This window comes from Eriocheir sinensis, chromosome 33 (assembly GCF_024679095.1).
Source record: "Eriocheir sinensis breed Jianghai 21 chromosome 33, ASM2467909v1, whole genome shotgun sequence".
NCBI classification, from domain to species: domain Eukaryota; kingdom Metazoa; phylum Arthropoda; class Malacostraca; order Decapoda; family Varunidae; genus Eriocheir; species Eriocheir sinensis.
Genome location: NC_066541.1, coordinates 6,512,704 through 6,645,706, shown reverse-complemented (window position 1 = coordinate 6,645,706; position 133,003 = coordinate 6,512,704). Strand labels below are relative to the sequence as shown.

The window sequence follows — 133,003 nt, the reverse complement described above, 5'->3', positions numbered from 1 at the left end:
TCCCATCCCTCCTGACGTCGTGAATACTACCGGGGTGAAGGAGCCCTGGTCCACATTCTGTACTACTACTATATTACTACTACTACTACTACTACTACTACTACTACTACTACTACTACTACTACTACTACTACTACTACTACTACTACTGCTACTACTACTACTACTACTACTACTACTACTACTACTGCAAGCCATCCGCCGCTACTTGTCTGTCACGTGACCTAATCAGGTGCGTCGCTCACCTGACCCTTGACAGGCTACGAGGTGCTTCGCCTTCACGTGTCACACACACACACACACACACACACACACACACACACACACACACACACATACACACTATGCATAATTGTTTTTGTTGTTGTTGTTGTTATTATTATTATTATTATTATTATTATTATTATTATTATTATTGTTATTGTTGTTATCATTATCATTGTTATTTTCATTGTTGTTATTCATACTCTTATCTTTTAGTTTATTTTTTTCTTTTCTTCTTCATTTTCGACGTCGTCGTATTTTCTTGTTTCATCTTCTTTTTCTTCTTTTGTAGTGCCTGATGGGTGAGCCTCCCATAACTCCCTCTGCCAGGGGGTACCTCTTTGGCCGACTGGTAAAGGAGTGGTTCTCCCGTTACGCTGGTCGCGGATTCGATCCCCGGCGCCGGCAAATCTTTCCTTGTCTGGATTAATTTCTCGTGTTTCATTACACGCAGAGGTTGTATGTGAATAGTAAAGAGTAAAAATTCTGACATTTCACTTTTTCTTCATCGTCGTCGTCGTCGTCGTCTTTCCTTTTTCTTTTTCTTCTTTTTCTTCATTGTCATCGCCGTCGTCATTTTTCATTATTTCTTTCTTTCTTCTTCATCGTCGTCGTCGTCGTCTTTTCTTGTTTCTTCTTCTTTTTCTTTCTTTTTTCTTCATCGTCGTCATCGTCTTTTTTATGTTCTTTTCCTCCTTCTCCTCCTCCTCCTCCTCCTCCTTCTTTTCATCATCATCTTTATCATCATAATCATCATCATTGTATTATTATTATTATTATTATTATTATTATTATTATTATTATTATTATTATTATTATTATTATTATTATTATTATTATTATTATTATTATTATTATTATTATTATTATTATTATTATTATTATTATTATTATTATTATTATTATTATTATTATTATTATTATCATTACATGGTATCATTATTAATGGCATCATCATCTTCATCATCAGGAGGGATGGAGCTCAGCTATAATAGGCACGAACTGGTTCACGAACAGGGTGGTGGATGACTGGAACAAACTGATCAGCAGATATGTAGTTGATGCAGACATGATTGAAAACTTTAGATTAAGGCTAGACATATGGATAGGGACGGAAGCTGGTGAACAACCCAATCCTAGGAGCTGCCGTGTGTAGGCGTTTTGCATGTATATAGAAAGCCTATGCTGCCCATACATTGACTTTGTCCAGGTTTACATACAATAGTCATGCACATAAACCTGCAAAACTATACATACATACATAAGCATAAAATTCCTTTACTCCTAACACTTGGGAAGGTCTATGTAGAAGTGAATGACCTGTAGCCTAGTTATGAAAGAGAGAGAATATCTTTTGATGGCAAAATTTTACGGCTCTTGTCTCCATATGCTCGTTCATGGAAAGTTTTCTAACATTTCTACAAGATTTCCATGCCTACTATTAAACTGTCAATCATTTTTTCAAGTGTCTTAAGTCTGCCCTGTGATGTCAAGTTACATTTTCTTTGACACCAATCCGTTCGTTTTCTTTAGAGCGTTGCCACGGTCATACATATGGTTTATATTAAACAGTACGCTTCTCGGCCCTACAGAGTGAATTTTTATGTTTAGAAATAATATTTGATGCCGAATAATCAAGTTATTTCACTGAGTGTGACTTTCCGCGATTTCGTGTTTTTATGTTCCGCGTTGTCCTCAGCGAGTGGCTGTCAGCCGTGTCTGAGCTTTGTTTACAAAAAATAATGCTTATTACGCCTTCGATGAAAGTCAAAGACGATCAAAAAGTATATAGACAAGGTAAGGATATAAATATGTGTTCATATGTGTATGGAAATACAGTCTTGATAAATTATCTAGGTTAAATAACAGCGTTGGCATAATCGCAGGTTTAAGCTCGTCAGGCTGTGGGCAGCGCGCTCACTGTGAAAAGTTTGAAGGTAATAATAAATGTCATCCTGGTTGTGACCTCCAAAAGCCACCTCAGCATCCTCATGGACAGTGCTAATGAAACCCCTGGCTTATCGTGAAGGATATGCGTGGGGGGAGCTATTATAAGTATTGTTGTTGTTGTTATTATTATTATTATTATTATTATTATTATTATTATTATTATTATTATTATTATTATTATTATTATTATTATTATTATTATTATTATTATTATTATTATTATTATTATCGTCTTCTAAATGATGATATAATAATGCGTCCTTGATTTATTGATGAAACTGATGAGAGAGAGAGAGAGAGAGAGAGAGAGAGAGAATGTGTGTGTGTGTGTGTGTGTGTGTGTGTGTGTGTGTGTGTGTGAAACAAAACTTTTAAGACCTGCCGGATTGTCACGCTCGGCCGCCTCCACCACACACACACACACACACACACACACACACACACACACACACACACACACTTTACCACCACCACCACCTCATCTCTATGTAGCCTACCTGGAGTCGAACTTGTGGTCGTAAGGTGCCACGAGGAAGCAGTCTGCCTAGTAATGTTTGTTGCGAGGAGGCGATGAGAGAGAGAGAGAGAGAGAGAGAGAGAGAGAGAGAGAGAGAGAGAGTAGGGTTGTAAAGATAGTGTCAGTTAAGTATCGCAGATGCCTCCTTATTCCCTTTCACTTGTCGAGAGAGTAGAAGTTAAAAGTGTAAGAAAATAAAACAACAGGGGAAGAGTTCGGTTGTCACTCACATTATAGTTCGTGTTTTAAAAAGTCGTCCGCTCAGTTATATTAATTGTTTTGTTCATAAGAATAAGGAATGAAGTGTTTAAATATGAATCGCATAATATAACAATTGAAATGGTTATAAACGTCGGTTATTTCACTCACAGGAATAACGATAGTAGGTCACTTTCTTTAATATCTCCATAACATTAATCTTCTATCACACGTAGACTTAACCCTCAACTTTACTAACTGTTCTAAAGTAAACTCAAACTTCAACTTATTTTACTGAACAAAAAACATCAAACAACCTAACCAAACAAAGCTGAATTTTCCTTACAATTCAAAGTACAATTCAGTCTTTCATGCCAGTATATTTCCTCCACTACACGCAAACTCGACCCACAACACAACTTCCTGATCAATACCCAACACTCAGCATATCCCAACCTCACGTGACTAACACTGCAATAGCATGAAAAAAAAAAAAAATTAAAAGGTCTTTCCAACGCGAAACTGAACGGAACAAAATTTAGCTGACATTATAATCTAAAGAAAACAAAAAAGATCTTCAGATTCAGTATATTTCTCCTCACACATAATTACAAACCTAAAACAAAATTTCATAAACGAAAACCAACACAAAACGTAACGAAGTAGGATGGACTTAACATTACAATAAAACATATGAATCAGAAAGATTAACACGCCACTTTGCCTCATCCATTACACGTAAACTTTAACCAAACCAAAACTTACTGAAAAAAACACAGCAAACTAAGACGGAATCAACATTACAGTAAAACAAAGGAATGATAAACCCTAACATGTCACGATTCCTCTGTTATTACACGTAAACTCAAACCAAAACAAAACTTACGGAACGAGCACCAACACAAAGCAATACAAAACTAATTGTACAAGAACCAGCACAACACAAAACAGAGCAAAGCAAAACCTACTTACCAAGGACAAAGGGAAAAGAGACTAACACCTAACCTAACATGACTACTCTTTTCCGTGATGGGTCATTCTTTGGGTCCGTGTGTTACGTGATTATTATATATACCCTTTCTCTGGAGGTGACCGATAAGGGCTTCCTGCTATCTGCTATATAGGTGATGAGGGACGAAGATAAAGGGAGCTTAGTAACGATGTAGGGACGCACGGAGAATGTATTACGAAGGAGGAGGAGCCAATAAATATGTAATGGGAAATTTGATATATGGTTTTCGTCTTGCAAGGTGTAGTTGTAGTATATACTAGTTGCGGTAGTTGTAGTAGTAGTAGTAGTAGTAGTGGAAAAGTTATTGTTATTATTATTATTATTATTAAATTATTATTATTATTATTAAATTATTATTATTATTATTATTATTATTATTATTATTATTATTATTGTTATTGTTGTTATTATTATTATTATTATTATTATTATTATTATTATTGTTATTATTATTATTGTTGTTGTTGTTGATTTTGTTATACAACCTGGGTATGGCGGATACGCACCTGATACACCTGAGTTTCTTGTGTTCTTGTCAGTATTTCATTATTCATTAGAAATCGGTCATTCATATTGGACGAGGTGCGTGCATTCCCTGCTCTCTCTCTCTCTCTCTCTCTCTCTCTCTCTCTCTCTCTCGTCACGCATGCACGTAGAATAATCAGGGTTCGTACGAAAAGTGCAGACTGAAAGAAAATTTTAACTTCAATTATTAATGATTTAGAATAATGGTATTAGGTTCCTGATGGAGTGACTATTAAAGGCATTGAGGCTCATAAGAAACGGAGAAAGGGTACGAGGAATCTATAATAATGTATGTGTCTCCTCCTCACTGAGGTTACATTATATACGATGAATTATAGTGAACGAGTTACGGTACGTTTCTCTCTCTCTCTCTCTCTCTCTCTCTCTCTCTCTCTCTCTCTCTCTCTCTCTGCGTGTGTGTCTGGTTTCATTCACACAAAAAACGTTCGCCGTCTGCCGTCCGTCGATGCGGCCAACCTCCCATAGATTACCCTTCCCAATACCTGCTCCCCGTCACCTGGAGGATTCCCCTGTGATGCAGGTGACAAAGAGTGCCAAGTTTAATCCTTAGTGGGGCGTGAGGGCAGTACGTTGACCCCCCCTAACCCTGTCCGCCCCGCCCCGCTCCGCCCCGCCCCTGCTGCAAAAAACCTGCGATTTGGTTACTCGAAAGACAACCTTTCATCGCTTTGCAAGGTGTTAGCGGACGGAAAATAATATGAAAGTGGAACGTGTGAAGAGGAGGGTCTTATATGGGTAAAGAGACCGCGGAAAAATCGAGAAAAATAACAAAATTTACGTGACGGAATCGCAATCGGAGGCGGGAAAAGGAGCGAAGCAGACGGCCCGAGCTCAGTAGTCGAGATGGCGGCGCCGGCGACGAGTGTGGTGGTGCTGGACCGCGGCAACAACACCACATGCACGGTCAACCTGCACGGTGAGTGTGTCTCTGGGGTGCACGAGGGTCAGGGCGGGCGTGTGCGGCGTGCCCCTGGGTGTGGGTGCCGCGGCGGGGGAGCAGAGCCAGGTGTACAGGTGACAGGAGGAGGGAGGGAGCCTGAGCCGCCCGCGCGTGATTTTGGTCTGGTGGTGTGGCGAGTTTTTTGTCACCTCTTTGAACGCCCCGGCTTGACGAAACAAAGGAAATTGAGGAAAATGCAAGATCTGTCCCGCGCCCAGGGGTTTGGGTCCAAAGAGGGAGGTCGAGAGGGTTTCGGAGAGGGCCGTGTCACCTTTCAACATGTCAAAATAAGAAAATAAGGCACGAGTTAAGACCGAGGGAGGGCTATTTTTTTCCCATGGTGGGGAGGGGTCGGGCCTTGGGTGGTTACCTCGGGATGCCGCCTTGGGCCTCAGAGCTTTCCCTGTGGCCATTTTTAGTGCTCTATTATGCTATGGAGAGAGGAAGAGCCGTGTGTGTGGGTATGGCCGGCTGCCGAGGCCTGGGAATGGACTTGTAGCAGGGGCAGCCCGAGGGAGCCTGAAGGGACCAGTTAAGACTTTCCTTACTCCACCTTAATACAGACGCCATTTACCCCACACTCACGCCCACAGCTTGCATCAGGAGGGGAGGCCTGGGGGGTATAATAATAGCAGTATTACCCTTAACCCTGCAGTGTGGCAAGCCAGGAAATCCTACTTTGTTTAGGATACTGAATTTTCTGCATATTTTGGCTTTATTAGGTAGTTTTATAGGTTCTGAGATGAGTCTTCAATGTGTAACCTTTAACTTTAAGGGTGGAAGGGCATGCTGTGTCATCTCTTGTTTATTGTGTAGCCTAATGTATATTCAAGTTCTGACCAAGTTTCTATCAGTCCCATTCTTTTCCTGTAAGTTATGACAAACCTGTTCTCACACAGCAGAGTAATGATAGGACAGGAAGCCTTAGGAGGCAGCTGGCCCCTTGGGGGAGGGCAGTCTGAGAGAGAGAGAGAGAGAGAGAGAGAGAGAGAGAGAGAGAGAGAGAGAGAGATGATGGATACTTAAGTTTGGGATGCTGTAAATTTTTATCATCTCACACAGCAAAACCAGCAAACACACTCACCTTGCTCTTATCATCTCCTGGATCACATGCCCAGACCAATTAATATCCTAATGTATGCACCACAATCACCTTTGCTATCCTCATTATCCTCCCACTCTCACTGTCCACTGGAATTCAAGACAAAAAACTCTAAATCCAGTTTGTCTTGGGAGCAAAGAATACTTTAGACTCAGAGTAAAGGGATATGGCATCCGTGTACTGGCGGGTTTTAATGTTTTATGAGAGTATTCAATAATTGAGTATGAATTATGTATGTGCTTTTATGAAATATTGAGAACACCGCTCATAAAACCTGACATGGCAGCCTTTACTCTCCTCAAGGACTGACTATGGTCAATCAAGCACTTTTTATATACTATTCTTAGATTTTCAAGACATTTTCTAGTATAATATTTTTCTATATCTTCACTTTATTGCTTGCCATGATGACAGCAAAAAGTCTGGAGAGCATTGTATTCTTGATGGAATGTATCTCATTTGAAATATATTCCATTTTTATTATTATTACATCCTCCTCAGCTTCTGTGAATCTTGTACTCGCCACAATTTTAATCGAATAGTGTGTGAATCATCTAAAAACATGTATGGAGGAGAATAATGGGCACCTGAGGGGATTGAATCTTGTTCACCTGCTGCCCGTCAAATTATTACATGTTTCAAATTATGTAACTGATTGATACACGTTTTTTGCCTTGAGACTGGAGTCATCCATCATCTCCTGGGCCATAGAGGAAGCCAATCTACATGCTGCCAAAAAATATATTGGACATTGGATGGCAGGAGTTCATGGATAGAGAGAAGATTCTGAATTTTGTTGGTGGCACGTAAAGAATCATGTTTTTATGGGGTGCCCCAGGCTGCTTCCAAAGGCCAACAAGAAGTTCTGATTCAAGGACAAATATTTTTCATTCATTACGTGATATAATTATCTTCACACTTGCCCTTCTTGCCCGCTGAGAGTTGGGCAGAACGCTGTGGGGCCTCAGTTCTCCCCTTGAAGGCTGACGAGTTTTTGAATTTATATGTTGTTAGGTAAGAGGCTTTTTATGCTGTACTGCTTCTTTATTGTCCTTAGCTTATCTCCATGGTTCTGAAACACTGGGTAATACTACCGTGGATTGCAGGATGTTCTTTTTACACCTCTGGTTTAGGTTTGAATGTTAATCCTTTGTACTGAAGATTGTTGCTTCATCCACTAAGACTTGACATTAAGATGGTAATTTACGTTCCTTTCATGGCTGCCGGAGTGATGTTGAGGAGCCTTTGTATTTCACTGAGGCTCCTTAAGGGGAAACACTTGCACAGCCCTCTCTTGACATTTTCCTGGCTATACTTATTTTTAGTCTTACTCACTTTGCTCATGGTACCTTTCCCTTTGTTCTCTTTTAGTATATTCAAGAACTATTGCACCATCAAACCTAGTCCTCTGCAGGTAAAGGACTAGCAGGGTGGTGAGATATCATAGTCACTGCCTTAACTTGAGTATTTATCCTCATCACTGACACATCCCTACCTTCTTCATGGGTGTCAAGGACATTGCATCACCCCATCAGTGTCCTATAGGGGAACATAGCAGGATGTGATGATGCTTGTGGTGGTGGTGGCAAGCCCTCGCTCCCTTTCTCGAGGCAGGGTTGAAGCTGAGAGAGGAGATGGTGACACAGTTTTTGCTCCCTGTCTGGCTCCTGCTGCAGTTCTCCCCTGTTTTTTACTCCTCCAGTTCCTCGTCTGCTATTGATTCAGGGCCTCCCAGCAGCTACAGTGGGAGTGTGAGGTAGCTGCTGATGCTGCTGCCTCCATCTTCCCTGCTCCCACACTTTTACACACTTAACACCATAATAAAGAGGGATCAGTATTTAGTGTGATGGGGGTCATATTGATTTTCCTTCTTTGCTGATATGATTTTTTTGGTGTTGAGCGTGCCTAGTGGGGTGGGTGGTTTGTCCTTCACAGAGTGCGAGAGCAAAGCCAAGAGGGCAGCACTGAGTAGGGATAGAGGTTAAGGAGGGGCAGGGCCTCGGATGAATCACTTGAACTTGGGTTGCCTTGTGTGAGATGTAAGGGTGGAAGGACTTGTATGCAGTGCTTTGGATGGTATTTATATGGTTGGCTTTCTTTGCTTCCTTCCAAATGACACACTATAGGAAGGAGGTGATTTGATTTGTGGGAATTTGTTCAGTAACTATATTGTGCTAGGAGTAGTGTCTTTTCTCTTTTTATAGTGACTGAGATGAGTTTCAAGTCCGATATATATATTTGGAAAGAGTATGATAAACTTCCCTTTTATCAACTTTTTCATCCACCCATTCATGTTTTAGCATCTATTATCTTGCAAGAAACAACTGTAGCCTTGGTAACATTTTCATTGAAGTATTATTTGGTCTTAGTATTTTAGTATATTATTAAAAGTTCTTATTGTTTTACCCTACATGCAGAGGCTTATCATCCACCATTGTGAGGCAGGTGTATCATGCTCCATTGTGTGGGGGAGGAGATAACTACTTCATATCACATCCTATAATTATGAGCCACACAAAAAGCAGTGCAGCTGTCCCTATTGCTAATTACCAATGGAGGAGGACAGGTAAATGTTCCTTTTTGTGGCTGGTGCAGGTAATGGGTTTTGGTATAATCTCTCTGGTTTCCCACAGGTGCGACGGTGGTGTCATGGCGCGTGAACAACCAGGAGCAACTTTTTGTTAGGTGAGTCCCTTGAATGAGGAGGAGGAAGAGGAGGAGTTGCGTGTCATGCAGTACATGCCCCACAAACTTTTATGGGAGCTGCCTTGTATAATGGCTTGATAATTGCCTGCTTTTTGAGACACACAAAAAAATGGAGGGTTTTCATGTAACCTCTTGAGTGGTGTTGCCGCTGCCTTGCTGATGTGGTGATGGTGGTGGAGGGGTGTTGGCAGGATGGGGTTGTGTGTGTGCTTACCTTGGGGTTGTGTGTCATGCTTTGCACATTTCCAGGTTGGCTGTCAGGAGATGGATTAATGAGCACCCTTAAGTCTGTTAATTAATGTGCTAAAAAGCTGTGTAGTGAAAGCTTGTGTTGCTCACCACCAGAAAAAGCTTCCATCCTCCCTCCACAAGAAAACATGGCGTGATTCTTCCAACTGGATACAAGTTCTCCAATTTAGCCTTTTTCATGAGTCCCCGGCGAACAGGAAGGAGTTTTTGTGGGCGGTCGTCAGGGAGGGTGGAGGCAGGGGATGCTCTAAATTACAGAGTAGGGGAGGAAGGGGAAAAAGGAGGATATGTACAGGCTGCCTGGGTACATTGGAGGCTGGGAGGCAAGGCTTGAGCTCTCCTGAATGACCTGCTGTTTAAGGGTCGTAGAATATTCGTTCAAATGGAAATACTTTGCCAGAGATTATCATTATTTAGTGCCCTAAGGCTACTCATGCCACTGACTTGTCTGAAATTGCTGTCTAGGAAGAGGTTTTGAAATAGAAGAATCACAAAACAAAGTAAAAGTTAGCATATTGATAGCTTCAAGAAGACTCCATGTTGAAGATTGGATGGGATGAGTCTGGCTGGCTGGCTGAGTGTTCCAATGAGTGATTCTATCTGGAAGGGGGAGGATTGAAAAAAGACAGGATGAAACGCTTGAGAAAATCAGCACAGTGGTACTATCTTTGACCAGACTCTGCTGTAAATTATGTTCTCTTTCAGACAAAAAAAAAATAAAGAGATGATACCATGTGTAAGGGTGGGATGTCTGGACCTCGATTTATGTGGCAAGCAAAAATTAGTTTCTTTCACGGAAGATTTAACTTTCATACCCCCAAGCAAGATTCTGTAAAACTAAAGATAAAGGTTTTGTGTGTGTGTGTGTGTGTGTGTGTGTGTAGGTAGGTAGAGTGGCTCTGGTAGGGGTGGAGGCAGTGTGATTGTGGTGGGGAGATAGCATGACTGTGGTGGAAGTGATGTAATGATAGGAATGTGGTGGTTGGGGGGGGAATAGATAGTATGGTTGTGGTGGAGAGATAGTGTAGCTGTAGGGAAAATGGTGTGGCTGAGGTGGAGAAGTATGTGTGGTTTTGAAGGTGAGATGGCATGGCTGTGGTAGGGAAACGGCTAAATATAACTTGTGTAGTGAAGCGATTGAGCTGTCTAGGTATGAATGTGGTGAGGTGGTGGAGCTAACAAGAGTGGAGGAGAGCTGGAGTAGAGGTGGTTGCGGAGGTGTGGCTGTGCTGTGGTTGGGAGGCAGGGATGGGCCATAGACCTTGACCATGTACCTGACCTCACGCATCACTAACTCCCAACTTTCCAGTCTCCTACTCCAACTGCGAGACGCCATAACGAATGCTGTGAATGCTCTTGTGTTCCACCTGAAACGGCCCAACAAAAATGGCCAGGAAAAAGTGGTCTGGTTGCATTCTGAGGCAGTGAACCTCGGCGAGTGTAGTCACTGATGCCTACACTACCCTGCTATTTTGCCTGGAGTGGGATGAGAGAAGAACCTGCACAGCTCTGAGTCTGGTGTTCATTCCCACTGTTATACCAAGAGTTTCCCTTTGAATGGTGCAGTTGTGGTGCCATGACTGCACACTCCAATCAATCAGTCATTCCCTTAGACTGGGCTTGCTTAGAATCTCCCTGACTGGGGTTGGGATGTTCATGTCTGGTGTAGATGGTGTGGGTGGAGCAGCCCAAGTGTGGCAGCCACCTGGGATGTGTGGCTGGCTGGTGCCTGAGGCTAGCCCCCAAGGGATTGTGTGTGGCTGAGTCGTGGTCTGGGAATCCTGCACTGGGGAGAGAGAGGGAGGATGAAAGTGCCCTATTCTGCAGACTTTAACTTTTTCTTCTCTCTGTCTCTCATTATTATTATTATTTCTAAGAATTTATGTACCAGTACTTTATAAAATTAAATCTAAGCTTGGTTTATCAGCTGTTACTTTTTTTGTAGCTGACAACCATTACTCGGATAATTAAATTGTGCATTAGGTGGCTTTTTAATAAAAGGCAAGAACACTGAGCCATAAAAATAGGTTAATATTTGACCACAATGTTTTGTGTATGGCAAATTATTTTTTGATAATTATGTATTTTAGTAGTTAAAAAGACCGTTTTACATAAGAATGTTATGACTTCATAGATATTGCTAATGGTAGTCATTTTTTGTTTGCAGCAAGCAAGCAATTTTTGATGGAAAACGAGCCATCCGAGGAGGGATTCCAATAGTTTTTCGTAAGTTGAACCCAGAGAGAAAGTTCAGGGTGAATGACATGTAATGAAATAGTTGGCAGTTCACTGTCATTGAACTATAAATTTACACGGTACAAATATTTTCATTAACAGTAGTAATAAGTTTTCCTCTATCCTTATCACGCCCCACAGCCCAGTTTGGTGCCTGGAGCACTGGCCCGCAGCATGGCTTTGCTCGCATCTGCCGCTGGGAGTTGAAGAAGCCCCCAGAGCGCTTACCCACAGGGGATGTGGAGGCCATGTTCCAGCTGCTGGACAATGAGTTTACTCGCTCCATGTGGAACTACCCGTAAGTGTACTTGTTCACTCGACAGTAGTGTTATCAGGTTGTTGATACTGTTGTGGAATGGAAAATTCATACCATATTTCTCTGTCTTGAATGTGCCTGAAAATGTTGGTCATGAAATATGAGTTGCACTAAATTACTCTGTATTGATCTTCATGTAGCAGGTGAAAAGTTGTAGCCTCTGGAAATGGCACACACATACATTTGTCTCCTCCACTCCCATTAGTGCAGACACCTACATACACACATATTCACCCCCACAGGTTCAGCCTAACGTACCGCCTCATCCTGCGGGAGAAGGAGCTTCATTTCAACATCTCCGTGTACAACCCTGGTGCTGAGACACTCTCCTTCACCTTCCTGCTGCACACTTACTTCAAGGTTCCTGACGTGCGGCGGTGCCAGATCACAGGCATGAGGGGCTGCACCTACATTGACAAGGTAAGGGGGGCAAATACCTGGATTTGTTGCCTTACTTCATACCTCAGCAGAGACTTATGTGAAACAAGCATGATATTTTATATAATCTTTTTTACACGTTTATTAGGTAGCTTTGATTGTATTGATTAAATTTTGCAAATGTCATACTTCCTTTCCTGCACCAGTATTGCCCTTAGCTGTATGTTTCCCCTGCTTCACATCTCAATATTTAAACTCCCTGATTGCTCTAGACCCGGGAGGGAGCCCTGTACCAGGAGCACCGGGATGTGGTGACCATCAATGAGTGGACAGACCGCATCTACCAGAACACTCCCCTGGAGCACATCATCACCAATGTGGTCAGCGGCCGCAAGATGAGGATGCAGAAGTATAACCTTGTGGACACAGGTCAGCTGGGTTTTGTTTTGCTTTGTTCAAGTCATAGTCATAAAAGTAAGTTTTGTCTTATGTCCACAGAAAAAATATATTTCTGTGATTCTGATTTATTTAAAAGATACAACAGTCACTGCAGTGTTCTCCTGATTACCTTCCAATTTTATATAATGGATCTACTAAAATTTTACTGGTTTGGTTGTCATGTGTTTTCAGTCACTAGTTTGTCTTTACAGTGGTGTGGAACCCATGGATTGATAAGGCCAAGGAGATCCCTGACTTTGGAGAGGAGGAGTTCCCCAACCTGGTATGTGTGGAGGCTGGGCACGTGTCCTCGCCAGTAATCCTTCCACCCGGCACGGTGTTTGAGGCAAGCCAGATCCTCCAAGTGATGTAGGGGGCTGGGGAGACGCCTCACTGTAGGTCACCGCACATAGGCATGCAGCACCTCACCTCTTGGTCTCTTGTTGAGGAGCATTTGTTTAGCTCATTTTTAGCCATCACATTTGTCACACATTCACAGTTCAGAGTTGATGTAAATGGAGCTTGTTGGGACCGGGAGTATGGGTGTGTATACTAACAGCCGCTGGTGCTGGTATTTTTTTTTATTTTTTTATTTTTTTATTTTTTTTTAAGCCTCTGAGTCCTTGAGCCTAAATGGACCATGAGGCATGTTTTGTTTTTTAAATTCATATTTATTTTTTTATAAAAAATCCTTTTTTTTTTTCCTGTAACTTTTTTTTTATACAAAAGATGATATACAGTGACTATTTTTCCATCATTAGGATTCCTGAGTTATTTTTCTATAGTGTGGTATTTGTCTAGAGCCTTTATTCTTAATTTAACGTAACCATGGCAGTCATTTGCCAGCACATACCTAATTACGTATGTATCTTATTTTTCTTTGTGGTGTTCTTAGCTCATGTTGATGGTCCAGGAAACATGTTGAGACTCAAAACTTAATGACGTGCCCCATTGTAATGTGCTTTATGGTTATGGTAAGGGGCTTCAGGATAATGGCAGTATATTGCCCTTCCATCCCCCCATTTCCCTTACAGAATCTTATTGAGAAAACTATTAATGGTGCTATGGGTGTTGTGTTTGGTCTTTCCCAGTTGAGTTTTGCCATTTTAATGTTCATTTACCAACCCATTCTCAAAAAGATTAACCAGATCAGTTTTATTTATTTGATAAAAGATAATCATTGTTCCTCTGAAGACATAACCTGCCCATTGAAAATATAACTAAACCCGTTCAGATAACCTTTTAAGTGTTTGATCTCAAGTGTAGCATTAAGATGTTGAAAAAAGGACTGAGAGTATCTCCAGAAAGTTTTAACAACTTGTAATGGCTGGGAAGGCCATGGCATTTATCTCTGTTGTGTGGACAGTTTTTCCCAGTTACAAAAAACCAAAGTTATAAGAATCATTATGAAGACAGGGTGACTATTTCTTAATTAATGATATTTGTATTTTATAGGTTGTTTATTGTAGTCTACTTGCTACTAACCTAGTTATTGGTACTTGTAGTCAAGAGTTGCTTTGTGCAGTCTGTGATGGTGCATAATTACCGAGTGCTAAAAGGGTTGCTAACTGTTGTGGAGTAGAGGATGAGTTGTAGCTGAGTTTTTGAGCTTTCTAATCTTGTTAATGACCCAAGCTTGGGCAGCATGTGGCTTTCACACTCCAGTTTTAGATTTGTTAGAAACAACTATTTTTAGTGTTTACTACATTTAAAGTTTTTATAAGAAACATTGCCAATCCATAGGATGCCATCATTTTGGTTAGTATTGGTACTGTGGTCTTCATGGCTAGGATAGCTTTATAGTCAGTTATCATGAGACATCTTCACAAACCTTAGAAGGGACTCACCAAGAATGCTGCAATTGGTTCACCCTGAAGAATGCGTAGTCCAGATTCTGTCCAAATGTACAACAAAGCCATTTCTCATTCCATCATACTTTGCTGTTTTTAGTTTTCTTCAGGGTGAAGCATAACTATTCATCTTGTCATTTGTTTTAGATGAAGTAAAAATCATGAATATATACCAGACAAGAGTTCTTGCAGAAAATGTAGTCCAGTCACACTTTCTGCAGCCAGTTGTTACACATGTGACCTCAGTTGATAGTCCTTAACGACCAGTCATGTACAGTGTTTGTCTTGCTTCTTGCACTTCTTGTCTTTTAAAAAGTTTGCATTATAAGGTCAACATTACCTCAACAAGTATGTTTAAACAAACAATTTCTCAGTGTTAACCGAGTGAATAACTTGCAGAGGCCACCTTACACACTTCTTTTATTCATAATTTGCTGATCCTATTGTCTTAAATTAACTTGGCACATGCCATCTAAACATGTGAACTTGACAATTTTGACCAAACCATCATGTGCTCTGTATGGGCTTCTACAAGGTATAAAATAAGCAACATGGGTGAATGAGCAGGTAACGACTGGTGCCCTCTGCAAGTGACCCTTGGTTCGGACATGAGTGTGAGTTGACTGGTTCATCACTTTACATGACTGAGGTGCTCAGATGTCACAAACATGATGTTGTAGCACATGTTGTGGTTGTGAGCTTTACACATATGGATCTATTCCAGGTTGTTCAATCTCATGGTTTCATCAGTGTAGCACTGCATTCCGAATTTCATTTTTCTTTGACATATTTTCAAGTTTAGAGTTATTTTTAAGACACTTTAATAGTTTATAGTCAGAGTAATAAATTAATATTTCATAATTTTATATAATCATTATATGATGTATGATGCTGAATTACTTAACTGTTTAATTTTGTTTCTATAGTAAAAAATCAGTTAAAATGTAGTTAATTCAGGTCTCTCATTTTCCTATGGGGGATTCTATCCTCTTAGGAGTTCCTTGTTCCTGTCCACAGCTAGCAGTCAGCCTCATCCTTTATCTCTCTCAACTCGGAACAAATAATAAAGGCCGAGGTTGAGGCTCAGGTCACGACTCAGATCACCTGTCAATCACATTCATGTTAGGTGTGCCTGCCACCCATGACAGATGCAGGGCACAGACTCTGGATCCCATGCATCTTTAAGGTGGAAGGACCCCTAGCCCCTTTTTTTGCGTCTGGGGTGGTGCAGAAGTGACACTCAGCTGTAAAACCAGACCCCAAGATAAACTTTTGGAGAGTTCTGTGTGTGAGTACATGGAATGTCTTCACTCTCTCTGAGGATAACCGACTGCCTTACTTTTTTAATAAGCTTGGAAGCTAAAGGCAGATACAGTGGAACCCTTTGAGACAAAGAGGCCTGGCAGGGGCAAGATAAGTAGTGCTTGACTCTATAGTCAACCAGTTCCCCACTATGTGACACACTCATTGTCTTGGGCAACTTAATGCAGTTACTGGCACAGAGAGAGATGGCTACAAGTTATGTGTTGATCTCCATGGTTCTGGCACCAGACACAAAGTTTACTCCAGAAGGATGAGTATTGCTGTTTTTGGGTTCCAGAGATACAAGTCTCGCCACTTGACTTGGTATAGCAATGCTGGGGTGTGCCAAAGGAAATCAATCACATCCTCATTAGTACTTGAAGGAGGATCCTTCAGAACTGTAAGGTTTTATGGTGCCAAGTTCTTTGTGACTGACCACAGACTTGTTGCTACACCGAGGATCTGCATCAGGTCCAAGAAAATCTTAAGATGAAACCCTCTTGGGTTCCATCTAGAGAAACTGAGACACCAGGCATGTGCTCAGTGCTCAGTAGTATGCAGAAGTGTCTCAAATTGGTTTGAGGTGCTTGGTATTCTGAAGGACCCTGAGAAGTTGTGGGATATCTTTAAACATGAAACTCTCAAAGCTGCTGATGCAAATTTGGTCTCAACTGCTTAAGTTCCAGAGACCTGAGCAATCTGGATTCATGCCTGATAAGTCAACAACTGACCAGATCGTAGCACTTTGTGTCCTTGTGGAATGCTGATGTGTGTTTCAACAGAGGCTATTCGCAGCCTATGTCAATCTCAAGAAGGCATTTGACTAAGTGCTTCGTAAGCACTCTGGGATATTCCATGGATCCATGGGATTCCTGCAAGGATTACTGATCTGATGACTGACCATTACTCTAGGACTGAGACTGCTCTGAAGTGTGGGATAGGCAGTTTGAGTTTCTTTCATGTTAATTTAGAAGTGAGGCAGTGGTGCATTCTTGCTCCATCATTTTTCAACACTTGCATTGACTGGATATTAGGCAAAGTTCCTGATCAGTCATTGTGGAACATCTGTTGACATCAAGGTCACTGACTTTGTTTTTGCTGATGGTGCTTGAGGAGACCTTCAGTCCCAGTGGCAAAGCCACTGGGACTGAAGGTCTCCTCTGCTAAAACCAAAGTCCAGTTGTTTGGAGACTTACTGGATAACACAATTCAGCCTGTTCATGCATGAGGTGAGGACACTGACATCACCAAAATTTTCACATACTTTGCTAGTGTAGCGGATAACAATGGTTGGTCTTTCCTGGAAGTCACTCAACGAATTGGCATGGCCCATGGTAGTATGGCCTCGCTCAACATAAGTACATATGGTGTATATGGTGTTGTCAATATCTATACAGACAGAAAAAGATTTGAGTCACTTGTGCTCCCTGTCTTACCATATGGCTGTGAGACATTGACACTGAATAGTGACTTGAAGAGGCATGTTGATGCCTTTTGTACCAAGTACCTTCACAGGATCATTGGGATTTGCTGGAATAACTTTATGCTGAACCACTAATTTCTTCATGAAAGTGAAATGAGGTCTATTAACAGCTTAGTCTATAACACCAACTCCAGCTATATGGGCTCATGGCACACTTCCAAGACATCAATCCTGCTAAGTGGGTTATTTCTGTGTGAGACAACCATGAGTGAAGGAGAGCAGTGGGATACCCATATAAATCATGGTTGGGGCAAGTTAATCGATCTTGCCAGGAGAGTGACAGATTGGAAAGGGTAACTGTGTGGAGACTTGCTTGGAGGTATCGTCATGGATGGAAGTGGGGAAGAAAAGTGTCCCCTGGCGTATTCTCCCTGTTGGTAGTATATGACACTTGCTTGGCCTATGCTGTCCCTCAGTCCTCTTGGCCAAAGTTACTGTAGTTGTAGTTAATTGAAGATCAGAACAGTGTGTGGGTAATCTTTAGCCACTCTGCAATGGTTGAAAATGTCAACCGCTTGCGGTGAAACTTGAACTCGGGTCTTCAAAATCACTGAGTCCATTCACTGAGCACTCAGCCAACGGCTGGTCTGCATGGAGAAATCCTGGAGGATGGCGTCATAGGGCAAATGAGGCAACTCCCCCCCCTCGTTTCCTTGGCACATTGACAGATTTTCCCAGATACACAGTAAGTAGGTCTTTCCACACATGTATGATGCAGCAACTGTTAAGTGGTTGCACTGAGAATGCATGAACTGGATCCTTCCTCTTCTCCCTACCATTGGGTCTAAATGAACTGGACATAACTGGGAAGTAAAGGTCAAGGGAACACATCAGTAAAGTTCTTAAAAATACTTTGATATCAGAAATGATTACATAAGAATATAAATACTACAGGTTTACATTTTCTATATGTACACATTCATGACAATCACTCATGTTCTGACCAAAAACTGCAATACAATAATTCTAGTGAAGTAGGAAATTATGAGAGAAAAACAAATAAATAAACACTTCTTTACACCACTGGAAATATGCACAGAAGTTGACAAACACAGAAATCAAAGACAATTAAGTAACACAAGGGAATTCAGAGTAGAGATGGATGGATGTAGTGAGTGACCAGTTGAGTGCATCAGTGTTAGGGAGACTTCAGGGAAGAAGTAATGTCAGTCACATATTCTTGTCTTCCTGTAGTTTTATGTGTAACTGGTGTGCATATACTAAAGTAATGAGAAACTCTGAAAATAATCTTGTGTTATTTGAATACCATCCCTAACACTGCAGCAGAATGGTAATGTTATTTTTAGAGGCACTTATGAAATTTAACCCAATAAATCAAAAAGGTTATTCAACAAAGTATGGCAGCACAGTAGTAGTAAGTGAGCCTGTGCATCACCCAACGCTGCCTTCATGCCAGTCAAACTCCATTGTTTTCTGCAGCAAACTCAAACAGTAAGGAGAGAAGTGAACCAGGATCTCACTGTTTTGTAAAGATGCAGGACTGAGAAGTACAAGAAAAACTTCACTCAGTTATTCAAATTTTTATGAGACATTAATAAGGAAAATTTTACCAAAAACTATAAATATGAAGGTCACTCTGGAAGCATCAGTCACTTGTGTGACTTGGATGAAGAGGTATGCATGGCCACAGTGCAGGTTTTAACACCATCAACGTGAGGACTCATTAAATTTGTTATAAGTTGGCTTAATGCACACTTGGGAGGCAGTGTGTGTTTGCTGCTTTCTGAACCAGTTATCATGGCTGGATCCACTGGTGCTCTCAAAGCTGAATATGGTAGATGAAGGTGCCACAGACAACTGCTGGTGAGTGTAGTGCATCCCAGCCTTTTGGTGTTGCTTCCACTTAGTTTTCCCTTAATCCCTTAACAATGACTATGACGCTGGTGTCATATAATTTTTTCTGACGTGGGTGACGAGCATGACGCCAGCGCTGGAAAACGAGAAGCTCTCTGGAAATTGAATGGCGCGCGTAACTATGTATATGTCGATCCTAAGTGACTAACTGGCACCTCTTTTGCCCCTTAGACGACTCTGTGCTAAAAATAGTCTACGGTTTCTGCCTACGCATCATGGCATCTGCAGAGCGATTATATTCCCTCAGCATATCTGTTTTGGCAGTCTTCCTTTAGTTTCTGCTCATCGTGTGCATGCTGAGCGTAATCTTGACACCTCCGCTGATTTACCTGATGTTCTAGAAATGAACCAATATCTTGTTCACAGGAGAGTTCAAAAGAGTGGGCAGCAGAAGTTGGAATTTTTTGGGAATCATGGAATTCCAGCCAAACGGTCAGTCCATATCATAATCTGATTTCACAGTTGAGTTATATGGATGATTTTCTACAACTTTTATTCAATGAGATTCACTATAGAATGAAAAACTAAAAAAATTTTTTTTTCGAGTTTCACTGCAACTTTGACTCTCTATAGGCAGTAAATTTCCAGGTCAAAGATTATAAACTATATTTTTCAGAACATCGCAATAAAATGAGCAACTTTTCTTCTATAAATTTTCCTGTACGTTGTACCAGTATAAAGATGGAATTTTTCAGGAATCATGGAATTCCAGCCAAACGGTCAGTCCAAATCATAATCTGATTTCACAGTTAAGTTATACGGATGATTTTCTACAACTTTTATTCAATACGATTCACTCCAGAATGAAAAAAACTACAAAAAATTACCAAAATTATTTATTGAGTTTCACCACAACTTTGGCTCTCTGTAGGCAGTAAATTTCCTCATCAAAGATTATAAACTATATTTCTCAGACTCCATTGTGATAAAATGAGCAACTTTTCTCCAATATTTTTTTATGTACGTCGCACCAGTAAAAAGTTGAAATTTTTCGGGAATCATGGAATTCCAGCCAAATGTGACATCCTAAAAAGAAACGAATTTCACAGCAGGGTGCGCCAGAAAATTTTCTATAAAACATCTTTTATGACTTTTTCACAGTTTCGAAGTGTATTTTTCGATGACTTGTGTCATGAGAGATCACCCGAGAAAAACTTTTGCGGCTCTGAGGGGTTAATGCACAGACCTGTGGGAGCCTCTCAACACCAAGTAAGGTTGCAAGTGTGAGTGAAACTAAGTTCACAGATAACAATTTTCACATAATTGTATTGAGGAGTGTCATGGTTGAAATATGCCAGCTGCTGTGTTTGACCTACTTGACCCTATGAAGATTGACATCCCATTGATAAAGTGTTCATACCTTCATCTTGGACCTGACCAGAGGTGCTCACCCAAGTCATGCACACTGTTGTGACTCACAGCCACAAACACATGGAAGGATGAACTAGTAATACCTAAGTTAGAAGGTACTAATTACCTGGACTCGGTACAGTGTCCACAAAAAGTACAGAGCGCTAGCACACACAAACCAATGTGAAAAAGCCCTGTGACATTTTTGTGGCTTGCAGCCTAGGCTGGCAACTGACCCAAACTTTCTTATGTCTGTCAACACAAAGACACGCCAGGAAAACACTACAACTCTCAGTTCCTGCCTCAGTGCTGCTTGAATGTTTCCTGCTACACTATATTGTTTTAATTGTTAGGTTGTTGGTGCAGCAGTTTTTGGACCAATACACCCAGACATATCTTAACCAACCTCAGTGCCACAGAAAAGGCACAGATCTTGGCTTTAAAGGTTGGAAATATTTTAAAATAATAAAAAGCAAGGCATGCAGGCCTTACTGAGAGCTCTATCTGCCACCTGGTTGCTACCACACAAGATTTCCCTCCTAACATCATACCACTGGTTATCAGCACCCTAAAATGTCTTCCTCAACCTCCCAGGAACTTGTTTTCTTGGTGCCATAAGGTTAGGAGGGAGGTCATGAGTACCAGGCACCAAACAGAGCTTACACTATGACCTGTATGCCTTGCTATTAATTTTTTTAACACACTTCCAGCCTCTCAAACCAAAACTTGAGCCTTACCTGTGGCTCTGAGGTTGATAAGAGCCATCTGAATGCATTGGTCCAAGCCCTGCAGCACCAAAAGCCTAACAAGTAAGAAAATGTAGTGTAGCAGTACATGTACAAACAGCACTGAAGTGGGCATTGTTCTCTTGGTGTGTCTCTGTGTTGACAGACTTATAAAAGTTTTGGTTGGTTGCAAAACTAGGTTACAAACTGATAAAACTTTAAAAAAATGTTTTTCACATTAGTTTCTGTGGTGGATGCTTCATGTTTTTTGCAGACACTTTTCAAGCGGAGTTGATGATGCCTGTAGTACTAGTTTTCTTTTATTTAAAGGACAAAGTGAAAAAAGACACTTGTCCTGAAATGAGCATCTGGGCAAAAGGCCACAACAATTTGTTTTTCATAAATGCAAATAATTTTCTTATAAAAGATTGTAGCACCCCATTTATATCATGTAATAGTGTATCTACTTAAAGATTTCAGGTGGCTCCATTCTTGCATGTACCACCCAGAGCTGCCAACCCTGTGGTGAAGGTGATAAGTGAATGCGACACAAAACAAAGACTACTGGTGGTGCCACAGATGATCAATCGATGCTAAAGTTGTTCTTGAGGCAGAGACAGGAATAACAGGTCTGGGTGGGTCTTGCAGCAGTGGAGGTGACTGCTCATGTTTTAAATAGTGAAATCATGCAGCTACTTTATCAGATCCCATAGAGTAATAATACCTGCTTCCTAGACTGCCACTACATAATAAATAGACTCATGCCCAACAGCCACACCCAAGCAAGAGTGACTTCATACAAAACTTTTACAAAATTAGCTCCCTATCTTCCTGACACCACCGGTTTGTATAATGCCCCTCCCCAACCCCCGTGGCAAACAATAAACTTTCAAAACGTGTAACAAAAACAGAATCAATAGTCTAGCTACGGCCGCCCGGCGCACGACGAGGCTTACCCATCAGGCTGGGAAGGGTCAAACATACATATACACTTGGGGTTCCAATACAGACCTGACTTTTGGTACACCAGCGTCCATACATATGGGATAAAGAAGTCCTCAGGTTCATTCTCCTCCACGTACTTAAACTTAAGCTCTGGGAACTTCTTTAGTCGGTCTTTTGGCAGGTGAAGGACTCCTTGCTGGATCACCTCCTGCAGAAGAGTGTGAGGTTGAGATCTAGACTGAATGGACAACTTTTTCTCATGCATGACTGACAGGCCCAAAGAGAGACCAAAGCTTCCTAGAGAGCACATAAAATTAAAACAAATGCAGAAACTATCTTCTCATTGAAGCTTGCCTTTAAAATTTGGGTGTATTTGGTGTCATAGGGTAGCCGAGGGGATGCGCCCCCCCCAGCGTATGCCCTCACTGACTGATTAATTATGCACTGAAAATTACTAGTTCTTTTGAGAGTGACTTTCACACTACATTTCATTTTGTGACTTTCCTTTCCCATTCCCCTTTCCTTGCCTGTCCCTGTCTTCCCCACCTGGACATCCTGCACCCCAGGGTCCCTCTTGGTGGTTTCCAGGCGGCCCATGAGGTATGAGAGGACCATTTCAATATTTTGCGTCACATCCTGGAAGTTGGGGTGTGTGGAGAACGGGTGGAAGAGGTGCTGCTTGTAGAGGAGAGTGTACACCAGATTGTGGTTGTGTGCCAGCTGGTGGGTCAGGACCGAGTTCAGGATCTCCAGGACCATGCGAAGCACCTCCTCTAGCACACCCACATCCCCAAGCTGGAAAGGTAGTGTGATCATTACTATTCACTGATGTGCTGGTGTTGCTGCCCCTTCCACACCACACCCTCTAGAACACCAATGTCCCCAAGCTGATAAAACTACCACAATCGATTCACTTACGCTGGATCCTTCCCAGCAGTGGCTGCATCCTGAGCTGAGTAAGTAAGGATGCTGCTGATTGGCTGTTAGCGGGCAGGGTGTCTGACATCTCTGTTGCCCAATACAATCACTTCACTTCAGAAAACATTCACATTTCTTTACTTAGATCATCTGTCACACAAATTAAGCAAATTTCGTTGACATCATTGGATGAAGAAGTGATTGTACAACCTTAACATGATTTTCAAATTATGGTGAACACAACTCGGAGAATAACGTTTAATGTTTATAAAACATTTTAACAAATCCTTCCTATTATATTGCACTTTATCTAAAATATGAAAGTACCACCATATTCAAGAGGATTTTATTTACAAGGACAAACATTTTATTTCAAACTGTTCCATGATACTGTAAATATCAATAATCAGAAGTGGTATTAACATTAAATGTTATTCTTGACTTATACTCACCATAATTTTTACCCTATCGAATTTTGAAAATCATATTAATTGTTGTACAATCACTACTTAATGTAATGATGTCAACAAAATTTACCAATCTTGTGTAACAGATGAGCCAAGTAAAGAATTCTGAATATTTTCTGAACCTCGGCAAGTGTGTTGGGTGACAAACTTCAGACACCCCATCCGCCACAACAGCCAATCAGCAACATCCCTACTTAAAGTGAATGGGCTACAGCTATTCATTATTTAGCCAACATTCTGGTGCCTTTAAGCTGGAAAGATTAATATTGACAGGTTTGTCAGCATACCAGTGCCTTCCACACCACCTCATCCAAAACATTAACACCCAAGCTATGAAGACTAGGTACTCTTCATTGGTTTGCTAGCATTCCTATGCATACCACACCTTCAGCACACTTATATTCCCAAACTGGAATAGTATATTTTTTTCCTATTCGCCGTTTACTCAGCATTACAAGATCCTCCTACATTGTCCACATTTCCCCAGCATACCCACACACTCAAGCAGGACATTCTTTACTCTTCATTGCTTGACCAGTATTGCAGTACCCTTCACACAACCCCTAGGTCACTGCATCATCTAGTTGAGAAGCTTGAAAAATAAAATGGGGAGGCGGTGGCTGAGTGGTTAGCTTGCCAGCACCGCATCCTCATGGACGTGGGTTTGAGTCCTACCCGCCACCACAGCTGGGATTTTTCAGTCATCACCAAGTGGCCTGAGAGTACCCACATGCTGTCCTGAATACCAACTATCAACCTGGACTCTTAGATTCTCTCTCTAAAGAGAGGCTAAAAGATAAGCTCCAGGGGGAAGCATGAGCCAAGCAGGATGGTGGCCCTATAAACACTTGCCTGTGCTACAATAGGCTGGGGCCGACTGTCAGACCCCACAAAGAAAACCTAATGGCACAACAGGAAAAAAAAAAAAAAAAAAGCTATTGGTTAGCGTTCCTGTCTCGAAAAAGTGACTCAGGAGGCAAGGGCACAAGGATGAACCCCTCTCTCAGGAACCTCTTTTGTTTCTAATTACTATTATTCTTTGTTTAACATCCTTAATTTCTCTTATGAGGTGAACAGTTTGATGAAGACATAGTGTTGATCATCTTGGTTTGGAGCAGGACTTTCTGCCTTTTTCTGTTTCTAATTAAAAGAAGAATTAAATTATTCTGAGTTGTTCTTTACTCTCTAAATCACCTTTTATGCCCAGCATATGTAAACATCTACTCCCCTATTTTCATGGCTTGTCTTTACACATGCCAGGCAAAAAATTCAGAGTTCACTTACTGCATCAGGCATTTCACTCTCGGACTCATCCAGGAGGTCCTCTGCCGCCCTGAGGGACTCGCAGAGGCGCGTGTGTCTCTTGCTGAGCGTCTCAAAGAGGCTCACCAGGCGCTGGCAGACATACGGGTGCAGCGAACGGAACTGACTTGACATGTTGGCCAGCGCTGCCAGACAGTTGGTGTGCAGGTATTTGTCCTGGGGAGGGGAAGGTAATGGTGTTTAGAGGGTTAAGTTAGGGTGACTTAAGGGAGAGTAGGGAAGGGGATATTGGGGCTCAGATGGGAAATTTAGGAGGTTGTCTTGATGGAGGGAGGGAGTGTAAAGGTGGGCTCAAAGGGTGTTGAGGGAGAGATGGAGAGAAGGGATGGGAAGAGTGGGGCTTAGAGGGGAAGTTAGGAGGGTGTCTTAAGGGAGGGAGGGAAAGTAGGAAAGAGGATAGTGGGGCTCAGAGGGTGTCTTGAGGGAGGGAAGGAGAGTGGGAAAGAAATATTGGGGCTCAGAGGGTGTCTTGAGGGAGGGAGGGAGAGTGGGAAAGAAAATATTGGGGCTCAGAGGGTGTCTTGAGGGAGAGAGGGAGAGTGGGAAAGAAAATATTGGGGCTCAGAGGGTGAAGTTAGGAATCTGTGAGGGAGGAAGGGAAAGTAAAAGTAGGGCTCAGGTGAGATAAGAAAACACTCTTTGAGCAGGGAGGGCAAGGAGTGCTGGATCTCGGAAAGGATCTAAGTGATAAGTGGTTCACATTTGACTTGCATAGTGATATTCATTATAAAGGGATATGGGATAACTATGGGCACTTTTTCTTCCTTATATATCAGTCTGTGATCGGTCTACTATTACTATAATAACAAAAAAGAAATATGAAGGTCTAAGGGCTAAGTTAAGAGTGATTATATGCCGTTCTATAAGAGAATGGTCTGTCCCCCATGAAGAAATCAAATCAGGAAGAACCAACTAAACAACTCTTGAACTGAACACATCAGCACTACTCACTCTCATCTTGGTCATGTTGTAAGTTATGGTCCGGATCACCACCAGGATGAGGAGGCCGCCAAGGGAGATGTCACTGATGAAGCGCTCGGTGTACCACGTGATGTTCTTGAGAGGCTGAAACACAGGTGCCAAGAAGGGCCTTTGAAAACACTGACCCTTACCACCAGGACCTTCCTAAGTGCTATACCAGACTATGCAGTACCTATATAACCACTATTCTACCTCTTAGCCCTGTAAAAGGTGGCACATTAAAAAATAAACATCCATAATAACAACAGATCCATTAATTTAAATCTGCTGAGTATGTATGCAATTGTTAAAAGCTGTAAGACAAAGATAAGTCAACAAAATTCTGCCGAGCATACATTCACTCACAATATCATGGATGGTTTTGTTGAAGGAGTCGTCTTCAGAGAGAATGAGAAGGATGATGAGGGACATGTAGATGTGGTGTGAGGTGCTGTCTGGGGCATGGTAGAGGGTGTGGAGGATGGGCAGGACGAGGCTCTCTACATCGGTGCGTGCGAGGACGTAGGTGCGGAAGTCGTCGTTTTTATGCAGCAGGAGGTAGAGCAGCAGCGTGGTCTGGTCGTCCTGCAGGTGGGTGTAGAGAGCCTTGTACAGCGTGGCAAACTCCAGCTTGAAGGTTGCCACTGCCTGCGTCGGGGTACTCTCGGCAGGGTCTGTAAAGGGTAGGGAGTGGCAGTGCTGAAGTCTGTCTATTGTCCATCCTGTAAGGTTATACACTAAAGTTATATAAGAATGATCAAGGTCCAATTTAACGGTCGCCATTGCCTGTGTTGGGGTGCTCTCCAGAGGGTATATAAGATGGAAACTGACACTGGTCAAGATTTGTCTAATATTTGTCAAGATTTTACACTTAAGTTATGTCAGTGATTAGGATTCATTTCTTACTCCTGATGATCCACTTTACTGGTGGTTTCCCTAACACCTATTTGACTCTAGCACTCCCACAACTACAGAACTTATTTCTTGGTGGGATCCAATAACCTCTGTTGTTGCACCGCGTAGATTTATGAGTGGCAGGACTTTTTTTCTTACAATAAAGGTATCAATACAACAATACCTCATCAGGTTTTGACAACACAAATCCCATTTACTTGCTGTTGTCTTTACTGCTACAGTCATTTCATTCTTTTTGTTCATGACTCAACTAAGTGGAAAGATGCATACGACATGGGAAACAAACTCTAAAGGCAGAAGCAGGGGAAGTATTGTATAAATTACCATGGAAGTTTTGAGCATGGAGCAGCGCCTGTCTGTAGGGGTTCCTGGTGGTGCGGTCAGCTGTGTAGTGGTTGGTCAGCACCAGCAGCAGCAGCACACTGAGGGACGCCAGGGGAGACTCCTGCCCGCTGCTCTGCACCTCTTCCCCACTGCTTGCCAGGCCCAGCGTCAACACATTCCACAGGCCAGCTGGAAAATGTGTGTGAGATGATGAACCACTTTGATAATATTGTATCTAGATAGTCATGTTATGTTTCTGCAGTTACAGTTGTTCATTTAATTTTAAGATTACATGAGTTTTTGTTCAGCTTTCCACTGTAATAAAATGAGCAATAATATTTCTGTTTTAATATTTTGGGCATGCGGTCGGATTTACTCTGTCCTGGAATGAGTAAGAAGGAAAGAGAAGTATGCAATATATAACCTGTCTAGCAACCACTACAGCTTTCTTGAGATAATAGAGTTTAAATCAAGACCCATGACGGACTAAGCCAGGGTTCCTTTGAGATTGGGATGGACTACTCTCTAGTTCATGGCTGTTTCACAAATGAGTAACTAAATACTAAATTAGATGGTAGGAGGCACACAACTATAAGTACTGTCCAAAGGCTTCAAAATGGGCTATGACAAAAATGGAGCCCAGACAACACAAGACAGAAGAAGGAAGAGGTAACCAAGAGGTACGCACAGGCCAGGCCGAGGATGATGGAGCCACTCTCTCCCTTGGCTGGCGGCTTGTCCTGGGCCATGAAGCGCCTCAGTAGCGTCTTCACAAACAGACAGGCGTGTATGGAAGCCCGGCCCGTCATCAGCATCCTGGGAGACACGAGGAGGATAAGTGATGGAGGAAAGACGTATAGATAGAAGATGAGTGATTGAAGGAAAGATGAGAGACTGGATGAGAAAGGAAATATGCACTACTCCTCCCATTTGCAGCTCCTCTCCTCTCCTCCTCACTTCTCTTTTCTCCTCTTTCATGGGGATAGAAGCTGAATGGTTGAAAGAAGGATGAGATAGGAGATAAAGAAAATATGAATTACTCCTATTTTCACTTCACCAAATACACCTTTCTTTTTTCTCCTCTCCTATTTCATCAATTATTCTTTCCTCTCTCGTAGGGGCAGAGGATGAGTGATTAAGGGAAGGATGAGAGACAGGACAAGAATTAGAAAATATGCATTATTTCTTCCATTTTCACCTCACCAAACACTACTCTCTTTTTCTCCTCTAATCTTCTCTCCATTTCATTCCATTTCACTCCTCTACTCTCTTCTTCTCTCCACTCCTTTCCTCTCTCTCCCTTATTTTATTCTACTCCACTCCTTTCCCCTCCCCTCCTCCCTCCTCTCTCCCCCTTACTCTACTCCATGCCACTCCCTTCCCCTCCCCTCCTTCTCCCTCCTCTCTCTCCCTTATTCTACTGCATGACACTTCCTTTCTCCCTCCTCCTCTCTCTCTCTCTCCTTACTTCAGTACGGAGAGGTAGCAGTCTTCCCCTGAAGCAAACACAAGTGCCGAGGTGAGGACGAGGAGAGAGGTGGTGGCCTCCTGGTGCAGCGTGTAGGTCAGTCCCACCAGCGGCACATCCACCACCACCTCCACCAGACTGGTCACCAAGTCCTCCACCAGTGTCATGTTGTCCTCCGTTGAGATGCCTGTTGTGGCGAGGGAAGGATGGTGGTAAAGTTGAGTGGCTTTGGTGATGAAGATGGTGAGGAGGATGGTGATTAAGTTGGGTGGCTTTGGTGATGAGGGAAGGCAGTGGTGAGGATGGTGAGGAGGATGCTGATTAAGTTGGGTGGCTTTGGTGATGAGGGAAGGCAGTGGTGAGGATGGTGATTAAGGTGGGTAGCTTTGGTGTTGAGGGGAGGTGGTGATGATGGCGAGGGACAGCACTACGTACCACAAAACTTACCACCACTCAACACAAAGGCACATAAGGCCAAATTAAGTGGGGAATATATTTCATTTACACCCACATGCCCATACTGATGCCAACCCCTTCAACACATGATAGAAGAGACTATGCATGGCAGGAACATCCACTTCCCATAGCCAAGGCAAGCCAGCCACATAACAAATACAAGTGAATAACAAAACAGTAGAACAAGAGAGCAGCAGCAACAATAAGTGACCCTCTCATCATCATACCTTCCTCTGTGGGTGGGGATGCCTGAAGCACCTCTATCACCTCCTCCTCAGACAGGTGTTGGATGAGCAGCTTACACACACAGCGCACAATGAACAGTGCATTATGTGCCTGCCAGGTAAACACAGTGCTGTGGAAAGGGGAATAGATGAATATAAGCCTACATTTTTGGTCTTTGTAACACTGTGCCTGAAGTACTAATTAGATTTCATATTAGTACAGAAAGGTAGGAATTTAAGTCAAAGCATTGTTTAGGTTGACAGAGCTTCAGGATATGAAAATATATATACAAGTGATGGATGAGTTTAATGCTTGCTTATATTTCTGAAAACCTGTTCTCTTTAACTTACATTGATATATTTAAAGAGAGAAGAATTATGGTGAATTCAGAACCCTATGTAACACTGCCTCTAGAAAGTACTTTAAAGGTATGCACATTTACAGCAATATTAGTGATGAGCATACTATTTATTTCACCAGTGGGGAGTTCTATTCTTATTCTTACTGGTTTTATTCACCCTCAAAACATAACACGAGACTGACTTGTCACACTGTGCCGACGCCTTGAGCTCAGTGGCCCGGGAGAGGAAGACACGGATGAGGGAAGCCACGTTGCCACTCTTGCTGTGGTTCTGCACCAATTCCACGTAGAGAGGCATTATGGACTCCTCCAGCAGCCGGTGGTCTGAGCTGTGGCATGAAAGAGGGTCAAGCTTAAGAATACCTCATGTTTATTGACTCTAAAAATACATTCATATGTAATGGCTTTTAGAAAATATCATATATAATAACTTAGAATATCTCACACATCGTATGACTTTTAGGAAAACTCATTTACATAATTACAATACCTTTCACAAAGTTTCATTAACTTTCAGAAAACAATCACATATATAAGTGACTTTAGAATACCTCACTTGCAAGTAATGACTTTTTGAATACATAAAGGTAAAGTTAAGGGCCTACGATAAACTGGGCCTGGGATCATTGCTCAACTCTGTCTCTCTAGTCCTTGAACCTGTGGTGGGTACCCTGGGACCAGGGTTGGAAAAAAAAAATCATGATTTAAAAAAAAAAAATTTAAAAAATTGATTTATTTGATTTAAATCAGATTTTTTATTTAAATGGATTTTTTTGGCATTAATCATTGTTTGTTTCCACTGATTATTTGTTTCAGTCTTATGAGGCCATTTTCTTGTATTAAATTTGGCCAATGTTAAATGAAACCATAGTTTAATATACATTACCCAAGATGAGTTTTTCACATAAAAATCATAATTTAAATCATTAGATATTTTACTCTTGATATAACACAAACGTCATTTTAAATACAGTATATTTAATTTTGATTTAAGTCATGATTTTTTCACTCTGACTTAAATTGATTTAAATCAAACCAACCCTGCCTGGGACACAAGGCAAGTGTTACAGCCAGGTTATCACAGATTTTTATGTGTACCATATTATATCTATGATGCATTTTTTGTAGTTCAGGATAAAAAGGGTATAACGAGGATAATTTTAAGTTTACATCATACCCATCACTTACTCAACATTACTTACAATGCTCAGATGTAGAAAACCAAATTGATGCACCAAAACAATCAGTGACAAATGGTTAAGAAAATGTTTCTGCGAGAAAATCCCTAAAATCAGCATCCTCTTTCTTTTTTTTTCTTTCTTTTAGGTGACTGATCAATGCAAAAAGAAAGAGGTTCATATGGTGCTCCTCAAACCTCTCCGACCTTGTGCTGGGCATGGAGAAGGTGAAGGAGAGGAGCTGGTTCCAGAAGGGGTCATTGGGCGTGATGATGTCAGTGCTAACGAAGCGCTTCAGGTAGGCATTGGAGGCCAGGTCGCTGATGCTGCTGCTACCGGCCCCCATCTTGACTGGGTTGACGAGGACAAGATGCTGAGCGATGGGCCGTGTTGGTCTTGAAGCTTTTCCTCTCCCTCTCTTGGTACGGTCCGTGTGCTGGCTTAATTATCTGTGGTGGAAAATTGTTGTTAGTCTCTTGGTTTTGACTTGGTGTAACACTGACTGATTAATTTTCTATCTCTTTCTCTTTGAATGGTCATTGTACTAGCTTCAGTATCTATAGTGAGAAATTGTTTTAAATGACTTGTTTTGAGGTGGTGTTAATTCAAACAACGAAGGAAAAATTATCTGAAAGAAAAACTGTGGGGCAGAAATACGTGGAGGAAGAGGCAGAGGGCTGGGAAGAGCACTATACAGCATGAAGGATCATAAATGAGACATCCTTCTAAACATTCTGTAAACCGAAATGTATTAAAGACATAACAAAACCTCTGAAATGACTCATAACTTCCTTGTAGCACCACTTAAAAATTGTCAGAGATGACAGTTTGAGGGAAAAGACATACTATGTTCCTTGTTCCTTTCCAAAGAGCTGCCACTTGTTTTATGTTATCGAGGAGTCAGTTAGTTTTTTTCTATATACCAGGTATATATTGGTTTTAAACATTTTTTTTATTGTTTAGAAATGCAAATTAAATGCTAAACCATACTATATAAAGAAAACACCATAGTTAAATACCAATGACTTAAAACTTTTTGTTCCAGCCTTGATCAAGTCACCTGGTAATTGATGCCTGAAAAAGATTCACCATGTCCAAAAGTATTGGGTTTGGTTCAGGCATAAAATTGTTTGTTAGAAATGTCTCTGATGCTGGGTGCCCCAAAATAACATGTTAACATGATTTGAAGCTTGTTGAGTCTTCCAGCACAATTCCTGGCCTGAAATAGAGATCAATCAAACTGTTTTATTTCATAAGTAATAGCTGAGATAGAGGACTGTGGCTTCCTTTCTTCCTCAGCTTTTCCCATCTTTCATATAAGGTCACCCTTCCTGCTATGCCATCTCTATTTACCCCTATCATTAACGACCCTTTCCTCCAATCCCTTCGCTGTCAAGGCTTCTTTTATGTAATCTATCCATCTTCTCTTTGGTCTTCCTCTCTTCCTTCTTCCTGCAACCTCCATCTCTAACACTGAGGCTTTCCTTATCAACCTTATCATGGCCTGGGTGATGAAGTAATGGAAGCCCACCAGGTAAATATCAAGTAAAAGCGTAAGACAATCTCAGTCTCCCCATTATACAGTGGCAGCCCTAACAAGTGTGGGGCCAGGACAATAACCAACCATAAGAAGACCAAGAGAAGGAGCCGTAACAAAGGCAATCTCTCCAAACTATAGTGAACTGAACTGAAGTAACATTATAACGACCTCAGTGTTTTTGTCTGGTAACCGCCCACCTTTACTCTAGTACTAAATGAACTAACAGTGGAAACAAAAACACCGGGCAGGCTTATGGGTTAACCAGGTGCGATGTCTTGTTAGAAATACTACCGAGTCTTACGGGGTGTTGTTATCGAGGCCAAAAATACAGGGCGGTCCTCAGGTGCTGGCCGCCACGACGAACTGTCAACGTAGACAATCCGGCCAGACTTTCCTCATCCCCTTCCACCTGACAAGGCACGCTTATTTAACCTTATAATTAGAACCACCGAGGTCAGACAAGGAAGAAGTGGAAATATATGATTGTTTGTAACGCTATAATGCCGGACAGACGCTTACTTGCCTTGTATATGAGGGAGAAGCGAACGTCCTTCCCGTGGCGGTATGTAAACACGTCGACTGCTGGGGAGGGTGAGTGTAAAGCCGAGCGTCCAGTTTAAGATAAATAAAAAGAACAAGTGTAAGGGTAAGAAAAACAAGCAAAAGGGTGGGAAAGGGACAGAGAAGAATAAAAGATAAAAATATTGATAAGAAGAAGAAGGAGGGTGAGTATAAAGCCATGTATGCAGTAGAAGACAGATAAAAAGAGCAAATGAAGTAGACACAGAAAAGGACGGAAAAAGGAAATGCTAGAAGAAAAGACCAAAGTAAGCTAAAGTGAAGGAAACAAAGGAAAAGAAAAGGGACCTAAGAAGAAAAGAAGAAGATGAATGAGAGTCCTCAATCTAAACATCTAAACCATATAGAACACGAAGAATTAATTTTATCCCTATACAACCATAATACAAGGTTTTCTCTACTATAGTAAGGTACCCTTCCCCTAACCAAGGGATCCGAAGTGGAAACTATAAAAGCCGCATGGGGTTTTTATTATATATCTTGCTTCAGGATTTGCGGGTGGTAGCTCACAGGATACTACATAAATTCAGCTATAAAAACATACGGGTGTGAAGGATAGATAAATGCCTGGCTACCGGCGTTTCTGTAGCCACTAGTCACTTAAAAACACCGTAAGGGCGGCACATGGAAAATACACTCCATCACTTCTATACTTTATGAATGGACATAGACGGTTTATTTAGACACTTTAGAACAGGAAATATGGATGTGGGGATATAAAACAGGTGACATAGCACCGGTGTTGGGTGTGGAGCCCGGGTGACCATATTTTACACTCCATCACTTCCAGGCTCAATGAGTGGACGTAGACCGGATATTTTGCGATCCTAGACAAGGAAATAGGCGTGTGGGGATATAAAACAGGTGATAAAGCCCCGGTGTTGGGTGTAGAGGCCTCGGTGAGCATAACGCCTCAGTCCCTTTGTGGCCACGGAGGGAGGAGGTACATGTTGCATATTCCCTCCCCCTCTTTTTTTTAAGCTCTTTCTCACTCTGCGCGTCCCGAGGCTGTGTTCTTACTGTATCCGCGAGCTTTGTGGACCCTTGATGTGTGTGTGAACCACGGGATAAATGTCAGAAGCTGTGAATTCCTTGTCGCCGCCCAGCAAACGCCCTCGCCTGGAAACTAGTGTCAACGGGACCGCGGTGAGTGATGGCCATGTCCTCTTATTTATCGCCTTCTTTTCCTCTTTCTCCTCTTGGTTCTGTCCTTTTTCTCCTCTTCGTGCTTTTTTTTTTTTGCCTCCGTATGGTATCCTTCCTCCTGCGCCTCTTTATTCCCACTTTTCCTGTTCCTCTTTTTCTCTCTTGGTCGTTTTCTTTATCTCATTTATCTCCTGATGGGCTTATTTATGCTGGTATTATTCTAGTGTTTGTCCATACTCGCCCCTCGCAACCAAAATTGGCTAGGGGGCCTTTGATGTGTGTGTGCATCAGGCAGGGTGGAAGGAGGAGGGATTTTCATAAACGTAGCGTTGTTGGATTTTATTTCTTCCATTCATTCTATCGTGTTCCATTGTGTGTGTGTGTGAGAGAGACAGAGAGAGAGCGTGGGGTATTGTTTCGTCATGTTATCTGGCCGTGTCAGCTTCCGGTTGGCTGTGTTGGGCGTGCTCGCCGCTGTACTCACCTGCCCTCGGCCCCTCGCCTCGTGCTGGGCCGGGGATGGGGGGCAGGGGAAGTACTGTACGGATGTGTAGACTTGCAAGTAGCAGTTGTATTGTTAAGCCACAAAGGTGGGGCTCAATATTCCAGACATTATATATTGTTGCTCACTTCTTTTGGTATATATATATATATATATATATATATATATATATATATATATATATATATATATATATATATATATATATATATATATATATATATATATATATATATATATATATATATATATATATATATATATATATATATATATATATATATATATATATATATATATATATATATATATATATATATATATATATATATATATATATATATATATATATATATATATATATATATGTATATATATATATATATATATATATATATATATATATATATATATATATATAATCCAGATTATTTAGATCTTTTCTGTAATCTCTCCCATTTCTCTTTTATTTAACTTTTCCAGGACAGCTACTGTTACTGTCCTTCCAGTAAAGTTAACATTATAGTTTACTTGTTCAACACTTTGGCCATTACATGAAATAAAAATCAATAAAAAAAAAAAAAACATAAATGAAATCCAGATGAATACTATTATAGGGTACATTCAGTGTTGCCAGCCAGCAGATGTCACCAGTGACTACTTCTTTGTCTTCTTTTTTCTTCTCTTGACCTGTATTGCTTTGTATCACTTCATAGGTCCTCCTTCACTTGGTCCTCTCTTTTGCTTATTCATACCCACTGCTTGTCAGTGCATTATATTATTTATCTTTTTTCACTTTAACCCGGTAGCAGCGACGGGCCAAATTTGTGGCTTTATCGCAAACCAGCGATGGGCCAAATTCTTGCCTTGACATGGACCCACAAAATAGAGGATACATAACCTGATCACAAATGCATTGATACATATAATATAATGGTTTGCATGAGTGATGATTTTTGCTGGGTTAATACACTATCACACGATAATTTTCAGGTTTTTTTTACACTTACTTCGCCCACAAAGCTTGAACTATCCTTTCAATTATCATAAATTACCTGTGTTTCTCTGGGACTTATAACATTAATAATTATTATGCTTCAATACAATAAGTTATACTGTTGTTAATAAAATGTAATAATATGTAGTTGATCATTCTTGTTTTATTTATTGGTAAACGAGACAAAATAAATGACTAATTGGAAACTCATCCTTATTAAAATCTTTTTTGCATGAAAGCCCTGCAAAATCAAGTTGAATGGAACATTTTGAAAAATTCTGTTTATATTTCAATATTTGTTGAGTACCTGGTTTGGGTGTATCAGTCTCACCTTCAACAAAATTTTAATCAAAGTATAAATTAAGTACATGGTATCTCAGTTACCATCCTGTATCCAAGACTCACCAAGACACTGTTTACAAATTGGTGCTTTGCTCAGACTGGAGGGTCAATGGATCCTATATTATAAGCTACTTCACACCTTAGATATGTTTAAAATCATAGACCTTTAAGTCTCAAAACAATGATAAATTGTTGTGTTTAGTGCTGTTTTGAATAGCGAATATCAGTAGACCATCCTAGTGTTGGGATGGTTCTATCAAGATCCCAAACGCCTCAATGTTCCTTTATAAATTTTGTCTAAGGCAAAACTGATACACCCAAAGCAGGTACTCAGCAAATATTGTAAATTAAATAGAATTTTTTTTAAAGTTCATTTCTGCTTGAATGCAAGAAAGATTTGAATGAAAATTAGTTTCTAACAGTCATTTATTTTGTCTCATTAACCAATAAAACAACAACAAAAATTATTAACATGATTAATAATAGTATTACTTATTGTATTTAAGTGTAATTGTTACAAGTCCCAGTGAAATGGAGGTAATTTACGATAATTGAATGAACAGTTCAAGCTTCTTGGGCTCAAAGACATAGATAATTGCTGGTGACATCTGATAAGGATGAATATACCCTATTCAAGTGATGCATGACTATACATATAGGTACATTACAATTGTTTACACCACCTAGAGTCCTAGAGCCACCAGAGGGTGGGGAAACTGCTTCAGATTGTGTCTTTGTCGTTCATGGTAAAAGGTGTGTGTACATCAGTCCACTCCCTGGAATGCAGGACACCATGCCATCTTTGGGGGACAGGGAAGTCAATGCTTCTGAAAAAGGCCTTTTGGTTTCTTTTTGACTGCACATTGTCAACTAAAGACTACTTTTTCTTATATGTCACAATGGCATGCCAGCATACCAAGTTTGGATCCCCACTGAATGGCTCGTTGGAGGCGATAATAGTTTCCGACATATATGCAGCAGTTGCTCTTAATTTTTAAATAAATTTTTGCCATGCAGACCTATCCATAGATTGAAGACAGAAAAACTGAAGCTTACCATATAGAGAAAGATTAAAAACACTTACTGGTAACTTAGATTCTTTGGAAAAGCTTTGACCATGAGGTAATGGGATTGAAAATTTTAAAACAGAAACAGAACAAGAAAAAGAAACAAACAGATGGATGAGCGGATTGATGAAAATAATTTTGATAATGTAAGAATGAATATAAATTGAATAAACCCAGATTCAGGAATGAAATAGGCAAAAAATATTCACAGGGTGGTGAATGAGTGTAGCAAACTAAGTAGATATATAGTTGATGCAAGTGTGATTTAAAGTTTTAAATAGAGGTGAGCTATACACCTATGTGTATTTATGGAACAGGAGTTATATAACTTATAGTCTTCTCATATCCTTGTGTTTCTGAACACCAAAGTTCCTGTAGGTGTATCACAGATGACACAGATCACGCCCAGCATCTTAAACAAGAATCCAAGAATAAAGTTTTTGGTTGATATTGACTTCACCTTTATATTGCACTTCACCATGAAAAACAAAAATAACCGATGCACATACTAAGACAGTGGCAGTATAATTTTTGCCCAAAATTCACTCCTCAATGATAATTACGATAGTTACAGTTTTGTATATAATAGACTTCCTAGAAGTTGTGCATATGATTGATTGTGAGTAACTATGCTACCAATCTCATGACCTCAGCCATAGTGCACATAATTTGATGTTTTTATCATTATTACTATCATTATTATTTATTTATTTATTTATTATTATTATTATTATTATTATTATTATTATTATTACTATTTTATTACATGTGGCCTATAGCACCAGTAGGCTGTTACATTGGGGCCTGATGGTCGACTCAAGCCCATCATGGCGCAGGCATTTGTTTATAGTGGCGCTATTATTATTGGCTCATGCTGTCCCCCGGAGCTCATTCTTGATTTCACTTGCGTTGTACAGCTTCTTCTAGAGTCCAGGTTGATAGGTGGTCTTCAGGACAGCATGTGGGTAGTCTTAGGCCACTCGGCAGTGACTGAAAAATCCCAGGTGGTTAGTGGCGGATTCAAACCCACATCATGGACAACGCACGGAATGCGTGGCCGGCACGCTAACCACTCAGCCACCGCCTCCCCTAAATGTTCCCTTATCTATTTGAAAATCTTGGCACCCAGTGGTGGTGCCACGGGTAAGGTGCCAGAAGCAGGGTTAAGGCTAATGAATGGGAGACAGGTTGACTCATACGCATGAAAACAGTCAGGGAGGAAGTCTTTCCAGTTGATCTCAGTCACAGAAACAGTCATTCAGCTAAACAAACCATGTGTTCTTGACAAATTGAGTTGATACAAACAACCAGAACTAAACAAAATTAACAGTAAAAGCAGTAATTAATTAAATACCAATGAATAATAAATCCAATCAGGAACTAAATACAGATCAGTAACTTATTAAAATGTAAAAAAAGCAATCGGTAAGTAAATCATAGTAAATGCAGGAGTTAACCGATATCTTCTTTCCTGTCACAAGTTGACCTTCCTTTTGTATTTCCTTCTTATGACTTAAATTTTTAACTAATAGGCTATGGGTATTTGTTCTTCTGACTCCCACGCCTGAGAATTTTTTAGTAGGTGCTGAATGCTAGTCATTTTATTGTGAGCTCATTTGCTCCAATACTATCACTCTGATCAGCTTCATTTTGGTCTCATTAGATTCAATGATGATTCTTCTACTTCATCATTGATAACGTCCTTATTTTTCCTTATGGGGTTGGACAGGTTAATGAAGACATTGTCATCTTAATATTTGTATGGAGCAGGACTTTTCTGCCTCAGGATACTCTTCCTGCAGGCAACCCCAGCTTCTGGTTGAGGGCTTAATTACTTGAATTGCCTACCATGGCTAACGAGCCCCACCTGCCCGGGTTTGTAGTCGGAGTTGTCCCCCTCCTAGGTGGATTGCCTTCCATGGGTCCAAGCCTTATACAGTCTCAGGTTGGATTGGCAAAGTGTCAGGACTTGTCCACACATTGGTGGGTCATGCACACAACGCCTCTATAATAAGCAAAGATATTGTTACCTTTTAATTGGAGTATATTTTGATATTTTTTTTCCCAAGTGGAGAAAAATCCTTGTCATTTTTTTCAGAAATTTTGACAAAATGCATATTGGAATACCAGTTTATAATTTTTAAGCAGAGGTAAACCCATTAGTAAACCCATGCTGTGAGTCATGAATTAAATTATGTCGGGACCATATTGACAGACATAATTTAATTCACGACTCACAGCATGGGTTTACTAAAGGAAAGTCGTGCCTCACTAATCTTATATCCTTTTACAATAGAGTATACGAGGCAGCTGACAATGATGAGAGCTATGATGTGGTTTATCTTGATTTTAGTAAGGCATTCGATAAGGTACCTCACCAGAGACTGTTAAATAAAGTCAGGGCTCATGGGATAAGAGGGAAGGGATTTGATTGGATTAAGGCGTGGATTAGCGACATTAACGGTAAAAAATCCGAATGGGGTAATGTTACCAGTAGGGTTCCTCAAGGTTCAGTTTTAGGCCTGCTTTTAATCATTATCTACATCAATGACATAGACAATGGGATAACTAGTGACATAGGTAAATTTGCAGATGACACCAAAATAGGATGCACTATTAGGACAGGGGAGGATGCTAGAGCACTGCAGGAGGATCTCAACAAACTGTCAGCTTGGTCAGAGAAATGGCAGATGAATTTTTACATCACCAAGTGTAGCGTACTTAGTGTAGGAACACACAACCCATTACACGGGTATAGTTTAGACTCCACAGCGATAGGCAGGTCTGAGTATGAAAGGGATTTGGGAGTGTTAGTGAACTCTGACTGAAAACTAAGGAAGCAATGTATTAGTGCGAGGAATAGGGCTAACAGGGTATTAGGCTTTATTAACAGGACGGTAACCAACAGGAGTGCAGAGGTCATCCTCAGACTCTATTTCGCGTTAGTTAGGCCACACTTAGATTATGCTGTCCAGTTTTGGTGCCCACATTACAGAATGGACATCAACGTGCTAGAATCAGTTCAGAGAAGGATGACCAAGATGATTCAGGGGCTGAGGAACCTCCCATATCAAAATAGGCTGAAACATCTAAACGTACATTCACTAGAGAGACGAAGAGTACGGAGAGATCTGATAGAAGTATTCAAATGGGTCAAGGGTTACAACAAAGGCGATATAAGTAAAGTACTGAGAATTAGCCAGCAGGATAGAACTCGCAGTAATGGATTTAAATTAGAAAAGTATAGATTTAGGAGAGATATAGGCAAGCATTGGTTTAGTAATAGGGTGGTGGGGGTATGGGATAGACTCAGCAATCACATAGTTAGTGCAGGGACGATATCTTGTTTTAAGAGTAGACTAGATAGCTACATGGACGAGGACGACAGGTGGCAGTGAGGTGTGGGTGCAGTAAGGTGACAGGGTACTGGTGCGTGCCTAGTACCGCCGGTATAACGAGGATCAAGCCTCTACCTGTAACCCCTGTAACTACACCTCACCCATCGTGAGTGGTGGGGGGGATTCTGGAGCTGCCCTGTGTTGGCCACTCGGCCTCGCAGTTTCCCAATGTTCTTATGTAACCTTGGATCAAAATTTTCTCCTTTCATTGCTCTTTTGATACATACATATATACATGTTGATGATAGGTGGAATTAGAGCACCTCCATTTTCCTTGGAAGTACACAACATTTTTAGTTCCAAGATAAGGCAGTTTTTTGCTGGTTTATGTCCAGTAACATATCCTGGAATATTTTGTATTTAGAGGTATAAAAAAACAAGTTTAAATGGTCATTTGATATTTTATTAGTTAGGATTAGGGTTTGCGATGATTTTCAAACCATCCCCATACCCAATAGGCAGCAGGTACCACACAGGAAATGGAGGTTTTACTAAGATGGTGGTGTCTTCAGGATGTCCCCAGATAACCTTTTTATTTATTTATTTATTTTTCATCACACTTGTATGATTTTTTTTTCAAAGGTGCTTATGATATTTACCAAAAAAAAAAAAAAAAATATATATATATATATATATATATATATATATATATATATATATATATATATATATATATATATATGTATATATATATATATATATATATATTTTTCCATTATTAAGGATTGGTTTATATAATGATTTCTACTGTCTATTTATTCAGTTGGTACTACATCATGTGGTATTTTGCTGCTTCTGAAATTGAGTGGTGTTGCCACCAAATTATATAAAAATGTGTATATAAAGAAAATGGCGGTTGTATTTTTCCGTGTTGTATTTACTGAGTAGCTTTGGTCGCATGCCATTTAGCCACTCATCCCCACGGACCCCACCCCCCCAACGCGTCGACATGTCAGCAGATGAAGAGTACACCTGAGCCCCCCCGTGGATGAGCCACGTTTTCTATCGAGCAGTCATGTCCGTCTTGTCGAGTCGACTGCAATAACACCTTCAACTCGCTGCGGTAGCAATGCGATTCTGTTGTACATAAAGGTCAACGGTTAAATATTCTGAGCTTATTAAAGTGTCTTGATTTGATAGGTTTTAGAAGGGTGTGAATCATGACGTCAGCGTTTTGGTGGCTCGGGAGAGGTGAGTGACGTCAGAACCAGCTGTCAGGGGAGCCGAGGGTTCGCGAGGCCGGCCGGTGGGCGGGGGCAGGGTCCCTTGGGGCTGCAATTCCTGGACGGGGCCGCTGGAGTGCCAAGATGTATACATGTGCACTCCCGCCATGTGCACAGATCAGAGTTACCAAGAGACAGAAGTTTATTAATAGCTTTAAACCGTGCGCCTTCAGAGCTGAGCAGGCGCGAGTTGCCACGCCGCGTGTTTTTATGGGCGAAGGAACGGTGTGTGTAGCCCGCGGGGTAAGGCCCTCGGGTGTCGGGGGAGCCGGATCGTGGCACTGGTGGAGAGAGGAGGAGCAAGGAGGGCCATGGTGCGCCTTTGTGGTGGGGTAAATAAAGTGGACGATTATGTAACTGGCAGCGAGCGGCGGTGGTGGTGGTGGAGAGGAGGAGGTAGAGTGCGCACGCCGGCAGCCAGTGACGGGGATAGAAGCGTGTGTGGAAGGCTGTGCGCACTGCTGGCGAGCTGTCTGTCTGGTATTCTTTGTGGTGAGCCGTGCAGCGCCGGCTGGAGGTGGTTAGGGTCCCCAGGACGGCAGCTGCGGCACAGGGAGCTGAGTAAAGCGCCCGCCACCCCCCTTCGCGGCGACCCTAGACGGCGGGGCTTCCCACACAAGGAATCGGAAGGTAAAAGTTGAGGCCACCCATTTTCCCGTCCCGCCGTGTCTCTTTCCCTCGGTTTCCCGTACGAGCGGCGGCGTGACGGGCGGCCCCCGCTTGTGACAGGGCTAGGCCATCGCCAGCAGCACCTGCAGTGTGTGACCCGTCATCGATCAATGTAAATAGGCAATGCAGTAGTCCGCTCACCCTACCGCGGCCCTCACCCTCACCGCTACGCCAGCTCTGCCTTACTGCATCAACCTTGCGCCGACTCACCCTACTCTCCTCTTCTTCCTCCGCCTGCGCCTCCTCTTCCTCTTCCATCAATGTCGTGACCTGTTATATTGTCTATTGCCTCGCCTCTCTATTAGTCTCGGCTGATGTCATCCCGGCCAGGTCACGCTGACGTCATCGTTGTCTGTGTCATGTGATTTTCAACCTTTGGGACGGAGGGAAGCGAATGGGTGTGCGTGTGGTTGTCAAGAAAAAGTGTGTTTTGTTGTCATGGTTCCGGGAGGGCGGGAGGCCTGGCTGGCTACCGGTGAGTCAGTCGTGTAATGATAACCACCTCCGGATGTCATGTAGAGCAAAACAGAGAGAGAGAGAGAGAGAGAGAGTAATAGGATCAAGTCATTTAAGTGTTGGTAAACATATCTATTAATATTTAACTGATGTCCCAACGGGATGTCTTTGTACTCCATTGAATGACTGACTGATGGACTTATTTACTCCTTGTGGCTGACTAGTTGAAAGGCGTTGAGTCACTCAGCTGGTAAGTGGGACGCAATGCACACCACCGCCATCACTAACCTACCGCACCCGCCCCACCCTGCCCTGCCCTCTCTTACACGCACACACACGTACGCACACGCAGATATATGCACACGCCCGCATGATTTCTTTGTGTGTGTGTGTGTGTGTGTGTGTGTGTGTGTAGCAAGAAGCCGGTACTTTGCATAATAGTGATGTGGCATGCTTGACTTCATCACAATTTTGTAGAATCCATTTTATGTAATATTACTGACTTTTTAGTATCACCAGTATTAGCAGTAGTATTTGATACAATACAGGTAGTCTATATCAATCCCCCTCCATCCCCTCTACTCTCTTAATCAAATTCTCATTTTGTCATATTTTGCACACAAGTAAGGTTAGAAATTATTACTATCCATCTATGATCGTTGGAGCAGTGTTAAATACCAACAAGATTCAAAGGGCGTATACAGTATCAAGCGTACAGGTAGCTACGTTGCGAAAGGGTCATGTTGCTTATCAATAGGCTTCGGCCTTGACAAATTAATTTGGAATTTATTGGATATACGCGCGCAAGAGTTTTTCATCTGGTATTGACACACGGTCAACTCAACCACCTAGTCATCGTGTATAATTTGAAACGTGCTACACCAATCCTTGAAAGATTAAGCTACTACTACTACCACCACCACCACAATTACTACTGCTACTCGTCTTTGTAAGGAAGGGAGGGGGACATGTCATTATATATCCCTTCTCCCTCCTTACGCTTCCTACTCTTCCCCCTCCTTTCTCCTCCCACTCTTACCCTCCCTTCTCTTCCCTGGCACTCTGGCAAACGTCATATTTTATTCTTTTGATAACATACTGACTTTAATTCACTTTCTCATCCTTACTACTACAACTGCTATAAAACTTTACAACTACTACTACCACTGCAAAACACTGCTATTTTCTAACTTGTTGCTAACCTTCTCCTCCTCCTCCTCCTCTTGTACACCTGTGAGAACACGATAGAATATGTAAAGAACGTGTGTGTGGAGGGTGAGTTACACCTTGAATGATTAAGGTGAGAGGGTGCGAGGGGGTTGAAGATTGTTATCCATTCTCTCTCTCTCTCTCTCTCTCTCTCTCTCTCTCTCTCTCTCTCTCTGATGTGGGCTACCTGTATTTGGGCGTGTATATGTACTGTTTACCATTGCTTCGGATTATTGGAGAACTTTCCTCCTCCTCCTCCTCCTCCGAATTAGATTATGACGTCAGAAGGACACAAACCCATTCCTTTCCTCCTCCTCCTCCTCCTGCTCTCACCTGCAATGTGTATGCTAATTAGGTATTCGGTAACAGTCTCCCCTACCTTGAAAGTCCTTCGGCTGCCTCGTTTGTGTGTGTGTGTGTGTGTGTGTGTGTGTGTGTGTGTGTGTGTGTGTGTGTGTGTGTGTGTGTCAATTTTTACCCATTGTATTTTCCTCTCTCTCTCTCTCTCTCTCTCTCTCTCTCTCTCTCTCTCTCTCTCTCTCTCTCTTAACTTGCAGTTCAGCATTGCCTAACTTAGCATTACTCCTCCCACAACCGCTACTGCTTCTACTACTACTAAAACAACTACTTCTACCATCACTACTACCTCCAATTATGTTATTTTGTCCTCTGTTCCTTTTCCCCTTTCACTCAATTCTTTACGTCAGTGTCATTAATCATCCATCCCTAATTCAGGATAATCAATATGTCTGCTTACTTGTTGTGTTCATGCCTCCTCCCCTTGATCATTTATTCAGTAAGTTTAGGCAAGGGAAGGTGTGGCGGAGGCAGGTAATAGTAGACGTTACCACTGGGAGCAGAAAAGGTAGATAGCAAGTAGGATAGATAAATAATGGAGAGAATGAGAGAATACGAAAGGAGAAGAAAGAGAAGCCATGACGAAGAGGAAGATGATGCAATGTTTGAGGTAGGTAGATAGAAAGGTAGCGTAGATCAATAACGGAGAAAGGAAAGTCATGAAAAAGAAAAAGATAATGATAATAATGTAATGTTTAAGGACTAGGGGCAATATGTTTACAAGTAATTGAGGTGCTGAGAGACATATGGATTAAATGGAGGAGAGGGAGGGGAGGTAAGGGAATAGTGATTAGCCAGGTGAAGTGGAAGGGAGGAGGCCTTGGGAGGGAGTAACAGAGCGGATACGGTAGGAAAAGGAGGTGGAGAGAAGGAGAGGGAGAAAGAGGACAGGTATGATGAGTAGGAGGGGGACGGTTGAGGAGGTGGAGCAGGACAGGTGTATAGGGAGGAGAGGACAGGTGAGGGAAGGTGTGACGGCCTTACAACACCTATCTTTATCATACCTTAAGAAGAGAGAGAGAGAGAGAGAGAGAGAGAGAGAGAGAGAGAGAGAGAGAGAGAGAGAGAGAGAGAGAGAGAGAATCGATAATAGCACTTCTGAAGAATTCCTTGTTCTCATTTTTTTCTCCCTCTCTTTATCGTGACTTTGATGTTGTATGAATGCATGTGAAGATGGCACGCTATTGTTTTGTTGTTGTTATTTGTTCATGACCTTTACCTGTTCGCTTCGTTTACCTTCAAGGGTACAGAGGTAGCTACACACTTGAACGTACTGTGTGTGTGTTTGTGTGTGTGATTCATGTAGCGCAGTACCCACCTATCACATGTTCGGTGGCAAGGTCTCTCTCTCTCTCTCTCTCTCTCTCTCTCTCTCAGGTGTACTCAAATACTTGATTGATTCACCGGTGTAGTAGGAAACGGTGGTGGTGGCGGCGTGAAGGAGACTCAGTTAGGTGTGGAGAGGTGTGCTGGGTGGTTGTGTTGTTGGTGGTGATGGTGGTAGTACATAGCGTTGATGGTGGTTATGGTGTTTGATCGTGGTGGTGATAGTGAACAGTGGTTGTGGTAATGGTGATGGTGGTGATAGTAATGGTGAAAGTCTGGTGTGGGCGGTGATGGTATTGGTGGTTTGCCTATTCATTCTTAGGCAAAATCATTCCGCGCTTGCTATAAATTGTAACTTAACAATATCTCTCTCTCTCTCTCTCTCTCTCTCTCTCTCTCTCTCTCTCTCTCTCTCTCTCAGTCATAACGGTAATTGGAGGTGAGAGTCCGCGGGTTGACTCAACAGGAAGGTAAGAGAGGAGGGGTGGAGGGGAAGTAAGAGGGAGAGGGGTGACCTTAGGGAAAAGTGGGAAAATTGAATAAAAGTCGGAAAGAAGAGAAAAGGAGGAAAACTGCATTTAAATGAGAAAGGTTAAGGAAAAAATGAGAATGGCAGTTATTGTTATTATTATTATTGTTGCTGTTGCCATGAACTTTATAGCTGCAGAAAAATATGAAAAGTTCAATTATTGTTACTTTAAAAATAGGATACCAATTTACTTTGCAAATTTAGTATCCTGAGCGTTCTGTAATTTTCACTTTTACGTGTGTGTGTGTGTGTGTGTGTGTGTGTGTGTGTGTGTGTGTGTGTGTGTGTGTGTTTTCGGACGTCATCATCGATCTACACACGCACACAACAACCTTCAGAATCGGACGGTGGTGGTGAAGGTGATGATGGTGGGGACAGGTGATGGTGGTGGAAATACGTACTTCTGTTATTGGTGGTGGTCATGAAACGTAAATAAGTGTGTAACCTTGGTGATGATTCTAGTGGTGGTGGTGACATTTAGAGCGGCATTTGGAATCTAACTATATCTGGTTTCTGAAAGATAAGGTTGTGGGTGTTATGAATAATGGTGTTCGTAGTGGTGGTGACTGCTACTTGGAAAGACGTTGAAAAAAACAAAGTAGGATACATAATATCATAAGGTCTCTCTCTCTCTCTCTCTCTCTCTCTCTCTCTCTCTCTCTCTCTCTATATATATATATATATATATATATATATATATATATATATATTTATAACTTTTTTTTTTTTTTAATAGTTGTACTTGTATAAATAGTTGTTGTAGCAATAGTAGTAGTAACGGTAGTTTTGTATTAGTAATAGAAAAGTTATCCCCTTCAGGCATAAGGAACAGAAAACGTCCGGTCAGTCACACATATACAATACAATATTCCTTTGTTTCCTCTCTCTCTCTCTCTCTCTCTCTCTCTCTCTCTCTCTCTCTTTGGGGTATACGTTTGCTTCGTCACTGCCCTGCCAAGTCAACATGATCATATCAGTGATTTATCCTCCTCCTCCTTCCTCTTCCTCTTCTTTTCCTCACAGTTGCTTGTAGGAGAATCAATGTGTAAACTGCTTCACACAAGCTTCACTGTCTTCTCCCCGTCTCCATGTTCTTCCCCTAAACTTCACTTCCTTTCTTCCTCCTCATCCTCCTTCCTCGTTTTCTTCGCGACGTCGCTCGGAAGTTGCTTCCCTCAGCTGCAACTCCAGTAATCTCGCGCCGTTGTGGGGCATCCGGGAAGTGGTACAAAGCGAGTACGAGGAGCAGAAACCTGTATTCCTTCATTTGGGTATTGCGTAAGCGGCTGAGAGAGAGAGAGAGAGAGAGAGAGAGAGAGAGAGAGAGAGAGAGAGAGAGAGAGAGAGAGAGAGAGAGAGTTGACGCAAGTTGGTGTTGTATCTCGGTTTCCTGAACAAGGGATATCCCGTGAAAAACATTCAGTACTCACACCTTTCCTTATGAGCTCATTTTTTCACCATGTTTTATGTGTGAGGCTACATTCTAAAACGAGAAATTAATCGCATATGTTACAAATATATTCCAGACTACCACACCAACAAAAACATCTGATTAACTTAGGAATTATATAAGGCACAGCTGTTTTTTTCATCATTGGTCAGTTAATGTTGAATATTTGTTTTTCTGGATTTTATTCTTTATTATTATTTTTTCAAATGATCGAAAACAGGGTAGTGAACTCTCTACATGGTTATAGCATATTACAAACTATGAAAATCCATTGGTATTTAAAGTAAGCCTAAAATTGCTTCTTATTAATGTTACTCCCACTCCCACTTATGGTATTGAATCCTGTCATATTCCAAATCTCCCACGTCACTATCATGGTGGCAAGATGTGTTGCATAAAGATTGCACAATACCACAGACAAGGTATGTGTATCAAAGCCTTCAGTGATAAGATATGGCCTAGCTATCAGTCATCTGCTTAATGATCCTAGACCACCTAGTGTAGCAGAGAGACCAGTGAGAGGGACTGTGATGTCTTTATATAAACTTGACTGAACACATAGTGCCAAGAGCTCCACATCATATTCACAGACTGCCATAAGTAAGGATGAAGTCGATTTCACAGAGGTGGGCAAGTGCGGTAGTGCGATAGTACCGCATCACAAAAAAAGTACCGCACTACCGCAAAATTTCTGAAAATACCGCACTACCGCGGACCGCACTAAAAAATCCTGCGGTATTTTATTGCGGTACTTTGAAAACTATCGAAGATGACATTTGAAAACGACAGCTCAGATTTTTTTTTTTTTTTTTTTTTTTTTCTCTCCGTGAATCGGACTCAATTAGTCAATCGATATCAGTCATCAGAATCAGTGATTCAATCATTCTGACTTTTCAGTTATTGTTCAAAATTAAATAGTAAATAGACAGACTAAACTACTACACTGCAAATCTTCTTTAACTCGCGCAGTGCCGGCCATTTCAACCCCGGACCCGTCCATGGTGCTGGCCGAATTTTCTTTATTTTTATGAGCTTAAAAATTCCTAAGTAAATGTAAGATAATAGGAAAACATGCAAAAAGTGGTTTAGCAAAGTGTTTTTTTATTTTTTTTTTTTTTTTTTTTTTTTTTATTTATTTATTTTTTTTTTTTATAAACCCACCTTATATATGTTGGTGTTGCCTCTCGTTGGTGCATATTAAATGGTGGTACTTTCACTCGGTTTTACATAGTTTTTATTAGTTACTGAATCATCATCAGACAGACAATTGTACAATTTTAAGCATGTTTCCTTTGTTTGGATAGCCAGGATAGGCACTGAAGTATTTTTTTTATTTTGACTACAGCTACCGCAGTACTGCACACCGCGTACCGCTCTGGGAAAGAAAAAAATGGGACCGCACGACCGCAACCGCATTACTCCAGAAAAAGTACCGCACTACCGCAATTGCACTTCTGATTTTTCAGTACCGCGCCCACTGCGATTTCATACTATCATTTCATTGTGTTATCTTGCACACTTCATCAGCATAAGAAGGAGAACAACAGACAGTCTTGTCCCGATGGGGCTGATGGTCGGCCCAAGGCTTCTTCCCGGTGGGGCCTGATGGTCGGCCCAGCCTGTTCTGGCGCAGGCGAGTGTTTATAGTGGCGCCATCTTGCATTGGCTCATGCTGCCCTCCCGGAGCTCATCTTTAATCTAGAATCTAGAGTCCGGGTTGATAGGTGGTCTTCTGGACAGCTTGTGGGTAGTTTTAAGCCACTCGGTGGTGGCTGAAAAATCCCAGCTTGGTGGCACTGGGCGGGGATTGAACTCGCGTCCTCCTGAACGCGGCGCCGTCACTCTGTCGACTCAGCCACCGCCCCCCCCATACTCAGCCAACGCCTCCCCATCCCCAATGTTGTTACATTGAAGGGAAGATTTGATACAAGAAGTTAGTGTTGCCGGAAATTAGCAGTGCATTGCCTACCTACCTTCTATCTCTTCTCCGTCCTTTTCCCGAATAGAGATTCAATGTCTTTTACTTGCAGGGGAGTAATGATACAATAGTGCCGTTAATCTCTCCCTTCCCCTTCCCCCTGTGAAGTGAACACCTCTATTTTGCTGGGAAGTGCTGACAAAATACATTACTTCCCTTCATCTCTTTCTCTCCTTTTCCCCAGTGAAGTAAATCAATGCCTTTACTTTGCAGAGGAATGATGACAAAATGCATTAGTGTCCTCTCCCTTTCCATCCCCTCAGTAGAGTGAATTTATATCTTTACTTTGCAGGGGAGTAATGACATGATGCACTAGTCCCCTTTGTCTCTCTCCCTTTCCTTTCCCCTAGTGAAGCAAGTTTGTGTCATTACTTTGCAGGAAAGTAATGATGAATCACTTTAGTGCCCTTCGTGTCTCCCTCTTCCTATTGGAGTGAGTGAACGTCATTACTTTGCAGGGGAGTGCTGGCATAAGGAATGCGTCATTACTTTGCAGGGGAGTGCTGGCATAAGGAATGAATAGTGTTGCGAGAGGCCAGCGGTGGGGGACATGGGCTCGTGCTGCAGCACTATTCTAGAGGACCCGGGTGACCCCCCACATTACCCGTTCCGTAAACACTACCCAACCACGCTCCACTATCCCATGTCCCAGACAGACTTCATGTCGATAGACTTAAACTCCTCCCCCGACATCAGGAAGCAGCTTTCGGCTAAGAGACTGGTTGAGTAATTTGCCAGGACGACCTTTCATTATTATGGCATCTCTCCCATATGTTGTCCCTCCACCCCACCCTTCCCTCCCTCCCACACCGACTGCAACATCTTTTGTGTCCAGTTTTGTTCTCATGTCTCATTGTGTTTCCACCCATTGGTTTTTGAGCCTTGCCAAAGTTACAGCTTGAAGCTTCTCCCTGGGCCCAAGATGTATGTGGCAGCTGGTGTGGCCCAGAGCTGCTTGCTGGGAGCTGCGATGCCATTATTAATGATTGCTAGGGAATGGCTGTCCTCACTGTCTTGCTTTATGGCACACCACTATCACACCAGTAGGGTATAATTGCCAATTTATGCTCACCATTTGATTCATTACTTATATCAGGAGAATTGATCTGTCATTTGTAAATAGACTAGTGTCAAAGTAATGAATTATTTATTTTGACATTTACCTGTCTATCTTAATCGTAATTAATTTTTATGCTGCAGTTAAATTGTTAATAGTTTTCTTCCTGATATTCGTACTAATTGGAAAGTGTGCACCCAAATTAGTAACTGGGACTGTTATGAGGAATGTTCTGGCACACTTAAAGAACAAACCACTTCACCGGACAGTCATGCACTTTTGTCTTGCTGCTTAGGCACTGACTCATGTAAGGAAGCTCTACTCACCTCATTGTTCAAAGACTGATGAAAGGCACAAGCTCACTACTGTCACTGAAAAGTTTCCTGCAAACTATTCTTTTCAGTAATAGTGTTTGCCTCCTTTTTTATCATAGATGCACCACATTATGCTTCTCTTACCTTCATTCCACTCTAGATGTGGATGTTTAGGGGGTTCTTTGAAGTGAATAGCCTCTTACATTTCACTACGGCTGGGCCAAAACAGCATCCTGCACTGTATCTGAGATCGCCGCGTGCGCCAAATTTCAAATGTCACTATTGACTATAACAAGTTTTCAGCCATAAACTCAACATAATCATCATGTGTTATAGATGAAAACATCCAGAATTAAATGGTGCACATAAAGAAACTCACTACGGCCGGGCCAAAACAATTTCAAATGTCGCTATTGAATATAACAAGTTTTCAACCATAAACTCAACATAATCATCATGTATTATATATGAAAACATGCAGAATTAAATGGTGCACATAAAGAAACTCACTATGGCCCGGCCAAAACAATGCCCCCCGCCATATTCGGGATCGCGATGCGCACCAAATTTCAAATGTCGCTATTGAATATAACAAGTTTTCAGCCATAAACTCAACATAATCATCATGTATTATATATGAAAACATGCAGAATTAAATAGTGTTCATAAAGAAACTCACTACAGCCGGGCCAAAACAATTTCAAATGTCGCTATTGAATATAACAAGTTTTCAACCATAAACTCAACATAATCATCATGTATTATATATGAAAACATGCAGAATTAAATGGTGCACATAAAGAAACTCACTATGGCCAGGCCAAAACAATGCCCCTTGCCGTATTCGGGATCGCCATGCGCACCAAATTTCAAATGTCGCTATTGTATATAACAAGTTTTCAGCCATAAACTCAACATAATCATCATGTATTATATATGGAAACATGCAGAATTAAATAGTGCACATAAAGGAGCATAAATTAATTGATAATTTTGAGATGTAAGCATATGTATGTAAGGATAAAATGACTTGAATATTGCCTGTAGCGAGCCAGAACGCAGTATGCACGTCCTCGGATATGGTACGGGGCACGCAAGGACGCAGTATACGCGTCCTCGTGTTGAAGGGGTTAAGCATCTTGGGAGATGCCTTGAAATAAATTACCAAATTTTTGGCCACCATCAAAAGACTGTTTGCCTTTTTTCTGATGAAAACATGCTTATAAACAAGATTATTTATATTGCTGCCAATGCCTCCTGAACACATGTACTGCACCACAGTGTCAAGGTTGAATGTGTATGCTACACTGCAAACTTTGTATAGGCCACAGTATGTAAATATGAGAAGTAGGGGTAACACTGCAGCACACATAGCTTCAGTATCTGACAATTCTATTACCCATATTCAGGGTAGGGTTTAGTATGATTACTGAAGGTCACTGGTGACTTGATAAATAGTGTAAAGCTTGGGAAAATCAGGGATACACATTTTTCTAAGTACTGGCAACCTCCACTTTGTGAATGAAATACCTTTCTAAAAAAGATTATGCAAATAGAAATCTTGAAGTGCAAAGCCCAGTATAACATGGGTCAAACAGAGTTGGTTGCTTGACTCCGATTTTCCTCCATCCACTCATATTAACCCCTTTTTTGCTCAGTTTAAATATTTTTGTATTTTGTGACTCCCTTACCCTTAATTTACAAGTATGTATGTCAACGATTTAACATGCATACCATGCAAAATTGCCCAGCCCAGGATGGTAGAGACATGAATGTGTCAGTGCAGCTCAGTTAGCCGCTCGTAACAAGATAAATGTTGCTCGTATGGTGGTGAGGTACTGTGCTGTTTTGGATGGAAGGGCAGGAGTGAGTGGTACACGTTTTTACAGTGGTGGTGCTGTGGCAGAGGAAGGTATAGCCTAAGTACAGTAGGAGAGGGAGGAGGGTGGTTGCCAGGAATCAGCTGACTGACTGCACTTAGTTTTAGATTGTCCACACAGAAAAATGTTAAAATGAATTTTGGCAGTCATTAAATGAGTTAAGGGTAGTAAAATGCGATCTTAAAGCAAATTTTCATTGTGTGAATGTTTGTAAAGTGGGGGTTGCCTGTTGAGTAATGTAAGTTAGTGTATTGAATGAACTGCTCATATGGCAAGAAGCATACCCTGGCTGTGTTGTGACCCAAGGCCTCTCCCTTACAGACCATGGCTGCAAATGGCGCAGGGCAGGACATTGATGAGTCGCTATACTCGCGGCAGCTCTACGTGCTGGGTCATGATGCCATGCGGCGGATGGCCTCCTCCGATATCCTCATATCAGGCCTCGGAGGACTTGGTGTTGAGGTAAGTGATGCTATGTGTGTGTGAATTTGTTTGTGCATACATGATGATGGACCTTAGACTTGGAGGTTTTAGTGTGAAGGTGAATGGCCTTACAAATTTGACATAATTTTTGTCCCATTTGTCCTTGGATCTTAGTTTCCTGCCTTCATCTTACAACCCTAATCACCAGACTTTCTACCCATTTCATTCTTTTTTAAGTCCTACAATATTATTCCCCAATCTTACATGAGCAACACTTTTTCAGATCGCTAAAAACGTCATCCTGGGAGGCGTGAAGTCGGTGACGCTACATGACACCAAGAATGCCCAACTCAGCGACCTCAATTCCCAGTTCTTCCTTACGGAAGCAGATGTTGGGGTGAACAGGGCCACAGCATCCCACCAGCGGCTGTCTGAACTAAACACTTATGTCCCTATCTCAGCCTCAACCAACCCCATCACGGATGACTTCCTTAAGAATTTCAGGGTGGTGGTCTTGACAGGTAAGTGTGTGTGTGTGTGTGTGTTGGGGTGACTGAAGGAGAAGAAAACACCACTTTGTATTCCTCTATTGTATGCAGTGGCGCACCAGCTTCTGCAATGTCCTACATCGTAGGTCTGTGCTTGGCAGAAGCCCCCAGATATTCTATGAATAAACTTTGGTGGAATATTATGTGCGTTTTGCTCAAAGATCAGAAGTCAATCACCTGCCTTTTCTCTTTGATCTCAACATCATACCTGCATATGTGGCAGATAGCAGGCAGCACTGTAACTTATAGTATTTGACTATTTGCACTCTTCCGACTTTACCAATGGCACTATATTTAATAATGTTACAATTAACCTATTGATTCACAGGGGATACTTTTTAAAAACTTGGAAATTTTAGGAGACAGGCAAAGACCTCTTCATCAATACAATTACATGTGAATGAAACAAAGTGAACTGTTGTGTAGGTAATGCAAATGTGATTGAAAGTTTCATATAAAAGTTAGATAGATTCATGGGTGGGTTTGGCAGATGATGAAGAAATGCTTCTCGGGAGCTGCCAGGTGTAAGTAAACTGTCCTCATTTAGCCTCCTTACATCCTCATGTGTATCCTTCCTTTCAGACTCACCACTGGAGGAACAGCTGCGTGTCTCTGCCTTCTGCCACAGCCATGACATTGCCCTCATCATCGCCTCCACCAAGGGACTCTTTGGACAGATTTTCTGTGATTTTGGGGAGAGCTTTGAAGTGGTGGACACAAATGGAGAGACGCCAGTATCTGCCATGGTGGCCGGGATAACTAAAGAGGTAATACAGCAGACAGATGTTACTGCAGGATATTTCACTACGTATGGCTGCGCTTCATTGGATGACATTCATTCCTTTTTGTCTCAGGACATTGTGTTTGGTTGAGTAATATCACAAACAAGTCACCGTAGTTCAAGTTTTAAGCACTAAACTCAGTAGCCCTTTGATTCACTTTTTATACATCCAAAAATAAGTATGATTGTGACTCACCTTGAAGAGTCAAGTCCTAAAACGTCACATTTTTCATTTGTTTTCCAGCAAGATATTCAATTCTAAAATAGTAAAATCATTACTATGTCACAGGAGAATAGTGCAGTGACTTGTTTGGATTTGGATGTATCAGGTCTTAAAACATTTCACATTTTCCTTAAACTTTTCCATCAAGGTTCTCAGCATGGAAAGGTTCACCAACCCTCTTAATTTATCACAGGAGAGCAGTGTGGTGACCTGCCTTGATGAGTCTCGCCACGGCCTGGAGGACGGGGACTATGTGACCTTCTCCGAGGTGCAGGGCATGACTGAGCTCAACGGGTGCAAGCCCATCATGATAAAGGTGAGGCAAGGTCAGATGCGTGTTAGGAGGGGTGACCCAAAGTTGCAGGATCTGTGTGTGTTTGTGTTTATGGAGGGAACTAGTTACTGAGCATACAGAGGGGTATTTTTTAGCTCATTAAATAACATTGTGCATTTCTGTTTCCCCATCAGGTGCTGGGACCCTTCACCTTCAGCATCGGGAACACCACCCAGTTCTCAGACTACGTGAGGGGAGGAATTGTAACACAGGTAAAAATGCCCAAGAAAGTCCAGTTCAAGTCCCTGGAGGAGGCAATGAAGGAGCCGGAGTTTGTGATGACGGACTTTGGCAAGTTTGACCGCCCGGGGATCCTGCATATAGCATTCCAAACCCTCCACGCCTATGTCAAGAAGCACGGATCGCCGCCCAAGCCCTGGAGTGAGGAGGATGCCAACACTTTCTTGGAGCTTTTCAAGGAGATGAACTCTGCCAGCCCAGCCAAGGTGGAGGAGCTTGATGAGAACTTAGTGAAACAGTTTGCCAAGGTTTGTGGGGGTGGCTTGGTGGCCATGGATGCTGTTATTGGTGGCATTGTGGCTCAGGAGGTGATGAAAGCCTCCTCGGGTAAATTTAGCCCCATCAAGCAGTGGCTGTACTTTGATGCCCTTGAGTGCCTTCCTGAGGACACTGCCTCCCTCACTGAAGATGTCTGTGCCCCCACTGGGACACGCTACGACACGCAAGTGGCTGTGTTTGGGAAGGAGTTCCAGGAGAAGTTGGGTCGCCAGAAATTCTTTGTGGTTGGTGCTGGAGCCATCGGGTGTGAGCTGCTGAAGAACTTTGCCATGCTGGGTCTTGGTGCCAGAGAGGGTGGCCAGGTCGTAGTGACTGACATGGATCTAATTGAAAAGAGTAACTTGAACAGACAGTTTCTCTTCCGTCCATGGGATGTCCAGAAGCCCAAGGCCGACACAGCAGGCGCAGCCGTGAAGAAGATGAACCCAGAGGTGAACATTATTGCCCACCAGAACAGAGTTGGTCCAGAGACTGAGCGACTATACGACGACACTTTCTTCGAGGCCCTGGACGGGGTGGCCAATGCCCTGGACAACGTGGAGGCTCGCCTCTACATGGACAGGCGCTGCGTCTACTACCGCAAGCCCCTGCTAGAGTCAGGTACCCTTGGCACCAAGGGCAATGTGCAGGTGGTAGTGCCGCATCTCACTGAGTCCTACGGCTCCTCGCAGGACCCACCAGAAAAGTCCATTCCCATCTGCACCCTTAAAAACTTCCCCAATGCTATCGAGCATACCCTGCAATGGGCTCGGGACATGTTTGAGGGGGAGTTCCGCCAGGCAGCAGAGAACGCAGCTCAGTACCTCCTGGACCCTAAGTTTATGGAGCGTGCCCTCAAGCTGCCAGGCTCCCAACCCGTTGAGACCCTAGACAGCGTGAAGCGGGCCCTTGTGGACGACCGACCACAGACCTTCGAGGACTGTGTGCTGTGGGCCAGAAAGAGCTTTGGTGAGCAGTTCAACAACCAGATAGTACAACTCCTCCACAACTTCCCCAAGGACCAAACCACCTCCAGTGGGGAGCCCTTCTGGTCTGGGCCCAAGCGGTGTCCACACAACATAAAGTTTGACTCCAACGTTGACCTTCACCTAGACTACATCATTGCCGCTGCCAACCTGAAGGCAGAAGTGTACGGCATTGAGCAGGTGAGGGACCGTCAAGCCGTGCAAGACATGGTGGACAAGATTGACATCCCAGAGTTTGTTCCGAGGTCTGGTGTTAAGATAGCGGTGACGGACGCTGAGGCGGAGGCCCAGAGCAACCAGGTGGACAGTGAGCGCATCTCTACCTTGCAATCTGCCATCCCTGCAGCCTCAAGCTTTGGCTCACTCAAGCTGACACCGCTTGACTTTGAGAAGGATGACGACTCTAATTTCCACATGGACTTCATTGTGGCTGCCTCAAACCTGCGGGCCGAGAACTATGACATTGCCCCAGCCGACCGCCATAAGAGCAAGCTCATCGCCGGGAAGATCATCCCCGCCATTGCCACCACCACTGCCCTGGTCTCAGGTCTGGTCTGCCTGGAGCTCATCAAGCTTGTCCAGGGTCACCGCAAGCTGGAGCTCTTCAAAAATGGCTTTGTCAACCTGGCCCTTCCCTTCTTTGGGTTCTCCGAACCTATCAAAGCCCCAACTAATAAGGTAAGAAGTAGATCTATCATTTTTATTATCACTATGGAATACTGCTCTAGGTTGATCTGGAAGAGTACAGATACTATAGGTTGCAAGGTCTGTAACTCCAACACAGAGAATAAAGAATAAAGGAAATAAAGAAGATAAGACACTTAAAATGAATAAGGTCTGGCTTACTGAGAGGATCAAACAACAAGAAATTGGTATGAGAAAACAAAGAGATCCAGTTAGATTTAGATTACCATGAGAGAGTAATACAGATTGAGGGTTAAGTATACATGATCAGAGATTTTTGCTTAAGGTACCAAATCTCCCTTGCAGTATTATGACAAGGAGTGGACTCTGTGGGACCGGTTTGAGGTGGACGGGGAGATGACTCTTGAGAAGTTCATCAAGTACTTCGAGGAGGAGCACCAGCTGGAGATCACGATGCTGAGTCAGGGTGTGTCCATGCTGTACTCCTTCTTCATGCCCCCAGCCAAGAGAAATGAAAGGATGGCCCTTCCGTAAGTCAAAACACAAGCTCTGAAGTGTCGATACCTTGTGTTAGTAAGTCTTGATTGCTACTATATGCAGCACAGCAAGTAAACATTGAAGTCAGAGAAGGAATTAAGTTGTGATGATATATTTTTTACCTTTTAATAAATGAATATATTAGTACAATCTTTGCTATATTATTACATATTACTATCACCTGAGTCTTAATTTTGGTCCTAAAGAGCTGAGTAAACATTTAACAACAAGGGTGTTAGCATTTAATATTACCCAGAAATGCTTTTGTTCCAGGATGTCTGAGGTGGTGAAGAAAGTGAGCAAAAAGAAGATTGAGCCTCACGTGCGTGCTCTGGTGTTGGAACTTTGTGCAAACGACAAAGATGGTGAGGATGTGGAGGTTCCGTATGTGAAATATAATCTGCCCCAGTAAGCAGTGCACATCCGGGCCTTGATGGAGCACCTTGGGGGTTAGCAACGGAGAACCTGGCGCTGCTTTTAGCCAGCACCCACGTGGAGTAGAGTTCTGTCATGCTCTTCCCTGATCAAGCAAAGTTTCTTACAGAGGACACAGAACATTCTGCTCTGACTGTTTCTTTGGAAGACTGAATCTGATGACTGTCATTTGCACATGGACAGGTACAGGTGGAACAGTGGAACAATTAAACATAAATGAGATCTATGTAAAGTATAACTAAAGAGCTTGTGACTGTAAGAAGTAGTATTACATGGTACAGCATACTGAGAGGGGAGGTAAGTTATGAATCCAGCATTTCATCATTTCTAAAGTACTGCATCTGCAAGGAAAATCTTTGCTCCAAACAGAGGGAATAATAACTTAATCCTCACCAATTAAAAGTACTGTAACCAACTATTATTCACATTGGAGTAACTGATATCAGTATGGAGCATAAGTAATGAAAAATCACACTAGTTGTAAAGGAAGAATTAAAACAAATGTGCAACAGAAAAAAAATGTAGTGGAGAGGAAGCATAGGTCTAGAGAGCATTTTTGCCTGAAATAAAAGTAATTGCTCCTGTTGTACAATTTTTTTTGTCATTGGGAGAGAATTTAAGTAAATACGAGTAACCTGAGCATGTGTATGGCAGGCAGCTAAGTGCGAGGGAGAGGGAGAGTGGGAAGGAGAGCGAGGGAGAGGGACAGGGAGCATATACTTGCCCCCGCCACCCCACCCACCCCTTACCCACCACTGCATATAGACAAGGTTACTTGGTCCCTCGATATTATAAGATTGACTGCAATACCCTTAAGTGCTACAATTTAAGTCAAAAGGAGGAGTGGATGGACACTTTTTATTAAGTAGTTCAGTGCAAGTGTTGAGTGAGTGTTTTATTTTTTTGTATTGCTTCATCTCTGCTTGGTACCCATGATGATACATATTAAACTGTGATTTAACATATTGCCTTATTCTGAATTGTCCTCTGCCTTCCCTCTCTTCATTAGTAAAGCAAGTGATCAAATACATTGCCCTCTAAACCATACCCTGGATTGATTGACAACACATTAAGGCTCTGAATTGTACTCTCAACTACTGCATACTGAAGTGCTTTTGTGATGGAGAGATTTAACAGTATTTTACCATTACCTCTTCAAACGTAGTGGATGAATATAATCGGCTTCCATTCTAAGGCTCAATTAACAACTAAAATTGTCATCACCCTCAACATTTGTTTTTTCACTTCATGACAAAGGCCTTTCCCAACGTCCTTCACATCTGAAGGTTGTGTACTCTATTCGGTGAGGGTTCTCATTTCATCTCCGCATGATTCTGTCTGACCTGTTTTGTTGATTCCTTGTTTGCCCATCTGTTACCAGTTATATGCATGATATGACCTCCCTTAAACTAACTTTACTTCTCATCATTGTTGAAATATCAAACCTTTGTCTGTTCCCCAATCCATGGTTCTTGCTTTGTATCTTTTCATGTTATGCCCAGCTCTTTTTTTTTTTTTTTGTCTCTCTCTCTCTCTCTCTCTCTCTCTCTCTCTCTCTCTGATGCTTAGCACATTTTGTTTCCCTGTTAACTTGCTCCATTTCTCTTTGCATACTCCCTAGCATTTTCTCTAATTTTTTTAAGCCTGGGTTACAACTCACCTGCCCATAAAACCTAAGCATTCCACATGTGTTTTATGCAGCTCTAGGCCCCTACACCACAAAATTCAGTAACTATATAGATTAGAAGTGTTGGGTTTCATGGCATCAAGTCAGCCTGTGGGAAACTATAAGGAGGGTCCAAGATACTTTTTCTGCAGTGGAACACCAGCACTCGTCGAGCGAGCAACTCTCCTGTGGCCTCTGGGCCACCTATAGACTGTTGAGTTGCTCGCTCGGTTCTGCTTCAGGCTGCCGAGTGCGCCCGTTTCCCCGCCTGGCACGCCAGCCGGCGGGGGGTTTCAACCTGCCATCACATCCGACAAAGGCCCGTTCCCTTCTGAGGGGTAAATCTTTACAACAACAACTACTTTTTCTGCCTTCACTTGGAGATTTAGAAAACAAGTAACTCATATATAGTATCCTTAACACAGTGTAAACCAGCAAGGGTTAGGCTGGAAGCAAAGAGTAAAAGTCATGTAATGGGTCTCGCAGATATGGCCATAGACCCAAAATCCCATTCAGTCCATTGGGTGACTAGAAAATCTGCTGCCACCCTCCCATGGTTAATTAAATTTCATATATTTTGGTAAGTTCTGTATATTAAAGGTAAAAATCCTCTCTGCGCCACCATGACAGCTACATAAATGAATAACAGTCTGAACAAGTAGCTGGATAGTTTCACTGAAAATAGCTGTGAAAGTGACTGGAAATGGTCATTGTGTGAATTTCAAGTAGGAATAAGGATAGCATCCGTCCGCAGACCCGGGTTCGAATACTGGCTCGAGCAGTTGACGCGCAGGCCATCTATACCTGTTAGCCCCCTTCCCCCTACATGCTGGGTGATAAATATGTATAGCCCTGGGGAAGGTATACTGGTAACCCGGATGCCACACACTGCCGGGTAGTGGATAATTTCCCGTCCAGGCTCAAAGGCCAATGAGACGGAAGCGAGCACCGAGGCCACCCACAGCCATAGCGTATGCCCAAATTTTACCTTCTTGTATCGCTTCGTGATTCTTCTTCACTCCACTATATCGAACTGATCGAGCTCCTTTTTTTAACACTTTACTTAACCCTGACGGCAGCACTGCCGTCTCATCTGTCTCTAAAAGGCTGAACTCTTCGTTCAAACTTCCTGTAAGAACTCCACCTTGGACAATCCTGGGCATATTCCTCCTACTCATCCCCCCTCTGACTCCTTTATGCCTGTTATTAAGATTCTTCCTAATGATGTTTTCTATGCCCTCTCTGGCCTCAACTCTCAGAAGGCTGATGGACCTGATGGAGTGCCTCCTATTGTCCTTAAAAACTGTGCTTCTGTGCTGACACCCTGCCTGGTCAAACTCTTTTGTCTCTGCCTATCAACATCTATCTTTCCTTCCTGCTGGAATTATGCCTTTGTACAGCCTGTGCCTAAGAAGGGTGACCGCTCCAATCCCTCAAACTACCGCCCAATAGCTTTACTTTCATGTCTATCTAAAGCTTTTGAATCAATCCTTAACTGGAAGATTCAAAAGCACCTTTACACTTCTAACCTTCTATCTGATCGCCAGTATGGGTTCCGCAAGGGGCGTTCTACTGGCAATCTTCTTGCTCTTTAACTGACTCTTGGTCATCCTCTCTTAGCCATTTCGGTGAAACTTTCTCTGTTGCGCTAGACATATCGAAAGCCTTTGATAGAGTCTGGCACAGGTCTTTGCTTTTTAAACTGCCCTCTTTCGGATTCTATCCCTCTCTGTTCCTTTATCTCCAGTTTCCTTTCCGGCCGTTCTATCTCTGCGGTGGTAGACGGTCACTGCTCTTCCCCTAAACCTATCAACAGTGGTGTTCCACAGGGCTCTGTCCTATCACCCACTCTCTTCCTGTTATTCATCAATGATCTTTCCATAACAAACTGTCCTGTCCACTCATACGCCGACGACTCCACTCTGCATTATTCAACTTCTTTCAATAGAAGACCCTCTCAACAAGAAGTACACAACTCAAGACTGGAGGCTGCAGAACGCTTAACCTCAGACCTTGCTATCATTTCCGATTGGGGCAGAAGGAACCTTGTGTCCTTCAATGCCTCAAAAACTCAATTTCTCCACCTATCAACTCGACACAATCTTCCAAACACCTATCCCCTATTCTTCGACAACACTCAGCTGTCACCTTCTTCAACACTAAACATCCTCGGTGTATCCTTAACTCAAAATCTCAACTGGAAACTTCATATCTCCTTTCTCGCTAAATCAGCTTCCTCGAGGTTGGGCGTTCTGTATCGTCTCCGCCAGTTCTTCTCCTCCGCGCAGTTGCTATCCATATACAGGGGCCTTGTCCGCCCTCGTATGGAGTATGCATCTCACGTGTGGGGGGGCTCCACCCACACAGCTCTTCTGGACAGAGTGGAGGCTAACGGCCGTATTCTCAGTGAATCTCTTCCCCCTTCCCACGAGGAAACAAGGCTTCGTGGACCAAATGGTATGCTCAGTGACGAGGAGTGTCTCTGATGCAGCGCGCCAAGCGGCGAGCGGGAAAGAAATTAACTAATTTCTAGGGGTGGGCAGGTACCGGTACTAACGGTACCAGCTAAACGGTACGGTACCGGTACCAGATTGCTCGGATTTATTTATTGGATTTATTGATAATTCTTCATGTCCGATTTTTTTTAGGATGCTACTAAATATTGTTATTGTTATTAGACTATGATCGAGTACATCCATAATAACTATACATGCTATTTTTTTATCGAAAAAATAAATATTCACTTCATTCAGAGAGAGAGAGAGAGAGAGAGATCACCACTCAGTGAGTGGATATCTCGGTGATATGGGTACTCGATCATAGTCTAATAACAATAACAATATTTATTAGCAACCTAAAAAAGAAAAAGAATCGGACAATAAAATAACGGAAACGGGAGCTGTGATGGAAACGAAGAGCAGGACAAAATGGTGGGAACTTGGGGAGACGGTCAGCGAGGCAATGACTCAGAGTCTACACACAGGGCCCGTACCGCGTGATACCACATGGAGGCGGGCGAGCGCCGAGCGTCACAGATCCAAACGGTACCGGTACTAGTGGCAATGCGCAGTGCCGAGTGATCATCCCGCTTCCCGGCACCAGAGTGATCATGAGGCTTCGCGGTACCAGGTACCGGTACCGCGAGGAATCGATTCTTCGCGGTACCCGGTACCGGTACCTGGTACCGCGAGGTACGGGAGCTGTGAAATAGTTGATGTGAGAGGCGGAAGCGTCTTACAAATATCAACCTTTATTTCTTTCTTTTACTTTCTATTTTCCTGTTTCTTTCCCTCGTAGCCTACTTCCGGCGTCACTCATTAAATTATTTTCCCCTTTTCGGTTTTCCCGTTGGAAATCAGAATGACAACAACACTTCCCAGAGTAGACACTTTCAGGCTTCAGCTTCAGCTCGAACATCAACAATTTTCAAAGTCCGAAAAGGAGATGCCCCAACACTGCCTTCCAAGCCTTCAAGTGTACATAGACCTTCCTGCAGAAGTTCGGACAACTTGACGGGATCTAGCCACAGTCTGTGATCTAGCCCCTACCCTGGGTATCCTCCATATTGCAACGACAGCAGAATGCAGCTGGTTATACCGCCGGGCCGTGGTCCCATGGCCTAACCATGCAGCCCCCTAAAACTTTGCAGAAGATGAATCGGGTTCTGATGAATGTTATTTTTGCTTCATGGTATAGAAGAAGAGTCAATACCAAAAGTCATTAAACTACCAATGGAAATGCCCCAAAACTCTTACGAAAGCCTTATCAAATATGCGAATACATTACGTACCTACTGATTGATTGATAGTGTTGTGCTGGAAGCTTCCCCCGGGGTCTATGGGCCTCGGGAAGAGCGAGCAGGGGGGCGGGGAGCAAGGCCTCGCGGGGCCCGCGGTCAGGCGCCTGGCGGGAAGTTTTGCCAACGCCCATATTTTTGCTACATGTTCATTCTTGTATGATCGAATATACTGTAACGTTCTAGACTGTACTGTTCGGTATATATATAGGAGAAGAGGGCGAGAGGAGTCAGTCCAAGTCATAGTAAACCATAGTCAGCTAGTGGTCAGTGAAGAGTCAGAGTGAATTGAACTACTAAGGAACAATATTAAACTACAGAAGCTGTGCAAGGTGTTTTACATATCTCCCGCCCATGGAGTCTCCTGACGGCGACACGGAACCCAAGTAACACGTCCAGCATTACAATAGTTTATTATTACCTAATTATAGGCTACCTATACTTGCATGAGCGCCGGAATGGTGCAATGGTGCAGCAGTAAAAGGGCAAAAGTTGCATCTACCTTACATCTATCTTACTCCTACATGCTAGAAAGTATGACAGAGAGAGAACGACAATGATGCAGGTGTTTCTGAATGAGATGGAACGCATAATAAATGAGGGGATTGGAAGAAAGTGGATGGTGCTGCTGCTGGGGCTGCGTGGAGAGGCGAATGGACGAGTGATTGAGGCAGTGAAAGAGTTCTTGGAGAGCATGTAGCGTGAAAGATATAGGCAATTATATCTTGCCTCGAGTAGAACACCATCTTTCTGTGTGTTTTGTTTTCTTTTACAGGAGCTGCCGCAGTGCCGATACAAAGGCCTGTCTTGAGAGAAATCGCAAGTCACTTGTGACATCAAGATCAAGAGCACTTGTGCTTTAGCCTTTCTTCGTGAGGTGAATTCCACCTCTCAGGTGATTACCGCCGTAACTATCATACCCAGACACGTGGAGCCTGGCCAGAGGGGATTTGGGCATAGCTGTATCATTTGTAATTTACGTGTGGACGGTAATAATTATGGCTGATGATGTCACTTGCTGACATTATTGTTATCATCGAGAAGGTTCCCCGTGTTCAAATATTAATGTCAGCTTGATGATGATCGCAATTAATTATCCACTCACCTGTGATCTGGGAAGCTCACCTGTAGGGCCACGGAGACATATTTAAGCCATACATTATTATACTCATTCAAGTTTCCCGAGTGTAAATATTAATGTCATCTTGATAATGACACCCATAGAGAAGAAGGGTTCACTCACCTGGAAATCACACCTATATGGGCACCAAGGCATCATTAAGCCCTATTTCACTATGCACACACGCAAGGAAGCATATTTATAATTTAAGGTTTGTTTAATGTCAGCTTAATAATGATCATAATAAAGGGTTCACTCACCTGTCCCGTGGAAATCTCACAAGTAATTGCCTGAAGGGATCATTAAGCCCTACCTCACTATGCACACACAAGGAAGTATATTTATGATTTGAGGTTTGGCTGTTTAATGGCATCTTGATAATCGCAATAAAGGGTTCACTCACCTGTCACCTGGAAATCTCACATGTATGGGCATGGAGGCATCATTAACCTCTACCTCACTATGCACACACATGCAAGGAAGTATATTTATGATTTAAGGTTAGGGTGTTTAATGGCATCTTGATAATGATCGCAATGATGGGCTCACTCACCTGTCACTTGGAAATCTCACCTGTATGGGCATGGAGGCATCATTAACCTCTACCTCACTATGCACACACATGCAAGGAAGCGAAGATATAGTTTAGAGTGAGGCTGTTTACTCTGGGAAGAAGATTGATGTTATGTAGTCATTGAATTAGATTGGTTTAATTAACGTGCTGATATCATGACTCCTACTTGGTTCTGTTAATTTCTGGGAGGTTTGAAGGTTAGTAGAATACATATATGACAACAGAAGAGCAGTCGGTTAAGTGGGAAGTGATCGAGATATTGGCATATTAATATTGCCATTCTTTACCTATTTACTGAACCTCTCTGGAAATTGATGTGTAGTTATTTACTGATCAAATTGGTGAGGGTGTTGATAATAACCTATCAGTGCTTAATTCGTTAAGAACTATTTATGAACTAACCTAACCTGCCCAAGCCTACAGGAATGGTCTTTTTGGTCATTAAAGTAAATGTAACTTCTGCAGATAGTAATGGAGGAAAACGACGAGGAACTTGATGGTAGCCCGAGGGAGGACGTGGAAGAAGAGGGTAACACCACCTATTCCACCACAACCACCAGCAGCAGCCTCACCCCAAACATGATGAGCTCCCTAGTCATTTCTCCTTCCAAGTCCCTCGCAAGGCCACAGTCCCGAGTCCTCAGCCCCATCAGGAAGCCCTCCGTCCCTGCCTCTCAAGGGGGCTTCATGAGCGATGAGGATGATGAGGAAGGGAGGCAGGAGGCTGAGCTGTATGATGGGCACTTGGGAGATGCTCAGGACATGCGCATCCATTCCTCAGCTGTAGTCAAGAGCTCAGAGGTAATTGTTTGTCATTATTCTTCCATCTCCACCATCTATTTTCTATTTCCTCCCATGTTTTCACTGTCAAGCATCAGTTAGTTTTTATCTCATTCATTTATTATTGGTATTGTTTTTTTAAGTGTGGTCTCTTCCTCTCTCTCCTTCAGGTTGAGTTTCCAGTGCAGTTCCATGAGTTACAGTCCAATACAGATCTCAAGATGCCGCCCTCAAACTGGCTTCAGGACCACTCATCAATCCGTCTGGCCAACCCCACACACAGACATGCTGACTTCTCCAGGTGAGGTTAGGTTAGGTTAAGTTCAGTTAAGTAGTAATGACTCTTTTTGATCATAAACGTAATGGCCCATATTCTGAAACATTTGGGGGTTTACACACACATTAGGAAAAGCTGTGGTGGAGGTTGTGGGTATTGACATAGGTAATGTTACAAGCTTAATGATACTTGGAAGAGGCTATTGAACCATGAATGTGAAAAAACGCTCTTGAGAAGCCGCCTAATTTCCATTGTGGCCTTTGGAAATAATTCTTGTGAGAGTCAAAATTGTCTGAGAGTAAGGCCCAGTGTAACCCCACACAGACATGCCTCCTCATCTGTTTCCCCCTCCTCCACTGCATCACTCACTCCTTATACTCCTCCATCACAGCTTTGTCATGGCCCACCAGTTCCCGGATTGCATTGGGGACGTGGATGTTGTATCTGATGCGGAAAACATCAAGAAGCTGCTCAAGATCCCGTTCAACTCCAAGGCTCACGTTAGCATGATGATCCACCGTGTTGGGAAGACGCTGCTCATCGACGACTTTGACATATACAAGTACCTCCTGCGGCAGTCCGAGAAGGAGTGGCAGTGGCTCAGAAAGTTTTTCTTTGAAAATGTCCTTCAGTCACTAAGACATACTGTGAGTTTCTGCATGTTGTTTGTGCTTATTGTATTACCTTCCCAATTTTGTCATGTATTGTCACCTCCTTAAATGAACTGCCTTAGTCATTTTCTCTACTTTTAGAGAAATTAAGCAAAACTCATTTTCCAGTCAGCTTGTGATATAGGCAGAAAAGTTCAGGCAAATTTTAGAATACTCACACCCATGAATGACAAAGGCAGTTCTACCAAAAGGTGTGCCACATGCTGAAAAATTTATTTAGCCAAAAATCTGGAAATAGCCCACATATGACTGAGTTTGCTTTCAAGAGTGATGATATGTATTAGGAACTGTCTATATACATTTCTTACATTCTGGGCTTCAAACAGTAAAAGAATCTATCTGTCCCTCTGTAATGCTTTATAACCTCCCTGGAACTTCCCACAAAGGGGTGGCCACAACACCAGTCTCCAGTTTTCACTGATCCAATGCTCCCTCTCCATGTATTGAACTTGAACTCTAGCATAGCCCTGGCTCTTCAATTCCATGACTTGACGCTTGCCCATGAGACCATTGTGCCTCCAGTTCATTAAATGCTTGTTTTTTCCATGCTAGGAGGCAGTGCTGGTGCGTCCCAACAAGAGCCGGAATGTTGTACAGAGCCGTAGTTTGTTGTCCAAGTTCCTTTACCACAGTGTGAATGAGGAGGCTAGCCGGCCACCCAGCCCACCCCCCCGGTCCGTCTCCGAGAGCCCCGTATCTGTGCGACGGGTAATTTACTTGTGTTTCTCTGTTTCTCTTTGTCATTATTCTTGTTTGTATATGCTATTTAGGTGTCAGATTTGTTGTTGAGTTGCCTATGTAGTGTAAGTTAGGCCTATATACCTGAAATTGCATATGTGACAAAGAACTAATGCAACCATCACTACACACAAGCCAAACAAATATTATCATTATCGTACCCATTTATAGAGTTCAATTTCATCATCGCACATCTTCACAACAAGCACTCCTGTCATTACAAACAATCAAGAAGAAACATTCCCACCTTCTCCTTTGCAATGCTTTACTAAGTGAGATCATGTGTGTCCAAAGGTTGATGGAGTTTCAGGAATTCTTTTATAACATGGCAAAGTGCAGTCTCTATTGAAGCCTGGAAAATTATGAATAGGAAAGAAAACCTCCATAACAAACAACCAATATTCCATCATCACCATTATCACACACACACACACACACACGCACACATGCACACATACCAACTCTACTACTATAATTATTTTATTATTTATTATTTAGTATCCATTTTGTTGTTGCAGCCGTCCCTCATAAGCAGCGAAGTTATGCCGGAACCCACAATGGAGGAGCAGCTGCCACAAGCCTCCAGCCAGGCCTTCACTCGCACAGTCGTCTGGGACTTTGAGGACCTACACATGCTCATCGGCACTGACCTCCCCATCTTCGGAGGGGGAACTCATCCGTGTGTCTCGCTGCGACTGAGGGACATGAGCAAACCCATCAACATTCTTACTGGTAGATTGTCACAGATGGATTTGTGTAGTGGATATAGTGTGCTTGTATTGTTTCCCTTTCTTCAACCATTACATATTATTACTCATTTAATCACTTCTCTCAGTAAACCCATCAACATGCTTTGTTGCTTAGTGGTAGGTTGTCACTGATGGACAAGCTGTGTAGTGGGTGTTGTGTGTGCTGTATTGCTTCCCTTTCTTTAACCAGTACATATTATCGCTCATTTAATCACTTCTTTCAGTAAACCCATCAACATACTTAGTGGTAGGTTGTCACTGATGGACAAGCTGTGTAGTGGGTGTTGTGTGTGCTGTATTGCTTCCCTTTCTTTAACCAGTACATATTATCGCTCATCAACCCATCAACATACTTAGTGGTAGGTTGTCACTGATGGATAAGCTGTGTAGTGGGTGTTGTGTGTGCTTGTATCGCTTCCCTTTCTTTAACCAGTACAATTATCACTCATTTAATCACCTCTCAATAAACCGATCAACATACTCACTGGTAGGTTTTCACTGATGGACAGGCTGTGTAGTGGGTGTTGTGTGTGCTTCCACTGCTTCCCTTTCTCTAACCAGTATGTACTACCACTCATCTAACTACATATGTCTCTCTAAGGTATTGACTACTGGCTGGACAACCTGATGTGTAATGTACCTGAGGTGATCATGTGCTACCACCTTGATGGCATCGTGCAGAAGTATGAGCTCATTAAGACGGAGGATCTGCCCCACATGTGTGAGAACCAGTTTTCCCCGACTCTGGTGCGGGACGTTGCCCAGAATATCCTCGCCTTCCTCAATAGCAAGGCCACCAAGGAGGGACACACCTACTGGCTCTTCAAAGGTGAGGCTTCTATCGTATTCACTGCACATATGTTTTTTACTGTGCCTTAGTCTGCCCTTACTACACAAGCACTTGACATTCATTTTTTATGCAGTTAGCTTAAAAAGATGTGGTGCCTCTCCATATTATTGGACACCTTACACAGATGTTCTTTATTGTGCCTTGGTCTGTGTTCTTCCTCATTGCACAAACACTTTTCACATTACCGACAAATGTTAGTTAGACTTGTTGCCTCTCCCAAAATCCCTGAAGAAAATGACTAACACAAATTCAAGAAGATTTTAAGCAGCTTCCAAAACCATAAAGTATGAATGTTATATTAGTTTCAAAGCATCCAATGACTTGTTCCACTGTCAGTAGCTCATTTTATTTATTTTTGCCACTATTTTTAGGCTCTTCTTTATATTCAGTCATAACCTAGAGATTAACCAAAATTAACACTTTTTAGTTCTTTTACTTAACCTGTTTCAATGTTTAATAATCATTTGCCTTTCTTACCACTTCTCAACTATCTGCTGTATCCGCTTCCTTTCCTTAACATATTTTACTTCTTAACAAGTCATGCTTTCTCAACCCCAGGGAAGGATGACAGCTGCTTAATTACTTTACTACAACTGAAGTACTAATTACTACTTTAACTAGTCATTTGTCTCTTCTCGCAACCCCAGGGAAGGACGACGACATAGTGAAGCTGTACGACCTAACCTCACTGTGTCTTGAGGGCCAAATGGGTGTTGATGGGAAGGAGGAAGAGACCCCAGCACAGGATTCCGGCAACCCTTTCACCGTGCCCGTGGCGATGCTCTTCTACAGGGTGGCCAAGAACATGCGAGCCTCAGAGGATGCGAATAAGAAGATTGCGTCCATCAGGGCCTTGCTTAAGAACTCCCTGACCCTCCTAGATAAGGCTAAATATCCAAAGGTAGTGTTGGGTGTAAAGGTTCTTATTTAATCCTTAGACGGCAGTGGAACTATATATAGACGGTCCAAAATTCAGTCAGCCAGTTTTGTATGGCAGAAATGTAACAACACTTCCAGATTGTGGTAGAATCTATTTATAGACGATATTTAAAACATCTCTTATGCGCCGTAACTATATTTATGCTACGGTCCTAGGGTTGGCAGTGACTTTATATAGATGATTCATTTTGGGGGGAGCTACTCTTCAAACACTGCTGCTGCTAAGGGTTAATTCTGTTTGTTTATTCCTTTCCCTTTTTCTGTAACATTTATTATTTATTTTACTGCAGAGGAGGCAATCAAGAAAAAAATCAGATTGAACAAAAGAGCCCATAGAGCCACTATTTATTTTCTCAGTAGCTTGAAACTCATGGAATACAGAGTTATAAATGAGGCTGGTATAATGTATTGTTCAGTTTTACTGGGGGTTAGCTGTATTGTATGAAATGTTTTTTTACAATGCTGTGTACAGTATTCAGTATTGACTAGAGTAATGTGGTTCTTACAAACATTTTGAGTTATGAACAAACCCCAGGAACCAGTCTACTAGGTCATAAATAAGGGAGCACCAATGAATATTTTTGCCTTGTTTGGCATCTCTTATTTCCATTCTAGGAGTATAGCAGGCAAATTCTTTTACTTTTTCATAACTTTTGATCTGTCTCCTTTATCATAAAAAAAGTTGGAAAAAAATAAATGGTCTCTGGATTTTGGAGGTCATTATGGTAGTTAAAACAACTCTTTGCTTCCCAGATTGTGTCCTCGGCCCACTACATGCTGTCAGACCTTTATGTACCCCAAGACATCGATCCTGACTCGCCTGTGTTGTCAGACTGCAGCGACGAGGACAGTGAATGGTCTTCAGTGCATGGCAGCGACGATGAGGACTTCGGTGAGGAGCAGGAGTCACAGTCTGTCACCACCTCCAACCCAAGCTCTTCCATCAAGGTGTCATCCCTCTGCAAGCCTTATGCCAGCAAGACACAGTCAACCTACTACAAGTAAGATTCTTTTTCATTACCTGTGGAGGAGATGCTGTGTGTCATGTGTTTTCTGTGGTTTGCCTTGTTTTCCGCAAATACTTGGCACAATATAATGAACAGACTTGCAAATAGGAGCTTTCCTCTGAGCTAATGGGCTTTAAATATTATTGCTATTTTCTTCCCCATGAGGAGGAATACATAGTTATGCTATTATCTATAAGGCTCATTTTTATCCTTTAAGAAGGAGGTGCCAAATGCTTTGTCATGTTTTTGCATCAAAGGCAGAACCGAGCTGACTGGCTTTAAACATTATTGTTATTTCCTTCCCACATGAGGAAGAGTGTTCACTTATTTTAACAGTAGGCTGCTTTCAGAGCCCCACCTCTTCTTGGCACCCTAGAAGAGCGTTGCCTGACAGCGCTGGGTCATGTGTGTGAGGCACTGGAGTGTCTCCATGCCTCCCAGACCAAGGAGCAGGAGCACAGGGAGTCCCAGCGAGGCAAAGACTCCTCTTCGGTTAATCAATCCAGAAGTCCGAGCCAGAACGAGGAAGAACCCAAGATGGCGCGTCCCTTCCACCCCATACCCATGCCCTACTCACCCATCAATAGTAACAGCAGCACAGAGGAGAAGGGCAAAGCACTGGTTGTGTCCGGGGAGTCAGCGCATCAGCACAGTGAGCTGACTGTGTCCGTGCTGAGTCACCAGTATTGTGTGGCCAGCTGGTGGGACAAGCTGCATGTCCTGCTGCTGAGGAAGGCATCTCTAGTCTACCTGGTCATGGCCAGAAGCAGTTTTAATGCCAAGAGGTGTGTTAGTGTTAGTATGTGACATTATTTGATTTGTGTTCTGTTGTTTAAATGTCATATGTTTTTCCAAATTTTGTACAGCTGTTCCTTGAAACATCTTTTTTTCCTTCATTGTTTTCTTTTATAAATGCAAACTTTCCTGTAACTTCACTTGAATTTTCTTCATATGGTTGATGTAATTCAGTGCTATATATTCTTTTGTGTGAGATGGTAATAAGCTACCATTGTACATTTTTTTCAATGTTAAATCATTTTGGTTGAAAGCATTTTTTTATGTATTATCGCAAACCAGATAATATAAAGCTGTTTGCTATCTATTTAATGTTCATATTCATGTCCAGAAGCTTGTTTAGAGATATTTAAAGAAAACACCTTGATAATTTATAATGCCAAAAATGTTTGGTGACTTCTTTATAAACTTTCACCAGAGTCTGTGTCATGCGTGACAAAGAAGCATCAGCAGAGTAAGGGGCATGAGGCTGTCTCACGCTATTATACATTACCTTAAGAACTTCTTGTCTGTAACATTAATGAATAGTGTGTCAGCAGCATTCAATTCCCCTTCTTTGTATTGGTTTAACACTCTGCATTCTGTTTCTTGGTCCTGACAGCTTTTACCCATGTTCATGTAGGGTCTCTGTTTTAGGGCTGTGACTTGTGGTTTAAGATTGGATGCCCTTTCTGATGTCACGCAGCAGCATCAAGGTTCAAACTGCCTTACCCTGCCTATTTACTTCCATGACTTGACGCTCTAACCCACTACCTTGAAAACATTATGCAACCTCAATTTAAAGTGGATTATCAACATTTCCTTCCCTTCTTTAGGTACGGCTTGGCACTGCGGTACTCCCGGTTTTCCACACATGCTTGGCACGGCATGGTGAACAGACTTGGCCTGCAGATGGATGACATTTCCCTACCCTGCCAGGCCCTCACACTGGCTGGGGACATTTTCTACCTGGTGTCCAAGGACTGGGATGACATAGCCACACACATTGACGAGTATAACAATGTGTCATCAGTGCATGAAAAAATCCTCACCCTTCTGGACCACATACTGCCTGCACAAGGTTAGTAGAGGCAGGTGGGGAGAGCATGTCTGTCTGTGTGATTAGGTTTCTGTGTGGTAGCAGGGTGACTGTTCTTTGGTCTCTCTTCTCTGAAGTTTCATTCCCTCTCCTGGCTTGAGTTCACGTGTTAAGTCAAAGCATTGTCTATCCAACTGCAGTTAAAATGATAAGTAGTTTATGTTATGTCCCTTTCTGTTCTTTTAATAAGGTATAACAAAGTTCCTCATTTCCTTCAATGTTTCCTTTGTTTGATAGGAACTTGTTAATGACCAAATCAAAATACTCTTCATATGGCTGTTGTTATTCACTGTAGTTATTCCTTTCAGTAGATAAACAATAAATTAACAAGTCACCTTTTAGATCCCCTTCATTTGGTTGTAACATTTTTTTCTTTCAGTAGCTAAACCATATATTATAAACACCCACTTTCCACCCTTCTTTAGAGTGCATAAGGACGATCAAGATGCCGTGCGATGTGGAGGAGGCAGTGACCTTGAGCCTTGCCTGCTACGAGAGTGCACTGCTAGTGGCCGACCCCGAGGCTGAGATGCTCCTTGCCAGACGTCTTGGCAATGTGTGCAACGAGCTGGGCGTTATGTACATGAACCAGGCAACAAGTTAGTGTCCTGCTCCTACATAGTATATATTCATACCCATGAATTTGTATTTTTTTAGGATTATTTGAGTATGTAATGTCCTGTATTTTAACTCATTGCTATCAGAAATCTTTAATGAATTTGTGTATACTATCTGTCTGCCTACATGATTTGATTGTAGTAAAATATTCCCTCCCTTGACTACTATTTGTTTATTTATTTATTTATTTATTTTTATTTTTTATTTTTTTTGTGTGTGTAAGCTGAATTTTCTAACATTTTTTATCCCCCCTTTCTTGATATGGTTTCTTACTGCATCCTCTTGATTTTAACCTCATTCATCCAGCCTTTTTCCCACTTCATCCTCTGCCACTGCCTTCCTCTACCTTTTACTTGCATTTCTATCCTCTACCTGTTTATACTTTTATGTCCATCCTCTACCTCCATCCTCTATCCTTTACCCACATATCCATCATTTACCTTTTACCTACATTTCCCATTGGCTCATGTACACTTTATTCCCAGAGCTGTGTGAGGAGGAGGAAATAGGGTTCAAGGGGGCCGAGGAGCTGTGGATGAAGAGTGCCGAGGTGCTAAGCCGAGGGCAGGAGAACTTTGCGAAGGTGAAGGATGTGGCTAACGTGGCTCTGCTCCACTCCAACACTGGGCGGCTACTGAGACTCTGCGCCTTCCACTGTGTGCCCAAGAATGAACAGCGGCAGTTTGTGAACCTTGAGCGGAACTATTATGAGCAGGTAGGTGTTTTTTTATTTTATTTTATTTTATTTTATTTTATTATTTTTTTTTTTATGGGGGGGGGGGGGGGTGAAGCTGCTTGTGTGTGCATACATACGTGTAGGGTGGGTGGGGTGGGGGTTAATTTCTCTGGTACCTGAGGTTTGGACTGTGATGTTTGTGTAGTTTACTGAAGAGGCTGCACTGATTGTAAAAGAAGCAGAAGAAAATTATGAAAAATCTGGATGTTTGTGCAGCTGCCGTAAGGGGAAGTATTAGTATTAAAAAAAAAAAGAGAGAAAAGTAATCTGATAGCACCAGAAAGTGATGTACAGTTTTAGCACCCAATGAGACTGAAGCCCGTATTTTTAACCAGGTAGCAGCGACGGGCCAAATTTGTGGCTTTACCGTGTAGCAGTGACAGGCCAAATTTGTGCCATAATATAGACCCCCCAAAATAGATGGTACATAAACTGATCACAAATGCTTTGATATATATTATGAAATGGTCTGTGTGAGTGATGATCTTTTCACATTTTTCTCACTAGAGGGACTGTTAAGAAACATGATCCCCACTGCTACCAGGTTAAACACAGCACCTCAGTTCACCTGTTTAAAAAGACTTTCGTTGCTGGGACTTTCATGAACTGTTTTGTGGTGCTGGTGATAGTTTTACACGGCTTCTTCACCTTGAATGGAAAAAAACACCCATGAAAACCAGATTAATCTCCTCTGTGGCCTTAGGAAATAGTTGTAATGGGAGACATACGTTTAAGATGGACCATAACCTCCTGTCCCTCTCACCAGGCTGTAAAGGAGTACCAGAAGGCCTTGGAGGTGATCAAGTCAAGGAAGAAGAACGAGGAGATCTGGGATTTGGTTGTGTGGGAGTATGGCACGACGCTGTTCACCATGGGCTCCTTACTGCAAGACCACCCTCCCCTAAGGCCTCAGGTGGGTCATAGGGGGCATGGATGACATAGATAATTTGCACATTTAACACCTTCCACCTCACAGTGCTTTATTCTCAGGCTCATGCATGTACTAAATTTAAACTGCTAGTGTGATTTCTTTTTTTTTTTTTTTTTTTTGAGGTATTCTCCCAGGAACCCAAAACATTATCTAGTGCATCCTGTGATACTTTCCTGATATCCTGAATTCACATGGAGTGGTAATAACAATGGAAAGTAATACATCAGGTTTAACTGTATATGATCACTCTATCTCTTCAGGGAGGGAAGGAAGTGGCGAGGGAAGTGGTGGAGCTGTTCACCAAGGCTCTCAAGTACTGCGACGTGAAGAGTCCCGGAGCAAGGCAGCCTCTCTACCAGTACAGGGCAGCTATGATCTACATGAGGCTTGCCGGCATATACCACAACAGTGTGAGGTGAAGGCATTACGCATGTTACACCAATTAGATGTTACTGGCAAGACTCTGTTGTGATTATTTTCTGGGTCTGCAGTAATACAAAAGAAAAAATGCAGTGTTAAATGAAATATACTGTGTAACTTTCTACTAATACTCGCAGATAACAGAAGAATTTAATAACCTGGTTCTCATTTAATATATCTTTACCACCAGACAAGGCCAAGGTGACATGAAGAACATTAGGCACTTGGCAGAACTCAACTACAAGAAGGCTGCAGCTCTCTTCATGCAGCTGGACAACCCGATAGACATCCTCAAGGTGCAGCTGGACCAGGCAGTCTTGATAGAGGACCAGATGCAAGGTGGGCAACACACACAGGATCTTCATGTCTACTTTTGAGTGTCTCTTTTTCCTTTATTTGTGAAAGAAGTTTTATTTTCTATCATAGTCCAGGCAAAGTAGAAGGCACCTCTAGCCTATTCTGAGCCCATTTTCTTTCTTTTATATGTGAAAATACAGTAATTATCCTCTGTAATTACTCATAATAGCTCCTGGCATAAAAATATGTTGTTGCTAGTAACTGAGAATCATCTAAAACACTCAGAATAGAAAGGTTCATAATACATCATACTGAGCCTGTTTATTATGAAGTAAGGTAAATATTAGGCTTAAAACTAATGGGGCTAACATATTAACTTTCAAAAACATCCAAAACAGAAAAGACTCAAAACATATCAGTTCAAGCCTGTTTATTATTAAGAGGATGGCATCAAACTGACGAGACTAATATGTAAATGACTACCTTCAAAACAGCCAAGATAGAAAGACTTAGAACATGATTTCCTACAACACTATCCTTCTCTTCTCAGGTGTGCATAATCAACAGCTACTAATGAGGCTACACCTGTCAATCATCCAGTTGCTTGTGGACTGTATACCTGCCCTCAAGACCAGCCAGTCCCTCGTACAGGTCAAGACCAGTCCAGGAGCCAGTAGCCCCCAGACCCATGCTGACAACACCCAGCCCAAGCAAGGGGAGGGGGGCACAGGGGACACAGCCAGGCAAAGGGAGAACAGTGGAGGGGAAGGCACGTCTCCGCAGACCGAGGAGGAGGAGAACCAGGACAAGATTCAGGAGCTGCTTGTTGTGTTTGAGAAGAAGCTACAGAATTCCCTCATGGCACTCATCAAGATACAGTCCTCTGCCAAGTCCTCCAAAAAGGGGTGAGAGTTGTTTGTTTGTGTGGGTCTCTGCTAGCAGTGAATATGTGTTTGAAATTTGTTTTGAGTTAATATCCATCTTAGTTTTCTCCCCCTTCATTCTTTGTCTGTCTGTCATTCTAATGTTTCCCGTCTCTCTCATTTTTCTGCTACATGAGGAAAAGAATGAATAGTGATGACAGACATTTTCCAGGTCATTTAATTCTGTGTTCCCCTTTGCAGCAACCCCCTCACCCCCGAGCTGGGCCTCCTGAAGCAGATGTACAGCCTGAGCCTCAACCAGCAGTCAGTGCCTCGTGCCACCCACCTGTTGGCTGCCACCTCTGCCCTGCTGCCTCTACTCAGACAGATCCCCACCCGTAGATGATGCCTCTAGTTTGTCCCTTATTTTTGGTTCAAGATGGTTAATTAGTTCTGTCTCAATTACTTCACCTCCTACTGATATTCTTTGTTTTGCAGCTTTTAAAAGATTCCTTTGTTTTTGTCTTATTATCATGATTCATTAGTTTTAGAAGGCTATACACATATATACATCAGCCTTCTCTACCTGATGACAGCTCTCCCATGTTATGCAATATCCAGGTTCTGTTGGTGGTTTTCAGTGGTGGGCACCGCTAACCAAAAAGTTAGCTTCTCTAACGGACAAGAACAAACCTGTATGAATTTTTTAGTGGACTTAAAATTAGCAAAGGAGGAACTACATTTAGCAGAAGCTAATTGGTCCGCTAACTGTTCCCAAAGTTAGCAAAAACACTAATCAGCTAATGAAAAAAAATAGCTTTGCTAATTAGCAGTTAACGGATTAGCGGAACCATGCCCACCACTTGTGGTTTTATACACATTTGGAAGTCTGTCAAGTGTGTTGTTTACAGGGTATGGTTGCCAATTCATACTCACCATTCTAATCCATACTCATATCAGGAGGAAAGAAACTTCTGGGTGAATAGAGCTGAGGTGTGAAAATGAACTATGCATCATTGCATTGTGAAAACAAGGATTGATAATCATTTTAATTTATATATATATATATATATATATATATATATATATATATATATATATATATATATATATATATATATATATATATATATATATATATATATATATATATATATATATATATATATATATATATATATATATATATATATATATATATATATATATATATATATATATATATATATATATATATATATATATATATATATATATATATATATATATATATTGAAACTTACACCTCTAGTGCAGTTTGCCCCCTGAAATGAATGATTGGTGTGTACAACTTGGCAAATGTACCCCGTGCATGAAGAGGAAAGTATGGAGTACAGTATGATCCTGAACCCTATATTTCACCCACCACATACATTACTTATCCATTCAAAGCCAGTTACTTGTTGAAAGAGCATTAAGGACAACATGACCCCATAGACATAGAGATACCACCATAAAGGGCTTTAACCTCTTAGTGTATCAGATACCTGGTTAGCATTTAGACATACTCAGGGTGTTTCAGAACAAAGTCATGTTTGTGAAGTCCGTCCAGTAAAACTTCATTTATTCTGCTGTTCATCTATAATCTTGTGTGATAATTCAAATGACTAATCAAGCTGCAAAACCTTAGTCTCCCTGCTTTATAATATTCTTCTTAAAATGTCTTGCAAATTTTGTTATCATTGAGTGTTCTACTTATTGGTTAAGGGGTTTGTAATAGACCTTCCAATTTTTTGTTTCTTACGCCAGATGTCAGTTCAATGCTTTCATGGCTGAAGGCTGAAGGCCTTGCTATTCATTGAGAGTCAGTAAGGGTACTCACTGATTTTCTAATACATGAATCTCTTCAAGAAATGAAATTAATATTTCTTCAGATTTATGCTGTTGATAAGACACAATTCATAGCCACAAAGCTGATGTGCTCTTCTGCCAACAACGGCTTCATTTCTTTACATCTAATCTGCTTATCATGACGTCATGTAATGTGCAGCTGCATTATTGATTTTTTTGTAATCATTAGTTGTAATGTGTTCATGACAAAGCATATTTGATAGCATTCCTTTCCCTTGTAGGTGAATTTATATCAAAAAGGATTTTGACTAGTCTAATGGAGTGACATGTCAGAGGTGATACGAAAGTACTTCCATCTGGCAACAATCTGAACCTTTGGAAAGTGGTCTAGTGTGATGGCATTGTGAGCTACTGATGTGTGTGTGTGTGTGTGTGTGTGTGTGTGTGTGTACACATGCTTTTGGTTCTATACAGCAAATACAATGTCTTTGCCAAGGGATCACATGACAACCTTTGTATCAAGATGTGTTTATGTCTGGTGTGAATAGTACTAACAGACTAGTACTTTACAATCACATTGATTGATCATAATACTAATACATGCTCTAGTGGAGTATATAGGAAGGTTACCATGATACTAAGGAACTCTGATGTTATCGTGTATTGTGACCAAAAATACATGTAATAGGTTTCAAAAAGTCCATATGGTGTATCCATTTCCCAATATTTCACTTTTTCCAAGTCATATTTCACCATTTCTTTCTACCATACATAACCCTGTCTTGCTCATCTTACATTGTCATTCCAAGTTAGTAAGAGCAAGGCTGTTAAGGTCATTGCCTGTACACTTAATTCTCTTTAATACATGTGCTTGGCATGATCAGAACTATCCTTGGGAGATGGGGAGTGAGCTTAGAATAACTGGAATGACAGTTTACTGATTATTTCCATTTTCTTCAGTTTAGTACTTGTGTAAATAATTTTGTTTTGAAATCATATTATTAACAATATTGATAATCTTTTAGTCTACATTTTACTTGCATAGATAGTGAAGTCACAAGGACCATACAGGTTGAGCCCATGATCCCACACATAACACATGAAATGAAGCATTGAGGGTTACGTTAATTGGCGCCTGTGAGGTGTGACGAAAGTTTCTATAAAAAAAATTGAACCAGGGTTGAGGTGGAACTTGTCATAAGATCAACTGCCCTTGCAATTCTTGGCTAAGATAGTGTAGACTGATTCCCTAACAGCTACCAAATCACTAATAGTGTACAGCTCAAATTATTAGGAATGTACTGATGGCGAGGTATACATAGTCGAGGCGGTGAGAGCTGTACATCATACAAGGTTAGTGGAGTATTATGTAATAAGGAAAATAATTGACGAGAGAGAGACTAATTCCACGTCTTTTTTTCACAGTTTGGCTATACAATGTTGATCTTAAACTTAAAGCAGACGATGGGTGTGTCTGTTTCCCTGTCTGTAAGCGACCATATCACAGGGTATTCATCCTGGAAAGAGACAAAGAAAAGAGGTTTTGTAATGTTAGAGTTTCCTGACATCTAAACTCAACAGTTACCCCCATCATCCCCATTCTCTCCTCCAGCATGCAACAAACCCTTTCTACCTGCCCTTAATTCCTCTTCCCCCATTCTTCCCACCCCTGCCACTCACCCTGAGCCAGAAGTCTTGGATGTCGAGAGAGTAAGTGAACTGCGTTGCCACTCCAGCCACGACAGGACAATTGATCTCTCCATCACATGCATCCCGCCGCTGATCGGGTAAAGGAAGTTCAACCCAGGAGTTCCATCTTACGTAGGAGTCCACGTCCGTTGAGTTGATTTCTGGTTAAGAGAGGATTTGAGTGATTGCAAAGAGATGATTTAATGTTTTTACTTAGATTTTTAGGATGTTTGTTGGTTATAATTGTTTCATTGATATGAATACAATATGGATAGTTTAGAAAAGGTATATTACCTTTCTTACACATGTCAGGGTTTTTTCATCAAACAATTTCGCTATAGTAGGTATATCTTGCATCATTCCAAGACAGGAGTGAGGAGTCGGCTTGTGGTTTGGAAAAAAACCAAAATGGAAATATACCGTGTAACGGTGACATATTTCCCCTCACCAGAGGGATTATGGGCCTTTTTGTCATGCGACAGCCTATGTTGAGGGTGCGGAGATTGTCTCCAGAGAATAATTTCGCAAATGTGGTTGCCATCAATTGTCTCCAGAGAAGAAGAATTTCTCAAAGGTGGTTGCCATCGATTGTCTCCAGAGAATAATAATTATTTAAAGGCGGTTGCCATCAACAGACCGGTCCGGCTACAGCAGCAGATGCTGCCGGAGCCGGTCTGCTGACGATCGTGTCAGACGTGTCACACTCAATGAACTTGATGCCAATCGAAACGTGTTACTAAAGCACGAAATGCAGTCACCAGTCACTGTAAAAAAATGCCTGCGCCACGACGGGCTTGGCCCGACCATCTGGCCCTAAGTCTATATACACCAAGTCAAGTCATACGCAGGTTTGTGGGAGGAGACATGGCAGAGGCGTGGTTAATGCGTGACACTGCTTGGAGCCAAACTAGAGAATGTAGAAACAGGGATTTAGAGAAAACGAGGAAAGGCGGACTAATTTAAATCAATCACTTCATCATGCCCTCTCTCACACCCCACACAGCCGCTTGTAGGGATTGGAATTACATTCACGCAATAGCACAATAAAGACATTTTTTCGTCAGTGGCTTGCCTGAACGCGCTGTGAAAGAAGGCGAGAATGCACATCCAGAGTGCACACAAGGCCCCAACTTTAGTCACCCCTGAACTGGCGGTTATTTATTTTTTTTTTTTTTTAGTTTCAAGTGACGTCATCCCGCTGCTCCGCCCCAAAACCGCCTCCTGCGCGTACCGGTCGCAGTTTTGAAGCAGAGTGACTTGACTTGGTATATATAGACTTAGATCTGGCCCCTGAAGAAAGCCTACCGGCGCTATAGGCGGGAATGTAAAAAAAAAAAAAATAAATAAATAAAAAAAAAGTACAAGGCGGACGGACTATTCAAAAGGACGAGATTCGACGCCACACCCAAGGATTATATACAGTATATAATCCTTGGCCACACCGCCGTGACACCGGGTCCTGTGTGTGGCGGGTGACGCGGGTTCTGGGTCACATCCGTACCACCGGGAATGATCGGACTTCCCCGTGGCGTTTGAGCACATTGGTGCCTATATGTATGAAATAATTTGTAAATTGTGATCTGTTGAGTTTTTCCCTAAAATTACATATAATACCTTCTTCATCCTGAAATATTTATAATGTTAAAGTGTGGCGCACTCGGCGGCGCTGCGGTGCGCAATGCGCCAGGCAGGGCGTCAGTGTGCCCAGTGTGTGTCAACAGCTGTTCCAGTCACCGGGGAGGCTGGTGGCTGCAAAGGCGGCCAGATTACACCTTTTTAGAAGGTATGTGAGTTATTTTTTTATACTGTTGTGTGTAGGTTTGTTCAGGGATTGACGGACTGGCATGTGTGTCAGCGTGTTCCAGAGAACATCGCTGGCTCCGTCTCCCATTCCATCAACATTCTCGTTCTGTTATTTCTGTATTCGACACGAAGCTGCCGCGACCAAACTCTTCTCCTTTGGCCGAAATCTCTCCCCGCGGCGATAGTAGGGCATAATCATCGTCTTCCTGCAACTACAAGAGAAGGGCAAAGTCATCCATGTTGGCGGATGGTGACCATGGCGGGGAAGCCGTCTGAACTCGCCTCCGACAGCATGGATCGAATCAACGCCCATACATATTTTTTCTTCTTAATTTACTAAAGGAACAACTGCGTATTACTACAGGAACTCTTACTATCACGGTACTTACGTGGGATGAAGATGGCGCGTAGGATGTGAGTCTGGCCGATCCTAACCTCACACACCCCGCGACGGTTGGCACAGGACATGAACACTCCCCGCGGCACTGGGTCTTCTGCGGGGCGAGAGGGTAAGGGAAAGCACATAATAAAGGGACAACGAAGGTGGGGATTATGTTTACGTGAAGTTAATGAGATATTTAAGAAGACATCAAAAGGAAAAAATAAATAAATTGAGGTGTGCTCGTCCATAGAAACAATAAGGACGTAAAAAAAGAAGGATGAATAATGGAAAGTGTTGGTTGCATGTGTATGAAATGAATGTCATACCGAAGGACATACGAGAGCGAAGAGACATGAAAATTACATAGGGAGAAAAGTTAATTAAAAGTTATTTAAAAGGTGAAAGCATGAAAAGAAAGGATGGTTAAACACATGAAAAGGAGAATAAAGGAAGAAATCTGACTTTTGTTTGGGAAAAATTATGAGGGTACTAGAGGTGATAAATAGACATGGAATTAAAGAGTATGTGTTATGTGTGGTATTATAAAGGAAAATGCACGTGAGATTTTTTTTTTTTCTTGAGAGAGAGAGAGAGAGAGAGAGAGAGAGAGAGAGAGAGAGAGAGAGAGAATCAGCGTGCACACACCTGAGGAACATCTTGCAAACATAATCCTCCGTGGCTGGAACCCTTCTGTCAGTGCAGCCAGAGTCGCTAACACCACCGCCACGGTCGATAAGGCCACCACCGCCCTCATGGTTCAACAAGCCTGGGGAAAGAAACAAAAATAAAGTAAAATAAAATAAATAATTATGTCCCGAAACACGAAACAAGGAGAATACAGCATAAAACACCGAATACAGTTGGCTGTGTATCAGTTTTCACTCATAATCTTTCTTCGATCTTTAAGAATTCGTAACTCTTGGCAAATATTAAACTATATCTGTCTCATACACGTTTGAAATAGGGTACGGTAGGCATACATATACTACTCTAATGATCTTTAAATTAAGTATATACGTTTAGTTATGTGTTATAAATATCGTCTTATTCATTTCTGTTCAGATAAACTAACATGCAGTTGAGAAAAATAAAAATGATAATAATAATAATAATAATAATACGTAATAATAATAATCGATTGATGCAGTACCCTATAGGCACGCTGATCCAGGAACAAACCCAAACATTCACGATGAAATAAGGAGATGAATGGATTATCATTACTCCTTTATCTGTCACGTGGCTGTCTGTGCCTCGTTGATGGAGAGAGAGAGGGGGGGGGGGTGAACCAGACCGAAAGGTAGACGTGCATCTCGATAAGGCTTTACGTTATCGCGCAGGTGGGTCGTGGGGAAGGTAAACAGAGAGGACCGCCGCGCTGACGACGAGGCTTGGAAGTGGGTTATCTTGATGGATCTAAGATAACGCTGCTTATCGCATAGCTGAAGCGCTAAAGTGACTTCTTATCCTGTTGTTGTTGTTGTTGTTGTTATAATACCTATTATTATTGAAATCCACGAAAGGTCATCAGGAAGAAAATAAATATATAGACCCAAAGAGTCTCCTCGATGAGCATTCACGGATATGGAAAGTAAAAGAGAAAGTGGCAGTTAAGTAAAGGGAAGACTGGAGAAAGGAAGAGTTTGGAAATAATCCCTAATGAGTTAACAGGTGGGTGATGACTTTTCCTCTAAACTCATCAATGCCAACAGGAGAAACAGTTTCATATGGAAGAACATTCCTTATTTTCATCAAATTGGGGATAAATAAACGGGAAAATTGGTTTGTTGCGCAAAAAAAAAAAAAAATGGTTGAAGAGCACGCCCATTGGATTGTTAACGTGTACGGCGGATAGACTGAAACTGAGCCGGTAATGCGATGTGAGGAGGGTGCTCACTTTGATGACAATCTTAGAAAAACAAAAGTCAAAGCACCAACCATTCGACGGTGACAAAGTTCCATGTTGAGGTTGAGATAGCGGAAACTTTACTGCGTTAAAAGAACGATATAAAAGTTTGAGATGAGATGGAGCTGCCGACATCTAAACTTAACCACAGTACTCAAAAAAGAGCAGAGGGAAAAATGATTAAAACAACTGTATCTTCATTAAAAATAGCCCTGCACTCCTGACTGATCAGCCTTCTGGGAACCCTAATGTGATCTTGGCAGGATTTAATTTCATGCCCCATCGCTAACATCAGGAAAAATTCAAATCGTCAAATGAGTTGCCACATGAGACCTACTTTGAGAAACAGGAATAGGGCAGAATAAAGAAATGTCATCGACATAGGCCATCAAATGAGAGGAAATGCCATGCCACACATCACTAGTAAAGTAAATTAAAAGAAAAGAACCGAGAACGAACGCTGCCCTGAGAAACACCAGACGACGTGAGTGAGGCTAAATATCCATCAATGGCAACGAGTTGGTGCAATATTAGAAAGCCTTGGTTGATGCTCGTCAGATAAAAAAAATCGTAAAATATTATAAAATGAGTCACTTATTCCTACTGAAAAAAAGTAGTGTTTTATAATTATATAACTAAGTCGAAATCAGAGGAGAAATCAAGAGACACAAGCCTAGTCTCCAACCCAGCCAAAGAATCCTGATGCACCAAGGTTAGGTGCATCACAGGTACACCCATTTTTTTCTAAAACCAAATTCGGTCTCCGGTAACAAGTTATTTTATTTCAAGAAACGGGAAAGACGTTTGGCAAGTAGTCGCTCAAACAGTCTTGATAGGACTGGAGTAATGAATAATTGGCCTGTACTCTTTTGGCGAGGAGGTGGCTGAGGATGCTTACGGGATAGGTATGGCTATCGTTCGCAATACGCCAGCAAGCAGGAAAGCTTCCTCTTCTGATTAAAATGCGAACAGTAACTGCTGACTTAGGGAATAAAATTATGGCAACAGTAAGAAAAAGCGGAGGATCCTTGAGGATCAATGTCGCCATAGGAGTCGAGGTCAAGCAACAATTTATGAAGCCCCGAAGATTTAAATGCAAATGATGTTTGGGAAGGTTAGGGAATACAAGTATGAGGTAGAACAATAAGGATGTACGTTTCGGTCCGTGTAGTACTCAGTTTACTCGGTTCTTGGAATTCAATTACTTGATCGATTAAATCCCTCCAAAATGGGGGGGATTTAATCAATCGATCGATGATGAACTAATAAGGCAAGAGTAATCAACTTGGTAAGTCACATTATAGATGATCAGTCTGGGAAATGAAACTCATCATCGCAGTTAAAAAAACATAAATTATGCGCAACATTGGAGGCGTGGAATGTTTATGTGTATTAAATAGCTGCCTCATATACCGACAGATGTCTTATTATAAGAAAATAGACGAATATGAACACTTTTCATCTCTGGCAACCCTTTGACCCCCTCCCCCCCCTTCTAGCATCCTGTGATAGGACTGCCATCCCTGTACGATCTGTTGCCCGCCTTAGCTGTCGACTCAGCAAAGTAATCATTCTTTACTCGGTTTACTCGGCTCTGAAGAGTAATCAATACCGAATTATTCGGTTTGCAGAAAGTACTCGGTTCCCCCATCCCTATCTAAGAATCAGAACAACCACTTTAATACTCTGCTTGAAAAAAAAATGAGAAAGAAAAAAAACGAACTCTTTCTAATTGACGAGAGGCAAAGGTTTCATCCGGTTTACTACTAGGAAATTTCTGAGTCATGGTTAAACAGACTAGAATTCAACGAAGCCCACAAGTTATGAGCTTGTGATGTACCGATGATGATATCTTTTGAGTGACGTATAATTCCTCTCTGCAGTCCTATAAACTTGCTCCGCAGTTGTACGAATATGGCAATAGTTTTCCTAACTAACACCTGAGCGCGTAGAGGACAAGAGGTGGTAAGGGGTTGCTGATTCCGAGGAGCATCTCTACATTTTGCGGTAAACTACGCCTTATCTCTGGAACGAGTCTCAGTAGTCTTTTGGACGGAACTTTCCGATCCACAATATTAGTAATTTTGAAAATAAGAGCCGAAATAAATACGAATGAGAATTGCACGCCCTAAGATCGATTAAATTTGAAATAATGATCCAGAACTTTACGGAAAATTACTAATGAAGATGAGGTAAAATTTGTAGTTCGTTCGCCATCAACAAAAACAAAACAAAAAAAAGAAGGCTACTACAATCCAACGTGTGGTTGTTGTAGTATGATAACACGTTTTACTTAATGGATGCAAGTGACATAACGTAGAATAATGCAGAGAAATCTTGGTGAATCTTCAGGGTCATGAAGTTATCTTATCCACGTCTGTATGGCAAGGAAAAATAAAGTAAAGTATTTTTTTTCGTCGACTAAAACGGACCGAAAGACAGACATGCTTGCTCACTGAAACGGAAATCGTCATCTTGTCCCATCTCGATAAGGCTTCTTGACGTTATCGCGCAGGTGAGGCGTAGGGAAGGTAGACAGAGGACCGCCGCGCTGATGACTAGGCTTAGAATTGGGTTATCTTGATGGATCTAAGATAACGCTCCATATCGCTTAGCTGATGAGAGAGAGAGAGAGAGAGAGAGAGAGAGAGAGAGAGAGAGAGAGAGAGAGAGAGAGAGAGAGAGAGAGAGAGAGAGAGATTTCGTAAGCACAGAGGATCATGTTTATTAGTAGAAGACCATAAAAGTGGCTCCTTATCCTGGTCGGTCTTGATAGCGTGTTTATTTGCTCGTCCGTGTCAAGTAGCTTGCTTCTGGTGATGTTGACTCAGACAAGATAAGAAAAAAAATAAGAATGAGTAGAAAATAAGAATTAGAGATAAAGAATGAGAATATATATAATAATGAGAATTGGACGACTTAATTAAGGATCCATTAAAAAAAAATAGAATAGAAAAGTAAGAATTAGTGGAGAATAACGAATATAGAATGTAATTAACACTGAAAAATGAACGCCTCAAAATCGATTGGTTGAACTTGATACACTGAACGAAAACGTAACCAAAATTTACAAATGAAGATGAGAGGAAAGGTAAAATTTGTTGTTAGTTTGTCAATGAAAAAAACAAAAAAAAAAAACTGAGGGATACTTCAAACTTTGAGAAAACTGAACCAAAACTTTACCGAAAATAAGACAAATGAAGATGAGAAGAAAGGTTGGTTTGTCAACGAAAAAAAAAATATTGGGGGCTATTTTAAATTAACGCGGAAACACATTCTACTTTATGGATATAAATGAAGGACGTAGACTATGCTGAGTTATCTTGGTGAATCTTTGAAAGTCATGTCAGTTATCTTATTGGGCAAGAAGAAATAATTTGTCACTTTTTTTGTTTTGTTTTGTTTTGTTTTTCGTTGACTAACCACCTGGGAAAGTAACTTTACCTCTCATGTTCATTTGTAATTTTCGGGAAAGTTCTCTCTGTGTATCAAGTTTAATTGGTCCCAGGGGGTTCAATACGTCTTCTTAATTATATTCTTATTTCTTACTCTCGATTCACTTTATGGACGGAAATGAAGTACGTAGACTAATGCAGATAAATCTTGGTGAATCTTATAAATCGTGCCAGTTATCTTATCCACATCGACAGGGCAAGGAAAAAAAAATTAAGTTAGTTAGTCCGGGCAGCGGTAAAAGGCCGGACTGATAACATAAACCTCATGTCCCTGATGGAAAAAATTTACACTGAGGAACAGCCGCGTCAGTCTTTTGCACGTGTGTTTACAAAAGGACATAAGAACGTGAGGAGTCTGCAAGAGACCGGTTGATTTTTACAAGGCAGCTCCCCTATTACACTGAGCAAATTTTCCGTGGATCTTCAGTCAACCCACGATTTCTGCTAGCGTGGTTCTCATTTGTTTCTTGTTGTTGCTGATGATGATGATGGTGAGTAATACTGTCGTCCTTCGGTGAAATCGACCGTAGCTTTGGAAGATCGTGGACAAGTCAGAAAACCACGGAAATAGGAGAACCACGCCAGCGGAAATCGTGGTTTGACTGAAGATCCACGGAAAATTTGCCCAGTGTAATAGCCCCTTCCTCACCTTGCCTCATTATCCATGTTAGATCGTTAGATGGTATGTTAGTTAATTAGTTATAGTTAATAGGCAGTTAAACATAATATTACCGTTAGTTAGGTAGGTAGTTAAATAGGTAGTTTAATAGTTAGTTAAATTTAGCTAATTATTTAGTGAGTTAATTTTACTATATTCTGTATTTATTTATTTATTTATTTATTTATTTTTATTTTATGTTATGTTATTTATTTATTTAGATATATATTTTTAAATTTTCTATTGGTATTTTTCTTTTCCCTTTCTTTTCTATCGTTTTTTTTTTCCTTTGTGTCTTCTTGCTGTTTTTCTTTTATTTTTTTATTTTTTTCCTATCATCCTTTTTATAATGTTCCTTGGTCTGGGTGAGCCGCTTTCCTCCCAGAAGAGACACACCCATAATTTTGGCGATGTTAGTTGGGGCCGAAAGGTGGATGACGTTTCTCTGTATATTCTTTTCTTGATGTTGTTCTTTTATCGCAGTTACATTTCTTTTTCGATGTTTTTTTGTTCTTTTTTCCATTTTATTTTTATTTTCTATATCATCCCTTTTTTTTATATTCATTGGTTTAGATGAGCCTCTTTCTCCCCAGAAAAGACTCGCCCATAATTTTGGCGAGGTTAGGGCCTAAAGGTGGATTATCTGTTTGTTTGTTTGTTTTCTTATCCTGATGCTTCGTTTTTATATTTTCCTTTTTCTGGTGTTCTTTATTTTCCTTTTCTTTGATGCTCCCCTCACATGGATTGTCTACGACGTCTAACGAGCCCCACCTGCCCGGGTTTATTGTTCGGAGTTTGCTCTCACACCTTCAATTCTCCTAGGACCAGGACCTAGGTGCATTGCAAGTGAATGCAAGAACTTGCTTCTTAAAACTACCAGACTGGATTATAAAATTAATCATATACACCGTGAAGACGCCGGTCACCGCGTTTAGCCGTTCTGGGATGGAAGATCCAAGGCCGTCTTGACTTGGTTCTTGGTTTGACCCTCCCAATTTCCTTGTCGTTAATTAAAGGAGTGTGTGAGGGGATGTTTCTGTGCCAGTCGGGTAGCGAGTTACTGCATGATTTCAGCTTGGTAAAGTTGGGGAACGTAAAATTGGGGCGTACGCTGTAGTTGTGTGTGGCCTCGGTGCTCATCTGTGTGTGTGTGTGTGTGTGTGTGTGTGTGATATTCTATGTATCTTGCTGGTCCTAACATATGGTAAATAAAATCATTAAAAAAACCGGCTCACACAAAAGATCAAGAGAGAAAAAAAATAAGAAGCGCACACAGAGGAAGTGAAAGAAAATTAGTGGGTTTAACAAGTGATGGAGAAGCAGGATGGATGCGATTAGGAATAGGAAATAGACCTCAGCTGCTCACCTCATGCGTAGAGCTGTTAACAGATGGGCAGGAGGACAACCAATGGAAAGGTCAGGCCAGACAAAGAAACAAGTGAAGAGATGAAATTAGAGCATCTCTCTCTCTCTCTCTCTCTCTCTCTCTCTCTCTCTCTCTCTCTCTCTCTCTCTCTCTCTAAAGCCCATATCCTTCACACCAGTAACGAGACTCGGCCTTGATACACCAGTAGGAGTAAACATCCTTGAGGGGCATGAAGGAGGAGAGAGAGAGAGAGAGAGAGAGAGGTTATGTGGTGGGCCGCGGACAGGGGAGGTGCAATATGACAAGATGAGGGTATTTGCTCTCTCTCTCTCTCTCTCTCTCTCTCTCTCTCTCTCTCTCTCTCTCTCTCTCTCTCTCGTGAGTAGGCACATCACCATCACCACTAACACCCAGCATAACTAACTACATATAAAACTACATAAAATAGTCTACGCCGCTTTACATTGGTCGGGATGGTACTGATGAATGATTTCCTATGACACACACACACACATACACATACATACACACAAGAGGCCCACGGTGATGTTTGCTCCTCAGCAGTGACAAAGGATACGCGTTGTTGTTTCCGTATACATTGGCCTTGTTTAACATCTTCAGCAAAGGACCAAACAACGTCAACAAACAACATACATAAACACACAAGCATGAATGAAGTGGAGTCAGGGCATGTTTAGCCTGAGAGGGGCCAGGGCACATGGTGAGCTGCCGGGTGTGTGTGTGTGTGTGTGTGTGTGTGTGTGTGTAATAATGTTTAGTTTATTTATATTCCGATCCTTCGCATCACTTACAAGTTTCAGATTTTATGACATACAGTACAAAATCATGCCGTATACGTGTTCATAAAAAAAAAATTACAGTAATTGAAGCAGTTCAAGGGCACAAACATATGAAAACAACAAAAAAAAACCGCCAAGCACTGCTCCAATAAAAGAGAATAAAAAAGCGTCCAAAAGAGAGGTCAATTTCGGGTGAAGTGTCTTGATACTCCTCTCTTGAAATAGGTCAAGTTGTCGGCAGGAGGAAATACAGATGAAAGAAGACTGTTCCAGAGTTTGCCAGTGAAGGGGGTGACAGAATGATGATGCTGGTTAACTCTTGCATAAGGGAGTTGGACAGTATAGGGATGAGCTGGGTAGAGTACAAAGTCGGGCGCAGCGGGGCCGCGGGAGGAGGGGAGGCATTCAGTTAGCAAATTCAGAGGAGCAGTCAGCATGAAAATATCGATAGAAGATTATAAAGAAAGGCTGAGCCAGTTAGGTAAGATCACAAGTTGAACGCCCTTTGCCGAACCCATTCTGTTAAAGATTGTTTGGAAAGCCTTAAAAAGACAAGAAAGTAAAGCATTAGTACGGTAGTTTGAAGGATTTGAGCGGTCAGTGTGTGGCTAAATTAACTACCCTGACTAATGAAACGTAGCTTTGACAAATTCCATTAGTCATTAAGCAATCACAGTTCACTATTAGCATGTAAAATTATTAGTTTGTAAAATAAACAATGTATATATATTTTTTTCTTTTTTCAATTAAATGCGGGTTCAGGGCACGTGCCCTGGGTATACGTGTTCCTGGCACTATGTACTAAATAAAATTGTGCATGCAAAAAGTGATATATGATTTAAAGGAACTATACATTTGATTAGACACGGGGAGGGGGGGGGCATGCATTACGGGCATTGGTAATCACACACACACACACACACACATACACACACACACACCAGTAACCCATAGAACACCACCACCATCACCATCACCACCTACATACACCCGCCGCAGCGCCGTCGTCACATGTGCACACGCGAACAAGAGCACAGTCACCAACACACACACAGCCACGGAGGTCACAGCGACGCACAGGGACGGAACGAAACAGACAGGACACAGCCAAAGGTATCCAGGGACTCTGCGTGTTACCTGTGCTGTTAGTCCTTACCTGTTTAACGCAAGACACACACGTAAGGTGGACGGAGAGAGCGACGTGTTTCCTCCTCCGTCTCCAGGCTGTCACTGCTACGACTGCTAGTCGACTGGTGGCTGCTGCTGCTGCTGTTAATACACTGTCTGGTGGTGGGGGTGAGTGGTGCCGGGGCGGCACCACTCACCCCCACCCCTTCCCCTTCCCGTGGCACTCTCGTACTTCCCTCTTCTCCTCCCGGCTGTCTTCATTCCCCTCACTGACACTCCCTCAATTCCCTTCTCTCTCTCTCTCTCTCTCTCTCTCTCTCTCTCTCTCTCTCTTTATTTGCTTGTAGAGGCTGGGTGCCATGTGTCGCTAGCGTCTCTCTCTCTCTCTCTCTCTCTCTCTCTCTCTCTCTCTCTCTCTCTCTCTCTCTCTCTCTCAGGCACAATTCTAAGTATAAAACGAATAAACAAATTATGTAAACCTACTGCATGACTTATTCCCGGCCCTGTCATGCCTATGGAAAGTTAGCTGCTTGCACCTAAACCTCTTTTCCTGCCCCGACTTTCTCTTACAGGTTCCTCTCTTCCAGGCAGTGCCATTCGCCAAAAAACAGAATTCTTGATTATAAGAGGAAATAGCCAAACTGTATAACAGCAACCCTATCCTCCTTATCTTTTGCTTGTAACTAAACACTAACTTCGTTCAAAGCGCGGCATTTTACGTTACGGCCGAACAAACGAGCTTTGAGTGGCCGTCCACATATGCGTCCATCGCTGCTGAATCATTAAATTTTATAGGTGCTTGGAGAATCTTCTGCGCCGCTCCGGTGGGGCCGCCGCGGCGATCCAGAAAGTGACGTAGCGTTTATTTATTCCTTCTCTCAATAAAGAGTCCAGTGAAGGAGCATTGCATCACTTATGATATCAACCACAAAAAACTGCATATTATTTTTATATTTTTGTGTTCACGTGTTATTTGATGCAGGGACCCGCCCGACAAGGAAACAAACAATAAGGGTAGTATGGCACGACACACACACACACACACACACACACACACACACACACACACACACACACACATACCTGTTAATACGGTGAGTAACAGTTATGCATATGTATGTTTAGTCATCTCATGTATAGGTAGTTTTCTTTATATCCTTTCTCTCTCTCTCTCTCTCTCTCTCTCTCTCTCTCTCTCTCTCTCTCTCTCTCTCTCCTCAGCCCTACAAACCCCATTTCCTTCACACCAGTAACGAGACTCGGCCTTGAGACACTAGTAGGAGTAAACATCTTTGAGGGACATAAAGGAGCAGAGAGAGAGAGAGAGAGAGAGAGAGAGAGAGAGAGAGAGAGAGAGAGAGAGAGTGTCACCTTCCCCTCAGCTCCCTTCCCTTTCCTTTCCTTTTATATGATATCCTTCCCTTCTCACTTCCTTTCCTCCTTTCCTTTCCTTTTCTTTCCCACCCCTTTCCTTTCTCCTCGATCCTCTCCTTCCACCCGTTACGTTCTCCTCCACACCTGTTACCTTAATACCTTAATATCTTTAAAGCCCACCTGGGAGAACCTCTTATCCTCTCACGCATATAATCTCGGAAAACTTGTATGCGTGCCTTTAGTTCCCTGAAATATATGTGTGTGTGTGTGTGTGTGTGTGTGTGTGTGTGTGTGTGTGTGTGTGTGTGTGTGTGTTTAATATTCATTTTTTTACGTATTAATTTTCAATCCACAATTCTTATAAATTAGCATTTAGGTTGTTGTTGTTGTTGTTCAAAGATTGCTCCCTCCCTACAGGGGGGAGCACGTGCCTTTGCCCATGGCGACCCGCAGGGTGCCGACAAACCGACTTTATCGGCTGACGTCAGCCGAGCCGACCAAGTCGGTCTGTCGACGAAGACTGGCGTGTCTCTGAGCATTTAGGTCTCATAAAAATATGATATTGTGTATATGTTTATTCATTGTCATTCATAATTTTATTGAAATATAAAATTGTAAACAAGAATGTTTGAAGAAATAAATAAAAAGACTACAGCTTCTTGGTCTTGACAGCTTCACGTGTCCGTATGGGGCTCAACACCTGCGTCAAATGTTTTTTTTCTTTTTTTTCTGGGAAATACTACTCGGTTAGTTTGAGAGCTACGACCGCTCGTCTTATCATCATCATCATCACCTTTTTTTTTTTTTATCATCATCAACCAGAAATATGCGTCCTGGTTCTGTACTTCATCTCCTGAAAGTCCCTTCTTTCGTTGGTCTCCTTACATACGACACACTTCAACTCAACTTTAGTCTTCCTCTCTACATTCTCCCCTGCACTCCCATGTTCACAACTTCTTCGGCAGATACGAACCAAAGACGGAGAGCTCTGCGTGGATGGTAGGAAGATAAACTAACAAAAGAGATGACTGTTAACGAGATTAACAATGGCAAGAATGCAAGTGGAGGAGGAGGAGGGGGGGGGGAGGTGGTGGCGATGCATTTTTTCTAACTTATGGTGTGGTCAACTCTAGAACGAAATGGGTCTCTCCTCCTTCTCCTCCTCCTTCCCCTCCTTTTTATTCTTATTTTCCTCTTTTCTTTCTTCTTCTGATCTACTCTACTCCTTCGCCTATTCTGCGTCTCTCTCCTCTTACTTTCTTCTCCTTCATCTTCTTTTTCTTTTGACCTACTTTTCCTCGCCATTTCTTCTTCTTCTTCGTCTTCTTCTTAATTCTTCTTCTTCTTCTTCGTCGTCATCATCATCAACATTTTCTTTTTCTTTTTATTTTATTTTCTTCTTCTTCTTCTTCTTCTTCTTCTTATTATTATTATTATTATTATTATTATTATTATTATTATTATTGTTATTATCATCATCTTCCATCCATCTTTCTCGTCTATCAGTCATCAACTTATCTTAATTCATTACTTCTACACATAGTACTACGTACACCACAACACCGACCCCCCCTTCCATTGGCCCCTCACTCCCTCAGTCACTCCCAATCCTCCCAGGCTGCAGAAGTCACGTGGGTTTGTGCCATGGTTGATGCAATAGCCCTCGTCCACCATCCATCCGCTCTCCTTCCCTATCCATCCCCTCCATTTCGGGTTCGTGAGGTGAATACAGAATAGGCGTATAACAATCGTCCACTGCTCCATATTCTTCAACGTATATCGGTCTCCCATCCCATCAATCAATCAATCAAGTTTAATCGGGTTTTCATGGGTGTTTTTTTTTTTTTTTTTTTTTCAAGATGCAGAAGCAACATCTACGAGAGGCTCTTCAAATAGGGGAACTAACCGAGACGCCGATATATATGTGTAAAAATGCTATCTTTGCTATCCTTCATGAGTAAGCTAATTTTAGACTTTCACTTTTTTTTTCTTTTTTCATTTCAGTGCAAACCAGTCATCGTACACTGCCCTAGCTAGCTCTCTCATGCAGTAACGTAAAATTTAGCTTCACGTGTGTTCTGCATTTTTTTTTCTTTTTTTACTATTAATGCTTTATTCAGGTATCTTGTGTATTCGATTCATTCATCCATCCATCCATTCATTCCTATAGTTTATTTTTTTATTTTTTTAAGTCATGTTTGAAGTAATACATAAACTGACTCCAACTAAACTGAATACAAATAGACTGAAGGGCGAGTTTGTTTGTGGCGATATATTTTCCTCATCGCCACTCCGTCCACCTTTATCCTTTATCACCAGCAGCATGTTAGGGTTTCGTAAATGCCAAACGGGAGCGTCACGTAAGACAATATAGGGTCGACTGTTCCCACCTCGCTGACCCGTCGCCATATATTGCTGGTGCGAGCTGGTTTAGTAATTAGTATTATTCTTGGAAGTGTGTGGGTTTCGTATGCAAGATGACGTAATTAAACTGTGTGTACGTGTGTGTGTGTGTGTGTGTGTGTGTGTGTCCTTCTTACACACACACACACACACACACACACACAGTAATAGGCTTTATTTTATGTAACTTTCCAAACACACTGACGATCACGCGTCCAGCACATGATGAGGCCATGATGCATTACACACACACACACACACACACACACACACACACCATTCTCCTGCATTAGGCAATAACTGATTACTTTTTCCCTTGTTTTTATGTTTCTCCTTCACCTTTCCTTGGCTTGAGTTTTTCCTCCTCCTCCTCCTCCTTCGGACTGTTTAAATATAATGTGTCCTGTTTAATGTTACGATATAATAATTATGAGCTCCAGCAAGTGTGTGTGTGTGTTTAAAAGAGAGTTGGTGGTGGAGAGAGAGAGAGAGAGAGAGAGAGAGAGAGAGAGAGAGAGAGAGAGAGTCCAAAGTGAAAACGTCAATTTTTAGGCATAACTTCGCATAAAAGGTGTTTCTCGTAGCAATGGCATTCTTGAGGAGGCATGGACAACACTATTCGTTTGTTATTATCCTTCCATACCTCTCCGTGGGCACTGTGGTTGTGGGCAAGGGCGAAATAATGGATACAAATCAGCTAGACATGAAGTTTAAGGTGATATCTAGCGTTGGATAATGTGGGCGGCGCTTACAACACCAGACAGACGAGAGGAGAGGAGTCAGCAGGCCCAGTCAGCTGTCAGCCCACACTCCCGGCTTACCATTCCCCGCCTCCCCGGCCTAAATATCAGCTACCATGGCGTCCAGAAGGGCCCTGCATTTCGTGTACAAGATTGGCGACCGAAAGGAGACGGCAAAGTTCTACAGAGACATCTTAGGGATGAAGGTATGAGGGAGGGAGGGAGCAGCTGACCACAAGGCATGCGGTAATTGCTGGTCTTGCATTCCGTCTCATTAAGGCCAGAGATCTCTTAATTAAGGCGATTGACGAGAGTGACGATGAGGCTACAGGCTACCCAGATGATGTAGGATGCTTGACAGTTATGTATTTAGCTAATGGTGATAGGTTATGAAAGGGCTGTCCAGTTACAAGTGTTAAAAAAGTTGTTCATTCCATCTCATTAAGCCAGAGATTTTTTAATTAAGGGGGTTGACGAGCGTAACGATGAGGCTACAGGCTACCCAGATGATGTAGGATGCTTGACAGTTATGTATTTAGCTAATGGTGATAGGTTATGAAATGGCTGTCAAAATTCTAACGTTATACAAGTGCACTAATTCCATCGATCATTAAGGCCAGAGATCTTTTAATTAAGGCAGTTGATGGTGGTGACGATGAGACTGGAGACTGCCCAGATGATGTAGGATGCTTGACAATTGTGTATTTAGCTAATGGTGATAGGTTATGGAAGAGCTGTCAAAATTCAAACGTTATACAAGTCGTGGATTCCATCTCATTAAGGCCAGAGATCTCTAATTAAAGCAGTTGATGGGGGTGACGATGAGACTGCAGACTGCCCAGATTATGTAGAATATACTTGACGTACAATTGTGTATTTAGTCAATGGTGATAGATTATGAAAGGGCTGTCAAAATTCAAATGTTATACAAATCGTGGATTCCATCTCATTAAGGCCAGAGATCTCTTAATTAAGGAGGCTGTGGACTGTGACGATGAGGCTACATACAGACTGCCCAGAGATGATGTAGAATGTTTGACAATCGTGTATTTAGATAAAGTTGATAGGTTATGAAAGGGCTGTCAAAATTCAAATGTTATACAAGTGTTGGGTCTATAATGTTTGTGTTTTATTGAGTATATTTGTGTATTCTGCTAATTCAGAGTTGACAGGTTATGAAATTGATGTCAAAAGTGTTGTTGTGTAATGTATTTATTGTATTTATTCTACTAGAGTTGTATAATTGGAGCCAAGTTTTTGTTGTGTAATGTGTTATGTTAATGTATTCTATTATCCAGAGAGAGAGAGAGAGAGAGAGAGAGAGAGAGATTGTGTGTGTGGTTTGTTTATTGATGTATATATATTTCCTTAGTTTATGGAGTATGATATAGAAGTGCTCCCAAGATGTTATTGTGTAATGTGTGTTTACCATAATTTCTTTTGAGGTGTTGTTATGTAATATGTTTAAATCAAATGTATTCAGTTTGTCTAGAGTTTGTCTTGTAGACCTATGCCAGCCCAAAGAGGAGACACAAGGGCATACAAAGGGATATAAGAGGATTACAAGAGGCCAGACAGCCTTCATATGGCAGATCCTGAAGATAGGCTCTTCACCAAATTCCCTTCCTGTTCATAAATGCATCTCACCTCCATTTTAAGCTTTCAGTTGTGTTTGCCCCAACTCCATACCTGCTCAGTTTGTTTCACTCATCCACCACCCTGATCATGAACCAGTTCTTGCCTAATTCCCTCCTGAATTTGAATTTATCAGACTCATACACATTCCTGTGTTCATACCTCAGTTTTTAATATAAGTATTTTATTTAAATCACCCTTGTTAATTCCCTTAATCCATTTAATCACCTCACTTCAATGCCTATTCAGTCTATTTTTCCAAAGAATACAAGTTAATAAGTTGTTTTAGTCCTTTTCTGTAGCCTACTGTAAATTCCTAAGTCTTTGGATCATATTAGTCATTCTCCTCTGTATTGTTTCAAGGGAATCTATATCCCTCCTGTAATAGGGGCACCAAAATTGAGCAGCATAACCCAGGTGAGGCCTAACCTGGGCCATATACAGCTTAAGGATAACTTCTGAACTCTGGTTGCTAATGCTTTTCGAAATACAACCCATGACTCGATTTGAGTGGTGTCTGGTGGTAATACATTGACTTCTGGGTCGAAGGTCTAGGCTTACGCATACACCCAAATCCCTCTTGCGTTTGGAGTGGTCAAGAGGTGCGTAAAGATAAGCATAAGATTATATTTTTTGTTACACAGGTAGCCTAGATAAGATAGACCTACAAGCATTAGATGTCTGGAAAACCTGCTGGGTGTAATGATTCAGCCTTTAAACTATATACATCTAATTTTATTACTTCAAAATGCAGTAAACTTAAGGAAGCCTGCTGGGTCTAAGAAACTTCTATAACACAGCAAATATATGGAGTTTGTCTGCTCCAACAATGCACATAATTTCAAGAAAACTAACCGAGGAAGAATTATGATGTCGAACTATAAGTATATGTGGGAGTTTTGTGTGCTGAAAATACATCAGTTAGATTTATGCATAATCATAATCTCAAGTTGATGAATTTGATAATGATTCTCAACTTTCTTTCAGGTACTGCGTCATGAGGAGTTTGATGAAGGCTGCAAGGCTGCCTGTAATGGGTGAGTAAGGGACTGATGAAAAACAGTACTTTGGGGGATCAATTTTCAGAGATGATGAGGCATTGCATTCTATTTGCAGACCTGAGTGGTTGATTGTCAATGGTGATCTTAATTGAAACTTGTGGCAGACCCATTAACTACTTTTTTACATTGGATGTAATACCTTTTGGCTGTCATTGATTTTTTAAATTTAATGTTACTGCTTGAGAAACCCATAAGCTGTATACAGGACTGGATGATTATTGAAAGCAATGTTAAGTGAAGTTTGCAAACAACTTATATGAACAATATTTTTTACTTTAGTTAGAATACCTTGGCCTTCTATGTATTAATGTTTTTGCCGGAAAAATAACTACTGTGCCTAAATCATAGATAGATGTCTGTTAATGCCAATGTTAACTGAGCCTTGTAGCAAATTTCTATTAAAAATATTTCAGATTTTTGATAGCGCACCTTTAGGCTTATTTGTTTTCTTATTTTGTTGCTTTAGAAAAATATGGGTGGTTAATTAATTATGGAAAATTTCTAGAAAAGGCTTGTGAAAGACTTTAAGTATATGTGTTTTTTGGTTTTAAATGGAATATATCTTATGGCCCTTGTTACTTTTGCCTGAGAAACCCATAAACTCTGTCCCTTCCAGACCCTATGACGGAAAGTGGAGCAAGACCATGATCGGATATGGACCAGAAGATAACCACTTTGTGTGTGAGCTGACTTACAACTATGGGGTCTCCCAGTATGAAATGGGTATGCAGCTAATGAAGTACCCATAGATAATATGCACCTGATAACTGTTGATGTAGGGTTGTATAATGAGTAAGGTACACTGGCTGAGTGGGTTGGAAGTGATGATGAAGGGGTTTTGAACCCTAGTGGTGCAATGTATAAGTCCAGGAATGGCATCCAGTCTTGAACCCCAACCTAGAACCTCTAAAAAGTGACCCCACATGAACATGGGTTATAGCTGTCAACACCAAGCAGATAGGGATGTATAATGAATCAGGTTTTATTGTGAAAGTTAAATCTTAGCACCATATAATTGGTCCTTAGCATTACTGATTTGTATGTATGAAAGAGTTAGGTTTGATTGTGGGGAATGAATTACTATATTATTATTGATATTAATGTATGGTAAGTCAAATTTTACTGCAAGGAGTGAAACCATAGCAGTAGTGGCAGCACAATTATTGGCCCATTTTTAGATTTGTTTTGCTCTCTTCTGCAGGGAATGATTTCCTAGGGATGCACATAGACTCCCAGGAGGCTGTGGAGCGGGCCCAAAAGAGTGGCTGGCCTGTAAAGGAAGAAGGAAACCACAGTGTCCTGGAGGCCCCTGGTGGCTACAAGTTCATCATTTCTCACAAACCGCAGCCAGCTGACAAAGGTGAAAACTTAAATGAATATTTGTTGTCCCATTCATTCAATTTGTTAACTTTATAAAAGCATTATTTTTTGCAGGCATCCTTTTAATGATTTATATTGAGCCCTTGGTATGTCTTTACTGTAAATAAATAAAAAAATGAAATAAGGAATTGCAAAAGATTAATATATAGAAAAGAACACTCAGATTTTGAAGGTACATGAATATTCGTATACCTTTTAACTTGTGATAGTCAAAAGGAAGTATTATTTTTACCACTGAATATATGGGAAAAGTGGGATGATATTTCTGAAGGTATTTATAACCTTTTCCATAGCCTGAAAGTCTTGGTCTTTTCTCAGTTTTTGGAAAACAGCAATGAGACATATGAATGATCTAGTTAAGTTTATGTGAGAGGAAAGAAGCACATAACAGGTAGACTAGTTGAAACAAATGCTCTAACTTTCTTTAACCTGTTGAAATGTCATCATAATGCCACAGTGTCATTTCCTCACCACAGACCCAGTGCAGCAAGTCGTCCTGGCAAGCAGCAACCTGGAAAAGTCTGTGGCGTACTGGAAGGACCTGGCCGGCATGACTCTTTATAGCAGGACAGACAAGAGTGCCACCCTTGGCTACAGTGACACTCAAGCTAAACTGGTGCTGCAGGACATTGGTGAGCACTAGTGTCTGGAATGTTAAAAGGCAGTTTCCTGTTGACTTTTACAGACAATTATATTATTTCATTCATATTCTTAACTATTGCCAAGTAAAAGACAATAGAAAAGATAAATGTAAAGTAATTATGATTGGCTTCACTAACTCTGCACTTGATAATGAAGGTAAAAAAATAACTGCACACACCCAACCTTGGCCCAAGTGTGTACGTAGAGAAGTATTAGAATGTGTATTTCAAGTTACGTTACATGGGTGAAAGCTGAATTCTGAATACTCACCATAGAGGATTGGATCAAAATACTATAGTGTGTTGTTCATTGATCATAGGTGGACCTGTGAACCATGCCAAGGCCTTTGGGCGCATTGCCTTCTCTGCCCCGGGAGGTGACCTGCCAGGCATCGAGAAGAAGATGAAGGAGGATGACCAGACCATCCTCACCCCATACATCTCCCTGGACACCCCTGGCAAGGCCACGGTCCAGGTGGTCATTCTGGCAGACCCGGTGAGTTGGCAGCACTTAACACTCTGAATTTTAAGTTGTTTTTCAAGTTCAGCAGAGAAATGAGGCCTTTGGTTTGATAAGGGCCTATCGGCCAACAATAGTGAAATTGAGTTACGTTTACCAGCTTGTAGAGCAGGGGCTATACTGCACATTCAGAGTCTTTGTTTGCATTAGGCCGTGACTGTAAGGTTGAAAAGCCTATATTTGAAGGTGAATTTTAACAAGCTTATAGGCCCTACACCTGGTTTCTTGGTCGCTTAGCAAGTATGAAGAGGACCTATCATTAGCCAATCACAGCTCACATTCCCTGCCCTTTCCCCGGATTCAGTCAAAGAGTGAGCTGCAAACCAGCCTTGCTCTCTCAGTCCTGCTTCTGTCTTTACCACATCCTTGTATGCCTTGTTAACTCCCCACACTATTGCCCATTACTCTAAACAAACAATTTGGTCAATAGGCCCTTATCAAACCAAAGGCCTCAAATAATACCATCCCAGAAAGTTCAGTTTCTCCCCTGTTGTTTGAGATTTGTCATAATTAAGTTCTTTCTATCTTAAAAACTGGCTTTTAAAGATTCCTTTGAGACAAATTCCTCTTTCTCTCCTGTCTATTTATTGTCTTTGAATGCCTCAACCCTTTCACTTTTGCTTCCTATTTCTCTAATTTTCTAAAACTGACAAGTTTGTTAAAGATCTTCCTCACACCTGCCACATTTACATTTCTCACACACTCCCTCTGTGTTATCCTGCCTTCCCCAATTTTTATATTGATAATGTTATATTCAGAGTTCTCTGTGTGAGTATATTGCCAAAGGCCAGTATCAGATGTCAGTAGTTAAGAGTATCATTCAACAAAACATTGTCACCTTTATTATTTGTTTCTTCTTAAATGAGCTTTGTGAGACCAAGATGAATTAAAGGTACATATTATTGACAGTGTTAGGAACTAAATTTGATTACTCTTTTGGGGCATCATGTGTTTTTTTGGGGGGAGCAGCATGTTACAAGATTTTAGTTGCTGTTTTGTGTGTTTTATTCCTGGCCTCTCCTTTACCATGAAAAGAAATCCTCATTACCCAACATTTGCTTTTTATCTACCCAGGATGGCCATGAGATCTGCTTTGTGGGAGATGAAGGCTTCCGTGAGTTGTCTCAGGTAGATCCCAAGGGCGACGAACTGCTGACAGAGGCCATGGAGCAAGACAAGTCTGACGAGTGGTTTGCTGAGAAGGGCGGAAAGGCTGCTGCATAGAGACTGCTGTTTACCATGACTTGAATCACAACCATGATGATATTATGTGCTTGTCTTGTATCCTCTTTTTCAGCTCTAAGTAAGATTAATCCTTTCCATCCGTGGCACAGATGTCGGCATCACAGTATGGAAAGGGTCAAGAGGAAATGGAAGAGGATTAATCCTCTTCTAAACTTCTCAATCCTCCTCTAAATTCCTCTTAATCCTCTTCCATTTCCTCTTAAGAGGTTTAGAAGAGGATTAAGAGGTTTAGAAGAGGACAAAACCCTTTCCATACAGTGACGCCGATGTTGGCGTCGCCGGAGCGAAGGGGTTAGCTGAGAAATGGCTCTGATATCTTGCCAAAATAGCTGCTTCAGTCTGTTGAAATACTCTACTTTATGTAACATGTAAGTTAATTACTACCCACTTGGAATGCTGTCAGTCTTGTTAGTGTCTGTATGAAGTAAATTTTCCATACCCTTTTACATCATGACATTCACTTCATAAAAGGAAGTGGTTTAGTCCTCGTATTCATGAATTGCAACCTATATTTATTTTGACAACCTGAATGTAAATTTGTTTAAGCATTTTTGTCCACTGAGTGGTAAGAATCTAACATGCTTGCATAGGAGTGTTTGATTAAAGTTGACAGATGCTGTGGGACTGTAAGGGGTACCTGGGACCCCGTATAATCTACCTAAGTGCAATGGTGTGCCCATGACCCTGAAGGGCTGCAGCTGTGCCTCCCTGTCATTGTTCTTTAACCCTCCCTTTTTCCTATATCATCACCTGTTCCTGAAGGCAGTGTCTGGATAGAGTGAAGCTGGGTGGTTTGCTGTGTTCAGGCTCCTGTTTAAACTTGTGCATTCCAAAACTGTGTCGTACATGCATTAATTAAGAATGGTGATCAGTAACTTCACTGAGGAGGTTTTAGCTACTTAGCTTTAGCAGTTGGACTTTTCTTATTATTCACGAACAAATAGATTTTTAGTATGGATCTTAAGAAACTGTATATTATTGAATTTCTCAAAGTATACATGGTTGATAACAAAGTTGTTTGGTGATTATAAGCCTATGAGAGTGTGTGATCTCTTCCCAGGGACTGTAATAAGTGTTCAACCCTAAAGATGCTGGAACAAGACTGAAGTCTCAAAATCACAGTGCAGGTTACATTTTCTGAGAGATATTTTCTTATCCAGTTGAGATTTGTGTCTTGCTTGTTCGGTCAAGTAAATATTGCTTGTGCTCATCTTGTTACTTTAACAGTAATTTTGACAGGCGTGGGCATCATATGGTTGGAATGCAGGTTGCTGGAAGAAGACTAAGACTCTAGAATATCAAATCAGTGTAGTTTATTTTCTCTTGGATTTTTTTTTCAGTTCAAGTAGAAGTTCATTTTCTGCTTGTTTTATAAAGTAAATATTGCTCTTGTGATCATCTTGCTATTATAACATTAATTTTGACAGGCGTGGCCATCATGTGACTGGAATGGGAGATGCTGGAACAAGACTAGGATCTTATTTCACAGTGCAGTTTAGTTTTTCGTTTTTATATATATTTTCTTTTAAATTGAGTAGAAATCATGTCTTGCTTTTTCTATCATGCTCTTGTGCTCATCAAGTTACTTTAACATTAATTTTGACAGGGATGGACATCACATGACTGAAGTAACAGATATGCTGGAAGACTAGAATCATTACACAGAGCAGTTATTTTTCTCATTTTTGGACATTTTCTTTCAAGTTGAGTAGAAACATGTGTCTTGCTTGTTCCACTAAATTATTACCGCACTTGTGATCATCCCGTTATTATAACATTGATTTTAACAGGCGTAGGCATCATGTGACAGGAATGAGATGCTGGAAGAAGACAAGAACTTTATTTCACAGTACAGTTTATTTTCGCATTTCGCTACTATAACATTAATTTTGACAGGCGTGCCATCATGTGACTGGCGTATGATGTGGTACTGAAAGAAGGCAAATCTCAAATCACAGTTCAGCCCATTTTTTTCTTTCTTTTGAGACAAGAAGAAATCAGTGCCTTGCGTTTTCTGTCAAGTATATATTGCTCTTGTACTCATTTCTCTACTATATTACATTCATTTTGACAAGCGAGGGCATCATGTGACTGGACTGTGAGATGCTGCTTACTTCACTACAGTTTATTGTCTCATTCTTTGACATTTTCTTTTATATAAGTCGAGTAGAAAGCCGTGTATTGCTTGTTCCACTAAGTAAATATTGCTGTTGTGCTCATTTCGCTACAGTTACATTCATTTTGACAGGCGTGGGCGTCATGTGACTGAAATGGGAGATACTGCACGAGGCATGAATATCAAGTTTCATTGGCGGGGTGGGGCAAGGAGAGGGCGACCTTGAGATTATAAGTGCCACAACCAAGTGAGGACATTTAAAAACAGGAGCATCACGACAGTAGTCATGCAGAGGACAAGGGAGAAATTTTAGAAAGTGGTTTTATTTGACTTTGAGACCAAGGAAGAGGCAGAACGTATTGAAGAGGTAATATACGACTTCTGAAACATAGGAAAAAGAAACTAAAATAAGAGTAGAAATTAAAGTGTATGGGTGAATGCGTGGGATAGTTAAAAAAGCAGACCAGCAGAACATTAAATAGTGAAAGGTATATACCATGCAGGGGGCGGTTGATGTTAAAAGTATAGTAAGACTAGAAATAAATATAAGTGTGATAAGGTGAAAGTGAGAAGACAGACCAAGTGGAACTGAAAATGAAAGTTATAAAAGGCAGGGCAACAGGACACATGAGAGTGGGAAGCAGTTGATGTGAAGAACAAGAGTCTAATGAATGAAAGGAGGTTAGAGTGAAGAGATAGACCAGCTAAACGGTGTAAAGGAAATGCTAAAAAGGCAGACCAACATATCCCTGAAACCAAATGTATCGAATCCCATCATAGAGGAACTTTAAAAGAACCAAAACCCCTAAACACAGCTCCAGATATGACAGTTCTACTCGAATACTACTTGTTGCACATCAATAGTGTCCCTTATACCGAGATGAAGGCCGGTGTTGCGAGAAATACCTCCTCGCAGAAATAAATCGCTCTGTTGTCCACTACGGAGGAAAACATATTAATTTGCCTTATTTTGTTCTATTTTATCCCTTTATGATCTTTGTGATGGTTGATATTGCCCGCAAGAGGACAGCACACCAGACCAACAGACCAAACAAGCATTAACTGAGAGAACATCAACGTGGGGTAATTCTTTCTAAAAATCTGCCCTATTCGTCTGTTATACAGCCATCCCTTGATAGAAAGTGATTCTCTGATGTTTGTGCCGTGTGTTGGAGACGAAACAGGACAAGTAAACGATAGCGGTGAGTGAAATATAGAAAAGGTGAGGAAGTTGAACCCCTCTGCGAGCTATTTTGCGGCCGCGAGCTGATTCCTGCAGCAACGGGCGTGGAGGCTGACAGCAGGCAGCACGGTCGGGCACAGACACAGATTGACTCGGTGTGCAGGCCTGAGGGAGTGACACGCAGCCACCATGAGCAAATTGTTTAAAATGGTGATCCTTGGGGCGCCGGGCTCAGGCAAGGGCACCATATCCTCGAGAATCCTGCGGGACTTTGGTCTGAAACATCTGTCCAGCGGTGATGTCCTTCGCTCCCAAGTCCTCAAGAAGACAGGTAGGTAGGCCATCCTTTCGCTCTCACATATCTATATAAGTTACCCTTACTGAGACATTATTTGCAGGTTATTTTATACGTCATTTGATTTTCCTCCGGCTGTATTTGAGGTGCTTTATATAAGGTTTGTGAAGGTGAGGGCGGGGAAAGAGAGATGGGCAGGAGCCGGCGCTCTTAATCTTGTCTTTATCGTGTTTATCTCTGTAATCATGTAATATTTCGGGTAATGAGATGAATTTAGATGACGTGGAGAGTGTGTGTAACTCATTTCAGTTACTTTTTTAGTGTGTAGGTTTTCTCTTGCAACAATATTACATAAACCAACATTTGTAACCGTAGTACTGTACTAATGGGAAAGATATTGGGGTAATATATGGATTACCTGCCTGCCTAACCTGACTGAGGGTAGTAACCTATCACCACTAAATTTGTATCTTATCATCACCTAATATATAACATGTTACCATTAAAAGAGTAACCCATCAACACTAAATTATTAAATATGAAAAGTGCAGATTACCTAAGAACTACACAAATTGTATGCTAGTCAGATATGTATTGAAATCAGTATTAGTGATATTGATGCAGCAACCACTTGTAGATCTAGGACAGGCAGCTGAGAAGTACATGAAGTCTGGGAAGCTGGTGCCAGATGAGATGATGGTGAAGCTTATCACATCAGAGCTGGCGGGGATAAAGACTTCCTCCTGGCTGCTGGATGGGTTCCCCCGCACTCGGGCACAGGCTGAGGCTCTCAACCAGCACGAGAAGGTATGGCAGCAAGGGTCAGTGCAGGGAGGGTGTTAGGATGCAGCCAAGGAGTCTAGAGAGTCCTTGGGTGCAGCCAGCAGGTAGGAAGTGAGATCTCATGGTAATTCTAGATAACAGGACTGCATCATTCTCAAATCGAGCCCCAACTATTGACACTGAAAAAACTTTGATATTTAAATAAGGTTAGGTTAACATTTTACCTGGGTAGGGTAACTATTTTAATGGGGTTGGATACCAAGAGGCAGTTGAAATGTATTATTTTTTAATGCAGTCGTGTTATTTAGAATTTCTGATGCTATTTTACCATAGAATAGCTTAAAAAGTGTAATGGCTTTGATTTGTTGGAGCTAATTTAAGATTATCTTTTCTTTAGATTAGAAAATGTTTGAGTTTTACTTTTAATTTTAACTTTTTTAACAAGTAGTTGGCATGATTATGCATTTACTGGTTAACCAAATAAGTTTCATATTGTAATTGAAGTAATGTTGAATGGAAATGCTTTTTCTTTGATCTTGTATGAGGAGCTGGAATTTAATACTCTATTTTGTGATATGGCTCTGCAACTGATTGGCACGATTCAGCCTGTAGGTGATGCGTAAAGCCTCCCCCAAAAAATGACAGACAACATATACATTTGGTTATTAAAACTATCTATCCTTTGTTTAACCCGGTAGCAGTGACGGGCCAAATTTGTGGCTTTACCGTGTAGCAGCGACGGGCCAAATTTGTGCCATGATATAAACCCCCCAAAATAGATGATACATAATCTGATCACAAATGCTTTGATATATATTATGAAATGGTTTGTGCGAAGGGTGATTTTTTGTCATTTTGCTCGCTTGGAGGGACCATTAAGAAACATGATCCCCGCTGCTACCGGGTTGACATACCTGGCTTGATATATTTCAAATCCAGCTCTAATTTGAATTATTCAACAAATTTTTCTAAAGTTTTAATGTTTGATTACCTATACCTTATATTAAAAAGAAAATATTTTGAAAGTTCAGGAGTATTGGTGTCCAGTTTTACAATGTGTGCAGATAGATAGCAGCTTCTGTTAACAGATAACATAGACAGTCAAATCTGCAGCTGAAGTGTGCCCAGCACTCACTTGTTAAAGATGCACATGTTAAAGATTGTTTTAGTAGCACTTACTACTGGAGTTTCACAAAGAAGTGCTCAGTAATAAGTGAGTGTACATAAAATAATGTTTAACAGTGATTCATTTTCTCATTCACACCACACAGCAAAACCTACTCAATTTAGACAGTCTGGAACCTTGTATGTCAGTCTTCCATTGTTTTGCTGCAGCCTTCCATCCCAGCTTACTGTATGTAATGTATCTGAACGTGCGCCTCACTTTAGTGCAGTCCTCTGTTCCGCCTCCCAGTTTTGTGTTGCCTGTCTCCCTAGCTTGACCTGGTACTGAGCCTTGAAGTCCCAGATGAAGTCATAATAGAGCGTATCAAAGGCCGTTGGACTCACCTGCCCTCAGGAAGGATTTATCACACTGAGTTTAACCCACCCCAGGTGTCGGTAAGTGATACTACACAGTGCCCCAGTGATCCTCTTCTCAGCTTTCTTTTTTTTTTTTTTTTTTTTTTTTTTTTTTTTTTTTTAAGGCCTACACTGTGTAGCTCTTTGTGTGTGTGTGTGTGTGTGTGTGTGTGTATATTTACTCAGTTGTATTTTCCCAGTTGTAATTTTACAGGGCCTGAGCTACGCTCGTGTGGTCCCGTCTCCATATCTGTACTTGTCCAGTTTTTCCTTAAAGTTGTGCACACTCTTCGTCGATACTACATCTTCACTTAGTCTGTTCCAAACGTCTATGTTTCTTTGCGGGAAGCTATATTTTTTTATGTCTCTCAAGCATCTTCCTTTTCTCAATTTTTTACTGTGTCCTTGTGTGTTGCTGGTGTTTCTTACTTCTCTTAGTAGCAACTCCTTGTTATCTACTTCTTCCATTTTATTCCACAATTTATAAATTAGTATTAGGTCTCCCCTTTCTCTGTTCCAATGTTGGCAGGTTCATTTCTTTTAACCTTTTTTGATATGACAATCCCTCCAGTTCTGGAACCATCTTTGTTGCCATCCTTTGTGTTCTTTCTAGTTTTTTCACGTGTTTCTTCTTATGGGGAGATCACACAGTTTCTGCATATTCCATCTTTGGTCTAATCATAGTGGTATTCATCTTTTTCATCATATCTTTATCCATGTAGTGGAATGCTATTCCTATATTTCTTACCATCCTTTACTTTTCTCCGAATATCCTATTTACATGACTCTCTGACTGTTGATTATCTTGTATTGTCACTCCCAGATCTCTCTCTTCTTGAACTTTTAATATCTCTCTATCTCCCATTCTATATGTCCATTTTGGTCTCCCTTCACTCTTTCCCATTTCCATTACATGACATTTCTTCACATTAAACTCCATCTCCCATTTCTTACTCCAATCCCAAATCTTCTTTAGGTCCTCTTGCAGAATTTCAGGCTTTACTACTTCTTAATGTGTCTCAGCAATTTTGCATGTGTGTGTGTGTGTGTGTGTGTGTGTGTGCCACATGTGTGTATTCCTGTGTGCGTGCCATGTGTGTGTGCATGCATGCGTGCATGCATGAATGCATGCTTACACACCCACATTATGTACTATATTGCCTATATGTTGATCAAGGGGTTGAAGCATACCTACACCCACACACCTACCCACACATATCTTAATACTAATTGAAGATGTATGTTGTAACTTTCATTGCCATCCTAAATCTAATGTACATGGCTCCTCATCTTCCTCCTTGACTGGGTTTTCCATCTGGTTTTCATTATGTTATTTCATTATTCCCTTTTCCATTCTCAGTGTTGTCCCTGCTATCTCCTCCCTTCTTTCCACCCTCTTTTAAGAGAGAAAGGGAGGTGCTATGTTTGACTCTCATTCCCTTTTCCTTCCTCACACCAGCCTTGCTCTGTATTTCTCCCTTTCCTCTTCCTCACATTTACCGTTATACTTTTACTCCCTTTTCCTCTTCTCTCACACTAACCTTTATACTCTTGCTCCTCTTTTCTCCTCCTCACACTAACCTTCCTACTCCTACTCACATTTCTCCTTTTCTCCCTCAGATAAAGCTTTCTACTCCTACTCCCCTTGCCTCCTCTCTCCCTCGCATTAAACTTCATACTCTTATCCCTCTCCCCCTCTTGCTCCCAAGGGTAAGGATGATGTGACGGGTGAGCCCTTGGTGCAGAGGGAGGACGACAAGCTAGAGTCAGTTAAGAAGAGGCTAGAGCTCTATGCTGCCAACACAGGGCCACTGAAGGCATTTTACCTGGAGCTAGGGATTCTTCAGTCCTTCCATGGCACAGAGTCCAATGAGATCTGGCCTCGTGTTCACAAGTACCTCCAGACTTACTTGCCAGCACTTGCAGGCCCATTCTAACCAGCAGGCAAAGAGAGGAATTTTCTGAGGTGAGGTTGGTGAGGCTCATCTGGAGAAGATGCAAACAGGAGGTTCTAAATTGTGTTGGTTTTGTTTATCTTTATGTTTTGTATTAAAAAAAAAATGTTTTTAGTGTTTTTATGTTTGTTAAGGTTTTATGGGTCCTAGAATTGGCTGTGTTTTGTGGCATTCCAGAAGTCAAATTTGTACTGATAAGTATTGTTAAGTTTTTGGTGATTAAAGTAACTTGTGAGGGGTAGTTCAGAGTAAAATTGGAGGATTATGAAAATTGAGCAACAAGAAGTCAATTGAGGTAAGGCAGCTGTGCTTTGGTGTGTATGTGCCATTTCATCTTGGTGCACTCATATCAGGGTTGTGATTATTACTGCCAAGTCATTGTCAGTCAACACTGATGATTCATTTTGTCAGTAAAGCTGACTACTGTCTCCAGCCACATGACTTGGTTATTGTAGAATTGGTACCATATCACTTTATTTTCTTTTTTCTTATAAGGTCTCTATGGGCCAGCCATGCAGTCATTCAGGTTTATATATAAATACAAGACATAGTACTTTTAGCATTTCTAATGCTGAAACTGAGAAAATTATTAGCAAAATTTTTTGGTCATGTGGTGGGTGGAGACAGTGTTGTGGCCTTGTGGGTTGTAATCTGCAGTACTACTTTATGGTTTGATCTTTTTGTACACTAGTTATTGTTGAGAGGATGGAGTTTATATAATTCCCAAAATGTCTAGTGGTTGGGTGGTATAGCTAGTGTAAGCACTGTGATCATTTTCATTGAAGTGCCACTTTTATAGGCTCAGGAATCTAAGCTTGTGAGAGAAAAAAACTGCAAGGTCTCGGTAGACTACCTGATGAGATGGGCTGCATATAATTTTACACACATTCAAGCCTCCAGAATTCACTGCCTCTTACCTTGAGTACAATCTCCACTACAAATTTCACAGTGACCCTCTAACTATTCACTCATTCCAGTGATTGACAAGGGTGTAAGTCTGCAGTTTTGTATTCCTGTGAGCAAACCTCTTCCTTTCAATTCAAGACAAGCATGTGACTTTTTTTTTTTTAATTATTTTTTTTTTTTTTTTTTTTTTTTTTTTTAACTACAGCAAGTGGTTTTGATGGTATTAATTTCCTCGCTTGCTTCTTTCCTGAAAAAGAGTAATGTGATGTGTGCAGTTTTATAACATTTTATTTGGAATGTAATGGAAGAAGAGGTTTGAGCATTGTTCTGTGCTGACCATTATTTAGGAAGACATTAGCCTGATTTGCTATATTTGTTGTGCTTTCGTTGTTGGTTAATTATGATAGATTGTAAGTAACATATTTAGGTGTGTGTGTGTGGGTGTGGGAGAGAGAGAGAGAGAGAGAGAGAGAGAGAGAGAGAGTGTGTGTGTGTGTGTGTGTGTGTGTGTGTGTGTGTGTGTGTGTGTTGGATTGTTAGATGCTTTCTTTATATGTTCTGAGGTGACAATGAGATCCATGCCTATCCATGGCTCTGTACTGTTGGGAATTTGTTGCAGTAGATTTACAAGTAGCATATCTGTTTGTTACTTAATCGAAAGGGTTACATGTTTTTTTGTATCAGATGTCAGGCAGTGCAGAAACTTTGTAAAGTGGCAGGGTTTAAAGGTGCTGTATTTGAATTTGTTCTTCCCTCAATACGATATAGAATCACTCAGGAATTTGAGCAGTAACTCATAGCACAAAGATTTGTAACCCAAATGACTCAGTTTAGGTAGGCAGAAAAGAACAAAGGGTTTATATCTCAAGCCATGTAACCTAGCTAACTTAATGCTGATTTTACTGTGATTATTTTTTTACTGATTGTCCATGTTAGAAGGGCCAGTTACCTCACCCCCTAGGCCTAGACCTTAAAAACTAAAAAAATGGATTTAGAGATGAAAACTTCAGAATTACTTCGCATATGCCAATATAACATTGCAAGAGGAAATAAGTAGCAATAGGCATGTCACAGTGCCTTGGATATGCAGCTGTAATTTTATCGGCGTCGCAGACGCCAATCAACAGATTGTCCATCTTGTTGTTGTTCTCTTCAAGTTGTTTTCCTGGCTTACCCATGCATTGTAGACACGACATTGTATAATAACATTTGTTAGCCCTGATGAACCGTACAACATGGCATTATAAACAGTCAGCTATTTTTTATTATTTTTTTTTATTTATTTATTTATTTTTTTACGCCCTGGCCTGTCGCCGGTAGGCCTTCATAATGGGTTTATAGTGGTGCCATCTCTACTTTTCAGCATTTTCCATTTTTTGTGCTATTAACACTTGTTATATAACGTGTAAAGCTTCTGCTGAGCGATTTTCACGATGGCCGATGATTGTATTATCCGTATCCTTCGTAAATCTGAGTTTCTTTTCCAGGGCTTCCACACTCATGCATAATATTATGTATAGTAAGGCAATTTCGCCTAATTGTACGCATCCTTCCATTTTTTTTTTTTTTTTTTTTTTTTTATACAGCAAAGGAGACAGTTCAAGGGCATAAAGAAAAATATTAAAAAAGCCCGCTACTTATACTGCTTAATAATTATATCAAGGGAAAAACATTCAGGAAAATGGAGCTGATATACTAGAATTAGAGATTGTCAAAACTTAAACTGTTAAACATGATGTTGATAATATAACTAGTTGTATGTACCAATTCAGTTTTTTCAAAGTTTAGTTTTTCTTTTATGATAAGCGTTCTAGTATAGTGAAAGGTGCTTAATTAGGAGCTGACAATGATATCTTTTTATACACAAATAAGAAAGGTGAGGGTACAAGCATGGTGCAATATCATTAAGAACGGGCAGGTATGTGGAGGTGACTCACCGCCTCATGGAATGCCTGAGTCACGGCAGAGACATGAGGCGGTACACACGCTCTTTTGTCCTGCCATGTGCTCGCTGACACATGCCATAGTCGCGTGGTGTGCTCCGCGTGTCCCGTCATAAGAACATAACATAGGGAAACTGCGTACAAGCGCCTTAAAGTGCAATAAAGAATTTTTGCCCGTTATCGAGTTTCATATACTTTAACTCCTTTATTTTATCATCAAGGGTGTTTTGCTTGTAAACAGGTATACAGGAGAGAGGAGGTAGTGTGCAAATGCTGGCCACGAGGAGAGAGCAGCTACCTATACACGAGTTAGTATTTAAAAGGTTAATTATTGTAGTGACTCCGATAAGCTTATTTTGGTCTTAATCAACCATGAGGTCGTTAATAGTTAATAGGTGGTTAACACGCTTATTCTTTCCACATGTTTCATAAGTTTTTGTTTTTCGGTGATATAGGAAATAACTGGTAGAAACACGATATATAGGCCTACTTTGACCTTTTTGATTTATTCAGAGGAGAAGACTACTAGGTTGGCTAAGGTTGGTATTCATCAGACTTCCGCCTCTCACATAACTTTCCAATGGCCTAAAAGGAAATCGGTCGGGTTCTAATGTCTTAAACAAAAGGGTCAAACTACCACCAGAAGCCACCCTTGTAAATGCCGAATATACTTCTACGTATGCACAAAGAGGACTACTCATTGTTTCATACTCCTTGCTCCTGACTCTTGCCGACACGTTTCTTATAAAATTTGACGATTCATTTCCCTTCTAACTCGAGGAAATTGGACGTAAAGGGCAGAAAATCCTCTACGTGGCAGCTATGGTAATTAACATATCGCCTTAATTCGCTTTGAGACGGAACAACGGTAGTGGGAAGTAAACGAGGTAGATACTAGGCAGGTGAAAGGCAACGACCATTTCCTTGTTGTATCATTAATAACGACCATTCCCTTGTTGTATCATTAATTTACGTCAAATACACGTAATACATAACAAAAGTGAGGATCCAGACATGTTGATTATTTATTTTATTTATTTAACATGTATTTGCACACTTTGGAAGAGTGGACAAGATCGAGGCAACAGACCATAATAAAATAACAATAACCATTTTTTTTTTTATTATGGAAACAGCAGGGGCAGGAGGGGGACAGGGGATAAGGGTGGAAGGGTAGTAGGGAGGGGAGAAATAGGGGAGAAGGGAGAGGGGAAGTAGGAAGGGAGGAAGGGGCAGGGGAGGCAGCAAGGGCCGGAGAGGGGCCATAGGGGATAGGGCAAGCAGAATGGGAGAGGAGAGATAGGGAGAAGGGAGGAAGGGGCAGGGGAGGCATGAAGGGAGAGGGGCCAGAGGGGATAGGGCAGTCAAAATGGGAGGGGAGAGATAGGGAGAAGGAGCAGGAAGGGAAGGGGATAGGGAGTCATGGAAGGCGGGGAGGCTGGAGCAGGGGAGGTATATTTACATAGATTAGAAAAATCAGAACCCACAGACCCCCATGGTCCAGAGACTGTGTGGTGTCTTAAACCTAAGTGAAGTGACTTAAAACAGAGAAGACAAAAACGTTGCACTTCTACTCTAGCTGATATTAAGTTGAAGGAAGTTGATTGATTGATTTTAGTTAGTAAGTGGTTACATTTTGTGACTGATAAGACAATAAATAGGACTACAGGGAGAACATGCTAACTCCTACAATGATAACCCAATCAAGGTGTCCAACTTATATTTCCAGTGGCCGGGGTCCCCGATTTTAGGCAAGATCCACAGTAGTCTAAACAGAGTAGCCTTATACCTATAGTTCTAACTGGTTGGTTATTCATCCTTTGGAAGTTTTCACTTAAATAAGATGGTCCATTATTATAGGGAAATGATAGGGGACAGGAGATGGCATATGTATAGGGGAGAATGGACGAGGGACAGAGAACAGAGAGGCAGACAGGGAGGAAAGAGACAGAGGACAGGAGACAGACAGACAGAGAGGAAAGAGAAACGGGACAGGGGCGAAGGAGAGGAAGGGATAGGGGATCACTGGTGTGGCGAGAAATACCTCCTCGCGAAAATAAGTCGCTCTGCATGCGCACTTGGGGAATACGCAGCAGGAAAACACATTAATTTGCCTGGTTTTGTTCTAGTTTTGTCCACTTTTGATCTTTTTCATGGGTGATATTGCCGGCAAGACAACGACACACCAGACCAAACCACCAAGAACTGAGTGAACATCAACGTGGGGTAATTTTTTCTATAAAATCTCCCCTATTCGTTTATTATAAAGTCTCCTCTTGATTAAAAGTATTGCTCTGATGTTTGTGCCATGTATTAGAGTTGAAACAGGACAAGTGAACGATAGCGGTGAGTGAAATATAGAAAAAGTAAGCAAGCTGAACCTCTCTCTGCGAGCTATTTTACGACTGCGAGCTGATTCGTACAACTCCGGCGAGCCATCATGACCAGCCTTGCCAAATTGTCGTACTCAGCCTCCTATGTTTGCCGATTTCCGACCCTCAAAACTGCCTCCTCGACCCCAATAACTCCCTTCATATATAATTATCGTTAAAATGGTTAATTATTGGTGTGTTTTGGCAATAGCTACGGCTCAGAAACAGGTAAATACGAGGCTCTGAGAACGATAATCTGGCAACGGTGATCATGACACGGCACAGCATTCAGAGGAAGGACGAGGCGCCGCTAAGTTAAGGTACGGAGGCCCTCCATTAATCCATCTTTTTCTCTATTAACCACTCGTGCATCCCTCCCTTCGTGGTGGCAGTGACATCTTTACACCTCCCCGCCTGTGTGTCGTGAGTGTTGAGGTGTGCAAGTGTCTAAGTGTGTCATTAGCAGGGGAATCTTGAGCAGGAGTGGGCAGGGGCGTAACCTACCTGTGCCTTGCTTACCTTTTTATACAGGTAAGAGTAGGTGAAGGATGACTCACGGGGGATCGGGGTTGAGTTGAGAGACAAAGGAGTGGGTGAGGTAGGTCGCTAGTGATGTAGGCTAAAGGCATGGCAGTCCACGTGTTAATTACTAATGGGTGTCTCGTAGGAATGGTAGGTTACTGATAGGGTGAAATTTTGGCGGCATGGACTAAGTGGGGTGATGGCTTGTATTTCTGGCTTTGTCTGCTCTTGTGTATGTTGTCAAAAGTTTCTACATATACTGATAGACTGTCACTTAACTAAGAGGCATACTTATACATCCGTTAATGATTTCCAGTACAAGTTCCTACAAAGTTCCCTCTATATTGCTGGATTCTTCAACTCTTGGGTATTTGTGATGTCTCAGCAGATGTTGGCAGTGAATTATTGCCAAATCATTCTATAGTCCTTTCTGCGTTTCCCACAATATATTCAATGTTGCATCTAATTGTGTAGATGCTGAAATGATACCAGTGCATGTGAGGGTAAAATTGCAGGATGTTACTCCAGGCCCATAGTGTCCCACAGGAGCCAAAACCTAGAGCCACAGCTAAATTCCAAAAAGAATGTTCTCATTCTTACTAATGTGGGATGCTTGCCACCTTGATCCCCCTTACAGTAACTAAAACACAAGGTGAATATATGTAACCTAACAGGGGGCTCTGCCCTCTTTGACCCCCTGTATTTCCACATTAGGCATTGGGCATATTATGGTTATAAATACTATGTATTAGAAATGAAGCCTCAAAACACTCAACCTAAAATAAATACATAATGAAAGAAATGAACAAGAAATGGGGAGCAGCAATGAAGGAAATAAATACCAAAGCTCTAACTCACTAACTAAAAGATGATCCTAAAGCTTTTCATTTATAAATAAAAATGTAGGTATATGCTCCTTCTGTAGGCTCTCTTAGGAGGGCTTATGGCTCAGTTATTGAAAACTGTCAAATTAGGAGTTAAGTATTTAGAGACAGTCTTGCAGTCAGCCTGACTTTAGTGAGCAGCAAACTCTGGAGTCAATATTTGTGGAAAACTTATATAATCATTTAGATTAAAAATCAATGTTTTTTTTATTTCCATGTGCTCACAGACCCCCTGCCAACTGTGTGCCCCAAGTAACCATGTCTGAGACTCTCCTGAAGCAGCTGCGCATCAAGACTGGGGTGCTGAAGAGGTGTTGCAAGGAGCTCATCAGCTACCAGAAGGAGGCCGAGCAAATACAGGAGAAGATCAAGAAAATGCAGGATGAAGGTCAGCGCCAGTCTGTGGAGTTGTTTGTTGCATAGAATCGTATAGTTCAAAGATTTTTCCCCCCTTTTTAGGATAAAATAGAAATCATATCATGCTCCAGCAAAGGTGAAAGTGGTTCTAGCTGCATAGGCCATGGACATTATATTACTGTACTTTTTTTCCCACAATAATGAGACTGGCCAAATGCTAAATTTTTTTTTTTTTTCACTGGTTCCTTGTTGTCGATTCTTGAGATTTCAGCATCTACCCAGTACTTTTTTTTATATAGAAATATAACTAAAATAATATAAAGAACTCCCTAATGATAAATCCTTTACAATTTTTTTTGATGTGAAGTTGGTTTATTATTTTTGCTGGGCTGAGTTACTGGTGGAGGTGGCAGCCCTAGGTACATAACCTTTGTTGTTTTTAACCCTTAAAGCGCAGGCTTGTTTTGCCGTGCCTGTCCTCCCATGCGGGCATATTTAGGCATAAACATACCTCACTTCAACCTTTTATATCTTCACTTCTACTTACCTTGTACCTCACGTGTCTGAATGAAGTATCATTGTAAAGTACCCTTAACTGTCCTTTGACATTAATTTGAAGACTGTATAACCATTGCTAGAGTGAGTACGGAATATTGAAGTAGGATCACTGAAAACGCATTATTATAGACAGCTTTCCATCCCTAGTGGACTTTCCTTCAATGATTTAGTAATAAAAAGCATAACTTTTATACAGTTTATGTGAAACATACCCCCAAAAACTTAACTTCTGGGCCTTCCTGATGCCCTTGATGGGTGCTGCTGAGCTCAAAGGCCCCCATCTTGTGGATGAAATTCACTGGAAAGTGAGAAGATGTGGGATTTCTAACGGACATCTTCTCAAAGCTAACACAAGGCATACACTAACCAATTATTAGTCAAGGAATTATGGTTGGGTATTGTTTGAAAGAAAACGACATGCTTACTCTACTTCAGCATAAAAATTAAATTTGACAGCGCTCTATGTCAAAAAATGCCTTGTCGACTATTGTCGACACCTGTGGTTTGAGCCCAGGCACCAGCTGTCGACTATTGTCGACACCCGCACTTTAAGGGTTAATGTATTCCTGTAACATAAAAAGACTCCATTGTATGTATTTAATTCCCTTTTTTCCAGGGCAAGACGTTTACTACATTAAGAAGCAAGATCTGTTGCTGCAGGAGACACAGAATGTGATCCCAGACTGCCAGAAGCGCTTCAACGCTGCCTTCCAGGACCTGAAGACTATTGTGGATGAGGAGGTAAGTGTTCATGATGCCAATTGTGTTGTGTTTCACTCATTTCGACACTTAGAATAGGATGGGAATGTTCATAAGTTTTCTGCTGTTGTGTGCTACTCCTATGAAGCTTACTGAAATTTTCCAGTCCAGGAGAAATTGATTTTAAATTTGCTGTGGAATAGTCATGTCTTATAATGTTTGGTGCATATCCTTTACAACACTTCACTTTTACATAAATGAAAAAGAGATATAGGCTAGTAAATATTTATTATAAGCAAGCAAGCATAGTAACAATGTGAAAGGGTGTGCATGATCTTTTCAGCATTATTTTCTCCACCTGAATTAAGAAAATGTTGATTAATAAAATCATGGAGGCAGCTGTGAAAAGAATATGAATAATTAAAGTAAACCCAGAATTCACTGTGAACAAGATTTGTAAAATCGTGCTGGCAGCTATTTTAGGATTAGAAGAAAGTACAGGTAGTCCCCAAGTTACAACAGGGTTCAGGACTGACAGGCTGATCGCAAGTCAAAATTCACATTAAAAATAAAATAAAATACGTATATTAAGATGTCCTACTGTGGATAGGGCAATGTTCCTGTGACTCATACCATCCCCCTTGACCCGCTTCTCTCCTCATGAGGTCACTTCACCCCAGTCCTGCTTTTGATTGACTCTAGCCATGCAATGTTGTGCAACATTACATAATTGAGCTACTAAGTTTTGTCAAGATGGCATCATTAGCCAAATGTTGTTGTGCAGGGTGATGTGTTGACGGTGGAGCAGTGTTTATAAGCATAGGACACACCATAGAACTTTGTGAATGGCCAGTGTCACCTGTGCTGCATCTAGTCATCTTCTGTGAATGTTTTGTTCACTATGATTGCTGTTTCTAATAAATAGGTGCCTATAGGAGCTGCTGCAGGAATACTGTGAAGGGGCTGTTGTTTTGGGAAGCCATTTTGCTAGCCAACTGGCATCTGCTAGATCTAGTGGTAAACTTGTACAACAGACTGTAGGCTTATAAACTGGATGAGTACTGACCAGTAACTACAGTGTAATTAGTATTTACAGCTTGAGTTCCAAAGACAACTGAGGTGGGTGGACTGGTCTAGCCCACCCACCCTTTCCTCCTCATGCCTTATCCTAGCCTAGATGGGGTGGGCTCAGCGTGTGAGCACAATGGCGGGGTGGGGGTAGGGGGTGAGGCTAGGGTGTACTGTGTAAACAAACAGCTGCTCTACCTGAGACAGGATATTTGAAATGTCAACTCAATGTTTAACCAAATATTAGTAATATTTATTGGCCTGGTTGCAAGTGCGAGTGGTTATAAGTTCCATATGTTGTAACTCAAGACTACCTGTATAGTAACCTCCAAACTCACTAAAAAACATATCTTGCATGTAAAATAAAACAGGCAGCTGAGGTAGGAACTTATGTAACTGCAGTCACTTCAGCACTCCTAGCAAATAACATTTTCCACAACAGAAATCGGTGGAAGAATCTGAGGAATACCAGGCAGCTGCAGCAAGTCTTCAGGATACCAGCAGCCACGTGACGGCCTAGAGCCTTACCGCCAGTGCACACAAACATTAGACACTCGTACTCATTCCCACCACGTACACAAAAATATTATTATGCTTACTGTATGTTGAACTCATCATACTGACTTGCTTTTGTGCTGTGAGGTGCAAGAAGAAAACTATTATTGGTGTTATTAATCCTACACTCAAGCCTGTGTTGTTGTGGAGCGCTATTTAAAATTGTGTGCGGACAGTTGTTTTCTGCAGTGTTTTCCGTACCTGGCAATTAAGTCATTCTGTTCATTAAGTGGTAGATATTAAGCCAAATGCAAGTGTGATAATTCGATGCCTTAAAGATGTTAACACATTTTCCAAGATCAAGCTCCTAATTCGTCTCATACATTGCTTTGCTGACATTAATAATTTGTAAGGCAGCTGGAGGGATTGGAGACTTTAATTTTAAGTGAGAAGCAAAGTGCCCCATTCCACCCACCCATCGAGCATGTCTGAAGAACCCCAGGGAGGCATGAGGCAGCCCTCGTCAGCCTCCCAGCCTCCCCTAGGACATGATCTCATACCTGAGAGATTCACATACATTCCAGGGCAAGAGGAAAGCCTCTTATACCACCAACCCAACATTCATCCTCAGCACCACCACCAATCCACTGTCTCACCCTTCCTCACAGAGGGGGTCTCAAGGCTACCTGGTCCACTTCCTCCTCCACCAGTAAACTTCCATAACCTTTCTATACCTCCACCTCATTACCATGGTCATCCACCACCAATGTTCTCCAGGCCCCCTCCTCCAATGCCTCCCAAGTTCTCCCAGCCACCCCCAGCTATGCCTCACAAAGAAAATATTCCTTATGAAGCTGCTCTCCAGGCCCCACCCATGACAGCTCCTGTGAAATCAAGTCAGAATTGGCACCAGCACAACCCTTTGCCCATCCCCCTGTGCCCCCAAGTCCCTGGCCCTAGCCCCAACACCAGCAATTACAGTAAGGGCACAGGCAACATAGGGCAGGAGGAGGAGGTGGAGGACCTAAAGTGGCTGAAGGGATTTGAGAAGAAAGTCATGTCCTGCCTGCCACCACCTCCCTCACCACTCACAGAGTCCACCACCACCAGGATGGATGTCAAGGTGACTACCACACTAGTGATAGTAATTTTTTAATTGATGCCTGCCTTTCATTTTTCGTGTATGGTAACAAATATAAAGCACTTGATATTCCTTTTTGTGAAATTGACAGTTGCCTATGGTGTGATATAAATGTTCCTTAATAAACTAATGAGCTTTTAATTGAATTGATAATGATGCACAATTTTATGGTTTTGGTCACTGATTGAAATCCACATTACTAACAGCATTGTCATCTTTCATTCCATACTCTTGTCCGAACATAGTCATGGAGATTGAAGATCAGTCATAATAAATAGTTGCTCACCAAAAGGCTTACTCGATTTCCTCCTGGTAGTGTATAGTAGTAGTTGGGGTGGTAGAAGAGGATCTGGGTTTGATCCATTGCTCATCTTGCATGAAAGTGGCCAGGGACAGGGTGTGGTGTAATGGGAACAGCATGGAGTGGTTCACACATGCCTTAATAGTATGGTAGCCATTTAATTTTTAATGACTTATTAAGAATGTTTTATCAGTACATTTTTGGAAACTTTTTAGTGTGATCTGGAAATAATGAGTGTGGAGGTTTTAGTTGCCAAGTTTAAAGTAGTGCAGCACTTTCATTGTTGCCTTCCCTCTTCTTGAGTGTAATTGTTTCCAGTATTTGTAAAATCTGAACCTCTTATCCTGCTTGTTGCTGGAGATGAGGTTATGGTAATTATATTGTGCTGCAAATAGAGCTTGGAGGCATGTGCCTTTGCATTTTCAGGAGCCTCCTGTAAAATGTTGGGAGAAGTAGAGGCTACAACAGGTCAGCTATGGTGATGTGTGATGGCATACTGAATATGCCATTTGTTGTGGTTTTATGTTCCTAAAGAGACTTGACAGTGGATGGATTAAAGGTAACTTTTATCATGAGGACTCGGTATTTTCCATCCTGTTTATAAATTAAACAGTATAATTGGTATGTAACAGCAGCAGCTTATTTTGATAAATGCTAGATTTATTTGTCACATGACTATAATTCCAGGGCTTCAGTGGTGTTTGGTGTGCACTAACAGTGGCATGCCTGCAGCTGGGCTTCAAGTGGACACTTGAACAGTGAAGAAGATTGCTTTGCTTTATTAATTATATATATATGTGCTAAATAATTTTGAGCATGTACAACATACACTACACTGCTAATCTTTACCAGCTCTCTCTTACCCACTTTCTCCTCTCAGTTCCTTTTTAACTTATAAACTCCTTCAGGTCACTCCACTTTCTCCTCCAGTCATTACACTATCCCTTCATTTACCCTGCTCTCCCTTCCACTTCCTTATCTCCTCTGGTTGTACATACATTTTAGAGAGGAGCCTTAACCCTAATCCATCATACTTCCCAAACATAGCTGGCAGAGGTTCAAAGACTGGTGCAGGAATCCCACTCACTGGTGGAACAGTTGAGTGGCCTTGAGAAGGAGCTATCTCTTGTTAGCAACACAGCAGATGAAGACGAGTGGGAGAGACTCGTGAAGCAGGCAGAAGCAGTCAAGGTAAGTTGTATGCCATTGCGGCACATTTTAGGTTCTTTTGGCTGAAATTGTTTCAAGAGAGGAGCATTTTCATGTCATTTTTGGGAGGTGTTGCAAATTTTTGTTTGTTTTTGTCCTTGGTCTGTCTCTCATGTTGTTGAAAAAGTATAGTATACATGGCTGGTGGAAGCTTCTTTGGTTTGGCATCAACTTGACATTTTTAATTGGATTTTTTTCAGTGTAACGTGGCAACTACTATTTAAAAAAGTTTCATACCTGTGTTCATTGCAGAAAACTAGTTGGGCTGTCAGCTCTCATGTCCATTATAGCCAGTTGATGATAGAAATTGAGGATCATTGTGGAGGTATTGACCATAAATTTCTTCCAGGTGAAGCTTAATCAAACTCTGAAGAACTTTCAAGATCAAAAGTTTGTTGAGCGCACAAAGACTTTACTGAAGCAGCGAAAGGCGAAGAGGAACAGAGTCAAGCAGAGGAAGAAAGAAAAGAAACTGGAGAAGGAGCACAAGAGGAGGGAGAGGGAAGAAAAAGAGGCCAAAATAGATGCTTGGAGGGCAAAGCTTCAGAGAGAAGAGGTGTCTAAGCGGCAGGTGTGTGTCTCAAAAATATTTTAGACTGGATATTGAACTTAAGAATTGTTTTCAGTGTATTAATTTGCAGTGCATTAATTTTACATGCTCAAAGGGAGCATTGGTGCTATCAAGGGGGTTTAGGATACTGCACCATCCTCATTCTTCAGCACATTTAAAAGTCACCCTGTAAGGCTATAAGGCCCTATTTAAGCATGATATATATTAACAATAAATTTAGTGTTCTTGCTCTATGTTGCACCTTCAAGGCAAATCTTGCTAACTTCTTTTACCTTATTGCTGCCCAAACACTCCTGTGTATCAAGAGATTAGTGTGTATTGCAAACCTTTGCTTATACCACAACAGGAAGAGGCAGTGAAACGAGAAGCTGACAGCATCTTGGGTGAGGTGCGGCAGAAGCAGAATGAAGCCCAGAGAATGCTGCAGCTGGTGGAAGCACTGACTGTATTAAGACAGACTCGGGCCACTAAGGCAGCTGCTCAGGGCCAGCCCAAAGACACGCAGGCAGAGGAACGCTTCACCACCACCACTGGTAAAATGGCCATTCTAACAGTAAAGTTTACATTATAGTTTACTATTGCATTCCATACAAGCAATGTGTTGTTCAAAATAATATTAACCACATTTGAACTCTGACATGAGTGTGAGACAAACTCTTAAGCATTGGCATTCTCATTAACTGCATAAGTACAAATTTACAGGACTGATTACTGAAGCTGTAAAGAAGCAGCAGAAGGAATACAAGTTGGAGGAGCAAACCCTCCGTGTGATGATGGAGGAGAACGCCTCGCACCGTTCTGCTGCTCTCTCAGGCAAGTTTTGCTACTTTGTAAATTAACTCATTCCCCAGTTTTAAGTTATGTATAAAGACAGATTGTCATTTGCATATATGAGGGTGTATACTAAAAAAAAATTCCTAGTCCTTAAAAGGAAAGCCAGCCAAAAGTTAATTCTGCACAACAATGTAAATGTTTACTGTTTCAGTGAAGGGAGATGCTGCCTTTGCTCGTTTTCAAGAATCTGTTAGGAAGTTGCTGTTTGGCCCAGCAACCACCCATGAGGATGCTGACCTCTCAAAAGAGATGCTTATCCAGAGGAGGTAAACTGAAGTATTCTGTGTACTTTTGACCGGATAAGAATACTGTTTTCTGCATAGTTAACTTTTTATTCTTGGACTACAAGCATTCAGGACAAGGTATACTTCCATGTATGCTTCCAGAATATATACTACCAATGCTAACTTGTATGAGTGTGTATACACGTAGACAAACACTCATCAGTCAGCCCATTCTCCCACCTTCCCTTTGCCAATTTTGCCTCAACTAATTACTCTTTCCCTACAAATTTATCTTTTACAAATTAATTTATTAATCTGTTTTGATGACATCTGCCTGCAGCTCAGTTTTCCAGTGTACAGTAGGATATTGCCAAAAGCATGTAATTGGTGCCTGAAAAATGCAGTTATTAGTAAAACAGACATTTGCCTGACATTAATATACAGTCGTCCCTCAAACAGTACGGGGGTTAGGGACCCAGGATCCCCGTACTATTCGAAAATCCGTATAAAATTAGTGCCCCCCTTAGAAACACTCCTGGGCGCTGTGTTTGAGAGAGGGAATCGGGACTCTCGGAACGTCCCGAGTGCTCTCAAACGCGTGACACGGCAGCACAAGTTGCCAACTTGGCACGTCTGCTGGCTCCCGGCTTTGCGAGGTGGAGCGCCTTCATGCTGTGATGACGTCATCAGCAAATATGGCGGCCCAAACAAATAACACATAAGGGTTTCCATTGCATTTCACCTCTGTGTGTCACCATAACCACTGCAGCTTCCTTTTCATCTTCTGTTGTAAGGAGTTCGACAGCTAGTAATGCATGTTGAACGTCGCCAGGAAGATCAGCGTACGCCATTTTGCTGCGAGTGAGACGCCGTTACCATAGCAACGACGAGGCTTAGTAAAAGGACGGCCTTTATCAGCACTCTTGGAGCACTGGCAGTTACTGCGGCAAGAATTTCTTTTACACTATGATTTTCAGGGTGTTGGCCCTGAGGGAGTAAGGCGTTTCAAAGGCTGTAGTTGGGACCGAAAGGGACAACTACCTCCCGAACCAAGACCAAGATCAAGATCATAGATACAGCGATCACTGCTCTCATTCATGTGGTATGCTCTCCCTACGGCAACGTAACTCATCCCAAAACGTAACTTCTCCTAAATCTGAATTCTTCTGCAAGGTGAACACCTCTCTCGAATGCTTTGGGGTGCTTTCAGCAGGTGTTTTGGTAGAACTGTTGCCACTCACACCATGGCTACTTGGTGCGACGAGCGGGAAATTTAAAAATCCTAAAAAAATTCTTCCATGACAATCCGTATAAAATCGAAACCGTACTATTTGAGGGATGACTGTAATTATAAAAGGTTAACTGATTTAGTCACCCCAGGACTTCCACCCATTCCTCCCCTTTGAAACCCTCCTGTTAGTATTGTTTTTTGGTTAAAATACTAGATTAATCAACTTGAGTAATATAAAATTCACCTAGAAGAGGTCAATGGGGTGTTCGGCGTGGTGGTGTTCCGAGGCTGTGCATGAAAGCTACTGTGGCATACCACTTACCTTGTCCCTCTCGCCAGTCTCATCCACTTCCGTCAACACTTAATCAAACCTATTGAACCCTTACAACTATTGGTTATAAAGGCAAAAGTTGCACAACAGCATACACGCTATTTTAAACCACAAAGGCTGAGAACTTTTGATCTAGTGCACAATCTGGCCACCACCAAGTGTGACACAATAACAATGGATCGAGCACTAATTCGCAACCCTCATGTAAACACATCATTGAATGGTACCAAAAACATGCAGTGCATGAAAGCTAAACTGCAGGAATGGTCATATTATATAGATTAGTGAAGTGAACTTTCAGTGCTGTGTTCCATTCAGGTCAGGAGTCACAGACATTGTGTGATGCTTTGTGGGTAAATCAGTGCTCTGTAAATTATCCTTGTTTTCTCTTATCCTTGGTTGTTGCCAGGTTATAAGTTATCATGCTCTATAGTTTAAAGTATTATGTGTGCTATTGTGTGCTATTTTTTTGCCTCTAACCAGTACTTTCAAAGATTGACTTTGACGGGTTTGATGATGTGTTGACAGGAGTGGGTGAACCTGGTGAGAGGGGATGGGAAAAGCAAGAAGCCACAATAGCCTTCATGTTTGGAACAGTCATCAAACCAAACCTCAATTTCTTTATGATGAGTTTTGTGAATCTCACTTGTGTTGATGAAATAACAATTTATTTTAGTTCAGTCAACCAATGGGGGCATGTGCCTTGTCCATTATGATGCCAAACCTGGGGGTTCCTCAGTGCAGGCCCCCCTTCTCATCCCAAGTACTTTATGGCAGGATGTATCGACTTAAGCCACAAACTCTGTGGGTGGCCGCCTCCACTTGGAGTTTGTCTCTTGCAGAAACAACCCAGTGAGCAGGATTGGCTTCTGGGGAGCATGCCACATGCCCATATAGCTTGAGTTGGTGTTCATGGACTATACAGGTAATACCTCTTGAATCAGTCTCATGGAATTAGAATCAATCTTACTGAGTAATCATTTTTTTGATACTGTCATTCCCTCTCAGCATGAGTATATGGCATTATCAATACTTATGCAGAAGGATGAAGATCTACATCTTCAAGTCACTTGTGTTCCCTCTCTCACTCTATGGTTGTGAGACATTGACACTGAATAGTGACGAAGTGGATTGATGCCAATGCAGAATCGTGGGATGTCACTGGAATGACTGTCACACCAGCCATTGCTCTGTGAGACTGATTTGAGGGCTTTACTTGCATTTTCCAGGAATACCAACTCTGGCTATATGGGCATGTGGCACATGGCCCAGAAGCTGACCCTGCTCACTGGGTAGTTTCTGGAAGAGACAGTGCTGAGTGGAGGAGGCCAAGGGGATTCCCACAGAGTTTGTGGCATGAGCAAATTGACTGATCCTACCATGAGGCACTTAGGATGGGAAGGGAGCCTGCATTGAGAGTTCCCTAAATGGAACCCTGATCCAGGCGTTGTAGGGTGGGCAAGGTAAAATGCCTCCACTGGTGTAGGCCCCTATTGACTGATTGATGCACCCAGGCTCTTCCTTACAGTAAAAAGATGTTACTTAAAAAATCCAAATATTATTGCAGAAAGGTGGTATCTCTTTGAACTTAACTACTGTATTGTCATAAACGTTAATTTGGAAATCACTAGGGGCAAGATCCTGCAGTAGTTTTTTTCCCTTGCTCTGAGCAATGTAATTGTAATAGCATATACAAACTAACCCGCTCCCCCTTTGTTTTTGTAGGTGCAATATTGAATGTCAAAATAGCCTCTGTAAATATACTACCTCTGAATATTGCAGGCAAGAATGGGACCAGTTTGTGGTTGATGGGGACTCCCTGTTGGCCTCTGCTGTACCTCTTTCATGGTTGTTGCCTCCTGCCCAGCCTAACTTGCAATGGGCAGCCTTCCTGAAGAGGTGATGGATGGTTCCTGTAGGATCAGCCTCAGGGTGATGCCAGCAGTCCTGTTGAAGAGCTGTGTTGTAGTGGTGGAAGTTAGATGCAAACACTTTTGAAAGGACAGTGCACACTAAGAGCAGGCACAAGACGGAAAGGGTGAGAATCACACATTGACAGTCTATTATTGTGTAGCACTGTTGAACAGAAAAGTTAGGCATTCACTTATATTGGCTGCTGTGTAATATCATTCCTGGCTTATGCTCCAAGGTGCTCCTCGACACAAATCGCCAAATTTCAGGATGGTGGATGATCACCTGGACAGCACGTGGATAGTCTTTGGCTACTCAGGATGAAAATTGTCAGCTTGTAATGAGAGGACTTGAACCCACAACCACTATCATGAGTGTTGACCACTCAGCACTGCTTCCACATACTGCTGTTAGAAAGAACTAATATCATACCTTTGCACATACTTATCCAGCTGTACCACACAACAACAAATTGATATGAAAACATGAGCTAAGGAATGGAAAACTATAATTATACAAAATGACAAAATTTGATTCTGACAAGTAAATTTTAGTACCTCCACTTTGAACATAGTATTTTTTACCTGATATCAGTACTGCTTGGAATAGTATGCTGCACAGTAATTTATAAACATACCGTCAATGCACTATGATACAACATAGTAAAATATATGTAGGTAGAGGCCAGAATGTTTAGGTTTTTGTACAGTGTCACTCATGTACTTCACATCATAACTCATTATATAATTAATGAGCCCTTATTTAGATAAGCTATTACTATAAACACTTAAAATAAAGAACAGATTAATTCATAATCTTTCATTATTCCAGTATGGGGGGATTCTGTCCCCTCTGGTTCTGTGTCCCTGGTTATGGCTTAGAGTCAGCCTAATCCCTGATCTGAGTTACGTGAGGTGGGGCTTTGCCAAAAATGACAAAAAAAGTCAAGAGGCCAGGGTCAAGCTTGGTTGTGAGCCTCTCCAGGTTTTGCTGGGGGAGGGCATCATTGGGAGAGGATGAAATGCCAGAATTTGTTCTTTACTATACTCCCACACGACCACCACGTGTAACGAAACACACGATAAATTAATCCAGACAAGGATAGGTTTTGCCGGCGCCGGGGATTGAACCCGCGACCAGTGAGACGGGAGAGCCACCCCTCAACCAGTCGGCCAAAGAGGTAGCCCCCCTGGCTAAGTGAGTTATGGGAGGCTCGCCCATCAGGCAAGTCAGCATTACAAGGAGAGCAGAGCAATGCCTCCGAGATTACCACATCCAAAAGAGAGGGAGGATCCCCTAGCCCCGTCGGAGGTGGTCAGGGTGGTGTGGATGTGGCATTCTTCCATAACAGAGCCATAGGGAGAGTTTAACCACTCACCATATTGCATGTATACTGTTCATGCTCACCGCCTCCTACCCAGCACTCCTTCAACACAAATGCCTGTAATTTCAAATATCCTTTTTATTTAAGCATCAAAGATGCAGGATGGAGTCCAGGGAGCCTATGGCCAAACATTCCTTATCCGCGTCTCTGACTCATAGACCCAATCCCCGAGATAAATCTTTGGAGGGTTCTGCATGTGAGCCCCAGGAACATCCTGAACCTCTTGGAGAATCACTGACTGGCTCACCTAGCAAATGAGCACAAGAGGCTGATGGTGTTTTGAGACAAGGAGGCCTGGTAGTGGTGAGTGGTGAGATCAGTAGGGGTGGGTACACCTACTACTCTTCCAGTATGAGCAATGGCACTAGTCTTAGGGGGATAGTCTATAGGCATCTCCAGCTAACTGCAGTCATTTGTTGCTTAGTAATTCCACTTGAGCATAATTGTAATGAGAGTGTGGCTGTAGCACACATTGAGTTATATGTCTCTTGCAGTTTGAAACTGAAGTAGAGGTGTTCTATACCAAACTCTACTTCATATTAGATCAGTTCCTCAGGATATACTCATTGTTTTTGGCAACTTTAATGCCACTATGGTCACTGAGGAAGAGTTGGCTATGAAATATGTGTTGGTCCCTATGGCCTTAGTACCAGGAACACCAACACTTCTCTCCTTCTGAACTATGAAAGATCCAAAATGCTGAAAATTGCAGGTTCTTGATGTTTACCAGTGACTAGAGCTGCAATGCTGGATATGGTTCAGCAATACTGGTGGGGTAGCTAAGGAGATTTAAGGAGATTCTTAGTCTTAGAGGATCCTCCTGAACTGCAGCTTTTTTTTTTATTGTAAAATTCTGCCTCATTTTATCTGGCTTCAGCCTTCTGAACTCATTTGCTATGTGAGCCAGTCACTAATTCTCCAAGAGGTTCAGGATGTTCCAGGTGTTCACACACAGAAACCTCCAAAAATATAATTTGGAGGCCTTGTTCTATAACTCGCTACACATGAGATGTTACCATACTGTTTTATCTCAAGTCAATGAAAGACTTGGCATGTCCTCATGAGTACGTATGCAGCGAGTTTCTATTTAGTTCAGTGCATTCAGAACCCTTGGAGACCCTGTACCTGGACTGTGGGACAGCTTTAAATGTGACACTCTCTAAGCTGCAAAAGAAGTACAGCGGAAAGCAACTGATGCTGATGAGTGGTTTTGCCTCGGGGATGACCCTGAAGAATATCGAGAAGAGTTGCACCGACAAGTTTGTTGGGAATGAGAAGCAATTTATGGCTCAAACAGGTAGGACTATAGCTCTCCTGAGGAAAGACAAACTGGGGTATACGTACATTCTGCATAGTCTCGATGCTTTTAGTAGTAAATATTTTTGCAGAATCACTGGGTAGTATTGCTGAAAAGACTATCACTTGGTATTGCTGAAAAGACTATCACTGGGTAGTATTGCTGAAAAGACTATCACTGGGTAGTATTGCTGAAAAGACTATCACTGGGTATTGCTGAAAAGACTATCAAATTAATGTTTACTCCATTAGACTGGATCAAGGCCTATTATCTGTATACTCCATGAATACCAACACCAGTTACATGGGCATGTGGCATGGTACCCAAAAGTAGACCCTGCTCACCAAGTTGTACCTGTGTGGAGTTGTCAATACCTGTTGGATATTGCTTGTTACCACGAAATTACACCAACTGAGAAAAAGATAAGTGAAGGCAAGGAGGGTTTAGGAAAGGCAGGAAATACACTGAGTAAGTTTTTATCACTTAGGCCCATTCTATACTAGCGGTGAAAACGCCGCGTTTCTACTGCCCAGTTACCGCCTCTTAAATTATTCAATACTAAGTGAATGGAAAGCAAATATTCTGTCTATACTAGCGTTTCTACCGCCTTGGCTGTCGGCGGTACACGGGCAGCAGGCGGTGGCAACGCCTCTGGACGCGTTACCACCGCCGCGTTTCTACGGTGTATCATTCTATACTGGCGGTTTGAAAGCAGTTCTGCCGCGGCGTTCCTAGTGGAAGCATACAGCGCGATGTTTGACACTGAGAAATTCATATTCGAAATTGAACTGCGCCCAGCTATATACAATGTTACATTGAAGGAGTATAGTAATAAGCATATAAAAGCTAAATGTTGGAACGAAGTTGTTCATGCCACTGTTGCAAAACATCAATCGCCAAAATACATCCTGTTTGAACGACATCCATCCTGTACTATGGTCCAAGCAGTACTGCTCAGAAAAAGCCATGTATAGACTGCAAAGCGTTTCTGCCGCGACAGAACTGCCGCGTTTTCACCGCCCTAGTATAGACTGAAAAAACTGCCTGGCCGCGTCGGCAGTAGAAACGCGGCGTTTTCACCGCTAGTATAGAATGGGCCTTAAATGACCGTAGAAAAAGTTTTGGAAAGGAGAGGAAGTTGGGAAAAGTTTATATAATAGGATAGAGAGTCCTGCAGGATGTCTTAAAAAAAAATATGGTAAAGGTGGTGGATGAAAGTAAGAGATACTGCAATGCTCTATAGTGTGTGTGGACAGAGTTTAGCTCGGTGTGCAGTAAGCCTGGGGGAATGTTGAATAGGTGGAAGAATTTATGCATCTGGAAACATTTCCAAGCGTGCCAGTGTGAAGGGAGAGGTGAAAGGAAGCCAGTCCACAAACTCGGTCAAGAAAATCTAAGATAGGAGAAGAAGTAAAGCATGGAGGTGAGGAGGTGATTAAGGAACATTATAGTTCTGATAACCTCGACCTATATGCCTCTGAAACATAGCCAGGGAAGGATTCAACAGACAAGGATATGGGCAGTACATAATTATGAGTTATATACTTGAGGAGGGCATGCAGTCTAAAGATACGGGATGGTGTGAG

General features: G+C 41.7%; 9 protein-coding genes across 21 annotated transcripts; 7 read left to right on the top strand and 2 right to left on the bottom strand.

Annotated features, from left to right (window-relative positions):
* Positions 1–5,287: 5,287 nt before the first annotated feature.
* On the top strand, positions 5,288–15,653 carry LOC127006646 (uncharacterized). 2 transcript variants are annotated; one of them, XM_050876797.1, is made up of 7 exons: positions 5,288–5,403; positions 9,163–9,214; positions 11,652–11,710; positions 11,861–12,017; positions 12,278–12,455; positions 12,686–12,842; positions 13,064–15,653. In XM_050876797.1, the coding sequence occupies exons 1-7, from the start codon at positions 5,331–5,333 to the stop codon at positions 13,222–13,224; spliced, it is 837 nt and encodes a 278-aa protein (XP_050732754.1). In that variant the 5' UTR covers positions 5,288–5,330; the 3' UTR covers positions 13,225–15,653. The 2 variants fall into 2 exon arrangements, with proteins under 2 accessions (XP_050732754.1, XP_050732753.1); XM_050876796.1 differs by lacking the exon at positions 5,288–5,403 and adding an exon at positions 5,784–5,958.
* A 2,667-nt stretch (positions 15,654–18,320) lies between these two features.
* Positions 18,321–33,210, bottom strand: LOC127006643 (dymeclin-like). 4 transcript variants are annotated; one of them, XM_050876788.1, is made up of 12 exons: positions 33,036–33,210; positions 31,183–31,425; positions 29,981–30,127; positions 29,440–29,567; positions 28,757–28,943; positions 27,977–28,104; positions 27,289–27,477; positions 26,416–26,771; positions 26,041–26,154; positions 25,051–25,245; positions 22,928–23,176; positions 18,321–22,589 (listed from the first exon to the last, which is right to left on the bottom strand). In XM_050876788.1, the coding sequence occupies exons 2-12, from the start codon at positions 31,320–31,322 to the stop codon at positions 22,389–22,391; spliced, it is 2,034 nt and encodes a 677-aa protein (XP_050732745.1). In that variant the 5' UTR covers positions 31,323–31,425; positions 33,036–33,210; the 3' UTR covers positions 18,321–22,388. The 4 variants fall into 4 exon arrangements, with proteins under 4 accessions (XP_050732745.1, XP_050732744.1, XP_050732748.1 ...); XM_050876787.1 differs by having other exon boundaries at positions 33,040–33,210; XM_050876791.1 differs by having other exon boundaries at positions 26,416–26,723; positions 33,040–33,206.
* A 785-nt stretch (positions 33,211–33,995) lies between these two features.
* On the top strand, positions 33,996–59,371 carry LOC127006642 (ubiquitin-like modifier-activating enzyme 1). 3 transcript variants are annotated; one of them, XM_050876784.1, is made up of 8 exons: positions 33,996–34,241; positions 53,317–53,457; positions 53,702–53,939; positions 54,549–54,733; positions 55,164–55,286; positions 55,439–57,466; positions 57,779–57,963; positions 58,244–59,371. In XM_050876784.1, the coding sequence occupies exons 1-8, from the start codon at positions 34,167–34,169 to the stop codon at positions 58,380–58,382; spliced, it is 3,114 nt and encodes a 1,037-aa protein (XP_050732741.1). In that variant the 5' UTR covers positions 33,996–34,166; the 3' UTR covers positions 58,383–59,371. The 3 variants fall into 3 exon arrangements, with proteins under 3 accessions (XP_050732741.1, XP_050732742.1, XP_050732743.1); XM_050876785.1 differs by lacking the exon at positions 33,996–34,241 and adding an exon at positions 42,176–42,400; XM_050876786.1 differs by lacking the exon at positions 33,996–34,241 and adding an exon at positions 48,217–48,366.
* A 5,234-nt stretch (positions 59,372–64,605) lies between these two features.
* LOC127006641 (erythroid differentiation-related factor 1-like) lies at positions 64,606–78,359 on the top strand. Of its 3 annotated transcripts, none has more exons than XM_050876781.1 (18): positions 64,606–64,762; positions 66,027–66,362; positions 66,512–66,642; positions 67,010–67,265; positions 67,842–67,997; positions 68,546–68,759; positions 69,378–69,605; positions 70,274–70,527; positions 71,319–71,566; positions 71,923–72,357; positions 73,183–73,427; positions 73,871–74,044; positions 74,549–74,778; positions 75,566–75,712; positions 75,991–76,145; positions 76,341–76,489; positions 76,998–77,352; positions 77,572–78,359. In XM_050876781.1, the coding sequence occupies exons 2-18, from the start codon at positions 66,033–66,035 to the stop codon at positions 77,714–77,716; spliced, it is 3,852 nt and encodes a 1,283-aa protein (XP_050732738.1). In that variant the 5' UTR covers positions 64,606–64,762; positions 66,027–66,032; the 3' UTR covers positions 77,717–78,359. The 3 variants fall into 3 exon arrangements, with proteins under 3 accessions (XP_050732738.1, XP_050732739.1, XP_050732740.1); XM_050876782.1 differs by having other exon boundaries at positions 64,657–64,774; XM_050876783.1 differs by lacking the exon at positions 64,606–64,762 and adding an exon at positions 65,178–65,198.
* A 1,427-nt stretch (positions 78,360–79,786) lies between these two features.
* Positions 79,787–92,512, bottom strand: LOC127006640 (uncharacterized). Its single transcript, XM_050876780.1, has 5 exons — positions 92,356–92,512; positions 83,660–83,780; positions 83,022–83,126; positions 80,821–80,990; positions 79,787–80,657 (listed from the first exon to the last, which is right to left on the bottom strand). The coding sequence occupies exons 2-5, from the start codon at positions 83,766–83,768 to the stop codon at positions 80,571–80,573; spliced, it is 471 nt and encodes a 156-aa protein (XP_050732737.1). The 5' UTR covers positions 83,769–83,780; positions 92,356–92,512; the 3' UTR covers positions 79,787–80,570.
* On the top strand, positions 82,511–104,339 carry LOC127006638 (glyoxalase domain-containing protein 4-like). 2 transcript variants are annotated; one of them, XM_050876776.1, is made up of 7 exons: positions 82,511–82,612; positions 99,467–99,516; positions 100,157–100,263; positions 100,742–100,900; positions 101,397–101,552; positions 101,882–102,057; positions 103,156–104,339. In XM_050876776.1, exons 3-7 carry the CDS (start codon positions 100,185–100,187, stop codon positions 103,303–103,305), a joined length of 720 nt encoding a protein of 239 aa, XP_050732733.1. In that variant the 5' UTR covers positions 82,511–82,612; positions 99,467–99,516; positions 100,157–100,184; the 3' UTR covers positions 103,306–104,339. The 2 variants fall into 2 exon arrangements, with proteins under 2 accessions (XP_050732733.1, XP_050732732.1); XM_050876775.1 differs by lacking the exon at positions 82,511–82,612 and adding an exon at positions 96,762–97,050.
* A 153-nt stretch (positions 104,340–104,492) lies between these two features.
* On the top strand, positions 104,493–114,206 carry LOC127006639 (GTP:AMP phosphotransferase AK3, mitochondrial-like). 2 transcript variants are annotated; one of them, XM_050876777.1, is made up of 4 exons: positions 104,493–106,956; positions 107,558–107,727; positions 109,141–109,263; positions 110,934–114,206. In XM_050876777.1, the coding sequence occupies exons 1-4, from the start codon at positions 106,815–106,817 to the stop codon at positions 111,159–111,161; spliced, it is 663 nt and encodes a 220-aa protein (XP_050732734.1). In that variant the 5' UTR covers positions 104,493–106,814; the 3' UTR covers positions 111,162–114,206. The 2 variants fall into 2 exon arrangements, with proteins under 2 accessions (XP_050732734.1, XP_050732735.1); XM_050876778.1 differs by lacking the exon at positions 109,141–109,263.
* A 2,351-nt stretch (positions 114,207–116,557) lies between these two features.
* On the top strand, positions 116,558–121,147 carry LOC127006637 (tubulin-specific chaperone A-like). Of its 2 annotated transcripts, none has more exons than XM_050876773.1 (4): positions 116,558–116,720; positions 118,034–118,194; positions 119,338–119,462; positions 120,931–121,147. In XM_050876773.1, exons 2-4 carry the CDS (start codon positions 118,065–118,067, stop codon positions 121,006–121,008), a joined length of 333 nt encoding a protein of 110 aa, XP_050732730.1. In that variant the 5' UTR covers positions 116,558–116,720; positions 118,034–118,064; the 3' UTR covers positions 121,009–121,147. The 2 variants fall into 2 exon arrangements, with proteins under 2 accessions (XP_050732730.1, XP_050732731.1); XM_050876774.1 differs by having other exon boundaries at positions 116,689–116,823.
* Positions 121,148–121,448: 301 nt separating this feature from the next.
* Positions 121,449–129,551, top strand: LOC127006636 (programmed cell death protein 7-like). Of its 2 annotated transcripts, none has more exons than XM_050876771.1 (7): positions 121,449–122,106; positions 123,473–123,616; positions 123,984–124,205; positions 124,552–124,738; positions 124,908–125,018; positions 125,191–125,305; positions 128,608–129,551. In XM_050876771.1, exons 1-7 carry the CDS (start codon positions 121,468–121,470, stop codon positions 128,726–128,728), a joined length of 1,539 nt encoding a protein of 512 aa, XP_050732728.1. In that variant the 5' UTR covers positions 121,449–121,467; the 3' UTR covers positions 128,729–129,551. The 2 variants fall into 2 exon arrangements, with proteins under 2 accessions (XP_050732728.1, XP_050732729.1); XM_050876772.1 differs by lacking the exon at positions 128,608–129,551 and adding an exon at positions 126,241–126,277.
* Positions 129,552–133,003: the final 3,452 nt, after the last annotated feature.

What these genes read in the sequence shown, in the direction of transcription:
- LOC127006643 (XM_050876788.1), bottom strand. Translation starts at nt 31,322, where the DNA reads ATGGGGGCCGGTAGCAGCAGCATCAGCGACCTGGCCTCCAATGCCTAC. An exon ending in CATCATCCTCGGCCTGGCCT is followed by an intron (nt 27,478 to 27,976) that starts GTGCGTACCTCT and finishes CACATTTTCCAG; the next exon opens with CTGGCCTGTGGAATGTGTTG. An exon ending in AGAGTGAAATGCCTGATGCA is followed by an intron (nt 23,177 to 25,050) that starts GTAAGTGAACTC and finishes CTACCTTTCCAG; the next exon opens with CTTGGGGATGTGGGTGTGCT.
- LOC127006639 (XM_050876777.1), top strand. Translation starts at nt 106,815, where the DNA reads ATGAGCAAATTGTTTAAAATGGTGATCCTTGGGGCGCCGGGCTCAGGC. An exon ending in CCAAGTCCTCAAGAAGACAG is followed by an intron (nt 106,957 to 107,557) that starts GTAGGTAGGCCA and finishes AACCACTTGTAG; the next exon opens with ATCTAGGACAGGCAGCTGAG. An exon ending in TTAACCCACCCCAGGTGTCG is followed by an intron (nt 109,264 to 110,933) that starts GTAAGTGATACT and finishes CTTGCTCCCAAG; the next exon opens with GGTAAGGATGATGTGACGGG.
- LOC127006636 (XM_050876771.1), top strand. Translation starts at nt 121,468, where the DNA reads ATGTCTGAAGAACCCCAGGGAGGCATGAGGCAGCCCTCGTCAGCCTCC. An exon ending in ACGCTTCACCACCACCACTG is followed by an intron (nt 124,739 to 124,907) that starts GTAAAATGGCCA and finishes ACAAATTTACAG; the next exon opens with GACTGATTACTGAAGCTGTA. An exon ending in CCGTTCTGCTGCTCTCTCAG is followed by an intron (nt 125,019 to 125,190) that starts GCAAGTTTTGCT and finishes TTACTGTTTCAG; the next exon opens with TGAAGGGAGATGCTGCCTTT.
- LOC127006640 (XM_050876780.1), bottom strand. Translation starts at nt 83,768, where the DNA reads ATGAGGGCGGTGGTGGCCTTATCGACCGTGGCGGTGGTGTTAGCGACT. An exon ending in GTTTGCAAGATGTTCCTCAG is followed by an intron (nt 83,127 to 83,659) that starts GTGTGTGCACGC and finishes CTCGCCCCGCAG; the next exon opens with AAGACCCAGTGCCGCGGGGA. An exon ending in ACGCGCCATCTTCATCCCAC is followed by an intron (nt 80,991 to 83,021) that starts GTAAGTACCGTG and finishes TCTCTTAACCAG; the next exon opens with AAATCAACTCAACGGACGTG.
- LOC127006638 (XM_050876775.1), top strand. Translation starts at nt 96,961, where the DNA reads ATGGCGTCCAGAAGGGCCCTGCATTTCGTGTACAAGATTGGCGACCGA. An exon ending in GGTCTCCCAGTATGAAATGG is followed by an intron (nt 100,264 to 100,741) that starts GTATGCAGCTAA and finishes TCTCTTCTGCAG; the next exon opens with GGAATGATTTCCTAGGGATG. An exon ending in ACCGCAGCCAGCTGACAAAG is followed by an intron (nt 100,901 to 101,396) that starts GTGAAAACTTAA and finishes TCCTCACCACAG; the next exon opens with ACCCAGTGCAGCAAGTCGTC.
- LOC127006646 (XM_050876796.1), top strand. Translation starts at nt 5,856, where the DNA reads ATGCTATGGAGAGAGGAAGAGCCGTGTGTGTGGGTATGGCCGGCTGCC. An exon ending in GAGGGAGCCTGAAGGGACCA is followed by an intron (nt 5,959 to 9,162) that starts GTTAAGACTTTC and finishes GGTTTCCCACAG; the next exon opens with GTGCGACGGTGGTGTCATGG. An exon ending in GCTGCACCTACATTGACAAG is followed by an intron (nt 12,456 to 12,685) that starts GTAAGGGGGGCA and finishes TGATTGCTCTAG; the next exon opens with ACCCGGGAGGGAGCCCTGTA.
- LOC127006642 (XM_050876784.1), top strand. Translation starts at nt 34,167, where the DNA reads ATGTCAGAAGCTGTGAATTCCTTGTCGCCGCCCAGCAAACGCCCTCGC. An exon ending in TCAAAGCCCCAACTAATAAG is followed by an intron (nt 57,467 to 57,778) that starts GTAAGAAGTAGA and finishes TCTCCCTTGCAG; the next exon opens with TATTATGACAAGGAGTGGAC. An exon ending in AATGAAAGGATGGCCCTTCC is followed by an intron (nt 57,964 to 58,243) that starts GTAAGTCAAAAC and finishes CTTTTGTTCCAG; the next exon opens with GATGTCTGAGGTGGTGAAGA.
- LOC127006637 (XM_050876773.1), top strand. Translation starts at nt 118,065, where the DNA reads ATGTCTGAGACTCTCCTGAAGCAGCTGCGCATCAAGACTGGGGTGCTG. An exon ending in CAAGAAAATGCAGGATGAAG is followed by an intron (nt 118,195 to 119,337) that starts GTCAGCGCCAGT and finishes CCTTTTTTCCAG; the next exon opens with GGCAAGACGTTTACTACATT. An exon ending in AGACTATTGTGGATGAGGAG is followed by an intron (nt 119,463 to 120,930) that starts GTAAGTGTTCAT and finishes TTTCCACAACAG; the next exon opens with AAATCGGTGGAAGAATCTGA.
- LOC127006641 (XM_050876781.1), top strand. Translation starts at nt 66,033, where the DNA reads ATGGAGGAAAACGACGAGGAACTTGATGGTAGCCCGAGGGAGGACGTG. An exon ending in AGCAGTTTTAATGCCAAGAG is followed by an intron (nt 72,358 to 73,182) that starts GTGTGTTAGTGT and finishes TCCCTTCTTTAG; the next exon opens with GTACGGCTTGGCACTGCGGT. An exon ending in GATAGAGGACCAGATGCAAG is followed by an intron (nt 76,490 to 76,997) that starts GTGGGCAACACA and finishes TTCTCTTCTCAG; the next exon opens with GTGTGCATAATCAACAGCTA.